The 144,179-nt window shown below is 45.4% G+C and overlaps 1 protein-coding gene and 1 pseudogene across 2 annotated transcripts; both read left to right on the top strand.

The window, feature by feature from the left end:
* Positions 1 to 24,524: 24,524 nt before the first annotated feature.
* On the top strand, positions 24,525 to 96,354 carry Usp46 (ubiquitin specific peptidase 46). 2 transcript variants are annotated; one of them, XM_057772235.1, is made up of 9 exons: positions 24,525 to 24,681; positions 49,498 to 49,578; positions 54,293 to 54,506; positions 57,255 to 57,484; positions 73,960 to 74,036; positions 85,227 to 85,310; positions 87,365 to 87,562; positions 92,255 to 92,333; positions 92,872 to 96,354. In XM_057772235.1, the coding sequence occupies exons 1-9, from the start codon at positions 24,646 to 24,648 to the stop codon at positions 92,971 to 92,973; spliced, it is 1,101 nt and encodes a 366-aa protein (XP_057628218.1). In that variant the 5' UTR covers positions 24,525 to 24,645; the 3' UTR covers positions 92,974 to 96,354. The 2 variants fall into 2 exon arrangements, with proteins under 2 accessions (XP_057628218.1, XP_057628219.1); XM_057772236.1 differs by lacking the exon at positions 24,525 to 24,681 and adding an exon at positions 27,136 to 27,217.
* On the top strand, positions 34,173 to 34,466 carry LOC130875925 (60S ribosomal protein L37-like; annotated as a pseudogene).
* Positions 96,355 to 144,179: the final 47,825 nt, after the last annotated feature.

Genomic DNA, 144,179 nt, shown 5'->3' with positions numbered 1-144,179 from the left:
TAAAATGGCACGAGTGGAGCACTGGTGGGTCCCATGGAGGCGAGAGATCTTTGCGGTGTGCCATGGCGGGTGGATCCAAACTGTGGCAGGTGACTGGGTATACCGTGCAGCCAGAGCTGAAGTGAGTGTTGGAACCCACAAGACTATACACAACTGACAGACCAATAGGCAGATCCATGGGAAGTGGATACATACATGTCCACATGGGACAACTCGTTCTGCAGAGCTGCAGGAAGACTTGTCTTTTGGAAAAGTCGCTGTCATATCTGTGGAAACCTTGAGAAGTCATGATTCTTCCTTTCGGAATGGGATTAGTTCCCCAAACACCTCAGCAGTGTGGCTTCTGCAGGGCAACAGGATGACCTTGCTCCTTTCCACACACCCCACACCCCAAGAGGCCTTGGAGCCGAGGTGTGCACTCTTTGTTCTAGCAGTCAAATTTACATAGTCAATCCCACAAAATTACCTACTAACGAACCACATAGAAATTTCTATAGAAGACAGGCACTGAGCAAGAAGGCAGCATGCCCCACCTTTGCTAACAAATAAATCTGGGTGTCCCGGAAACTGGTTATCACCAAAGAGATTAAGGAGAGAGAGATAAAGGAGAATGGGTGAATCCAAGATTCAGGTGTGTTTAGTAACTTTGTCTAATGGCTTGGGACGTCAGATACTTCCCCTTGAATGCTGACTTTCCTGGGTTGGGCCACCTGTTCTGGAGTACTACTTTGTTCAGGTTCTACCCGCCCTTTTTGTGATTTTGATGTGCATATTGTCATTGTCCTTGCCTGTGGAATTTTCCAACTACGTCTGTAAAAACTAGAAACTTTGTGGAGATCAGCCCTTACTCCTCCTCCTCTTCTTCTCCTCCTCCATGCTACTTCGTTTTTGTCTACTTCTTCCCCTTACTTTCCTCCTTTCTTCTTCTTCTTCTTCTTCTTCTTCTTCTTCTTCTTCTTCTTCTTCTTCTTCTTCTTCTTCTTCTTCTTCTTCTTCTTCTTCTTTTTCTTCGTCTTCTTCTTCTTCCTCTCCTCCATGCCTCCTTCACTTCATTTTTCCCCCTTGCACAAAAAATAAAGGCGATGCAGAGGTAACGTGCCTGAGTTAATTTTTTACCCTCAGATCCTAGCCTGCCATAGAATCCAATTTTGAGCCCTAGGGGGTACTGAGGCTGGTACTCATGGTCCCCTATAAGTGAGGAGCTTTATTGGGGGAAGGGAGTGGGGAAAGGGAAAGGAAGAGAAGATGGGGGGGGAGAGAGAAGAGAAGAGAAGAGAAGAGAAGAGAAGAGAAGAGAAGAGGCAGGAAAAATCCTGCCTGACCCTTCAGCGGAAAGAAGAGAGTGGGAGTAGGCAGAGCTCATCTCTTAAAGGGACCTTCACACCTGCGTACAGAAGATTAAGACCCTAGGCTGGCAAGGGTACTAACTGGGTACATCCTGCCAGATAACAGGGCTGGCCAGGATAATATGCCTGAATCCAGAGAGAGAGAGAGAGAGAGAGAGAGAGAGAGAGAGAGAGAGAGAGAAAAGAGATGGTACAACAGCAGAGGAAAACTATTGATTTGGTAGGGGCTGTGGGTTGTTTGAATGAGAATGGCTCCTGTAGCTTCAAGTTTGAATGTTTGGTCCCTGGTTTGTGGAACTATTTGGGAAGGATTAGGAAGTGTGATTTTGTTGGAGAAGGTATGTCACTGAGGACTTTGAGGCTTTGGGTTTCCAAAAGCCCACAGAATGACTCTTGGCCATTTAGGTGGTTGTCTCCACATAAAGGCTTTCAGTTATTTCTCCAGTGTTGTGCCTGCCTGCTTGCTGCCAAGCTGCTCTCCATGATGGCCATGGGTTCTAGCCCTCTGGAACCATGAGCCCCTAAACTAATGCTTTCTTTTATAAGTTGCCTTGGCCACCGTGTTTTGTTACAGTGATATGATAGAAACATAACTGAGGGAGGGACTTTGAGAAAAAAAACATGGATTCCAGGAAAAGTAATTGGTGGCTTTCTGGAATGGGTTTCTAAAATGACTGTAGCATACACAGCTTCATGGGGCAATCCCTCAGACACCGGGAGTAAAGGATGAGGGGTGGAGGGTAACCCTCCACGGTTATTCTTCATTTACAAGACAGTCAAGAAGGCAGAGTAGGCAGTTGAGCTCCTCTGGCAGAGCCCAGCAGACAGGAGCAGGACTGTGAGTCTGGATTTCTTAAAGGGCCGAGTCTTGATTGGATTTTAACTGATCAGCAGTTTTAGAACTCTAGGGACTTTACCCCTAACATCAGATCCTGTAAAATGCAGTTCTACATGACAGAGAACTGATTTCCCTTGTGGATCATCAGGGACACAGTGTGGCAACATCTGCTTTGTCACTTACTGCGCTATCCTCCCTCTGGCCCCAGAGGTCCCCGCCCCTTCTCGGTCTCGCCACCTCACCAGGTAATACTCGCCTTCTTGCGTTTGTATCTGAAATTTGAATTTGCACTGTTGTCATCCACTCGAGTTCTGAATTGCTCATCTCCCCCAGGGAACACGCTTTCCATATCTTATTTAAGTCTTCTAATGCTTGACATTTTGAACAAAACATGTATTTAGCCGGCTTTCCATAAAAGATGTTCCATTTTTATAGTTTCACTTGTCTTTAGTTATTGAATTTCAAGTAGCATTGTTGAATGCATTGCCTCACAGAGGGAGAATGTGATGCTTAGGGAAAAAGCTTCAGATGTGCGATCTCCTTGTCAGCTGTGTTTCTTGCTCATCAGAGAGAGCTAGATCACATCTCCCAGCAATTTTCTCAGCATGCGCTTCCGAAGAAGGATGGAAAAAAGGTTCCTAGGGATTAAGAAGTCCAGATACACTCCAATGGGCACAGTTCCTGTGTGTGGCAGAGAAGTCCTGCCAACACCCAGCACACAGAAAGGGCAGCAACCAAAGGATTGGGCTCTCCACCAGGGCCTTGCAGGGGCTGCAATTACAACTGGCCAGTTTGAGAATCTTCAGTTGCTGCTAATGTCCTGACATTGTGTCCAGGCAGAAACCTGGCCTTAGGGAAACTGGCTGAGGTTGGGGTTTGGAAACCAAAATGCCTATTGTTGCCAAGAAGGTCACATAGCTGGTGAGGAGGCCTGGATAAAAGACTGTGGTGGTGGTGGGGCTGTAGAGATGGCTCAGTGGTTAAGAGCATTGCCTGCTCTTCCAAAGGTCCTGAGTTCAATTCCTGGCAACCACATGGTGGCTTACAACCATTCTATAATGAGGTCCGGTGCCCTCTTCTGGCCTGCAGACATACTCACAGACAGAATATTGTATGCATAATAAATAAATAAATATTTTTTAAAAAAAAAGATTGTGGTGGGTTAGGGAGACGTGTTGCCCTTGAAGGAGGCCACTCTGCTCAGCAGGATGTGGTAGTTTGAATACCTTGGAGGAAGTGTGCCACTGTGGCGGTGGGCTTTGAGGTTTCCTATGCTCAGGATACCACCCAGTGGTAGGACTCTGAGCTACACTCCAGTACCATGTCTGCCTGCACGCTGCCCTGCTCTCCACCATGATGATAATGGACTGAACCTCTGAACCTGTAAGGGAGCCATCCCAGTTAGATATTTATAAGAGTTGCCATGGTCATGGTGTCTCTTCACAGCAATAGAAACCCTAACTAAGACACAGGACACTTTACTGACTGAACTATCCTCCTTGGTCAATAATCTGAGGTTTTGATGTTTGCTTTGCTTTTTAAATTGTCTTCTGAGATAATGCATCTTGTTGCCCATGTTAGCCTCAAACTCATTATGTGGTCATGACTGGCAGTAAACGGCCGGATCCTCCCGCCTCCACTTCTCAAGTGCTGGGATTACAGGACCATTGGGCTTGACTCTGATAATCTCATGTGAACTCATTCTATCTGAGATCGTTGCCATTGATTCAGATGGCTCTTAGACACAGCAACAGTTACACCGGATCTGTCTATCGGCCTTCAGGTTAGAGCTTTAGACTTAGGGGACTGAAATACTTTAATACCAAAAACTAAGAGAAGAGAATTATTTTAGAGATGAGTGGAAATTGCGTTATAGCAGACTTGTCAAAGTCACTATCACAGACTCAAGCCATGGACCTTGTAGGGACAAGTTGAAGGTTTTAGGGTTAGGAACCGGAAGTCAGTCTTCTGTGGCTGGGAGCCATTGCCCCCTGGCAGCTCAGGACGAAATGGATCACTCAAGCCTGGTCCCTCAAAACTCATATGCTAGGCCGGGCGGTGGTGGCGCACGCCTTTAATCCCAGCACTCGGGAGGCAGAGGCAGGCGGATCTCTGTGAGTTCTAGGCCAGCCTGGTCTACAAGAGCTAGTTCCAGGACAGGAACCAAAAGCTACGGAGAAACCCTGTCTCGAAAAATCAAAAAAAAAAAAAAACCTCACATGCTAAGGATTGTGGGCCAGTGTTTGGTCTGGGAAGGCTGTCCTGCTACAAGATTAATATTCATCAAATGAAAGGGGGCAACATATTTACAGGGATTGTTTTATAAGATTCTAAGCCAGTGTTTCTCAACTTGTGGGTTGTGACCCCCTTGGGGGGCTCAAATGATCCTTTCACAGGGGTTGCGCATCAGTTAATTACATTACAATTCATGACAGTAGCAAAATTACAGTTAGGAAGTAGCAATAAAATAATTTTATGGTTGGGGTCACCACAACTTGGGGAACTGTATTAAAGGGTTGCAGTATTAGGAAGGTCAAGAACCAGTGCTCTAAGCCTTGACTTGTTGTTGGAGAAAGCAGTGAGAATTTAGACAGACTGCTCTTGTCTTTCTGAATAGTGATCGGCAGATAGTATGTTCTGCTGGGATTGGATTTCAGCGTAGAGTTGTCTGCTAATTCTCTAGGGAGAGAAAGCATGGCTATCCAGTTACAACACACAGACCAAGCAGTCTTTCTCATGGTTAGCTGAGTACCTTTGAAAAAGGACCCAAACATTGAGACATTAAACTGAGTTTCCGGAGAAAACTTAAGAAAAGTCATGTCGGGGAGTAACTCTGGGAGGCTGTAATGTGTGAGCTGAACTTCTAACTGTGGCTCATCTGCTGCTGCTGAGGCTCTGGACACTGAAATGCTTTTGGTTCTAACTTGGTTGAGCTAGATGAATCTCAATGTCATGCTTAGTTATTCTAGTTTATTCTTTACTTTTTAATTTAAAGTTATTTTTATTTTATGTGTACGGGTGTTTTATCTGCATGTATGTGTGTGTACCACTTGTGTGCCTGGTACCTACAAAAGCCAGAGGAGGGCGTTAGATTCCCCAGGACTGGAGTTACAGATGTTGTGAGCCATCACATGAACGCTGGGAATCAAACCCAGCTCCCCTGGAAGAGCAGCCAGTGATCTTAACTACTTACTCATCCAGTCTTCTTTATTTGATTTTTTAAAAAGTTGATTGTTTCTCTGTTGCTGTTTATAGTTGCTGACTTAATTTGTCTAACGTCTATTTTATTTTTCCAGTTTTCAGTGCTGGGAATTGAACCCACAGACTCCAGGCAGCCCTCTGCCACTCAGCTACAGCCCTACCTGTCCATCTCATTTAGTTCCGAGATGTTAGATGAATCCTTGGCTCCTTAGTGGCTTCAAGTCTGTGTTGATGTTTTGTATTAAGACCAGGAGGAAAGGAAATAGAATGTTATGGGGCCATTGCCAACGGTCCAAGCTGGCCTGGAACTCAAATTCCTCTTGCCTTAGTCTTCTACGTGCTGACCAAAAATGTATCAGGAGCGTTATGAAGTTATCTGTGGTTCACCTTACTGTGCTATAAGCAAAACTACAGTTGCTTTATCAAAATAGTGTTCAAACAAATTACTCAGTGAGCATAACTGTTCTGCAATTCACTAGAATTCATTATCCAGCTGTTATCCAAGTCTCTGGAGACTGTGGGACAGAGAACTCTGACATTCTGCCGGTGGTAAGTTAACGGGATCACCTCAACACCAGTTTCACATCGTCTCCCAACGTTCATACTCATGAGGTAGATAGCAAGCAGACATGTGTCCATGCGCATTGAAGGACATACAAAGTTCCAGCTACATTTTTGGTGATGAGGTCAAGGTAGAAAAAACAAAACAGAACACCCAAATCTATTGTAAATGCATTAAGAGATTCTTGTATAATAGAATAGAATACTGTACAGCATTGGAAACCGACTGATTATAGCTATTATTTTTATGTTAGGGTTGGAATTCTAGGCCTTGCAATATAGTAGACAAGCACTCTACCACTGTGGCTCAGCCCAGAACCATGGCTTTTTTGAACAACATGAATGAATCTCATAAATATATTTAGGAAAAGAAACGAAAGCACAAACTATACTTTTTATGGACATGCACAAGCAAAAATACATGTAAAGTCCAGCTATGGCATTGGAGAAGAGGAAAGGGTTTCCCGGGGAAATGGAAGAATGACTGGGATGGAGGAGTGCCTGGGGGAAAGGGATTGGGCATCCTAGTGATGGGTACTATTCTATGCCCTCTCCTGGGTGGCCATCGCAGAGGTGTGTCTGTTTTTATCAGCACTCCGGTGTCGTGTATGTTGTGTCTTAAGTAAACATTAAAAGCGCAAGACGCAGCCAGGCAGTGGTGGCACACACCTTTAATCCCAGCACTCGGGAGGCAGAGGCAGGTGGATCTTTGTGAATTTGAGGCCAGCCTGGTCTACAAAAGCTAGTTCTAGGACAGGCTCAAAAGCCACAGAGAAACCTTGTCTCAAAATAACTAATAAATAAATAAAAGCACAAGATGCACAATCTTTTTATTTAGCTATGACAAGTTCTTCAAGGTTGTAATAACCTGTAAGAATCCACTCTATCTGGGAGCTGAAGCCTATTGTTTTTACAGTGATTTTTATCAAATGACTCCTAATTACTACTCCCTAGCCCAGCGGTTCTCAACTTCCTAACGCTGTGACCCTTTCATACAGTTCCCCATGTTGTGGTGACCTCCAACCATAAAATTATTTTCTTTGCTACCTCATAACTGTTGCTACTGTTACGGATTGTAATGTAAATATTTTTTGGATATAGAAATTTGTCAAAGGGGTCATGACCCACAGGTTGAGAACTGATGTCCTAGAACATAATTACACTATCTTTGTATTTATTTATTTATTTTTAAAGATTTATTTGTTAAGTATACAACATTCTGCCTCCATGTATGCCTGCACGCCAGAAGAGGGCACCAGATCTCATTACAGATGGTTGTGAGCCACCGTGTGGTTGCTGGGAATTGAACTCAGGATCTCTGGAAGAGCAGTCATTGCTCTTAACCACTGAGCCATCTCTCCAGCCCTGTATTAATTTTTTCAATGCCAAGTATCAGGCAAGATAAGTACTTTACCACCAATCCACACCTCCAGTCTACCTACTATTTGTTATTATTATTTGCTTTGAAGCTCAAGAATACTTTTTTTTTTGTTTGTTTGTTTTGTTTTGTTTTTCGAGACAGGGTTTCTCTGTAGCTTTGGAGCCTTTCCTGGAACTAGCTCTTGTAGACCAGGCTGGTCTCGAACTCACAGAGATCCGCCTGCCTCTGCCTCCCAAGTACTGGGATTAAAGGCGTGCGCCACCACCGCCCGGCTCAAGAATACTTTTATAAACATTTAAGAGAGAAATAACAGGGCAGGCAGGCTGTAAGTCCTGGCAGTTTCCATAAGTGAGAGGGAGAAGAAGGGAAACCAAGCTGTTTCCAATGGAGGTCGATGAGCACCATGTGACAAAAGTGGGGGGGGGGATCTTCCGAGAAAAAAGAGCCCATGGTGCCTGGAAAGCATGCTTAGCTAAGAAAGTGAAAGAAAAACCTACAGCCAGGACAACATAGAGAGACCCCCATCTCAAAAAAAACAAAACAAACGAACAAGCAAAAGCAGAGAAAAAGGAAAAGAAAAAGCTTTACTTTCTGAGTCCTAACTCAAATTCTCAGAAAAGTGGGCGATGGGTTTATTTATTTATATGTACGCGTTAGGTGGTGATCTTGTGCGCACCCGTGGAGGGCAGAGAACAACCTGTAGGAGTTGTTTCTCCGGTTTTACCGTGTGGGTCAGGGTACTGAGCTCAGGCCTTTGGGCTTTGGGGCTTCTAACCACTCAGCCACCTGTCCAGCCATCTGCACTCTTTCTAAAGGTTTTTTGTTTGTTTGTTTGTTTGTTTTTAAGACAAGCTCTCTGTAGTCCAGACCGACCTGGAATAAACAGCGTAACCAAGGAAGACCTTGACCTCTTGATCCTCCTGTTCGTTCAGTTAACAAGAGTGCAGCAGGCGTGACTAAGACAGAAGCCTCTACACTGTCCAGTGTCTCCCCTCGCACACAAGGTCGCAACAGAAAGAAAATTTTATTAAAAGAATATAAAACATTTGAATCAACTAGTTCTCTTGAGACCCTTGAACCCACTTACCAGCTCTCATCATCCTGAAAAGGCTCATGAACTCATTGCAGCCCTCGGAGGCTGTGGAGTCCGTAGTGATGACATTTTTCTGCCCCGTGTAACAGTGATCACCGACCAGCATTTGTATAGATGCTCACAGGGCACACAGTAGCACAGTGGCTCCGAGAAGGGTGAGACTCACATGCCCCCAAAGTGCTTGGGAGCGAACCCATGCCCGCGTAGTGCCCCAGCACTGAGCCATAGCCCACATCCTGCCCCTTTTTGCTTTTCTTTGGATTCAGGGTTCTTGCTAAGCTGCCCAGGTTGGTCTTGGATTGATTGTGCAGCCCAGGTAAGCCTTGGACATGCTGCCTTTCTGAGCAGGCCTCCTACATTTCTGGGTGTATAGACCCTGCCACCAGGCCCAAGGCCGTTTCCTTTTGAAAGACCCGGATAAATCCAGACCCCTCTAGCAGGAAGAATAGAGTCAAAAATCTAGGTTAGCCGGTTCTTTGACTGTGTGCCCCCTTGTGATTGTCACTGGTATTTTTGGAATTTTCCAATGACGCCCTCCCTACCCCCTTTGGGTTGTATTTTTTTCCCCTAAATACTCCCCTCTCCTAGCTACTCAGGGTTGAACTCCTCTACCCCTGAATGGGAAATGAGTTTTGGCCCCAGCGCGCTGGTTCCTGTCAATAAACCTCATGTGATTACAGCAAGGATGTTCTCTCGTGAGTTTCTGGGGGGTCGTGTTATCCCGAGACTTGAGTGAGAGTCTCCCCACTCCGGGGGTCTTTCATTTCACGGTCTCCCACACTGACAACCTTGACAAAAGAAACAAATGAATGGAAAGCCCACTGATTCCCTCACCTCCTCCGGACTTTTGCTTGAGAGCTCTCCTAAATTTACGGTCAAGCTTTTTCAGGATGCCTTGACTTCTACAGAAGCCGGCCTGGTTCAACTTTCTCCGGCAGATACAACTGTCAAACCCCGCCCTCCCTCTTCTACCAGGGCCTCCAGTTCTACTTAATTCCGACCAGAACCTGGAGGAGAGAGAGACCCTCTTCAGGAAAGTCAGATGGTGAGTGCTATGGTTGAGACTGAGTGAGCTGGGTGTTTCTGGTAGGATATTGGCCTGTGAAGCGTCTGAGGTTGTCCCCTGAAGGCTCCAGCCACTTAACCAGGACGACTCCCTGTGGGAAGCAAGTTTTGAGGAATGAGTGGACCTGAAGCAGAACGAAGATGGCAGGGGCAAGTGTGGGTGGCAGGCCTGGAAGTGTGGAGAGGGGGTGATGCGCTTGGATGAACAGCTGGACAAAGGGGGCAGAGCCAGGTCAGTCAGGGAGAAACACCTCATTGAAGGTATTTTTGAGCTCTTCCATTGTTTGCTTCGTGACCCTCCTCCTCACAGCCAAATGCCTTCGAGTCTGTTGTCTCCTCTCGTTTTATCTTACAACCATTTCCCACATTGATCTTGTCCTAACCTTCTGCCCAAACTACCCCCCAAAAGTGAACCTTTTGTTTTTGTTTTTGTTTTTTGTTTTTCGAGACAGGGTTTCTCTGTGGTTTTGGAGCCTGTCCTGGAACTAGCTGGTCTCGAACTCACAGAGATCCGCCTGCCTCTGCCTCCCAAGTGCTGGGATTAAAGACCTGCGCCACCACCGCCCGGCAAAAGTGAACCTTTTAGAGTTGATGCTTGCAAGGTTCTGGAGAACTCTCTACTCTCTCTCTCTCTCTCTCTCTCTCTCTCTCTCTCTCTCTCTCTCCTTCCTTCCCTCCCTCCCTCCTTTTCTCCCTCCCTCTTACTTTCCCTCTCCTTGTCTCCCTGCCCCCTTCTTCCCTTTTTTTCTGTATATGTTTGGGTGTCAGAGGACAACTTATGGAGTTAGTTTCTCTTTATACTGTGTGGATCTTAGGGGTCAGGCTTGGCAGCAGGCCCCTTTATCCATGAAGTCAACCCTCCCCCCACATACCTGACTCTGGGTTTCTTCTCCTTTCTTTTCTTCCCAAGACCTCACTATGTAGACCTGGCTGAACTAGAAATCACTGTGTAGACCAGGCTGACCGCAAACTCATAGAGATCCACCTGTCTCTGCCTCAGAAGTGCTGGGATTAAAGGTGTGTGCCATTAAAGGTGTGTGCCACTATACACGGGCTCTGGGTAACTTTCTTAAATTTCCTGAGCCTCGGCTCTCTTTCTCCCCAAACACAGCATTTAATACCACTTTCTCAGAGAACTGTGAAGATGACGCGTATCTTAGAGCCTGTTTGGAAAGAGATGATAGTCGCCATTTATTATTTATCTGGCATTATTATGCAGCTGCTGGCTGTGGCGATGTGTGCTCGGTGGGAGAATATGTTGATTTTATACCTGCTGTTTGTGATGTGTGCCAGGTTGTAGGATATGTTGATTTTATTATTGTATTTTGTGGCGAACTATCGCCGCCATTACAAGATGGCGCCGAGAGCCTGATAAACAAGTGTGTTTTGGCATGTTAGACCAACGTCTCTACCGCCTGATCTTGCTCTTGATCTGCCCAGCAACAGCTGCATCCAATCCCATGCGGCCCCGTCTCTTTGGTTCGGAACACGCCCATTCTCCCTGTATATATTCAGCCGCTTTCCGCCACTCGGGGCCCCCTACTTCCACCAGTCAACTGTAACTGAGTGCACTTCAATAAAGCGTGATAGAGAAGAATCCTGTGTCGGTGGTCTTCACTTCATCGCTGGTCGAGTCTTGGCGGGCCACAGCTGGTGCCGAAACCCGGGAACTTCGGCGGACACCGTAGGGGGCCCGAAGAGGATTCAGAACTCTACACGCGAAGTGGTCGACGTCGGTAAAGTATCCTCAGGTATGTTGAGCTTGCTGGTGGGGGGGGGTTGAGCCTGTGTGGTTTGGCATTGCTGCGGTAGTCTTTGGATTGATAATTTTTTTCTGCTGCCTGTGTTTGCGGTGTGATCGTCCCAGAGAGGAGTGCCTCTGCTGCGTGTCAAACTGAAAGTAAAATCCGGGGTAGATAACTCGGTATTTCAGTCCCATCATAAGACTCTCGTAAAGAAGGAAGGTGATGGGCTCGGACAGCAGCAAGGGTCGAGCGCCCGACTTTGTTAGCCCAATACAAGCTTTATTGAAAGAACGGGGATTGAAGATCTCTGATAGCACTATTAAAACCATATTAAAAGACATTGACCAACAGGCGCCGTGGTTCGCCGTGTCAGGGGACTTAAATATCCCTTGTTGGGAGAAACTGGGGAAGGACCTCGACAAGGCAGAGGAAAGACATCAACTTAGAGCAGGTACGATCCCGCTCTGGAAATTAATTCGTGCTTGTTTAAAAGAAGGCAAGCATATGGAGCATGTGAAAAGAGGGCAACACGCGTTGACAGAGCATCAGGATAGCCTCTCAGAGTCAAGCTCAACGAAGGGAGATGAGGATAGCAAAAGAAATGGATCCAAACTGGGAGAGAAGGAGAAACCCAGTAAGAAAAAAAGGGACCCCGATCATGGGATAGAGAAAAAAGGAAATCCCGATCAGGGAGCAAAAGGGGAGGAGGGTGAGAGACCCGTGCCAAGTGCACCCCTCTACCCACCCCTCGATGAATTTTTAGATGAATTTGCCGCCATGGACTTGTATGAGGATGAAGGACTAGAGGGAGATGAGGAACTAACTGAGTGGGAAGAGGAAGAGCGGGAGGAAGAGGCAGCTAGATATGAGGAGGGCCGATATGAACCACAGCCTAGCTATGCTCCACCGCCATACCCAGGTCGGAACAAGCGTGGTACGGCAGGGGGAGCTCATAGACTCTCTCGAAATACTCTTCGATATCTAGCCGAACTTACCCCAATCCCATCTATGGCGTTTCCTGTTTTTGAGGATCAGAACCAGCGGAGGTATCATGAACCAATTCCATATAAACAGCTGAAAGACTTAGTCGAGGCCTCCCAGACTTGGGGACCCAACGCACAGTATACCATAACCTTATTGGGCAGGATATTGAATTCAGCATTAACACCCAATGATTGGTGGGAGATAGCGCGGGCTTGCTTGACCACCGGGCAATACCTAGATTATAGATCTGTGGTGACAGAGGCAGCCCACGCGCAGGCTAGAGTCAACGCTCGAGCACAAAATACAGCGCCATGGAATGCTGGCATGCTTCTGGGTCAAGGCCAATGGGCCGTTAACCAGACAGCTTATCCAGTTCAGGTTTATCAACAAATCAATGATATTTATAAAAGGGCATGGAAAATGATCCCAAAAAGAGGAGAAGTGTCAGGAAATCTGACTAAGATAATACAAGGCCCAAATGAGCCATTCTCAGATTTTGTAGCTAGAATGGTGGAAGCAGCGGGAAAAATTTTTGGTGACGCCCAGGAAGCCATGCCGCTGGTGCAGCAGTTAGTGTATGAACAATGTACAAAAGATTGCCAAAGGGCCATTACTCCCTGGAAGGGAAAAGGGCTAGATGCCTGGCTAAAGGCCTGTCATGAGATTGGAGGCCCATTGACAAACGAAGGGCTAGCCCGTGCCATGATAGCCGCCACAAAACAAAAGAGCCGCCAGAATGGCTGTTTTGCCTGTGGTAGGCAGGGACATTTGAAACGTGATTGTCCAAACAAAGGGAGCTCAAGCAATGGCCCAACGGCGGGCAGACAACCAGGCACCTGTCCTAGGTGTAAGAAAGGGAAACACTGGGCCAATGAATGCAGGTCAACAAAAGATATTAATGGTCAACCCATAAACAACCCATATGTTCCCAGGTCAAAAAACATGCAGAGGGGCCCTCGACCCCAGGGCCCCAAAATCTATGGGGCAATACAGGAGGGGAACATGGATCCTCCCAAATCGCCCGACGAGCCACATCAGGCTCCGCAGGGATGGACCTCCGTGCCACCTCCGGGTTGGTTTTAACTCAAAGTATGGGAGTACAAGCGATCCCCACTGACATGAAGGGACCGCTTCCAAAAGATTCAGTGGGAATTGTTATCGGTAGATCCTCTAGTACAATGAGAGGGCTGCTGGTACTCCCAGGAGTTATTGACCCAGATTATCAAGGGACCATTAAGATCATGTGTCACTCTCCTTTTGGAATTGTTTCTATAGCTCCGGGAGATCGAATAGCTCAGATGATAGTCGTGCCATCCATGCATGAGCGCTTTCCGGCCCATACCACGGAGAGAGGAGACAAAGGGTTCGGGTCTTCCGGAGTAGATATGGCCTGCCTTTCCTTGGAGTTGAACAATCGGCCGATGTGTATATTAAAAATAGAAGGGAAGTCCTTTACAGGGCTGATAGATACAGGGGCAGATAGGAGCGTTATGAGCTGTCAGTTTTGGCCTAAGAGCTGGCCGTTGCAAAAGGTTTCACAAACACTCCAAGGGCTAGGATATCAGAACACACCTGACATGAGTGCGAAGAGCTTAAAATGGAATGTGGATGGCCAAGAAGGATTTTTTCAACCTTTCGTACTAGATCTGCCATTAAACTTGTGGGGAAGAGATGTACAAAAGCAACTAAAACTTATGTTAACCAATGAGGGAAGTTACTCAAGTACTAGCCAAGAACTTATGAGTAAGCAGGGATATATGCCCGGAGCAGGTTTAGGCTGTAATTTACAAGGTAGGCCTGAGCCTATTATCCCAGAGGGAAAACATGATAGAAAGGGTTTGGGTTTTTCTTAGGGGCCACTGAAGATTATATAAAAATTCCATGGAAGACTGATAAGCCCGTATGGATACCCCAGTGGCCCCTCTCTCAGGAAAAACTCCATGCGGCATGGCAGTTGGTGAGAGAACAATTACAACTAGGACATATAGAGCCGTCCACATCGCCATGGAATGCTCCCATATTTGTTATAAAGAAGAAATCAGGAAAATGGCGCTTATTGCATGATTTGAGAGCCATTAATGCACAAATGTCCTTAATGGGCCCGATTCAAAGAGGCCTTCCTGTGTTTTCAGCTTTACCTAAAGGATGGCACGTATATGCCATCGATATTGTTGATTGTTTTTTCTCCATCCCCTTGCATCCAGCTGATAAAGAGCGCTTTGCCTTTACTATTCCTTCATTAAATCATGAGGAACCCGACAAACGATACCAATGGCGGGTCCTGCCTCAGGGCATGGCAAATAGTCCTACTATGTGCCAGCTCTTTGTGGATGCGGCCCTTACCCCTGTTAGGAGGAGTTTTCCTGATGTAAGAATAATTCATTACATGGATGATATCTTACTGGCGAGCCCAGAGAAGGTTAAGTTAGATCAGGCCTTAATTGCCTTGGAGGCAGCCCTGGGAGAGAAAGGACTTTATATAGCTCCAGAAAAGGTACAAAAGACTGAAACGGTGGAATTTTTAGGATCTAAGATTGAATTACAGACAATCAGGCCACAAAAAATTAAGATAGGCACACAACACCTAAAGACCCTTAATGATTTTCAAAAGCTTTTAGGAGATATTAATTGGTTGCGCGGATATCTCCCTATGACGAGGGAAGAATTAAAACCATTATTTAGGATTTTGGAAGGTAATCCTGATCTTAATTCACCAAGGAGTTTAACGGCAGAAGGACGCGAAGCCCTCAAATTGGTTGAGGCCGCAATTCAGAAAGTACAAGTGATGCGCATTGATCCTTTGCGCCCATTAACGTTTTGTATACTTCACACTTCTGGTAGCCCCACGGGGGTGTTTTGGCAAGATGCTCCGGTATGGTGGATACATAGCCATTCTCAAGGCCAAAAAACTTTAACTTATTACCCTGAAGCTGTTGCCTCTCTGGCCTTATTGGGGCTGAAGTTTTCAATTTCTACCTTTGGGTATGCGCCAGATAAATTGATCATACCCTATACAAAAGAGCAGGTAGAGGTCCTTGCTGGTACAATAGATAGTTGGGCCATTCTTGTTACAGCTTATTCAAATTTGATAGATAATCATTATCCCCAAGATAAATTGTTACAATTTTTGTGCCATAATATTATATATTTTCCTATTATTACCTCTCAAACACCGATTTCAGGTGCACTGCATATTTTTACAGATGGATCAAAAACAGGATTAGGAGTTTATCAAGTTATGGGGAGCGAGCCAGTGCAGTTACAATTTCGCCCTGGAGCCCCCCAGGTGACTGAATGTTTGGTCGTTTTGGAAGTTTTCAAGGCTTTTCATTCATGCTCATTTAATTTGTTATCAGATTCCTCCTATGTTGTTAATGCGGTTCGACACTTGGAGGCTACATCACATATTAAAGAACAAAGTATGATTGCGGCAGTCCTTTATCAAATACAACAATGTATTTATAAAAGAGACACGCCGTTCTATATTGGTCACATAAGGGCACATTCAGGCTTGCCTGGACCACTCGCTGGTGCTAATGCCACGGTGGATGCTCTTACGAGAGAACAGCTTGGACTGCTATTATACGACCCAGTACTCCAAGCCTAATCCTTCCATCACAACTTTCATGTACCTGCCGAGACGTTACGCCTCCGCTTTAATATCACTAGGAACCAAGCCAGAGACATAGTCAAATCCTGCCAGACATGTGTGATGTTTCATCACCCGCCTCACACCGGGGTTAACCCTCGGGGATTGAAACCCCTAACCTTGTGGCAAATGGACATAACCCACGTTCCTGAGTTTGGCAAACAGAAATGGGTGCATGTTTCTGTGGACACCTATTCGGGTGTCATTCATGCTTCCGCCTTAACGGGTGAGAAAGTGAGAAATGTAAAAACCCACTGTCTAGAGGCCTGGGCAGCTTGGGGAAAGCCTGTAACCTTAAAAACAGATAACGGTCCTGCCTATGTGGCCCACGGCTTCAGATCCTTTTGCGCTCAAATGCAAGTAGCTCATCTCACTGGGCTGCCCTACAACCCTCAAGGGCAAGGGATTGTTGAACGTGCAAATCGAACCCTCAAAGAGATGCTACAAAAACAAAAGGGGGGTATTGAGGGCTCTGCCTCTCCCAAGGATCGTTTATCACTAGCCCTCTTTACCTTGAATTTTTTAATCTTGGATAATCGTGGCCATTCACCGGCAGATAGACATGCTGGCCACATTATAACATCCACAGAATATGTAAAATGGAAAGATGTGTTAGATAACAAATGGCATGGACCGGATCCTGTAATACAGAGATCCAGGGGAGCTGTTTGTGTTTTTCCTCAGGAGCGGCCCGATCCGGTGTGGGTGCCTTCGAGGTTAACCAGAACAGTGGCAGACAAAGAAGACGCCGGACAGCCCCAGGATGACGAGCCAATTCTCGAGGAAGCACCGTCTGACCCTGAACATCATACTCGCCCTTGCTCCCCTTCTGATGACTGTTAATAGCCAAGACAATTATTTTTGGGCAGTTACCCGCACCTGGCCCATTCCCATGCCGGTTACTAATTTTTCTAGAATTTTGCCCCATTTGTATATAAAAGATTGCCTTTTTGATTTGTCCTGCCAACAAGTAGATTATAGAGAAGAAGCTTATAATGCAACCAGCTACGATTTACAGGGAACCCTTTGCCTGACTAGTAATAGTAGCGCCTCCCTTCCCTCTTGTTTGATGTTAGACTTTAAGATGTTTGCTAGTTATTTAGATCCTTTAAATGGCATTCACGAATCGTGGATGCTTGATGCCATATTTCAGACTCTTAAGCAGGCGAATGGGGGCAAGTCAAGTGGCTCAGGTGATATAAGCAACCAGACTGTTTTTAATGTTACCACCTATACGTTAAATGTTACCGCTGCCCTTCCATTTGTTGTTCAGACAGGTAATTCCAACGGGACAAAAGACAATACCCATAATTACAGCTTACCCTTACCTCGCTGTGAGCGTAGGGTAAATTTTCAATGGCCACCTACATTTTTAAATTGTGTCCCTCGCTTCGACAAGCCCAAACCAGCTTCTCCGGGCTGGTGGCTTTGGAAAGAGTTACCAAAATCAACGAAACAAGGATTAAAAAGGGGTCTGCTTACCTCACCTTGGATTTATTCCAATAATTATGGAGGTTTTGTGGATCTGTCACCTTTTATTTTATTTAACACTTCCAAGTGGATATTAACAAATAGTTCAGGAGTGTTAAATGGGTCCAAGTTGTTGATCCAAGAGAGTGAAGGGGTGGCTAATATTTCCAAATCAAAAAATCCAGTTTGTGTGGATGCCCCGTTTTTATGGATTTTAAGCAATCACTCTACCGACAAGCAGCTTAACTGCTCAAAGACTTCTTGTGTATTATCTCAATGCTGGTCCTTTCGGCACACAACCGGCCTGCTAGCGAAGATGCCTACCTTTGTGTGGGTACCAGTGAAGGCAGACCCAAATGAATTTTCTGTTTTGTCCCTGATTCGGCAAAAGCGAGATTTCGGTATCACAGCAGCTATCGTAGCAGCTATTGCTGTTTCCGCAGCTGCGGCTGTTACAGCTGGGGTAGCTATGGCCAACCAGGTACATGTAGCAAATACCATTAATGAAGTAGTGCAGAAAACCTCAGAAGCCCTGATACAACAAGAAGCTATAAATAAGCATTTGGCTTCAGGAATTTTATTACTTAATAAGAGGATAGATTTAGTGGAAGAAAATTTATATAAGATGTTTGATGTTATGGCTATGAGTTGTGTTTTACGCAAAGAATATTTATGTGTTACTCCTTATTTTGCATCATTTAATGAATCAAAACGATTATCCAATTACTTGAAAGGTAATTGGAGCTTGGAGTTTGAACAATTACAATCCAATTTAAGCTTGAAAATTTTAAGTTTAAATGCTACCAAAGCAGAAGTGATTACACTTGGAGAGTTTACGGACTGGCTGGTTACTACCTTCTCTTATATTAAAGAGTGGGCTGGGGTTGGTGTGATTGGTGTGCTGATGTGTGCAGGGTTGATGGTGGCACTGTTCTTGATTCTAAAGATGATGAGAGCACGCAAAAGGGAGAAGATGGCAATTGTCCGAGCACTTGCAGCACTTGAGGCTGGCACATCCCCCCAAGCTTGGCTCACTATGTTTAAAGAGACTTAAGCCGTGTCTTTGCACCCGACGGGTCCTGTTGCCCATTGCACTCGGAAGAACGGCTTGCCTTACCCGGGTGGCTTGCACCACAAAGTGCACAGGGTGAGCCACCCTGGAAATCATGGTTCCGTGCAGACGGGTTTCCTCTGACTAATTTTCCCGTCCCTGAAAAAACAGAGATTATCATTTTTGCCCAGGGGGGAACCCTCTAATTTCAGCCATGACTGGAGGTCTCTTTCTCTAATCAAACAAAAAAGGGGGAAATGTGGCGAACTATCGCCGCCATTACAAGATGGCGCCGAGAGCCTGATAAACAAGTGTGTTTTGGCATGTTAGACCAACGTCTCTACCGCCTGATCTTGCTCTTGATCTGCCCAGCAACAGCTGCATCCAATCCCATGCGGCCCCGTCTCTTTGGTTCGGAACACGCCCATTCTCCCTGTATATATTCAGCCGCTTTCCGCCACTCGGGGCCCCCTACTTCCACCAGTCAACTGTAACTGAGTGCACTTCAATAAAGCGTGATAGAGAAGAATCCTGTGTCGGTGGTCTTCACTTCATCGCTGGTCGAGTCTTGGCGGGCCACAGTATTTGATACAGTTTATAGGCCCTCTGTCTTTAAATACTGTTTCTACCACACCGCCAGCCATTGTCTTCCCTGTTTCGGAGGTTCTCCTAGTCCGTGCCCTCCCTTCTCCCACAGCTGCCCTGCGTGGTGGAGCTCTCTGAGTATCCCCTTTGCCTTCTGTTCTACCTTCTCCTGGGCAGGTTCCTCCAGAGTTGCATGTCCTCTGTTATTATCTATACATTAGTTACTCTTAGACTGACTACTCCAGTGAAGATTTTTCTTACCCTCAGCCTTTCATAATGAAGGGCTCCTTTGATTAAATATTCCAGCACTTACTGCTTATCCACAAAGTCCACACCTGAGCCATACTCCTAATCACCCTCACCTGAGTCTTATCTTTAGCATTTTCCATCAAAATAAATAAATAAAAGTGTTGTGGGAAGCTCCATAGATGGCTCGGCTGTAAGAGCACTGGCTGCAGGGCTGGAGAGATGGCTCAGTGGTTAAGAACATCACCTGTTCTTCCAAAGGTCCTGAGTTCAATTCCTGGCAACCATGTGGCAGCTCACAACTGTTGGGATCTCCAGTTCCAGGGGATTTAGTGCCTTTTTTTGGGCTTCTATGGGCACCAGGCATGCATGTGGAGGACAGACATATATGTGAGCAAAATACCCAGACACACAGTAAAAATAAAAGTGGCACATGCTTTATTCTAGTCAGAAATCTGGGCTGGTCCCTGTCTTCCACCCCAGGCAAGGGTTTTCATTCTGTTCACCCCACCCTACTGATCATGGCTGCTTCTCTACATCCAAGCCACTGTCAGCTCTGGGACCCTCTTAGATGCCTGTTTATTTTGGTGTGTGTGTGTATGTGTATGTATGGGCACATACATGTGTGTGTGTACATATGTACACATGTGTGTATGCAGGCCCAAAGTCGACGACATCAGGAGTCTCCTTGATTGCCTGAGTTTGAGGCAGGGTATCCCGGTTGAACCCAGAACTCAACAACTTTGATTAGTCTAGCCTTTTCCGGTCTCTCTTTTCCAAGTGCTGGTCATAGGTGGGCTGCTAGGCTCATGTGGCATTTGTGTGAATTCTGGCCATCTGACCTCTGGTCCTCACATCGACCCGGTAAGTGCTTTCCTCACTGAGCCATCTCCCTAGCCCGCTCAGATTTCTAATCGGCTTCACCTGGAGCATCTTCAGTGCCCTTCACCGAGGGAAGCCATCAGAGCCATGCTTTTTCAGTTACAGTGAATCAAATAAAGGTCTAATCATATCCCTATCTAGCTTAGAAGTCCTTCAGTGACCGTGGGAATAGGCTGATTGTTCCGAGAGCACCAGGAATACATGAGGAACTGCAGCATGATGTCAGACCCGGTCATTCCATTAGAGCAGTGCTTCTCACCCTTCAATACAGTGCCTCATGTGTGGTGGCCCCCAACTATAAAATTATTTTTATTGGTATGTAATAATTGTAATTTTGCTACTGTTATGGCTCACAGTGTAAATATCTGTGTTTCCTGATGGTCTTAGGTGACCTCATGAAGACCCCGCCCCCAAGAGGTCCCTTCAGCTGTCTGGTTGGAAGGCAGAGAACAGAAGCAGGAACAGGGCGGCTTCAGAGTGAGCTACCCAAGTTCCCAGAGCCAGGATACACTGATGGAATTAGGATTCCTTCAGTCTCCAGTGGCAGGTGCCCAATTTGAACTGGCCAGGGACAAGAATGTTTTCTCTGGTTTGGGTTACTGAAAAATCTGGGATTTGGATCTGGCAGCAGTAGATATGGTCTTTCCTCCATGCCTCAGGACCATTTTCCTATGTTGGCTTCACATCCCACCAGCTTTGCAGCATCAGGAATGGGGAACAGGACCTGTTTTTTTTTCACCAAAGTATCAGGACTACAAACTGCGCATGGTGATGGCTCACATCTGTAATCACAGCACATGGAAGGCTGGGGGTAGGTAGTACTGTCTCACGTTTGAGGTCAGCCTGGGCTAATAATGAGACCCTGTCTTCAAAAACAAGGCAAATGTGTTTGGGGAACATTGCCCCATAGGAAAAAGTGCTTGCGATGAATGCATGAGGACCCAAGTCTGGATTGCTAGCACCCATGTTGAACATGTTAGCACACATCTATAACACCAGCACTAGGGAAACAAAGGGTCCCTGGGGCTCACTGGTCAGCAAGCCTACCCAAATTAGTGAGTTCCAGCTTCAGTTAGAGACCCTGTCTCAAAAAATACAGTGGAGAATGACGGAGGGAGACACACAATATTAACCATGCCTAAACACACACACACATACACACACGCACACACACACACACGACTACACATATGTACCAGGACTCACACTCACTGCACATGAAATCCCGGGGCTGATTATTTAACATGTCAGTCCCTGGAGCTGGGCCTTGAGACTTCCCTCTGACTTTAGGTGCAAGGTAAGATGTACCTGAACCCTAGGGTCAAACACGGGAGAGGCAAAGTTCCCAGAGTAGGTCCAGCAGTGGCCACTGAAAGAAACAGAAAGATTCCGGGGCAGGCCCGTCATATATCCCAGCACAGTGGTTGGCCGAGGCAGGGTCTGAAGGGCTTGACCTGTTCTGAGATAAGCACAACTTAAGCACATCCTAGCTGACGTCAGTGCTGGTCCATGGATCACGCTTCACAATAAGGAACACACTACAGAGTGGCCACCTCGCTCTGATCCACTTAGGCTGACGTTGGCCTAGAGGCCATCTTTCCGTTTACTGGCTATTCCTGTCCTCCCTGTGCATCTCATACCAGCTGTCCTCTCCACGTAGAATACGTTCCCTCAAAATTCCCTCATCATCCAGGCACCATTTTCAAGATTTTTATCTCCGCCCACCTGTGTGTAATATTTCCTCACTGAATGAAGCTAAGGTTACAACTCTTCTTCAACCCAAGCTGTCTGTAATCGAGACTTGTAAATATCAACCCTGTCCAATTGTAAAAGCACATTTAATCATTCATGAGTTGGATAAACTCTGCTATGTTCATTTGATTTGCTGACAAACCCACAGCCTGAGTTTCAACTCTTTTTCTCCTCTCCAGAGGTCGAGCTTGAGACAGGGTCTTGCCACCTAGCCTTGACTAGCCTGGTACTCACTATGCAGACCAGGTGGGCTTTGAATGTCTGGGGGCCCTGCTGAGTCAGTTTTTCAAGTGCTGGGTTGTACAATACCACCTTCGGATTTCAACTGGCATGTCTACACTGTGTACTTAGTCTTAGATGGTTAGAGAGCACACAAAGAATCCTTTTTCTTGTTGGCACAGCATCCAGGAGCTGTGTGCTGGTCCGTTCTCACTGTCAATTGTGTTTTTGTGTGTAAACAGGTTTATGCTTATGTGTGAGTACATGTGTATGCCAAGGTCTGGGGGTTGATGTTGGTATCTTTTTCGATCCCTCACCACCTTATTCTTTTGTTTGAAGATTTATTTGTAACTGTGGATGTGTGTGTGTGTGTAGGTGGTGTGTGCACATGTTGCAGGGTTCATGAATACCAGAAACATGGGGATCCCTCGGAGCTGAAGTCACAAGTGTGAAATTGGTGTTTGTGAACCACCCCACAGGGTGATGGGAAGAGCAGTTTACACTGTTTGTTTGTTTATTTGTCTTCCAAGACAGGGTTCCTGGAACTCACAGAGATCTGCCTGCCTCTGCCTCCAGTATGCTGGGATTAAAGGCGTGCGCCACCAACGCCCGGCTGCAGTTTGCAGTCTTAACCTTCCAGCCATCTCTCTAGCCCATCCACTTTACTTTCTGAGACAGAGAGGTCTGTCCCTGAACCCGTAGCCTGTGATTTGGCTAGACTCTCTAGGCAGCAAATACAAGCCCCCGGTGTTCTGTGTCTCCCGCACTGGGATATGTATACACTGTGATCAGGTTTCTATTTTTTGGGGTGGGGGTGGGTTCTGGGGGATTGAACTTAAGGACTCATGTTTGTGTCTTAAATCCTGGAGGCTTGGCAATCAGCGCACCCATATTGGAAGAAATCATAAACTTTATCACTAGAAAAACTTGCATATTTAAAGCTTTGGACGAACCACCTGTGAAACCAAGGCCTTCAGCTTCTGACATTTCTCAGATTGGGAAGCTTTTCTGGGCCTCAATGTTCTGGCCAGTTATAGTTTGGGTGTTTAACGAATGTCTTCTCCCCAAACGGTGCCCAGCTGAGGTTAGTACACCTTCATCCATGCCATTAGGATATCACAGAAGCTGGATAGGATCGTGCTCTCTGAGCCGTGTGCGGCTATTGTGCTTATTATCTCATAGTCATGGTAGAAGGTGAAGGGATCATACAGTGTATCATAACTGACAGCAGTAAAAATACTGAAAATAAAATTTAGGTAGGCTGACTCAGCGTGAGGAGGAATATTAATCCTTCTACACATTGAAAAATATAGCATCCAGTTGATCCCCAAGCCTTCAGACAGCCGTGTTTGTCTTCCATTTCCACCCAGGTCCTAGGAGAATTACCAATAGACAGCTCTTACTGGTTTTGTGTAGAATCCTATTTCCCCCCTAGTAAGTTACTCTTGGCTAGATAAAGCTGCCTTCAATTATATTAATTTCTCTCCTAATTTAATTTGGCACAAAAACACATTGGTTCGGAAATTTATCATGTTTCACATGCACAGCGTCCCTGTGGGAAGCACGGAATTGCAACCCTGTCTGCACAATTGTTCACCACGTCTGAATTGGATTCCTTGAATTCTCAAGAACTTATCCTTCCAGCGGGGTACACACACATTTGCATCCTGAGCCTGAGGTCTCCGCCTCTGCAGGAACGTGCATAAACTCAAACATCATCTGTCTCACAAAGCTGAGATCGGGAGCTCCACGGGTTGAGGGGGCGAGTAACGGAAGTTTTGTTTTGATCTTTCCTGGACAGCCTCTAGTCCCGCCCAGAACCTCTGTACCTGCTAAAGTCACAAATCGCCCAAGTGCATCTGCCTAGATTCGGAATTCTTTCCTTTCTGGGAGATCTTTAACCAGGCTGCTGGGTTACCGCTGGCTAGGGCTTTCTGGCCACGCCCATGTCCTGGTCGTATTTTACTTTTCGGGTTCCGGCAGAGGCCATCTGGCTTGAACCTTGGCGAGAAACTTTAAAGTTGGATTACAGTCACCCCTAATCCTCATATTCTCCCCTAGCCAACCCCTAAAGCCTAAGGCTTGTTGGAGACCGGCAGGAACAGGTAGAAGGAAATCCGGAACCGAGAGCTCCAGTGTTCCCGCGGTGTGGGTCCCGGGCCGGCGATCGGCGGCCAGTGTCCAGTGCCCGGTCCTGGGTCAGGCGGGAAGGCCGTGGTGCTGGGTTTGTCTGGGGCCGGCCTCGCGGGATCCTGGGGCAGCGGAGCAAGAACGGCTGGCTTCCATCGGGGTTGGGCGAGCAAGTCCGGACGGGCAGTGAGAGCTTAGCTCGGTTCAGCGTCTCCCGGCTCCGGGCTCCTCCTCCCGCGGGCCACGGCCCCGGCTGCGTCGCTCCGCCACTCCCCGCCCCGCGCCGCCGCCCCGCCCTCGCCGCCGCCCGGCCTCTCTCGCCCAACCCCACTGCAAGCCGGCCCCAGGCCGCCTCGCCGCCGCCCGGCCTCGCTGCGCGCCACCATGGACAGTCCCGTTTTCCCCTGGTAAAGATGGCGGTGCGCGATCGCTGCAACCTTTAGACTAATGACTGTCCGAAACATCGCCTCCATCTGTAATATGGTGAGTGGCCGCCGAGCCTCCGGGGGTCGCGCCCGCGGCGAGCCAGGCAAAGAAAGGGAACCCCGGGCTGGAGCTGCACGCGCGCTGTGGTGGCCGTGGGGGCCGCGCGGCCAGAAGTTCCTGGCTCCCGGGGCTGGGCCGGCTGACCGCAGTCCCCCCCGCCTCTGTCCCAGCTGGGGACCTAGTAGATCCCGGGGATCCCCAGGGTGGCCCCATGCTCCCGCCCTCTAGCTGCGGTGCGGGCAGTGGGTGGGAGTGAAGGGTTCGTGGCCGCACACTGATGTCCGGGGAAGGACCGTGAGGGTATGAGTCGGGAGAGGGAGGACGCAGATCCTCCTGGTGCAGTAAATAAACCCTCACTGGACTCACTGTCCTCGTCTCCTTTTGGAGTTCAGCCTCGATTGTATTTAAGATTCACTTTGCAATGGCAGTGCTCTTATCGGGAGAAATTGGATAGACGTAAAAGCTGTGGAAAAAAAAATTCAAGTGTAGAATCTGGTTAGAGCGGTGGTAAAGCCGGGTATGGGAGAGCACGGCAATGTGTTCTGGAGGCCTCAGTTTCCCCTACCTGCAGGAGAGACCTTTGCAGGCCCTGGGAGTGAGGCGGCTGTGGGTGTGAGGAAGTCTGCAGGGGTCATCCTGCCCCGCCTCCTCTCCACTTAGCTTGGGCACTGCCTGGTATGTCACTGTTCTGACGGGCTGGGGGGTGGGGCATGACCCAGTGGTCACTTCCATTTGAATTTTCCCCATTCCTTCCTGCCCTGTTTAGTTTCCTTGGCATCCATTTCCAGCCTTTGGGTCCCCTGGATGTACTCAGCTGGCACCCCTACTTGTGAGAGCCTGAGGGAGGTCAGTTTGGGGTAAGGCCTTTGCCCACTATGTGGGGCTTGAGGGTATATACTCTGCCTACACCCTCTGGATCCCCCTCTGAACCCTTCAAGCTGGAACACTGCTGTTTTTGCCATTTTGGGGAATCCCCCCCCCCTCCCCATAGATGGTAATGCTAGCCCCTAAAGGGAACCTGAGGAGGCCTGATTAAGAAGGCTTTAGGTAAGATGATCGGCTACCCTTCCCCCATCACACAGCCTCTTAAATCTTCTGTCCCACATTCTGTTGCAAGATCAACACATGGCACAGAGCATTACGGAGCCATGTGTTAGCTCAGGTGGAGTGGAGACCCGCTGCGGCTGGCTCCAGCTTTCGGCACTGGCAGCCAAGGCCATGCCAGCAGGGCAATGCTGGAGCTCCTGGAGTGATGGCTGCCTGCTTGGTGGTACAGGTCTCCTTGGATGATGGCAGAGGCTCCTGCAGCCTTGACATTTCCCCTTTCTGCTGGAAGACACAGGTTTCCTGCTTCTTCCTGTCTGGTGGCATTAATGTTGCTGGATGCCCTGAGAGGACAATGCATGTCTTCCCAGTGTCCCTGAACTGTGAAACCACAGTGACTTGAATGCCGCTTTCCCGCCTGTGGGGGTGGCCTCAGGCCTACAGGCTCCTGAGACTCAGGGCTTGCTTGTCGTGCTGTTCTTGTCCAGTTTGTATTCAGTGACACGTCTCAGTATTGAAGCCGAGTGGAAACTCCAGAGCTAGCGTGTCCCAAGAGGAAGTCTGCCTCCGGCTTGTTCTTGCCCTTGCTGTAGCTAGGACTTCTTGGCACACCTGGACAGAATGTCACAACCTGTTTTCAGTGAACCTCAGCCAGAGAGACAAGCTTCTGGGAGGACATGAAAGGAATGGGCCAATACTGTGTCAATAGAATCAACACTTCCTCTGGTGACCCGAAAGGTACCAAGTTAAGGTCCATTCACACCCCCCCCCCCCACCCCCGCTGCAACCCCTTCCCCAGTGAAGTAAGTGTAATATCTTCCTGTTCAGACAGGGTCTTAAGCAAGCGGAGAAATGTTTGCATTCTAAAGCAAGACTCTAGGTTCAATCCTGCTTAAGTATTTATCTGTGGCTTGTGTTTTTGAGGCAGAATCTTGCTAGCCCAGGTAGACTTCCAGCTTGAGATTGCCTGAAGCACTGGATGACAGGAGTGTTCTAGTGTTCTTCTTCATCCAGCTTTCAAGTCCTCCTTGGAGCTTTGTGTCCTGAGCACGGTGCTCTCTGGCCTGCCATTGATTGGTAGAAATGGGCTGATAATGGTTGCATTGACGGAGTTCCTGGGGCTCCGTGCCCAGAACATAGGAAGTTCTCAGTGAGTTCCGGCTGCTCTCTCAGTACCTTCTTTCTCATGATGTTACCTTCCAGTCGCTTAAGGGGTTGTGAAAATCATGTCTTCTCCTACCTGAATAGAAACAACCCATAGGGTCACTTATGCAAATCAGGCTGAATGACACTCTAGAGAAGTTGGGGTGGGAACTGCAAACCCCGCCCCTTATAAAAAGCCGCTCAGGTCGCTTTTGCCCCTCCCATTCTCATTTCCCAGAGGAAAATGGTGGTGCTGAGGGGAAGGCTGTCTCTGTCCCCACAGTGAGGTAAAAGCTCACTGTGTACCTCGGTGTAGCGACCTCACCTGAGGATGAATTGTTTCCAGGTAGGTCTGTTCTAGGTCTCACTTGTGGCTGCTCCTCACTGGGACTCCCATTCCACCCCTCCCACTTTCTCCTTGTCATTCCAGCTTGTCTGAGGGGTTGGAGAGCAAGCAGGGATGGCTTGTTTTGTTTTTATTTTTTAGTTTATATTTCCTTGATACCGAGTAGCTCAAAAACAGAGCCTTGCACATGGCAGGCAAGCACTCTGTCCCAGAGCAACACACTCGGGCTGCTCTCTGGGAAGGTGTTTGGTATATTTGAAACGTTGTCTGTTGAGTGTTCCGAAGGAGTCTTTAGGAAGACAAACGGGCGAAGATCGAGCTCTGAAAGGCTGCCTCCTTCCCTCCATCAGAGGGGAGCCGGGCAGAGCTTCAGTATGCCTGGCAGCAAATCCTTCTCGGGATGGAGCGCTAAGCAACATCCCTCCGTCCTCTTGCCCATCCCACTGAGGTTCCCATGTCCTTTTGGAACTGGTTCCCATTTACTTCCTGTGAATGCCTCCCATAGTACTGCCTGATCAGCTCTCTTAGGGCGAGCCAGCCTGACCACACGGCAGTGTGTGGCTGGAGATAGTAAAGCTTGTTCGGCTGGTGTGTTGTAATTCTGAGACTGCTTCAGCTGCGATCCAGGACAAGGAAATGTCCCCTGTTGATAATCCTCTGTTGTTCCCAGCAATGGGTTTCACTCCCCATGTCTTTCATGGTCCTCCAAATGGAAGATATCATTTGTGGTTATGTTTTGTTTCCTGTTTGAATTGAGGAATTTTTTAAAAAAGGAACCAAATGTGAGTTGTGCTGGTGTAGAATGGCCTGAGTCATCTCTCCTTCGTGTCATTCGTTAGTAGCGCTGTTGAGATGTGTTTTGCGGGGAATGCCTGTATCAAGCAGTAGATTTGGGGGCGGGCATGGTAGAGTGCCTTGCTTGGCCTGTGTGAGTCTTGGGCTTTGTCTCTAGCAGTATGGGTGTGTGTGGAGGTGGAGGTGGTGGTACATGTAGTTTAGGGTGGAGTGCCTTGCTCAGCCTGTGTGAGTCTTGGGTTTTGTCTCTGACAGTGTGGGTGTGTATGTGTGACAAATTTTGTACCTATGAATGACATCTGTCAAGGGCCAGCAGTGTTAGTGTTGGCACACACTGTATGCAGGTTCTTAATAAATGAAGACTTGAGTCCACAGCCCCAAGGAGCTCAGGAGTTCCTTAGCTTGTGGCCCCATGTTGGAAAAAATGAGACAATTTCAATTCAGTGTAATAGACACACAGATGGGGGTGAAGAGAACCTTAGAGGTGGGGAAGTGGTCAGACTGGTGAACAACAGGACATGGCCATGATGTCTGCTTGAGGTTTTTACTTTTCATGAGGACATGATTGTAGTCAATACCAGTCAGAACTGAAGCTGTGTGATTAGCTGTCATTCCAGAACAGTGTTAACCTGTACACAACCAACACAGTATTAACCTATACATAACCTGTACGGTGTTAACCTGTATGTAACCAGTACCGTGTTAACCTGTACGTAAACCAGTATGGTGTTAACCTTTATGTAACCAGCATGGTATTAGCCTTTACGTAACCAGTACAGTGTTAACCTGCATGTAACCAGTATGGTGTTAGCCTGTATGTAACCACTACGGTGTTAACCTGCATGTAACCAGTATGGTGTTAGCCTGTACGTAACCAATACATTGTTAACCTCTACGTAACCAGTATGGTGTTAGCCTGTAGGTAACCAGTATGGTGTTAACCTGTACGTAACTAGTACAGTGTTAACCTCTTTGTAACCAGTATGATGTTAACCTGTACGTAACCAGTACAGTGTTGGTGGCCTTCAGTAAATTATACTTCTGAGAAACCTTAGTTTTTCTTATCTTGTAAAACTATTTAATACATTTTTCATCATGAGATGCTTCTTAGTGATTCGTATTTCTTACAGTCTTTTCTTAATTGACGCAGTCACTTTAGTTCCTACCTACCTTGTTTTCAAACCTTCTTGAACTTAAAGATATTGGAGTTTAAAATGCTCCACCGCCAGGATGTTTCCTGAGGCCCATTTGTGTGCCAGATTTGAATCCTTTTCTGTAGATGAAGTCATCTTCAAATGAAGTAAAGGTAAAACTAATAAACATTGCGACAAAACCGAGAACTTGATTTTGCGTGTCTGAGTGTTCACCTGCTTATATGTCTGTGCGCTCTGTGCGTGCCACGGAGGCCAGAAGAGGGTGCTGAATCTGAAACCACAGATACATGCGGTTGTGAGTTGCCCTGTGGCGCTGGGACCTGACAGGTCCTCTGTAGCAGCAGCTGCTGAGCCATCTTTTCAGTCCCCAAACTGAGGATTTTTATAATAAAAGTTTTGTCTTAATAAATCACCTTACCTAAAGCCAGTACTTTGATAATAATCAGGATTTCCTTCCTTCTTCCTTCCCTCCCTTTCTTCCTTTCTTTTTTGAGATAGAGTTTCTTTGTGTACTCGCTCCGTAGACCAGACTGGTCTTAAACTCAGAAATCCACCTGCCTCTACCTCCTGAGTGTTAGGAGTAAAGGCGTGTGCCACCATTCCCCAACTCTAGACTTCTAATAATAATAAACAGTCTCATAATGTGCATGAAGAGATAACTTATTTCCATGACTCATGAGTTCTGTTTGCAAAGATAACTGGCAACTGGACGTGGAGTTTACTATATCAGCTGGGAGAGGTCACACTTGTGAATGGGGGTCCATTCTGGTTATTGGTAGGTGTTTAACAAAACGCAGCCTGAGGAAGGTGGGTTAATGTTTAAAGGAAAAATATCTGCTCTCCTGGCCTTCCAGGTCAGATATGTTGGAGTTACTTTAGGTCAGAACCTGACAATTAAGTCTGCAGAATTTTCTCTTTATTTGGACTCCTGGGGGAAAGACAAATTTGAGCATCAGTATTTGGCTGGAATTGAAGATTGGGGTCCATTTGAAGCCTGTTGTTCTACTTAACCGCGCACTAGGTCTTGCTTATCCGTGTTGACTAGTATAGGATCACCAGGGTTCGGGTTAAAATTGAAAGTAATTTTAAACTCCATTGCCTTTACAGCTAAGAGAACCTTGTCTAGTTAGAGGTGGGTCTCCTGCTCACCAGTTCCTGAGCCTGGTCTTTGTAGTTAAGCTTGGTGACGTCATCAGAAAGATACCTCTTGCTGGTTGGAGCTCTGGCCCCCCATGAAGCCTGTGCAGAGTCAGCTGACTGGATGGGTTATGAAAGGTGGTATCTTTTGATTTGGCTAACCTGGATGGTCTAAATACTTTCTCCCACATTGTTAACGACTGACTGGCATTTGTGGTAATAGCAATGCTTGTCTAGGGCTTTGAAAGACCTCAATGGGCTTTGGAGAGAAAAAACCCCCAAATGAACCAGACTTTCTTCAGATAAACACGTCCAGTATTGTTTGCCATTGCTGGGCGCTATAGGTTTTCTGCACCTTTGCTGTTCCAGGGTTATGGATTAGTTAAGGGACATTATAAGTCCCATGTTCACCGTTCACCATGGTGGTGAGTGCGATTATTTGCTATGGGTCCCTTATAAAGATCATGGGCAGGGGACCAGTGATTGCCAATGCTCTCCTTGCCATTCGCTGGTTCAGCCCCCTCCAGCAACTTTCAGAATTCACAGAGTAAATAGACACAGTCCTTGGATTCCTTCCTAGGGTGAGGTGAACTTTAGGCATCCAGAAAGGTATGTGGAATAATAGAGCCAGCAGCCAGCACTCCCCACCCAGGGAAGAAATGAACTATGACAAACACAGTTAAAACCTCTCATGAACATTGGCACTCATCACTCCCCTCTCCAGACAAAGTGGCCATTATTCCAAATTTGGCATTTATCACATTTCTTACTTTTACTTGATAGCTGTGTTGACAAAACAGATATAGTACTGTCTTGTGTTTTAAACAAACTCTGTAAATCTGAGCTTATACTAATTCTCTAATATTAATTAAATAATCATGAGGTTTATTAACAAGATACTCATATAATTCTAGTTTATTTTATCTGCAGTATAATATTCCTTCAAATGAAGGTGCTACCATATATATTCGGTTTATTTATAACCACGGGGGCTTGCAAATTTTTCTTGTTCGTGTATTTCAATGTCATAAACAGTTTTCCACTTGTCTTCCTGGGTAAATGTTTACAGCTTCTCTGTGGTAGATGTCCAGAAGGAGATTGCTGGGTCAAAGGGAACGGGCATCTTCTACTGTAGGATATGGACAGATTGCTCGCTGGAGCCCTTGTACCAATTTGCATTCTAGCCAGCATGGTTGGGGGAGGGGGTCTAGTGGTTCCACACTCGCTGACACTCGATATGGTTAGATGTGGCATTTTGCCAATCTGATGGGTGTGAAATTGCATCTCCGTGGTTTAAAGTTGCACTTTATTCTTTACGAGCAAGGCTGAGCATCTCACGTGTTCATGCTGCTGTGTTTCTAACTCAGGATCGGTGTTGGTCTTGTCTGAACACAGGGCATGGGATGACGAAGAGGAAAATAAGGGAGACCAAAGCAAGTCGGGGAAAGTGGGGAGACATCGAAAGATACAGTGAAAGGAACGATGCCAGCCTGTTCTCTGGGGTGGGGTGGATACTGGCAGCATGGTGTCGCATACCCATGGAGACTCCTGAGTGTAGCAGGTGCCTTCCGGATCTGTCCTTGTGTTAGCTAGGCTTATTTCAAGTCCCGTTCATGCTTTGTTTGAGCGAAATTGGCTTTGGTGAAAATCATGTCAGGCCGCTTCGGGCACGCACAGCTGCAGGGCCGGACTTGGGGAGTTTCCTGTTGACCCAGTTGCTGTTTGAAGATCTTTTAGAAGTTGGTCTTATTCTGACCGTGCATTTCTTTGTCCTTTGGGTTAGGTTCTGTGCACAGGAAGCCCCGTGCTCATTATGTTTGGCTTGAATGTCCTGGTGCAAGGGCTGAGCTCAGTATCAGAAGATATCCTCTAACTCTAGTGCTCTGTGAATGCCAGCACACTGAGCACAATAGGCAGTGAAATGCCTTATAATTTAGTGACTCTTGTCTGGAGCACACCTGTGTGTTCTCTTATTAAAAATTTAATCCCAGCAGAGGCAGAGGCAGAGGCAGAGGCAGGTGGATCTCAGTGAGTTCGAGGCCAGCCTGGTCTACAGAGTTCCAGGATAGCCAGAGCTGTTACACAGAGAAACCCTATCAAACAAACAAATAAATGAAGCCAGACTCAGGGAGTCTGCTCAGAGCTTTTGAGTAAGCAGGTCTCAGGTGGAGCCCTGGAATCCACATTTTAAAATGCCTAATCCTTCTTCCTTCCACTCCCCACACTCTGCCCATCAAGATTTGAGAAATATCAACTTCCTGGACAATAGCCCCAATCTCTTAAAAATATTGTTTAGAGAAAGTACCTGCCCTGCGAGAGGTTTTCAAAAATCAATGTAAAATTATTTAAGGTAGCGATTTTTTTTAATATTTATTTATTTATTATGTATACAATATTATGTCTGTGTGTATGCCTGCAGGCCAGACCTCCTTACAGATGGTTGTGAGCCATCATGTGGTTGCTGGGAATTGAACTCAGGACCTTTGGAAGAGCAGGCAATGCTCTTAACCTCTGAGCCATCTCTCCAGCCCCTTAAGGTAGCGATTTAACTTCAAAAGCCAAAGGTTGTTACCTTTCTACAGTTGTATTTCTTGACGTTAAACAACTGAGTTTTTATTACGTTCTTCTTTTCACAACAGAGATGCTGAGGGCTGGCCACGGATCATCACCTGTGAAGCCTTTAAAAGAAACTTAAAAGAATTAAATCATAAACCGTCAGCACAAATATAAAAAAATGTAATATACGTCATAGACCTAAATATCTACTTTTCAGATATCAAAATGTAGCCTTATTGGGTTGTTTTTCAGATATAATGCTTCGAAACTACCACTTGATACCCTTTTTCTTATCTTACCTCCCCTCTAGAACAGACCGTGTCTGAAGCTGATATGGCATTCACCATGCACGCCTTTGTTTGTGATTCTCTAGGCATCTGTCAATGTTTGTGTGTAAGACGTGCCGGGCGGCCTTTTGCAACTCTCTGGCTTTGCCCAACAATTATGACCGAGAGTATGTTGACTCAGAAATCCAGTTTACTCATTCCGATTGCTTTGTGACAGGCTTCTTCAACTTGGCCGTGTCTCCGTTTTTCATTCTCTTCTTCAGGGGCAGGTCCGATAGCATCTAAACTACTCTGTTCTGCAAACAGGGCTGCAGCGCATGTCCCAGCTCCGTCTTTGTACCCACGTCTTAGAGTCCTGCAGTAGATTCCTGCATATGCCTCTCTTAGGATATGCCACCTGCAGTTTTACGAGGTGCTATGCTTTGGGTGCAGATCTAGGGCATCTCTAGAGGGTTCTTGTGTTGGAAGCTCCGTTCCCCAGTAGGATGTTGGGGGCCTTTTAAGAGCTTGGGCCTAATGGGAGATGGTAGGTCATCAGGGCATACCCTAGGAAGGGACTGATGTTGTTTTCCCGGGATTCGCTGAACTCCTAACATGAGATGTCATAAGAGGGGCCTTGGTGGAGCAAGCTCTTCCCTGGGCTCTGTGGCTTCCTGCTTCCCAGTATGATTGCTCCTGGCCACATGTGCTCCTGTCATTGTGATCCATGTGTGCGAGGCTCTTTCCAGAGCCCTCGCCATATGCTGTTTTGCCTTTGAGTCTCTAACACCGTTAGCTTGGGGCCAGAGAGATGGCTCAGCAGGTGAAGGCGTTTGCTGCCAAGTTTGATGACTTGAGTTGGATCCCTGGGACCCATATGGTGGAGGGAGAAAACCAATTTTCACAAACTGGACGATTCCACAATCGTCCAGACTGCTGTATACATACATGTTCATGTGCACATGTGTAATGTAATATATAAAATATAATTTTAAAAGTATAAGCTAGAGCTCTTCCGGTCTCTTTGGCCTCAGCGGCAGAAGCAAGATGACGAAAGGAACGTAATCTTTCGGAAAGCGTCGCAACAAGGCGCACACGTTGTGCCGCCGCTGTGGCTCTAAGGCCTACCACCTTCAGAAGTCTACCTGTGGCAAATGCGGCTACCCGGCCAAGCGCAAGAGAAAGTATAACTGGAGTGCCAAGGCTAAGAGACGAAACACTACCGGGACTGGGCGGATGCGGCACCTAAAAATTGTCTACCGAAGATTCAGATGTGGATTCCGTGAAGGGATAACCCCTAAACCCAAGAGGGCAGCTGGTGCAGCATCCAGTTCATCTTGAGGATTTCAGTCTGTCATAAAATAAATGTTCTGGTTTCCAAATTTTTTTTTTAAAAAAGTATAAGCTAGATAAAGCTCTTCGCTCCCTCCCTCCCTCCTTTTGTCCCTTCCCTCCCTCCCTCCTACCTTCCCTCCCTCCCTCTCTCCCTTTGTTTTTGTTTTTGGAGACAGTGTTTCTCTATGTAACAGCCCTGGCTGTTCTAGAACTCACTCTGTAGACCAGGATGGCCTGAAACCTAGAGATCCACCTGTTTCTGTCTCCCGAGTGCTGGGATTAAAGGTGTGTGCCATCATGCCTGGCTCTAGATTCTTTATGAGACCCAGTCGTGGGATATTCTGCTCTAGCAGTGGAAAATGGCGTAAATATATTAAGTATTGCCAGAGTGTTCTGGGAAGTAGTTCTGTCCATGCTAAAGAGCTGCCAAAGAGCCTTACACTCAGAATTTCTGACTGTGTAACCTGGGTTGGTCGTGTGTGTGTGTGTGTGTATGGTTTTAAGTGTCATAGTTATTTCTGATGAGCTGCTGAGGTTGCTAAACCACCTTGTTTTGCCAAGTGAAAATGTTATTTCTGAAGGGATTTGTGTGCATATCTGGGAACACCTGTCAGGTCTCGGGTCTCTCCTGATGTGGGATTCAGGGATGGAACTCGGTCAGTCTTGTGCAGCAAGCACTTACCCACAGAGCTATCTCATGGCCCTAAACCGAGTTTGCTAACCTACCAGGGCAGGAGCTAAGCTTATCTTTCGGAGATTTCCCATCTGTCAGCATGGTGCCTGGCACATTTAGGTAATAGATGCTCAATAAATAATTCTTGATGAATGACTAAAGAGGTCTAGCTTGGTAGCATGGAAAAATTGCTTTGTAGCCAGGTGGAGCGGTGTACACGTGTGATCCTAGCATGTGTGAGGTGAAGAATAGACGGTTAGGGGTCCAGAGTTCAAAGCCAGCTCGGCCTAGAAAACAAAAACAAAAAAGCCAGATCTGCAAATTTGTTCATAAATCAGTGTTTCTTTTGGCATAGAATGCAGAGAGCTTATGAAAACGTCGAGTCTGATTGGCAGGTCTGGAATGAGATGGTGAGTTTGCCCATGTAGTCCCTTTTCTGGGGAAGCAGGTGCTTTCAGTGGGAGCACAGTTAGAGCAGCCAGATCTAAGGAGGAAAACAGGAGGATGGCTTCCTTACTGTGTAGTTGTAAGGTGATGGGCTTGGGATTGGAATTGCTTGGTAAATCTCAGAGCCCGTCTCCTCATGCCTTCATAAGAAGAGCAAACAACCACGTGTCCTCCTCCCTGCCTTCCCGGGCATCAAAGGGACTCCCCTGTGGAAGCCCTTGGCAAGCTGTGCTGGCCTTGTGCATGTTGCTCTTTGTAATTACCTCCCTCTGGTCGTGAGTTAGTGTCTTCCTTCAGATGGCTGAAAGCGCAGAGCTCATTTCTCAAGGCCCAAGGAACCTATGCTTTCCTTTTGACTTGCGGCTTGTGGTTAGTGGGGCTCTTCATCCGGCTTTGGGAATGGTGACATTGGGGGTACAGAGGCCAAATCTACTCCTTGTTGAGATTTCCTGGGTGCAGGATCCCTGCCATGTCTGTTGGACACGATCTAGCAGCAGGTGTCTTGGTCAGGGACAATGCCAGTTGACACGCTAGAGTGGATAGTAAAAATTTCATGAAGCCTCACCCCAAAATGCAGTGCTACAGGCAATCAGTGGCTCCCGAGAGAGAAGAATCAGTCTTGGCTTTTAGGGCTTCCTGTCCCAATCAATCAGCCTAAGCACGTGTTCGTAAGAGTCACACTTAATGGAGTACGGTGTGTGTGTGTGTGTATGTGATGGAGGTGGTTCTTGTATTTTATCTGTTGCTTTCATTGGTTAACTAATAAAGAAAACTGCCTTAGCCCATTTATAGGCCAACCCTTAGGTGGGTGGAGTAAACAGACAGAATGCTGGGAGAAAGAAGCAGATTCAGTGAGTCGCCATGATTGTCCCACTCCAGACAGACGCAGGTTAAGATCTTTCCTGGTAAGCCAGCTCATGGTGCTACACAGAATATTAGAAATGGGTTAGATCAATATGTAAGAGCTAGCCAATAAGAGGCTGGAACTAATGGGCCAGGCAGTGTTTAAAAGAATACAGTTTCCGTGTAATTATTTGGGGGCATAAGCTAGCCATGTGGGCGGCTGGGTGCCGGGGACGCAGCCATGCCGCTCATATTACAACATATATGTGTGTGTGTGTAGTGTCTGTGTGTGTATGTGCGTGTGTGTGTGTGTAAGCACATGTTCATAAGAGTCACGCTTAATGGAGTATGGTTGTGTGTGTATGTGTGTGTGTGTGTGTATGCGCGCGTGCGCATGTGCACACTGGGTGTTTGTGCGCGCACACTGGGGGTGAGGTACCATCTCTTCCCAATTCTTCCTCTAGAGAAAATGAAGTAGATTTTAGTCTTGTATGAATGGATACTCTGACTGCAGGGATGTCTGAGTACAACTTGTGACCTGTGGACACCAGATGAGGGCTCCAAGTCTCCTGTAATGGAGTTACAGTTGTCGTAGATGGCTCTGAGAGATTTCACTGCCTTCTACTAGCCACATGTGTGCCTGGTGTTTCCCACAGCCTTGCCTTAGCTGGTGTCACCCAGAAACGCTGGGCCAGGCGGGGAAAATGGCATCTTGGTGTAATTTTTTTTCACCTCTTTTACTAGAAGTGTACGTGAGGAGCTGTTGATACATGTAAGAGAATAACTCAGTTTCAGTTCAGTGTTTTGCTTTTAGCAATTATTTTCAAAGTTTGTTTTTATTTCCAGTCTCAGACTCCTATTTTTTTGGTAAAATACAATTATAAAAAGGATCACTAGCAAAATGGCATAAAAACCCAAAATGGCATAAATAAAACAGTAGCCTCATTTTTTTTCTTTCTTTTTTATTTTTGACTCAACCTGACAGATACCAAATTGCTCTGGCCGCTTGTGGCTCTGCTTGTCGTGGCTCTGCGTTTGCACTTCTGAGCCCGGCTGGGGGCTGGTGCTAATGCTTTCAGGCAATATTATTCTGAAGTTCTGCTCGCTCCTCATCGCCCTTCTCCCTCCACTGCACTCTTTGGCATGAGGGGAGACATCGCAGAGTTTATATTTCTGCTTTCCCGATCCGTACATTGCCAATGATTTCATTATATTAAAATGGTACCACACTGGTCTGGAAGGACGTGGCTCTTAAATGTGGCGAGGCAGCTAGTACTCAGGCATTGCGACTCTGTTCTACCCGTGCTGGGAGGAGGTTCCCTGAAGACCTTGCGAGTGGAGACAGGGATGGCAGGCTGGGAAAGTAAAAGGATGAAATGACTATGTGGTAACGTTTTCTAGAGCTGGCTTCTAGCCCGGGGCCTTGCCAGGGTGCCACCTCTACCACCACATCTTTGGAAAGTGACAGGAAGAGAACATAGGCAAGCCAGGATCAAAGGGACATCATCCGTGAGGAGAGATCTCAGGGCATCGGATTGGGAGTGACATTTTTGTTTCTAGTTCACTGAAGTCAGTGGCTGGGTGCCTGTCAGCTGGAAAACAGACATGGCCTCTGTCATCTCTCTTATGCTCTTGAATTGAAATTAACTTCACGGCGTCATCTTACCAGTCAAAGCCTCTAGCAGATGTTCCTTTGTGGGGTGACTTCATTGCCACTGTGTAGTCAGATGTCCTAGGGTTTGCTTCCTCAGGAGTGGACACTGGGCGTCCATGTCACAGTCCTTATGTGGGGTCATGTTAGGCTTCTGTCTGAGTGTTCTGTTGCTGTGAAGAGACCCGATGAGCCGGGCGTTGGTGGCGCACGCCTTTAATCCCAGCACTCGGGAGGCAGAGGCAGGCGAATCTCTGTGAGTTCAAGTCCAGCCTGGTCTACAAGAGCTAGTTCCAGGACAGGCTCCAAAACCACAGAGAAACCCTGTCTCGAAAAACCAAAAAAAAAAAAAGAGACCCGATGACCACAGCAATTCTTAGAAAGAAAACATTTAATTGGGGCTGACTTACAGTGTCAGAGGTTTAGATCATCATCATCATGGTGGGAAGCATGCAAGCGCACAGGCAGACATGGTGCTGGAGATGTAGCTGAGAGGGCTGCATCCAGATGGGCTGACGACAGGAAGAGAAAGTGACATGGGGCCTGGCTTGAGCATTTGAAACCTCAAAGCCCACCCCCAGTGACACACTTCCTCACAAGGCCACACCTCCTAATAGTGCCACTCTCTGTGAGCTATGGGGACCACTTTCATTCAGACCACCACATCTTCTGAATAACCTGCCCCCTTCCGGGATCATATAAGTGACAGGAACCCATGCAGTCATGTCCTTGATGAAATGCTCTGCCTCCTTGGATAGCTGACTCCCTGTTGAAGTTCCCAGAGGGTCCAAGTAAAGGTTCTCCAACCTGGAGCCGGGGTTGTAGAGTTTGACCGCCATTGACTTCCGCCTCAGCTGAGACCTGATCTTGGCAAGCTACTTCGGCTTCACCATCCATGCCTCTCCTTTGCCTGAGAGATGGGGGTGGGGCTTGCCCCTTGATGAGTTATTGGCAGGAAGAACTCGCTGTTGCTTAGTGGCACAGCAGTTCTGTAGCGATGTTTGCTTGCTCCTAACCAGGATGGCCATTCATAACACTCGAGGATGTGCCCAGTCAGCAGCCAGGAAACACTCCTGGCTGTCTGCCCGCTCCCTCGCAGTGAAGGAATTGGGAAGGATGTGAATGAAGCAGCCTCTGGCTTGACTCGTAATCAGCAGCCGATTCTGGAGACAGATGCTGTGGGTTTGGATCCCTGGCTCTGCCCTTACTGGCTCAGTGAACTCCAACATTTCCGTGTGCAAGATGGGAGGACTCTGTCTTGGATTTGTGAGCATGTGAGCGTGCCCATGTACAGTGCTGGGTGAAACGGAGTATGAGCCATTCCCCAGCCTTCCTCATTTTCCCAAGTATGTTCTATGAGCAGATGTGTCAAGTTCTCTCTGTGGCCAGCATTGCTAGGTGTTGGCATGGGTCTGACATAATCACTTCCTGAGGAGGTTCTGGATTGACAGGTGTAACCTAGAGCTGGTGGGCTTTTTTGTAGTAAATAGTACATAGTAAATAGTTTAGATTTTGTGGGTCATAAAATCTCTGCCACAGCTCGATGGTCCCACTGTTCTCCTGCGAACGCAGTTGCAATGACTATATGAATGGTCACAGCTGGGTTGCAGTAAAACTTTATAAAAGCAGTAGCTTAGAGTGGATCAATGAGCTGTAAGCTGTACACAAGCTTCTAGAAGGAAGACATGGCAACCAAGAAGTTACTCTGTCACAAACTGGGAGGAGTGCTGAAAGGAAATGGAAAAGTCTGTGAGGAGGAAGGGTCAGGAATAAGTGACATCGAAGTCATATGATGAGGTGGACACCATCTGGAAAGGGAGAGTATGCCAGACAGGGTGCAGCTTTGAGGGAGGGAGCCGTGGTCCAGATAGTTCCAGCCAAGGGCCTTGTAGCCCAATCTGCTTTTGTATGTTCTATATGGTAGGTGTGTTTCAGCTTGCTTTGGATAAAATATGCAATTTTGTTCATCCAACTCCAGTTTTCTCTCCTCCCCCTCCCCCCCGCATAGCCCTCCAGAGAGATGAGCTGTATTGATAGACTGAGATATTTTTGTTCTGTGTACTCTAATAATTGTATTCACCCTCTCTCTGTGTGTTCCCTTGCTTTGCTACATTGTTTGCAGTATCTGTGCAGGAATTTAGAAAGTGGAGGGGTAAGATTGTACCTTATTTTATTATTTCCTTAGAATTCAGTTCTCTGACAGGGTTTCTTTGTAGCTTTCGAGCCAGTCCTGGAACTAGCTCTTTTAAACTAGGCTGGACTTGAACTCACAAAGATCCACCTGCCTCTGCCTCCTGAGTGCTAGGATTAAAGGTTTGCACCACCACTGCCTGGCCAGTTCTTTTTGCCTTTTAAAATTTAATATAATCTTATTACCTGGAACAATGATGGAAAACCATTTTTTCCTTGACAACATTTCCTGTCCTGGTTCTGCCAACCCCAGTGGTTCATTTTCTTCGAGCGGGTTGTAGTGTCCCAGAAAGGTCTTGTTTGTTTTGACTTCCTCTCGTGTGTGATTACGTGCTTGCATGTGTGTACGTGGCTCCCAAGGAAGCCAGGACAGGAAGCTGGATTCCCTGGGATTGGAGTGACAAGAAGTGGTGAGCCTTCCTGTGGGTGCTGGGAGTCAAACCGTGCTCTCGACCACTAAGCCATCCCTGCATTCCCCTGATGAAGATTTTGTTTAAGAGGGCAGGGACATTTCCTGTTTCAGAGGATGCCTGTGACCTAGGGTTACTCCTGTACCACACTAATGTCTAGCCTAGTGGATGAGCTCAGATTCAGTAAGAAGACTGGTCTCAAAGAATATGGTGGAGAATGATGGCGATAGACGCGGAGCATCATGCTTACTCCCACATTCTGGTGCACACCGGGTGCCCAGAGTGTGCACTCCTGAGCTCGCTGTCTCTCTCCCTCCCCTCCCCCTCCTTTTCACCCTCTTTCTCTTCTCTTCCCCTCCCCTTCCTATCCTACTGTGAGGAATAATTGTCCTCACCTCCCTGGATTGTTGGAAGGATGGAAGCCTAGGTCCTCAGAGAAGTGCCGACAGGATCAATGCTGCTTTCCACTTATCTGTTGTAATTATCGAGTGTTCACGAGGCACCAGGTCCCTTATTCCTCCTGAGCCTTATTGGTGGCTCTTGATAGGTTTCACACACTTGGGCTGCATCCCATCCCTGGGCTGTGTGATGACCTTTTGTCACAGGAAGTCCAGGAATACAGTACCTTTGAACATTTCGTTGTCCTATGAGCATCTAGTTGATAGAGTCGCTTTTGAACATAAATCTGGAGTTTTCCCAGTAACATTTACCATCCTGTCCTCTGTTTTACTTCACTTTCTGTAATCAGTGTTGTCTTCTGTATGAATTTAGATACACACTTTGGCCCTCTCTGAGTCCCCTTTCTACTTTGTACAAAGTACAAAGAGATGATATGTCGATCTAGGGCAAGGCCATTTATTTCTCTGGCATTGGTTTTCACACCTGTAGTGCAGCCTAGCTGACTTCCAAGGACCCTTCTGGCCCCAGCGGTTTTGTTTTGGAGTCTCACGTATTGCAGGCATGTCCTCGCCTTTCTTCCAGACCTTGACCTTCTCCCGCTGTTGCTCTAATTATTCTTTCTCTCAGGCAGCCTCCCTCCCCTGGAGGGATTCTAGCTTGTTTTCCTTATAAATTGCCTTTAAACATTGTTTTAAAGAAGAAGTTCCTTTTTGCGCCCTCCTGTGCATTCACGGTTTGTCTTTCAAGGGGTGTTTGTTGTGTGTCGGAAGCTCCCTCGGTCATCTCTATAGAGGTGCTTTCGAAAGCTAACACTGCAGTCTTGTTGGAACTTGTCCCAGCTCAGAGTCTATTTTTAATAAAATTCTTTGTGTTGTTTTTCAGAAGGTTTCCCCTTTCTTTCAGTGACTGAAGTAAGAACTTTTGTTTCTTATGCCTCGCATCCTGTGGTTTTCCCAAAAGGATTGGTTCTCAGTTCAGCCTCTGGCCATACAGCATTTATGTTTTCAGGGCCTCCAGTTGCCGTCTGCACTGTTATGCCGGGCTCCCGCAGTAGGAACACAAGCTTTGTGAATATGATACCGATAGCCTTCGCTGTTTGTTCCACCTCTCTCTCGGCCCTTGGAATAGGCAGGTTGCACGTCGGCACCAGGACCTCTGCACTCCAAAGAGAGGTGAAGGGTCAGAACCCAAAGAAAATAAATCCTGGCAAGAAAAGGCAGGCAGCAGTGAGGGACGTGCACACGTTGCTCGCTAGTGTAGAGGATTAGCTTTCTCATTAAATGTGAATCCCAAAATAAGATATCATCAGAGTAAAAAATCTAAGAGTTAAAAGGATAAAAAGGAAAGCCCTTGGGACTGGAGAGGTGTCTCAGTGGTTAAGGGCATTTATAATTCTTGCAGAGGACCCAGGTTCAATTTCCAGCACTCATATTGTGGTCAACCACCTGTAACTTCAGTCCCAGAGGATCCTACGTCCTCTTCTGACCTTTGTGGGCACCAGGCACACAGTAGTGTACATACATACATGCAGGAAAAACATACATACACATAACATAAATAAATCTTCCAAAAAGAAAAGCCTGCTGTGACCTTCTCACCCCTTAGCCCTGTTCTCTGGCAGTGTTATTGCTCTTTTCTTGAGTGTAAGCCAGGTGCAGTGGTAATCCACCTGCTCTGGAGGCTGAGGCAGAAGGATGACATGAACCTAGGAGTTGAGCTTTATTTGGGACAATGTAGGGAGAGCCTGTTTCAAAAACAAACAGAAAACAAACAAAAAAGCCCACAAACAAAATGAAACAAACCCTCAAACCAAAAGCAAGTAATTTTTTGAGTATTCTGGAAATTTTCACTAAGATGAATACAGCGGTTTGCATGGCTTTGGTCTCCTTGTTCCTCAGAATTAGAAGAGTGTGGAGCACATAGCAGGCACAAACAGGGCAGTTGTATGTTGCCCGAATAAAAGACCTTTCTAGGGTTGTCCTGTGTACATTGTCCCTATGCCTGTGTCTTACTTGTCTTTGTCTTATACAGTTTTGCAGAGCAGTACCTAAAAAGAAATTTTACTTTAAAGATTACCTACAGAGAAGGAGTGAGTTTAGTTGGTAAAGCATTTGTCTTGGATTCCGGAGGTTATGAATTAATTTCCTGTACCACAAAAATAGAAATACTGACGTGGTATTTTGCTATATAGATTACTATAATTATTTCATCAGCCTGTGATACTTATAACTTTTTCTATTACAACCCTTGCTGCAAGGCCCATTTGAGACACTGGCTGCTGATTGTCCCTTTAATCTCTACTTTCTATGTGTAGTGTAAGAGAAATTTGTAACTGATCACGAATGTTTAGGTGATGACCACCTATGCTCAGCTCCCTTGCAGCTGTGTGGCTCTAAGATTGAGATTCTTGGTCAGAGGGTTTATAAGCAAAAGTATCTGCTGTAACTCTGAAGAGCCTCCTTACCAAGGGAGCCACCCCTCTATTTCCCCTTTTGCTGGGACAGAGGTTGTTTGGCGGCAGGAGTTAGAGTAATCATCTTGGTTCCAAAACTTCAGACGGACTCTGCTCACAACAGAGTGACAAGATGTGAGGACCCTTTGTCCGCAGCACCGCCGGGCTACCACACCAGACCTACACTGCATCTTCTTGGACATTTCTGTGAAAGAGACAAATGAATTTTCATTCTGTGAAGTCACGATATGAAGTCACAGTATGAGTTGGATCTTTGTTAACTCTGTACCTACCTGCGCGAGTATATCTATATAATAAATTAGAGTAGAATTGCAGCATTGAGGGACATGGTCACTTAAATTCTCGATTGATTCCACCTAATTACCTTTAAGCACTGGTCATTACTATCTTCACGTGGTGAGATAGTCGCCATCATGTCTCTATTGCTGTGTCATGGATGCCTTTACGTTTAATGGCTGTAACCCCCAAATCTGTTGAAGATGTACAAAGATTCACATTACCAAAGGAAAATGCTGGGATGCAAAAGCAAGAGCTTAGTTCCAAATGTCAATATCTGTTATATTCTGTATCCATGGAAACCAATTCCTGTGTGTCTATAAAGGGAATGGGAGAATGGGGAAGTGTTGTACGGTACCACTCATGCTTCATTGAATAGTGCATTGAGAGAATATGCAGACCTGTGTCCAAATTATGCACACATTTGCATCACAGACATCCATGATCATTCCTGTCTGTGCCTATCCACCTGACCATCCATTTAACTACAGATTCTATGGGCCTACTATGTGCTCATCACTGAGAACATGGTATTGGGAAGGTCATATGGTCTTTGCTTGCCACATTGTATAGATAAGATTTTAGGGACCAAATGTGAATGATTATATAAATAGTAATGTTGTCACATGTGGGGGAGACGTGTGCATGGAGAGATGTGGAGGAGGTGTATTAGTTTCTTCTTTCTGCTGTAAGAACATTTACCCTAGTGGCTAGAGAGGCGGCTTAGTAGGCAAGCTGTGCAACTGTGGGTACTTGCATTCCTGTCCTAGCATCCAAGTAAAAAGACAAGTGTGGCAACTTGTATCTGTAATTCCAGAGCTGGGGGAGAGGTGGAGATGGAAGTGTCATTAGGGTTTACTAGCTGCCAGCTCTGCTTCAAGGGAATAAGCTAGAGGGTGGTAGAGTATGACATCCAGTGTACTGCTCTGGCTTCCATATGCATGCACAGAAGTATGTGGATGTGCACACACACACACACACACACACCTTAAATTAGTAGCTCAAAAAGAGCAGCCTTATTTCTTACAGTACGTGGCCAGGTTGCTCACTCTCCTGAGGTTCTAGGGTGCAGCTGCTTCCAGGCTTTTGGGATTTCTGCAGGTTGCCTGTGTTCCTTGACTCATGAGCCGCTCTGTCTCCTTGGCCAGAGGTGTAGTAGTTTCAGTGTCTCAGAGCTCTGTTTCTGCATCGTCTCTCTTCACTCATTCTGACCCATAGGGTCATGAGCATCCTGCCAAGTTCATCTATCATCTAGAGCATCCAGAACAAATGTTCTGTATCAAGATCCTTCATTTAGCCATATCTGCAACGTCCCCTTTGCCATGCATTCATTGTGATGGAATCCAGGGGTAGGAAGTGAACATCCGGGGAGGGAGGTCATTCTACCAGTCATACCACTGGTTTTGCAGAGAAAGGCTGCCCTGTGAAGAGTTCCCTGAGGTGCTGGCCTCTAAAATTTAGACTTGTATGCTATGGGATAATGCTCTTGTACACTGTAAAGATTTGTCACTTGTATTGGTTTAATAAAACATAGATTGACAAGTAGCCAGGCAGGAAGTATGGGTGTGGCAGTCAAACCAGGAGAATTCTGGGAAGAGGAAAGGCAGAAAGACGCAGTCGCAAGCCAGACACAGAAGAAGCAAGATGAGAATGCCTTACTGAGAAAAGGTACCAAGTCATGTGGCTAAACATAGGTAAGAATTATGGGTTAATTCAAGTTGTAAGAGCTAGTTAGTGATAAGCCTGAGCAATAGGCCAAACAGTTTATAATTAATATAAGCCTCTGTGTGTTTATTTGAGACTGAACTGCTGCAGGACCCAATGGGACAGAAACTTCTATCTATACTTGTAAGGTACAGGCAGGGGAAAGGGAATAGAAAAGAACTTGGGTGACTGGAGACTGGAAAGCAGCCATTGGTCTAGGCAGGGTGTGCAGGACAACGAGTGACAAGCAAAGTTAATGACAGCAGTGAAAGCCACTAGTGGGATTCTAAACAGTTTTGTGTTTGAAAAGAATACTTCTGCATGCTTAGGGGGCTAAGGAGGACGGTGGAGGCTGTGTAAGAGCTGGTGGCGGAGTGGATGAGAGATCCTGCAGCCTTGTCTAGCTGCAGCTGAACAAGAAGTGTATGGAGTGGAGAGATTGGAGGAGCTTGTCAGGAGAGCACAGAGATGGATGGGGTCAGCGCGGCAGCAGATGCCAGGTGTGACCTGGAGGCGCCAGCCTGAGCCCTGATGAGGGCAGGGACTTTTAGTAAGTGGGAAAATTCCAGGGGAGTGAGGTGTCCCATTGCAGTAGATGGATGTTGAGGGCCGGTGGATAGGTACGTGGGAATGCCTGCCTTAATGCAGCGTGGAGCTTGAAAGGAAGTTTGCAGGGTGCAGATAGTTAGACATGGTCGGCTTGCAGCGGCTGCCTGGAGCCCTGCAGTAGCATCTGCTGGGACCCTGGAGAGAGGCGGGGAGAGAGGCCTTGGGCCACCTCTGGGAAAAGCCAGCTGTCTACAAATGCCCCTTCTGGGGAACTTGCTGTGTTTGTAGCTTCTCTGGGTGATGTGGGGTAAAATCCAGGAGATTTTTTTCCGTTGAGTGCTGGGGTTGAGTCTAAGGTCCTTGCTGATGCTAGGTGCGATATGGAGGTGAGGAAGTACTGACAGTCCTTACAGAGTCATTAAACACATGGCGTTGGGTTCCTAGGCTGCTGTAGCCGATTATATTGTCGTGTGACTTAAATAATCTACCTTTGATATCTTTTAAAAGCACCAATTTATGTACTACTGATTGATTTTTTTATTGTATGTGTATGAGGGACACGTGTGCCACAGTGCGTGTGTGGAAGTCAGAGGACAGCATTTTTGAAGTTGCTTCTCTACTTCTATCTCTACATGGGTCCTGGGGATCAAGCTCGGGTCACCAGCCTTGCAAGTCAAATGCTTTACATGTGGAGCATTGGCTTTGTTATAATTCTGAAATCCAAAGTAGATCCTGGGCCAACGCCTGGTTGGTAGAGGGCTGCACCCCATCCCCAGGGTTCTTTGTGTAGCCCTGGTTGTCCTGGAACTCACTTTCTAGACCTTGAACTCACAGAGGTCAATGCCTCCCCAGGCATTTCCATGGCAGAGGTTGAACCGTGCCTTGGCTTTGTCCCATCCACCTGCAGCTTCTGAAATTGTCACACAGTATTGTGCTCTGCCTCGTTCATGCTCCCACTTTGAAGGACAGTTGTGAGCATTCTGAGCCCACTGGATGATGCAGAGCAAGCCCCGTTTGAGTATCTTTTAAAAAGATTTTATTTATTTATTTATTTTATATAGATGAATATTCTTCCTGCATGTATGCCTTTATGGTGGAAGAGGGCATCAAATTCCACTCTAGATGGTTGTGAGCCACCATGTGGTTGCTAGACATCGAACTCAGGACCTCTGGAAGAGCAGCCAGTGCTCTTAACTGCTGAGCCATCTCTCCAGACCCTCAGATATGTGAATGAATACCATCTCAGTTTTCCTCTGTCCTGTGAGGTAATAGATTCCCCAGTTTCGGGGATTAGAGCAAGGGTGCCCTTGCTGGAATGTTATTCCACCTATACACACAACCATGTGCTGCCGAATGATGTTTTGGTAAGCGCTGGGTCACGTTTACCATACTGCTTCCATAAGACTATAATGGAGCTAAAAAATTCTCACTGCCTAATGTAGTATGAGAGAGGTCAGAGAGTGTTCCCTCTGCAGTTCGATGGATCATGGTCCCCTATCCCAGAAGCTTACTGCTTCTGTCTCTCTGGAGACAGACCCCCATTTTCAGCCTTCTTAGGCATGTGAAGTTGTTTACCCCTGGTTCTCCTTGAGCCTCTTCACCGTCTCCTGTAAAGCATCTTTTAACTTGGAGGGCACTGTTACATTACACTATCCGAAGCAATGCCATCGTTGTTACAGGATAGAGTGACCTGTTCCTCTGTGTGACATGTCGACACAAGCCTATTGCTAGTCATGTGAAAGAATAGCACGCACTGCTAGGCAGGGCACACAACCCTTGGCAGCGACAGTGAAAGCTAAGACTCTGCATCATGTCTTTTCTGTGCTTTGGGCTGTTTTAGAATGCTCTCCGTTTACAGTGTTTCCTGGAGTGTGTGCAGTGTTATGCCAGATGCAGTCTTGTGTGGCTCCCTAACTTTATTTTTATGTGTATGCACATGGCTTGCGTGGGCTTATGTGCTCCACGTGGGTGTAGAAGCCCGTGGAGGCCAGAAGAAGGCATCAGATCCCTGGAACTGGAGTTGTAGATGATTGTGAGCTGTTGTATAGGTGCTGGGGATTGAACCTGGGTCTTCTGCAAGAGCAATGGGTGCTCATAACCAGTGAACCATCCCTGCAGTTAGCTTCCTTATGTGCCTTCTTGATCTCACTATCTTCTCTAGCACTTGACTAGCCCCAGGTAGGCGGGGCTTCATCACTGTTTTGATGGCTAGGCTCTGGCAGCATTTGGATAAGATTGAGTCTGACTCCCCAGTTCAGCCTTTGGGAATTTATTAGAATGGCTTGCATGTCCAGCCCGACTACCAATAGCTGTCTACCAATGAAAAGTCCAAGAATCATGTAGTTGCTTAGTCTGTGAAGCTGGGTCTCAGTATATGCTGGAATCCCAAAGAAGTAGGCTCTAATGCCAGTGAAGGAATGGATTTGCTGGTGAGAGCAAGCGGGCAAAGAGAGCAAGCTTCCTTCTTCCGTGCCCTTTAGACAGGCTGCCAGCAGAAGGTGTGGCCCATGCTAAAGGCGGCTCTTCCCACCTCAAAAGATTCAGATGAAAACTGATCTTCCTGCTGCAAATGATTTAATTAAGAAAAAAAATCCCTCCCAGATGTACCCAGTCTCTTGGGTTTTAAATCACTTCCAGACATAGGAACTGGGAATAGCCATCTTATAAGCTTCTTGAGGATGAACTGCACAGTCCCTGGCACAGAGGGCATGGGAGTCTCTCCATATTGGAGTATCACCAGGCTTAGCAATCTGATGCATCTGACAGCTGTCAGGTTTCACATCGGATCCTTTCATTATCTGCAACATTCTCTGGACATAGTGCCTTCTCAGTATGACCCTCTCCAGGTCCTCTACTTAAAGGTACAGTCGTGCGGCCTTTACAACTCAATGCCCCTACCATCCCCAGCCCGTCTCATAGCTGTATTGTCTAATAGACTTGCTTCATGGTTCAGGCCGTTGTCACGTACACAAAGGGGAACTCCATGAGAGCAGGCATGCGTGTCCGCTTCCTCACCATTCTCACTGATGCCTGGACCTAGAGACGGGTGCCTGGCTCAACAGGTGCGCAGTGTAGCCTTATCAGCATAAAGAAATTGACTTTGAAAGTGGTCCCGTCTTCCAGGCACCCTGTTTCTGAAAGTTGCTGCAGCTGTCTGGAATGTTTTATTCAGAGGATCATCTTCTCATTTACATATCGGTCTCAAATGTCCTCTCCTCGTGGGAGGCGACTGAAACCACACAGTGCCGGGCTGGGGCAACTCATGAGTTGGCTGCAAAGTTCAACGAGGGCATGAAAGAAAACTCCTGGTATCCCCCATATGTTGTTGACAAGGGATGCTTGTTTCAGAGTGGGCCAGCTCACGTCACCTCACTTCCTCATCTGTTTTCACGCCACCTATCTCTTGTTTTGTTTTCTTGTAGGGCACCAATGCCTCTGCTCTGGAAAAAGACATTGGTCCAGAGCAGTTTCCGATCAATGAACACTACTTCGGATTGGTCAACGTAAGTATTTACTGTTTCCAATATTTTAGGGTATTTGATGTGACTTGCTGGCTGGCTTTTGTTTTGCTGTGTGTTGTAATATGAGTGGCAGGGCTGTGTCCCCGGCACCCAGCCGACCGCATGGCTAGCTTATGCCCCGAAATAATTACACAGAAACTGTATTCTCTTAAACACTGCCTGGCCCATTAGTTCCGGCCTCTTATTGGCTAGCTCTTACATATTGATCTAACCCATTTCTAATATTCTGTGTAGTACCACGAGCTGGCTTACCAGGGAGGATCTTAACCTGCGTCTGTCTGGAGTGGGAGAATCATGGCGACTCCTGACTCGGCTTCTTTCTCCCAGCATTCTGTTCTGTTTACTCCACCCACCTAAGGGCTGGCCTATAAATGGGCCTAGGCAGTTTCTTTATTATTTAACCAATGACCTTCCTCCATCAGCTGTGTGAGACAAGAGCTATGTAGCTCTGTTGTGTCTGAACTCATTATGCAGACCTGGCTGGCCTTGAACTTCCGTGATCCTCCTGCCTCTGCCTGAGCACTGAGACTTGAGGCTTATGTAGCATGCCCATCTCTCTGCAGCCATCACCACCATTATTCATTATTAAATAACTGTGTGCTTTAGTTAGTAGTAGAGGCAAATACTGGAGAAGGGCATTTTAATCCACTATTTAAAATGTGCTAAGTGTTGTCCCCAGCAAAGGACTTAATTACTACGTTATTGATTGAACTCACAACCCTTTCCTACATACCTTGAGGGGAGTCCCTTGATATGCCGCCCTTATAGTGACTTCATTAGCATTTGTGGCTGAACCTGCTTTGATTTGTCCTCCCTTTCTCACAGCATGGACTTTCCAGTCTTTGTTTTGGTTTGGGCCAATACAACGTGACCTGTACTTGACAAATAATATAGCTTGTATTAGAGATATATAATAATATGTCTTTAGCTAGGGGTGAGGTGTCAGTCAAGGACCAAGAGTCATTTATCCCAGAGTCACTTGGCCCCATTGTTGTGTGGCAAAACTTTTCCTAGGAGATGCAACACCCATCCGCTCACCCCAGAGTGATGTAGGGAGCTCACGACAGACCAAATTACAGACACCATCGAAGTCCAACTTGGTGAACCAGTGAGTTTTATTGAGGTTACGTACAGGAATATGGGTGAGAGGCTACTTAGAGGAACGGAAATGAGTCAGAAACAGCTGGATCACCAAGGCTCACCCCAACACGGGTGACAGACAGCTCACTAAAGTTGGCAAAACTGGAGCCTACGACACAGCCTACAGGCAGCACACCAGGATGGAGAGGGTCCTTTCTAGGCAACTCTGGTCTAAGCCTCCTCCAGGCAGCTCGGCTGGGCTGGTTTCTGCCTCTTCAAGTCAGCGGTCTGGTCTCAGAGTCTTCTTCTGAGAGTCCCCTTTGTAGTTTAGCTTGGCTCACTCTGGCAGGGAGGGGCCTAGTGGATCCAGTCAGCTCCAGGGACTTCCTGAAACTGTTTTGAGTTGGTTACTTTCCTACTTAAGGGGCTTCCCTGTAGGATGTGGAGTTTCGGTCTTGGAGGAAACTGTTTACAACCTGTTTTCCTTTGTGCTAGGCAGGAGCCCCTAGTACCTGGCTCTCCTTGAGCACTGCTTCCTTGGTAAGGTGGTATAGGTCAGGTGTTAAGCTGGTATTGCCCATCACCCTTCTGCTTTTTCCTTCACTATATCCTCTTTATTGAATAGAAGTTTTACGTGTTGAGGGTGTTCATAGGCACATGGCTTTCTGGAGCAGCTTCTCTGCCAGTCTGCCAGCTTCCTGCTACTGTGCAGGAAGAAGTTAGCCACGTTCTTTCTAAGTAAATGCTGCCTTGGATGTAAAGGAAAGAGCCCCAATTTTTATTCTCCATGTTCTGTTAACTAGTGGTATGAACTGTGGCAAGAAACTTGGTCTTTCTGGCCTTCCTTTCTCACCTTAATAGCGATTACAGTGGTTTCTCCCTCTTGAGCCACGGTGAAGGATGAATGAGAGCCCCTAGGTGAGGCCCTGGGGGAGGCCTGGGCATGCTGTAGACACTTGGAAAATAATCCTCTTATTTCCTCAGAGTTGATCACTAGTTCGGACCAGCTGTGACTGAAGGGTGTCTGGGTAAAAGACACTGAGAAGCAGAGAGAGACCGGACAGAGGAGAGCTACCAAGGCCCCGGGAGGACAGTTATATTTCTAATATAAATACAGCTTATTTTAGCCGCTGTGCAGGGACCTCCACTTGACTCTCTGAAGGAAGTTGTTCAATCCATGGTAATTTGTTCTTGATTAAGGCAAATACAAATGCAGACAATGGAGAATTATGACTCTTGCCTGACTAGTAGAAGAATTATGAAGGCTGTATCTATTAATAGATTCATTTATGATTCCTGGGATGGTAATTTATGGAGGTGTCAGCCTCTGCGTGAAGGGGTTTGTCACCTGTTACATGGTTGTGTCAAGGAACATTAAAATACATAGGCTCCTAGGATGTTTGCACCAAGAGGTAGTTCAGCGAAGACGCCCATGCTCCGTTTGACCTTCTACAGCGCTTTGGGATCTGGGCTATGAATCTTGTTATTTCTTTGGAATTTCTTCCTGTTCATTTGCTGTGTGGGAATAGCCGAAAGTACAGGTCTCAGCTGGGTCCTCCCACGGAGCTAGGCTTCCAGCCACTTAGAAGCCAGTGAGATAATGACATTGCCTCTGCAGTCAAAATCTCTGTGTCTTTGACCTGGAGAGGAATGAGTGTTGATGTGTGGGCCCTACTCTGATTATAGGGGGGCTCAGGAACTTGTGTGATACCATATTGGGACAATTGCCACCTTGGAGGAAGCACGAGGCAAGGTAATTTAGAAGGTAAGAGGCAGGAAGATGGGAGGTTGGCCTATGGAGACACTTTTTGCTCCATTGCGTTGGAGTAAGTGAGACTTTGTACTCTGGGGCAGCGACCACTGTAATCCTAACAGAGAAAAACAAGCCCTGTTTCCTAAAGACTTCTGCTGCACAGGTAGTTCTGAACTTTTGAAATAATACTCCCCACTGTTGTATGTGTGTATATGTATATGTTTACATACATATGTGTATGTATATGTATGTATTCATATAAACACATACACATACACACATATATCATATATATACATATATCACATATATACACATACATTCACACGTGCATGTGTGCAGCTTTGCACACACGTGCAAACACATACACACACACACAGAGCTATATCTCCCACTGAGCTATATCCCCGGTTGTCTTAGGTTTTTTTTTTTTTCATTTTTTTTGTATTTTTAATTTCACAGTCATGGGAGTTTTGTTTGTTTTTGAGACAAGGTCTCTCGTTACAGTTCAAGTTGACCTTGAACTCATAGCATAGTACAGGCTGGCTTTCAGTTTGCAGTGACCCTCTTGCCTCAGCTTCCCAAGAGCTGGGATCCCAAATGTGCGACACCATGCCTGCAGTCATGGGGTTTTTTTTATATTGCATTGTGACTTTTCTTTAGCCAGCTGCTTTTCTGAGTCCTTATGCTATGTAGGTTTCAACCTCCCCTACCTCCCCGAAGATAGGGCTCCTCTGTGTAAAAACCCTGGCAGTCCTGGAACTTGCTGTGTAGGCCAGACTGGCCTTATACTTACAGAGATCCTCCTGCTTCTGCCTTCTTGGTGCTGGGATTAAATGCGTGCACCACCACCACCACAAGGTCTCTTTTTTCTAAGTACCAGATCCTATTAGGTTCCTCATCAAAGTGTTTATATAAGTTAGACTTTGATGGATCAGAAAAGGACTAGAATTCCTAGGCTTCTATTATCTGTGGGGAATGCATTCCGGGACCCCCAGTGGATACCTAAAACTGCATAGTACCAAACTCTATAGAGGCTATGTTTTTTCTATCCGTTTACACTGGTGGTAAAGGCACAAGAGATTAAATAATGTTCTAATAAAATAGAACAATTACAGTAATTCATCAGTATTAGTTTGTTTCTTAATACTAGGCTGGGGCCATTGCTGAGTAATATAAAGGTTACTTGTGATACCCAGGAAGTCTACAAAGTCGCAAGTGGGCAGGCACCGCATATGTTATGCCTACGCTCTGCTAAGGGATGACTCACATCTGGGGCAGGATGGTGTAGGATGGTGTGAGATTCCATCACATTGCACAGAATGGGACACAATAGAAAACATATAGATAATTTATTTCTGTAATTTTTCCACGTAACGTTCACAGACTGTGGGTGACTCCCCGTAACTGAAAGCACGGCAAGCTAAACAGCCGCTCAGGGGGTTGGCTCTGTTACTGAGTGGTTCTCAACTTGTGGGGTCCCACCCCCTGGGAGTCAACCCTTAATGCAGGAGTTGCCTAAGACTGTCGGAAAACACAGATTTTTACATTACAATTCATAACAGCAGCAAAATTACAGTTATGAAGTAGCAACAAAACTGATTTTATGATTGGGGGTCACCGCAACTTGAGGAACTGTGTTAAAGGGTCACAGCGTTAGGAAGGTGGAGAGTCCCTGTTGTACCCTTTGTTCCTGTCCTTGTTGATCAGATCCACGGTTATCTATTCCGGCTTATTGGCCTCTGACAGGGGAACGCAGGTATTGGCAGGGTCCTTGCATCCTGGCGCCTCATGCTCCTCCCCCGCTCAGAGATGGCTGATCCCCAGACAGTGACTCCAGTCACCCCTCTTGTGCCTTGGCAGTTTGGAAACACGTGCTACTGTAACTCCGTGCTGCAGGCCTTGTACTTCTGCCGGCCTTTCCGGGAGAATGTGTTGGCATACAAGGCCCAGCAAAAAAAGAAGGAAAACCTGCTGACGTGCCTGGCAGACCTTTTCCACAGTATCGCCACGCAGAAGAAGAAGGTCGGCGTCATCCCACCAAAGAAGTTCATTTCAAGGCTGAGGAAAGAGAACGGTGAGTGGTGGAGCCTTAGCGGGGTGACTGGCCTGGAGGACGGCGAGAGCAGGGGCTCTGGGTGACGGGCCTGGAGGACGGCGAGAGCAGGGGCTCTGGGTGACGGGCCTGGAGGACGGCGAGAGCAGGGGCTCTGGGCAGCTTCCACATGGAAAGCTCATTCTAGTTTATTAAAGTTGTGAGTGAGTGCGGTTAACTAGAGTGGTTTCAGGGACTGAAGAGATGGCTCGGTGGTGAAGAGTGAGCATTTGAAAAATGCATGCCCTGGTTTCAGAGGCCTGGAATTTAGTTCCCAGGGCCCATGTGGGATGGGTCATGGCCACCTATGACTTCAGTTCCAGGGGATCTGATACTCTACACATTATATATACTTACACACACATAAATAACAGTGGGAAAAATCAGAGAGAGAGCGAGTGCAGGTGTGGTAGTCTGTAACTTTAATCCTAACATTCAGAAGTCAAAGAGAGCAGATCACCGTGAGTTCCAGGCCACCTAGAACTACATGGTTAGACCTTGTTACAAAAAAATGAATTAAAATTAATTAATTAATTAGATTAGAAAGGGAAGAGGAGAAAGAAAAGAAAACCAGGGTGGCTGGCACTCGATCCGCCTGCCTCTCTGCCTCCTGAGTGAGTGCTGGGACTAAAGACATGCGTCACCACTGCCCATCAGAAGACATTTCTTCTTTTCCCATTATACAAGTAACAGAAAATAGAATAGAAATTTAAAAATTGAGGTTTGGCCGGGCGGTGGTGGTGCACGCCTTTAATCCCAGCACTCGGGAGGCAGAGGCAGGCGGATCTCTGTGAGTTCGAGACAAGCCTGGTCTACAAGAGCTAGTTCCAGGACAGGCTCCAAAACCACAGAGAAACCCTGTCTCGAAAAACCAATAAATAAATAAATAAATAAAAATTGAGGTTTGACATCCCATTTAGAATGATTTCTTTCTCTTTTCTTCCTTCCTTCCTTTTTTATTTTTATTTATTTTTTTAAGATGCTGCATTCTAAGAAGGATCATTGTAAGAGAAAAAAATTGACCAAGGCAGCCTTTTGAGTGCTTCACTCCCAGGGTTAGATATATTGATGTAATCACTGAGCGGAACAGTTCTGTTGTATGAACTGTGACTAAAGCAAACACAAGTTACCCAATCAGGGGCTCTGGTGTGTTAAAAATAACGTGAGTGCTATAGTGAACATGACATGTGCCCTGTAGGCTTGAGTATGTTCAGTCTGCGGCTGTTGATTTCTCAGTTGGTGGTGGTGGTTTTTTTTTGGGGGGGGGCGTGGAAACTTAGCTATGAAGCAGATCCCAGGGGTGTGCCTTTGAAGGTGACACTGGCTACTAGTCCCTCCCTTATTCTGTGCTTCCTGCGCACTGTGAGGTAGCTGGCTTCTGTCATACTCCATTGCTGGGGTGATGCTCTGCCCAGTATCTGGGACTGAGCAACCACGGATGGAACCCTCTGAAACTGTGAGGCCAGAGAAATCCCTCCTTCTGTGGGTATATGTGCTTAGGTATCTTGTCACAATCATGGGGTGAGTGACATGAACATCAGTGACGAGACTTCCAACCGGGGCCTTTTGTCTTTTTTTTTTGAGGAGAACTAGTGATAGAGATACGTTATGTATTCTAGAAGTTTACTATGGGAATATTTGATTTTGCAATCTGTCCGGGATGCCACCTTACTGCAATACACACAGTTAACCTGGTGTTTGCTTTTCCAAAGTCTTGCTTGATTTGATAGCTAGCTTTCAAAGCTGTAATAGTTTATGTGTGCTGGAATAAAAGTGACCTGAATAGAGAAAGAAGCCAATCCTCCCAGTGTAGTGAGTATGACTCAGAATAGGGGCTTCCAGCTGCTTGCTTGTCCTGACAGCAGGGCTCGCAGTAGGCTTAGGTGCTTGAGTTTGTTTTAGGAACACCGTGGGAAAGATGTCTGTTCACATATGCTCCTCATTTCTCTTTCATCTTTCGTATAAGATTCTTCCAGGCCAGTCTTCGGCTTAATGTGACTCTCAGGAAGAGAATCTCATTGCTATAGCAGAATGACTCACTGGTGGTCACATCCTATCAAGAATTGATATTTAGGGGTTCAGTCGATAAAGCACTCATCAAGCAAGTGAGAAGACTAGAGTCCGGATCCCCGGCGCTCATATGAAAAGCTGGGCAGGTAGCCCAGGAGTCCAGGCTGATAGCCAGCCTGCGATCCCAGTAGACAGGAGGTAGAGGGTGGAGATAGGGGATGGTTAGAGCAAGCTGGGTAGCCAGAACAGCCAAATGAGTGAGTCGCAGAGTTAACCAGAGACCCTTCCCTTATAGAGAACTGTGAGATGCTAGTGTCAGCCTCTGCCCACTCACGTACACACACAAGTATACACCTGCTCACACGTGTGCCCCCATTCCCCAGCATGTACCCTGCATGCATACACACAAAAACAAATAGATATTTTAATCAGCGTTTCTGTCTAGTAATTTTGGTCCTTTTCTAAAGTGATTAAACATTGGTTCATTGTTATAGGTGATTGTAAGGAGATGGGATATTAGTGTTTGGTGGGTGGGAGGACATAGAAAGGAATGAGTCTTTGGAAAGTTGCTCATTGTAATTGCAGTCGCGATGAAATGTATGTGTATGCCATGCCTGTCCACTCTTTCCATATAAATATTGAAGCGTGTCATGGAAAGCTCGCCCTGTCTGTCCACTCTCCGGGAAGCAGAGTGTGAAATCATGGCCTTCTCCTTTCCAGATCTCTTTGACAACTACATGCAGCAGGATGCTCACGAGTTTTTAAATTATTTGCTAAACACTATTGCGGACATCCTGCAGGAGGAGAAGAAACAGGAAAAACAAAACGGGAAGTTAAAAAATGGCAACATGAACGAACCTGCAGAGAGTAACAAACCCGAGCTCACCTGGGTCCACGAGATTTTTCAGGGAACACTCACCAACGAAACCCGATGCTTGAACTGTGAAACTGTGAGTCCTTGGTGGGGGCGGGGGGTATGATGGCGTTTGTCTTCCTTGTCCATGTGTGCTGAGATATCACACGCTTACCGTTGTCTTCAGGACCTGTGGGTCGGCCTGTCTGGCATTCCTCTGGACCTCAAGCGCAAGTGCTTGGAAGTGTGGGTTCATTATGACATCTCAGCTGGGGGAACAAAAAAAGATGTCCCTCTCAGGTGGTAGGAACAGAGTGAGGAGGACAGTGTGCCCTTAAATGTTGGGTTATTTTACTCCATGAACAGATTTTAGGGCTGAACATTAAAGTATTGAATTACACTGTGAACCACTTAATAAGAAGAGGTCAGAGGTCATCACGAAGTGGTCAGGGGTAATATATGGACCCTTACGTGACTTCTGGGAGTCTATTACGGTGCCGCCTAGTGGTAGGGGAAGATTGACCCTGACTTGTACACAGTCAGCTGGCTAGGTGAGAACCCCGTCTCCGGGATTTTTGGGAGTTGGGTATCATGTGTGCTTGGTTGCTCTAGCACCTTGGCTTCGACGGAAGGCCCTTAAAGTTACTTGGATTTAGGGACATCCTCTCTACAGAGTGACTCAGAGTGACGTAGTTGCTTGTTACACTTAACTCAGACTTTGAGAGTGCCTTCATTGTGTGGCTGGGTAAAAGCCCAGCTGCCTGAGTCTCAGTGCTGGCCTTGACTCCCAGACTTTTCCAACCTTCCATCGTATTGCTGTTTTCTTCCCTGTCTCCACCATCCTCATCTTAAAACAGGGTTGATGCACACACATCATCCCATTGGTGTCTGGAAAGAGCGAATTTGGTGATGTCTGTTAAATGCGGCGCCGTACTCGACACACAGCAGAGTATATAATGAATGTCGTCTGTCATTCATTCTAACTACTAAACCCACAGAAAGCCTGTATCTCTTTAGTGCTCCCAGAGTTTCTTGATTTGGACAGATACGTCTGAATATGTATTTTTCTGGGGAAGAGAGATAAGCAGCTTTTAACAGACTCGGCTAAGGGCCCCCTGTCATGGACTGCCCAGCTGCCGGTAACAGTACCATCCATCATGGGTGATTTAAACCAGGGCTTCTTAACTTTTTTCCTACTTGTAACCTTCTTTAGCCCAAGAAAATTTTATGTGACTGGTTTATACAGTAGGCATATAAACCAAACATTTATAATAATCATACATTTATTTTGCAGCAGTTCTTTGGGGGGGGGGTCATATAATTTTACCATTTATTAAAGGTGAAAGCATATTTGCATTCTAGTGAGATGGATTTACTTATTTTCACACAAAGAATTTAGTAGTGGCTGACTCTTTGATACTGTGGGGTGCAGAACATCTTCAGTGTTTTTCAGAGCTGATCAATAATTTGGTTTTATAATCATCACTGCTGAGAACACCGTTTCACGTGAACACAAAGGGGAAAAGTATGTTTAGGACCATTTCATGAAGTGTTGGAAATTCTGTCCTAATCCTAAGACAAAATTAATTTAGCATTTAAAAAAATTTTTGCTTTTAAAATATATGTTTATTTTTTATGTGTATGTGTATATTTTTGTATGAGTTTAGATGTACCACATTCATGTAGATGCCCTTGGAGACCCAGGAACTGGAATTATAGGTGGTTGTGAGCTGCCCTATGTAGGTATTGGGACATAAATCCAGGTCCTGGACAAGAGCAGTGTGTCTTTAGAACACACAGCACTCTAGCCCCTGAGCCATATCTCCAGTCCCCGTGTAACAATATTTAAAAGACGCTTAAGGCAGCAACTCTAACAGCAGTTTTTAAAATCAAACATTCTAACACAATCTAAACATATACTGATTTAATACTTATTTGCTGAGGAATGATTGTGGGAAAATATATTTTAAAAACCTTTGTTTTCTATAATTCCCCCACTGTTTTTCTTTTTTTCTTTTTCTTTTTTCTTTTCTTTTCTTTTCTTTTTTTTTTTTTTTTTTTTTTTTCGAGACAGGGTTTCACTGTAGTTTTAGAGCCTGGCCTGGAACTAGCTCTCACTGCTTTTCTAAGAGCAGAAAACTTTGTGCTATACAAATGCTGCAGTTCAGCAAATACAGTAGCCTCAGATCTGAGCCCACACACTCCGTCTAATATCCATTGGCAGTGGTGAGATGGCACACACGGTGCCAAATGAGTATGTTGTGTGTTCAGAGCCTAGACTGCAGGGAAGTCTTAGGTGAGAGCCATCAGAAACACCTCGAGTGCACTGTGGGTTTGATTTGATTAGTTTCGGTCATTGTATGTTGAAGGAGCTGCCGGCTGTGTTCCTGCCACCCAACTCCCGGCCGCCTGGCTAGCTTATGCCCAGAAATAACAACACACAAACTATATTCTTTCAAACACTGCCTGGCCCATTATATCTAGCCTCTTCTAGGCTAATTCTCACGTAATAATTTAGCCCATTTCTAATAATCTGCGTAGCACCACTAGGTGCGCTTACCGGGAAAGATTCAGCATGTTTGACCTGGCGGCTGGCTGCATTGCGTCTGGCTCTGAGAGGAGCTGCCCTGCATCTGGGCTCACTTGCTCTTCCTCCGAGCATTCTGTTCTGTTTACTCCACCCACCTATGTTCTAACCTATGAGGCCAAGCATTTTCTTTTCTTTTTTTTTTCTTTTGCATTTTCTTTATTAATTAACCAATGACCTTCCTCCATCAATTTTATGTTCAGAAACTTTCATTGCTAAATTTTCTGCAGCTCCCATTTAAGTTATGTGAACTCATGTGGGGTTCACAATCCACAGTTTATAAATCGAACACTCAGACAGTGGAGGTTTGCTCCTGGGAGGCTGGAGGACTGAGGTCAGGAGGTAGCTCTACTGAGTGGGTTAGTGACAGTATCGGGAGGTCACAACACTTGTGAGTTGTGATCCTTAAACAGCTAAGAAATGTAGACTCACTCTTAAGTGTCAGAGAGGGGCGGGAGCTCTGCACGGTGACAATCCTTTTGATGTCCTTTGTAAAGTTTTATTTTACGTTTCATAGCAGCATTATTTGTCATAGCCTCAACCTGGAAACAATCTAGATGCCCATCAACCAAAGAACGGATAAAGAAAGTGTGGTACATTTACACAGTGGAGTACTACACAGCAGGAAAAATAACGACATCTTGAAATTTGTAGGCAAATGGATGGATCTAGGAAAAAAAATACTGAGTGAGGTAATCCAGACCCAGAAAGACAAATATAATATGTTCTTACTCATAAGTGGCTTATAGACATAAAGCAAAGAAAAACCAGCCTACAGAACACAACCCCAGAGAACATAGACAACAAAGAGGACCCTAAGAGAGACATACATGGATCTAATCTACATGGGAAGTAGAAAAAGACAAGATCTTCTGAGTAAATTGGGAGCATGGGGGTCATGGGAGAGGGTTGAAGGGGAGGGGAGTGGTAGGGAGAGGAGCAGAGAGAAACGTAGAGCTCAATAAAAACAATAAAGAAATTGATGTTCTTTTCAACACCATTAGAATCAAGTTTCCAATTCATTCCTTATAGAAGTAGTTGAAAAACATAGATAAGTGAAAAATAGACTAAAAATTACAAATATTCTTCCCATCCAGAGATGAAAAAATGTATAATATTTTCTAAAAGAATGTGATTATATTAGTCTAGAGAGCAATACTTGAACATTTTTGAGCAATTTTGGCACAAACCTATTTATCTGGATCTCCACCTTCCTTCTTTCCCGCCCCCTTTTCTGTCCCTTTATAATTTTTCTTTCAGTAAAGTTCAAATAGATGCAAAAATAGAGAAAAGTACACTGCATTTTGTGTGTGTGCGTGTGTGTGTGCACATGCGTGTGTGTGTGTGTGTGTGCATGTGATCGAGAATTGATGACTGCTAACTCCTTGGCTCATCTTCATTTTCTGTTTTCCCATACCTCTCTTCTCTCAACTTGATTTGTTTTTAAGCAAATCCCAGATACCATTTCACTTGTAATTGATATATTATCTGTATCTATTATTCAAAGGTAAGTCTTTTTTAAAGCGCACTATCATTTTTACACCTAAAAATAATTTCACCATTATTCACTCAGTGTTGAAGTCTGTCTGATTATGTCCTGCTTTTGTAGCAGTGGGTTAATTATATTTTTTATTTTTCCATTTTCCTGTGTGTGTGTTGCATGTGTGTGGTATGTGTGTTAGATGTGTGTGGGTATGGGTATTGTATTGTGGGTGTGTTGCATGGGTATGTGTTGCATGTGTGTGGATGTTGCATGTGTGTGGGTGATGCATGGGTATGTGTGTTGCATGTGTGTGGGTATATGTGTGGAGGGATGAGTGCATATGTATATGAAGGCATGAATGATGTTAGAATAATCGTTCAGCACTCGTCCACCTTATTATTCATTGAGGAAGGATCTCTTCGTCAAGCCCAGAGCTCACTGATACAGCTGGTCCAGAGCCAGCTTGCTTTGGGGATCCCCTTTCTCTTGCTTTCAAGGCAGGAATTATAAATTATAAACTCAGCATTTAAGTGGGTTCTGGGAATCCAAACTCCAAGTCCTCCTGCTTACACAGCAAGTGATTCAGCACTGAGCCATCTCCCCAGTCCAAAGTTGGTTAATTTATACCCATATAGCAGCATGCGTGTTAATCTATAATTTATCCCCACCCTTGATTTGAGAAATCAGGTTGTTTGTCCTGTAGTGTTTCCTACCGTATTGAAAACATCTTTGTGGTGTTATTTACCTAATTAAAAAATTCAAATTACATTTGTGTGTGTGTGTGTTTGTGTGCAGGTACCAGGGTGATGGTGGGAGGTCAGAGGACAACATTCAAGTCCACTCCTTCCACCTTGTGGGCCATCAGGTTTGGTAACCGGGCCCTTTACCCCAAGCCGTCTCACTCACTCCTCATTTCATACTAACTTTTACAGTAAAATGCCAGCAATTACCTAGTAGATCTGTTTCTGAAAACACTTTTGTCCATTCGTGCCAAAGGACTTACTTGAAAAGGAAGGCTTGGAGCAGCATTTTATTTTATCTAATTTTTCTTCCACACAATATATTTGATCATCTTTTTCCCCTCCCCCAGCTTCTCCCAGATCATTCCCATCTTCTGCTCACCCAGCTTCATGTTCTTTCTTGCTTTCTCTTAAAACAAAACAAAAACTGAAAATCAAAACAAGCAAAACAACCAAGAAGACAAAAAAAGGGGGGAAAAAAAACCAAGAGGAAACAAAAGCCTATAAAAACCCCGCGGTGTCCGATTCATGTCGGCCAGCCTCTCCCGGGCAGGGGCCTCCTATGGAGTGTGGCTGGTATGCTCAGTGACACTCTGTTGGAGAAATATGATTTTGGAGCAGCGTTTTACAAACAAAAACCTGCCCATGCTACCAACACATAGGGTTGGAAATACAGCATTGCCAACACCCTGATGCCCTCTGCTTTGCAATTTCGTTTTTATTCTATTCTTACCCTATACCCTTGAGTTCATCATTATTTTCTGTTTTATGTATTACTAATGCTTGCTTTGCAATTTTTTAGGAGTGTTTTGTTATTTTTAGTTATGTGTAGGTGTGTGTGTCTGCGTGCGGGTGCAAGTGCCCTTGGAGGCCTGAGGCATCTGAGCCCACACAGCTGCTAGGACTTCCTTCAGCACTTGTAAGGTCCATGGTTCAGTTTGGCTTGTTGTTGCTGTTTGTATGAACGGCCACGTAGCCTTTGTGCCTTGGTTCCTTTGGCTGGTGCCCCTGGGGAGATTCACTGCCTCATTGCACGATGCTTTAGTTTCTTCTGTCTCACCGCCATGTGGTAACTTAGTGCATGAATGTCATCCTTTATTAACCTACTTTAGGGTTGATGGCTATGTGATCATTTTTGCTTTGGGGCAACTGTGAACAGTGCTGCCACGGATCTTATAAGGCGTAAAGTCTCACCACAGAATCCAAATTTCTCTGGGAAATTATACCATGTCTTGTGGAAGTAGATTATGAGGTAGCAGATTATGATATGTTTGTCACTGATACCATTAGAATGCGTCCAGTCCCCATGACATTATACCAGCTTACACTCTGTATGAGCATTCTCTCTTCCTTTCTCTGTATAGTGTATATATGTGTATATATATGTGTGTGCATGCAGGCATGCATGGACACGTATGGAGACCAGAAGAGGATGTCAGGTGTCTTCCTCTATTGCTCTCTGTCTTAGTTTCTGGAGAAGGAATCTCTTGCTGTGCCAAGATTTTGTTGTTTCTTTCCTAGGCTGGTGGCTAGCAAGCTGCAGTGGTCACTTAGCATTGGGATTTGTGGGCACATATGGCCAGCCGTGCCTGCTTTTTATGTAGGTGCTAGAGTTCCGCACAGAGGTCCTCATGCTGGCTAGCAAGTGCTGTTAGCCACAGAGCCCTCCTTAGCATGTGTGAGAGCACTCTTGTCGCTGTGTCCCCTCCTCTAACATCACCCTTGCTGTCTAGTGTCTGCGCAAGTGTCCTTATAGCCAACCAGTGAATGTCTTTCCAGCACATGCTGCTGGGCAAAGCTAAGATGCGGGATACAGGCTTGCTCTGTGTTTCTGCCATAGAACCAGGTCAAGATGAATTATCGGTTATAGAATTACAGTCGCGAGACCCTGTGAAGGAAGCACAGACTCTTTCATGTGCTTCTGATGCCGAAAGCAAAGCAGTGTGGCACTGGGCTCCATACGGCATCTGGGAAGCCTGTACCACATCTACAAGCTGGCCCCTCCTCCGAGGTTGTAATTTAACACTGTTAGTAATCTACCCTGGCAGGGTTCTTTGTGGATTTTCAGGATGTCTCTGATAACAGACTCCCTCATTTTTATAGCTTAAAAAAAAAAATCTATGGACAGAACAACTAATCCCTCAAATGCAAATATTGCATTAAGTACTCATGCTATAGAGGTTACTATGGAGTCCAAATGCCAAGACAGGAACCTGTATGCAATGATTGCATCCCAATTCTTTAATTAGATGGAAGCATTTGTATAATGGGATTCCAACTGTTTATATTTTATAGTGTGCAAGTGTGTCTTTCTGGAGGATAGAAACAATCCTTTATAATTGATTTTAAACCTCCATATGGGGGCTGGAGAGATGCTTAGCAGTTAAGAACACCAGCTGCTCTAGCAGAGGACCCAGGTTTGGTGCCAGCACCCACGTGACTGCTCACAACCATCTGTAGCTCTAGTTCTAGGAGAATCTAACGCCCTCTTCTGTCCTCGTTGGGCATTGTATGCACATGGTATACTTACATACATGTAGACAAAACACATGTTTTGGAGAGACAGCTTAGAGATTAAGAGTACTTACTGCTCTTGCCGGGGGCCTGGGTTTGAATCCAAGCACCTCCATGGTGACCCACAACCGTCTGTAACTCCAGGTCTAGTGGATCCGAAGTCCTCTTCTGGCTTCTGTGCGCACCACGCATGAATGTGATGCCAGGCCAAACATGCTTGCAAAACACCCGTGCAACATAAAAGGGAAAACAAAATAAAAAACTCACATGTTTATTTATTATTATTTTAAAGTGATATATAATGTTGTATAAATTGGACTACAATGTGATGTTTTGAAACTGTATGCACTATATAAAACAAGTCTGAACAGTTAGTGTATCCACTGTTTCAAATACGTATCATTTCTCTGTGGCAAAACATTCGCAATCCAGACAGAGCAATCTTTAAAAAGAAGGACCCCCATTGATAAATCATTTGAGACGAGTCTATATGGATTTCTTTATTTTTCTTTTCTGATTACTTGGCTAGCCCCCTCTGTTTTCCTAGACCTCAGAACTAAGCTGACTCCTAGGAAACATTTAATCTTGTTTTCCCAGTGCCCGGGTATCTTCTAGGATCTCCCAGTTGGTCACCATCATCCAATGGACCCTGGCCAGAGACAGGGAACCCAATCTCCCAAGAATGCATTCCATTTTTAGCCAGCCCTAATTGTTAGAAAGCCTTGGACTTTCTAAGAAAGAGCATGGCCTGCGGGCTTCTCCTGCTGCCAAAGTACAAGGGTAGGTTTCATAGAGAATCTCGTGAGCCCTGAGGGTCTAACTTTCCTTTGGGAACCCGCTTTGAGGACGTCCCTATGGCAAGCTGTGCACTCACTTTCATCAGAATTGCTGAAGCCCCCATTGTGAAATCTCGCTGTGGATTAATCTACCCTAGATTCTGAATAGCAAATTAGCCCTGAGGGCACCTTTGTCCCTGCTTCAGCCTCTTGTTCCCCCAATTGTGGAAAACCTTTGTGCCCATCTTGAGTTCCACCGTAATGGCTGATTTTCCAGCAGGCCTCTCTTGGGGAAGCATGGCCAGGGATTGCAGGGCAGATGTCAAATGAAGGATTTTATGGAGGCAAATGGTCTCCTCTGCAGTGGAGCTGGAGGGGCTATTTTAAGGGGTAATCAGAGCTCACTTCTCCACGCAACCTTGACAAAGGCACTTCTGAATTTGGGATTTCAGGATTTTTCCACTTGAGCCTTACCATTCCTTTGGTTGTTCTTTTGTTTTCTTCCTAAGATTTATTAGGCCAGTCGGAGCTTAATCTTGCTGTTGTTTATTAATTCTTCCTCTTTTTATGTAAAACTGAGTTTTGGCCTTGCAGATCACGGCTTCTCAGAGTCTCTTGGTGACATTACAACACATTTGTATTTGTCGCTGGAGCCAAACTGATGTGCAAAGAACTGTTTTATTAACAGAACCAAGTCTACAGCTCTTATTACCTAGTTTGCAGAGGTCCATATTGCTCTGACAGAGCTTCCAAGACCCACACAGACAGAGGGTGGAGTTGGCTGAGGCAGGAGGAAGGCTAAGCTGTCCAGGAGACTGCACTTGCCCCAGTCCCATCCCTTGGTACCAGCCAGGGCAGTGTTGTCATGGCAGAGACTAAGGAGCTGTCACCTCTCCCACTAACCCAGGAAGGGAATCAAGGGAATAAGGTTTTTTTCTCCTGTTTTTAAAGGTGAAGTTTTTTGGGGGGTGGGGGAGAGGCACCAGGCTCAGACTTAAGGATAAAAAAAGGAGAAGCGGCTGTAGGCTGCTCATGCTGAGAGTGTTGGAATTTCTTAGTGATGTGTTTCCTAGGAGACAAGCCATATTTTCTCTTAGACCAGATCCTAAGGGGTAAGAATATGCTTTCCTGCCTCTTGATTGAAGAAGAGAAGCCCCTTAAAAAAAGCCTCTAACCACCCCTGACCAACCAACCAACCAACCAACCAACCAACCAACCAACCAACCAACCAACCAACCAACAAAAACCTGGACAGCCCCTCCTTGTGCGCCCTTTACCTCCATGGTGTATTTCTTGACCACTAACGGGGGCTATGGCTTCCTGGGGTGGCGACAGAAAAAAGTCTAGATGGGAAGGTGTGTCAGGCTTTGATCCTCCTGCCCCACCCCACCCCTCGCCTCCTCCCTCCCCAGGGAGGGCGTTATTGCTCTCGTCCCAGGAGCACTTTGCAGCAACTTTCTTCAGTTTCCCTATGAGATGCCCACCTTTCTCTCACAGCTGTCAAACAGAAACAGATTTGCATCTAACCCCACAGAATATTGTGTTTCCCTACCTCTGTGTACCCCATCCTGGGTAATTTTCGTGTGATTCCACTTGGCCACATCCTTTTATTTTCTCCCAGGGAAAGGATGTTTCAGTTAAGAGAGTGCTTTACCAATTTAAATATGTAATATTTGTGGGCTAATGTAAAAAGAGAAGTATGTATCAAAAAGAAAATGATTCATATTTCTGCCTCTGAGAGGCCACCGATTTAGCTATCTTTCTGTTTGTTCAGTTTTTCTTCGGTTGAGTAATTTATGTATTGTATATTTATTGTGTACATGTTATGCCCTGGAAATTATGTCAGGTACCAAGGATGGCAGCTACAAAAAATGGTCCCTGATGCATGTTTAAACTGAGCATCCCCTTTAACTATAGTAGCAGCAGCAGCAGCACTGCTACCGCAATCATCACTTACCTCTACTACCGTCATCACCACCACCATCACTGCCATCATCTTCACCAGCACCAGCACCACCATCACCACCACCACCACCATCACTACCATCATCTTCACCAGCACCAGCACCATCATCATCAACACCACCACCATCACTACCATCATCATCATCATCACCACCACCATCACTACCATCATCATCATCATCACCACCATCACTACCATCACCACCACCACCAGCACCATCGTCATCAATACCGCCACCACCATTGTCACCACCATCACTACCATCACCACCACCATCACCACCAGCACCATCGTCATCAACACCACCAGCACTACCACCACCACCATCATCACCACCACCAACCACCACCACCACCACCACTATTACCAGACAGGCCAGTCTCTGAGTTTGAGATCAGCCTGGTCTGGTCCACAAAACAAGTTCCAGGAAAGCCAGGGCTACATAGAAACCCTGTCTCAAAAAGAAAAAAAGAAAAGAAAAGAAAAAAAAGAATTCTCATCCTTTTGCCTCTATTCTTGAAGCCTTTATTTGTGGCACATAAGGATGCTGCATTGATAAGGTTCCTTTGAGCATATTAAAGATGGCATTTCACTGTCTTCTGATCTCTGGTTGAGATCTCATTCTTTTAAATCATTCTCTTGCATGTAATGTTTCTTTTTTTCCTTCTATATACTTATAATTTGCTTTTTGTCTTTGGATCCCAACAATTGGTCTTTGATATTTCTTGACAGGCATTCTTTGTTTCTGATCTTGCTTGGTGGTTGTTGAGTTTCTTGAATTTATTTATATGTAACATTTCACTAAACCAAGGGACTGTTTAGCCATTATTTCTCAGATAGTTTTTCTGTTTTATTCTTTCTCTGTCCTCTTCTAGGGTTCTGATCATCTATATAATAATGTCCCAAAGGCCCCTAAACAGTTGTTAATCCTTCTCCTTTATTCTATGACGGCATAATTCCCACTGATGGGTCAAGTGTCCCCTCCCTCATCCAGTTTATTGTTCAGTCATGTAAATTTCTGTGATTTCCATTCGATTCTTTTATTGTTTCTGTTTTTCTTCTGGTCTGCCCCCCAACCTCAGTTTTTTTGAGACAAATTTTACTATTATGTAGCTCTGGCTGTCCTGGAACTCTCTCTGTAGACCAGGCTGATTTCAAACTCACAAAGATCTGTCTGCCTCTGCCTCCTGAGTGCTGGGATCAAGGTGTGTGCTACCACACCCGACCTGACTCACTTTAAAATTTATTACAAATATCTTTTCTTCTTCCCTTCCCTTCTCTTCTTTTCCCTTCCCTCCCCTTCTCTTCTCTTCCCTCCCCATCCATTTCCCCCTTCTCTTCCCTTCCCTTCCCTCCCCTCCCTCCCCCTCCTCTCCCCTCCCCTCCCCTTCCCTTCCCTTCTTTCTTTTCTCTCTCTTTCTTTTTTTAAGACAGGATTTCTCTGTGTAGTCCTGGCTATCCTGGAACTTGCTTTTATTTTAATTTGAAGACAAGGTCTCACTATATAACCTTGGCTGGCCTGGAAAGATGTGTAGACCAGGCTGTCCTGAACTCATAGAGTCCCGTCTCTGCTTCCCGAGTGCTGAGTTAAAGGGAAGTGCCACTGTACTAGGCTGTAAGTGTATTTTCTTTTATTTTACTGAAGGTGGTTATAATAGTGTCTTTGTTTGTTTCTTTCCCCCCTTTCTTTCCATGGTATTGGGGATTGAGTTAAGAGGGGTTTCTCTTTAAAATTTAAACTGCTAATCCTAACATTGGGTCATCCCAAGGTTGATCTCCGTTGGTTTTTCCTTATCTCAGACTGTCTTCCTGTTTGGTTGGAAGTGTCACCCCAACCCCTGACACCCCTGTACCCAAAGAGTCTGGAATGTTTGGGTTAAGTCTTCACCTCAGCCCCTGGCATCCATATATCCAAAAAGTCTGGAACGTGTGTGTGTGGAAAGTTCTATCCCAAGCCCCTCCTCTCGGAGTTGCCTCAGTCCAGACTCCACCACCCAGAGATGCTCAAGACCACTCCCACAGGGTATTTAAACTGTTCCCCAGAGAACAAACATGTGGTCTTCCTTCCTCCGTCTCCTCTCTGAGGGCCTGGAAGGCCACCCTGGAGTGCTGGCATCCTTTAAACCTGGGCTTTTTCTAATTCAGTTTTATTTGATCTGATTTGGATTATTGCATTGGTGGAGAGGCCTATCGTGCTGCAAAAACTTTTCACTTTCTTTTTCCGGTCTCTTCATGTGTTATAATTTGGGTGTTGATAAGGACCCTGACAGTGTTAATGAGTATTGGTTTTTCTTAGTTTTTGTAGGTGTTTATCTTGGACTGAAACCAGAAATTCCGTCTGTTCGGTGGCAGTTTGAATATTGGGTCTGCTGAGCGCATTGAGGGTACTCTGTGCATGCTCAGTGGTCAGTCAGGTGTGGGCAGATTTGAAGAACAATCTCAGACTGGTTCCTTTCTGTAGCCCTGACTGTCCTGGAATTCGCTCTGTAGACCAGGCTGTCCTTGAACTCACAAATCTGCCTGCCTCTGCTCGCCCTAGCACTGGAATTAAAGGCGTGTATAATGAGCACTTGACTACTGGTTTCATGGTGCTGAAGAGAAGATTTAGCTGTTAAAGAGAACTTTTGGCCGCTTTTTATTTGTTTTGTTTTCAGAGGACCCAGGTTCGATTCCTAGCATCTACGTGGCAGATTACAACTGTCTATAACTCTAATTTTGGGGACCTGAACCCCTCTGCTAGTCTGTGCAGATACCAGAAATATGAATACATGTAGGCAAAATACTCATAAAACACAATAATTTTTTCCCAAATATTTTTTACTGTTTTTATTGAACTATATTTTTCTCCACTCCCCTTCCTTCCTCTCCCCTTCCCTTGGTCCCCATGCTCCCAATTTACTCAGGAGATCTTGTCTTTTTCTACCTCCCATGTAGTTTAGATCATGTATGTCTCTCTTAGAGTCCTCATTGTTGTCTAGGTTCTCTGGGATTGTGAGTTGTAGGCTGGTTTTTCTTTGCTTTATGTCTAAAAGCCACTTATGAATGAGTAAATATGATATTTGTCTTTCTGGGTCTGGGCTACCTCACTCAATATAATGTTTTCAAGATCTGTCCCTTTGCCCACAAATTTCAAGATGTCATTTTTGTCCACTGTGTAGGACTCCATTGTATAAATGTACCACATTTTCCTTATCTGTTCTTTGGTGGAAGGGCATTTAGGTTGTTTCCAGGTTCTGGCTATGACAAACAGTGCTGCTATGGACATAGTTGAGCACATGTCCTTGTGGCATGGTTGAGCATCCTTTGGATATATACCCAAAAGTGGTATTGTTGGGTCTTGAGGAAGGTTGTTTCCTAATTTTCTGAGAAATCACCATACTGATATCCAAAGGGGCTGTACCAGTTTGCAGTCCCACCAGCAATGGAGGAGTGAGGAGTGTTCCCTTTACCCCACATCCTTTCCAGCATAAGTTATCAGTGTTTTTGATCTTGACCATTCTTATAGGTGTAAGATGGAATCTCGGAGTTGTTTTGCATTTCTCTGATGGCTAAGGATGTTGAACATTTCCTTAAGTGTCTTTCGGCCATTTTAGATTCATCTATTGAGAGTTCTGTTTAGTTCTGTACCCCATTTTTTATTGGATTATTTGTTCTTTTGATGAACAATTTCTTGAGTTCTTTGTATATTTTGGATATCAGCTGTCTGTCTGATGTGGGGTTGGTGAAGATCTTTTCCCATTCCGTAGGCTGCATTTTGTCTTCTTGACCATGTCCTTTGCTTTACAGAAGCTTCTCAATTTCAGAAAGTCCCATTTATTAATTGTTTCTCTCAGTGCCTGTGCTACTGGGGTTATATTTAGGAAGTGGTCTCCTCTGCCAATGCATTCAAGTGTGCTTCCCACTTTCACTTCTATGAGGTTCAGTGTGGTTGGTTTTTTTTTTTTTTTTTCAGTGTGGTTGGTTTTATGGTAAGGTGTTTTATCCATTCTGACTTGAGTTTTCTGCATGGCAATAGATAGAGATCTATTTTCATTTTTCTACATGTTGATATCCAGTTATGCCAGCACCATTTGTTGAATATGCTTTCTTTTTTCCATTTTATATTTTTTGCTTCTTTGTCAAAAATCAGGAGTTCATAGGTGTGTGGATTGATATCTGAGTCTTTGATTCGGGTCCATTGGTCCTCCTGTCTGTTTTTATGTCAATACCAGGCTGCTCTCAGTACTGTAGCTCTGTAGCAGAGTTTAAAGTCAGGGATTGTGATGCCTCCAGAAGTTCCTTTATTGTACAGGATTGTTTTGGCTATCCTGGGTTTTTTGCTTTTCCATATGAAATTGAGTATTGACTTTCATGGTGTGTGAAGAATTTTGCTGGGATTTTGATGGGCATTGCATTGAATCTGTAGATTGCTTTTGGTAAGATTGCTATTTTTACTATGTTAATTCTGCCTACCCAGGAACATGGGAGATCTTTCCACTTTCAGGTATCTTCTTCAATTTCTTTCTTCAAAGATTTAAAGTTCTTGTCATACAGGTCTTCCACTTGTTTGGTCAGAGTTATTCTGAGATAGTTTATGCTCATTTGTGACTGTTGTGAAGGGTTTCCTGATTTTTTTCTCAGCCCATTTATCATCTGTGTAAAGGAGGGCTACTGATTTTTTTTGAGTTAATCTTGTATCCTGCTACATTACTGAAGGCGTTTATGAGTTGTAGAAGCTCCTTGGTAGAATTAACAAAATAAATTTTTAGAAAAGGGAAAGTGGTTTTACCAGTGCTTATCCAACCTCTGCTTATAATATGTCTTCTAAGGTCTCCCCTGGCCGAGAGGAATTACAGGGCTGCCTTCAAGAACAGAGAACAGCTGGGTGCTGTGGTGCATGATGCCTGCCTGCCTGCAGTCATCTGAAATCCCAGCACTCACAGGACTGGGGTATGAGGATCAAGGATTCAGTTCAAGGCCACACACATACACACACATACACACACACACACACACACACACACACACACACACGGAGCCAGAAAGGCTGTCCTTACCTTTTAAACAGAGTTGGAGTTAGTGAGCGTAATTGCACAGTCTACTTTTCTCATTTAATGTAGCTGCCATAATGTAGCAAACCATTTCTAGCTTCATGAGCATTTTAGGCCATTAACCGTCCTTGCCTCTCCTCCATTTACTGGATGCTTTCCCCCTGCTTTTTTTTTTTTTTTTTTTTTTTTTGAGACAGGGTTTCACTTTGTATTAGGTCTGGCTGTCCTGAACTCACCGTGTGGAACAGCCTGGCCTCAAACTCTGACCTCTGCCTGTCTCTGCCTCCTAAGTGGTAGGGTTAAAGGCATGTGCCACTACACTCAGCTTTTTGTTGTTGTTGCTAAAGATTAGGATTCCATGTAACCCTGGCCAGCCTGCAACTTGCTATGTCGATTCAAACTCACAGGGATCCACCTGCCTCTGCCTCCCAAGTTCTGGGATACGAATGTTTCACTAACCAGCCCTGAACACTTACTTGTTAAAGCTCTTGCGTATGTTATCTTACCTTACAATAATCTTAGGAGGTGCTCTTCCTCATCCAAGGATGGAACTGAGATATAGAGAGTCTGAGTAACGGTCTTAGTTCACCCACTTCATACACAGAGGCGGCAGCCCCTGTTCTGTTTACCTGTAATCGTATCAGAGAGTGTGTTTGCAACTTTGAGTACTTCTCTAGGTCATTTTTTCCCTAGAATCTGTGGTTACAGAGTAGTTGTTGCTCTTTTACATGAGTGTGCTCTTGATTTTCCCATGGCTGATGGGGTACTTCAGCTTTGTTGCTGGGTCAGCTCCTTCCTCCCACGCCACCGGCTTAGCTGTAAAACCTCAGGGTTTGTTGGGTGAAATGGAAGCAGTCACTGGGTGAAGTCTGACAGACAGGTGAAGTCCTGAGGAGCAAACAGGACCCGTGAGCTGGTTTGGCTGAGAGTGGCCTGTGTCGGGATGGGCTGTGTGACCAGCTCAGGCACGACTGCACAGGACTCCGCACATGGTGACCACATCTGAAGGACAGCTGGATGGGAATTAGCATGGCAGTCTAGCTCCCTGGTCCCACAGGTCTTGACTGGGCACTGGGAGGGGGAAATGATGTCAAGGGACCGGACTTAGTGAAGGGTCACCGTTGGGGTGGAAGCTGCTTATCTCTTGTCCTCTCTCTGTCCCCCTCCTCTGCCAGTATGGACTCCACAGATGCTTGTCTAACGTTTATTGGTCAGAACAGTGAGGAACATTTCTGGAGATGTCGGGAAACCCCACTGAGTTTTAGATCCTAGGTTTTTAATCATTCGGAAATTATGAAGGGCTGAAGCTGAATTGGGAGTCTGGTTGGGGTGTTTTGAAGTAGTTCTGATTTGGCTCAGCCACATGTGGCCTTCATGGCTGGCACATGTGGGGTTACCCATAAACACTCGAAGCTTTAGCTACTGTGTCTGCTGTGTATTTTGTACCTAATCTCCCCCCCCCTTTTTTTTCTTCAGGTGAGTAGCAAAGATGAAGATTTTCTTGACCTCTCTGTTGATGTGGAGCAGAACACCTCCATCACCCACTGCTTGAGGTAACACTTGCATTCGGCTGCGGTTTGAGCTTTTGCCCTGGTTGGTAAACACATACGGAAAATCAAATCTCACATTTCTTCAAGATGTAATCATGCTTTTAAACCAGTATATTCTTACTATTTTATATTTCTTCTCCAAGGGATTAAAAATAAACACACGTGGTCTGGAGAGGGGTCGGATGGAGGAAAGGATCAGGTGGGAGGAATTAGTCACCGTAGTTATAACGAAAACCGTGATCTTTGATACAGATATATGTTTTAGCTCTGTGTGTGTGTGTGTGTGCGCGCGCGCGTGTGCATTTGTGCGTGTGTGTGCATCTGTCTGTCTGCCTCAAATACATACATACTCACGTAATTAAGTTAATAAATGATACAAATGCTGATCATTGTTCATATTCTGAGATGACCTAAGTTAACACTTCTGTACTTTGTGAACTCGTGATGGAATTGTCTTTGCTGCAGTGTTTATTACGTAGAGACCGCTCGTTAGCATTGAGAGTCACAGTGAGCCAGAGTTTGACAGTATGCACCTAGGACTGCTGCAGATTGAACATACTCACTTATGTATTGAAAATGTGCTCCGAGAGGCTGGAGGGATGGCTAAGGAGTTATGTGGTCACGCTGTTCTCCCAGAGGACCTGAATTTAGTTCTCAGCACCCACGCCAGGCAATTTCCAACTGCTTGTAAGTCCAGCTCTAGAGGGCTGCAAAGCCTAAGGCATCCGTAGCCACATCTCCAGACACATACTCATAGCTGAATAAAGGAACAAAAATGTGCTTAGATTGTTGCAAAGACAAGATTCCCTACTCCCTTTTAACAGGAAATAGGTGCTTAGCATTTTCCTAGGCCTGTCCTAGACACAGGCTACAGGAATGAGCACCAGAATGACCACGCTCTAAGGCCTGAGGACCTGGCTACTTTCGTCAAGTGGGACCACACCGGTGACCCTCAGTGCGCTGAGGGAGAAGACTGCCCTATAGAGTGGCTGAGGCTGAAGGTGTAATGTAGACTGTGTGGTAGCGGTGGGCTTCTCCACATGCAGATGTCAGAAGTGTGGGTCTTATAGTAGTTATAACAAGGCTCTGTTGATTTGCCTCAGTAGGAATCAAGAGACAGGAGCTTGCTGGGAGGGGGTTCTAGTTTCCCCTGAAATTGGTAGGTTGTAAGACTTGGAAGCTGATAGCTTTTCCATTGCCTAGGGGCCTATGCCCCGTCCAATTCCCATTTCTTTTCTCTTTACTCTCAGAAAGTGCAAGCAAAGAGAGTTTCTAGGCTGGCCTTTCTCCAGCTTGGTTCTGTTAAGGGGCTGGGCTCTTAACATTCCTGTAAAACCAGACCATCTTTGACTCTCCCTAGAGCTTTGTAACTATAGTGAGTAGATGCTCGATGTGCTTGGCTGGAAAAAAAAGAAAGCTGTTCCAATGTTGATCCTAGGGCAAAGGACATCACCCATCGCTCAGTAGAGATTTGGGTTTGAAGCAGTACTGCCGCTTTCTGTGCCTCCTGGGGAGTTCCTGGACTGTTTGAAGGCAGGTGGCAGTAGTAGATGCAGCATTAAAGCCAGGCAGAGAAAGTGCCAAGTGGTTAGTTCTGACTTCAGATGTGCTACAGAGGACTGAAACACAGGTTTCTGTTTCCATGGAGAAATGGGAGTATTGGTCCAGTTTCCCCAGAAAGCAGGGCAGAGGCGGTTGGAAGGGAGTGTGCCGATCTCTTGTATCGGTTACCTTTCTCATTACTGTGATGAAATGGTTGGCGAATGAGAACCAAAGGGAAAAAAGGATTGATTTGGGCTCACAGTTTGAGGGTACGGTCAGTCACAGTGGGGAGGGCGTGGTGACAATATCATGGCACAGCCAATCACACGAGTCCACAGATAAAAACAGGGATGAATGCTCACGTTCACCTCACCACCTCCTCCTCCTCCTCCTCCTCCTCCTCCTCCTCCTCCTCCTCCTCCTCCTCCTCCTTCTTCTTCTTCTCCTCCTCCTCCCCCTCCCCCTCCCCCTCTTCTTCTTCTTCTTCTTCTTCTTCTTCTTCTTCTTCTTCTTCTTCTTCTTCTTCTTCTTCTTCTTCTTCTTCTTCTTCTTCTTCTTCTTCTTCTCCTCTTCTTCCTCCTCCTCCTCCTCCTCCTCCTCCTCCTCCTCCTCCTCCTCCTCCTCCTCCTTCTTCTTCTTCTTCTTCTCTTTCTGATTTTATTCAGTCCCAGACCCCAGTGCATGCAATGATGCCTGGGCCGTTTGCTCCCAGTTGTCTTCTCTGAAAATACCTCCACAGCTACCCCCAGAAGCATGTTTCCTAGATACCCCTCAATCCGGTCAAGTTGACAATAGAGATTAGCCATCATGGCTCCCCAAACGGCCTTTTAGATCCATCAGATTCCTAACTGAATGGACGGTTCCGACCCATATTCCTGATAAGTACTCCAGAACTTTATATAGCCCCCAAATTAGATCTTGGCCGGCTCACCGATGCCCACCCTCATGTGTCATAAAGAAGTCTGCCAGCTGCTGCCCTTCACTGTCAAGAGCTCTGGGATGAGGCCACAGCTTCCAACCCTTGTCAGAAGTACCAGAGACCCAGCGTGGAGAATACCAGCACAGCCATTAGCTGGGTTTTTGTTGTTGTTGTTGTTTTGTTTTGTTTTTCTGTCGAATAAATCTTTGGATTAAGGTGGTTATAGAATGGCACACCTTTAATTCCAGCACTTGGGAAGTAGAGGCAGGCAACTTTTATGAATTCAAGGCCTGCCCGGTATAAATATACATAGTTCCATAATAGCCGGGACTCAGATAAATGAATAAATAAGTAATAAATAAAATCTTTGAATTGGGAGGACGGACAGTGGCACTGGCCTCCATGACTCAATTCGGATTGAATTTGTTTTGTCTGTGTTTCAGTGAAGAGTTCTTTAGCATGCCCTGTGTTTTATGATGCGATGTTTCTGTCTTGCACTTACTTTAATGACTGCTCAGGAGTCAAGCTGAAGTCCTGGGATCTGAACTAAGTGCCAGCCCTCTCCTTCCAGAAGGGCTGTGGGCGACAGACTCCAGAGTGCTCACTGAATTTTTGTTCCAGAGAAATAGCGTAAATAACAGTAACATCCAGAGAACAGACCTAGAGAAGCCACAAATCCACAGTGTTATCTGAGCCAAAAGCTCTGACTTCAGACCTCAGTACTGTGTCCTAGGCAGGGGAACAGCCCAGTGAGAGGAGTCTGAGAAAGAGTGAGCCCCTCCCCCACCCCTTCATAAAGCTCAGCCGTGCCCATGCCCTCCAGCAAAGACTTCGACTATGTTTGGTTTGTCCTGATTGTCCTTCCAAAGCCTTTCTAGAGTTTTGACTCTTCTCCTTGAGTGCCTTTACCTCTCCTGCGACTCCTCACAGAGCCTGACCTCGCCTCTAAGAGCTCACGCCTAAAAGGAATTTCTCCGTTCTTTTTCTTGAAATCCTCTCTTGGCCAGATGTCAGCCAGTGTAGAGTAGCCTTTGAATCCTCTGAGAGCTTGCTCCCCGGGAAAACGGATCTTTAGGAATCCTGTTTCTACCTGTTTTAGAAAGTCAGTTTACATCCCGAGTGTACACACACTGTGATTCTTACTGCTCGCGGCACGGATCTCTCTTCTACGTAGGTGACCTTCGTTTAGAGACAAATGAAGTTTCCACGCGTGTGACATGCACAGATTTCTTTTTCTTTAATGAATTTTTTAGTGAGGATACAAAGTAATGTATTCATTACGGCATTTTCAAACACTGTACTTTGTTCTTATTTACTCCCCCCCCCCCCACACACACACAACTACCCTTGCTGTCTCTCCTACTCTTTTCTTGGTTCCGGTACTCTTCTTTCTGGTCCTGCTTTGTGCCACATCTGTCTCATCGCTTTGTGTATTCCTGTACTCCTGCCTGCTTCCCTTCCCTTAGAGCTCCCTTCATAGGTCTTTATCTGTTTCCAAGTCACACACACACACACACACACACACACACACACACACACACACACAGATTCCATATATGGAAAACATCTTTCTGAATCTGGCTTATTCTGATTAACATAATAATGTCCAGTGCTGTTCATTTTCCTGTACATCATGATTTCATTCTTCCTTACGTCTGAGTAAAAGTCCGTTGTATAAATGTACCATATTTTCTTTATCTGTTCATCTGTCGATAGATTTCTAGGATGGTTCTGCCTATTGTGAATCTGGTAGCAATCAGCATGGGCATGCAAGCGTCTCTGTGGTGTTAGGCTGGTTCCGTGCGCTGCATAGCAATTGGCATAGATATGTGCGTATCTCTGAGGTATACTGACTCGAAAGTCCTTCAGGTATGAATCCAGGAGTGGCAAGCTGGGTCATTTATTTTAGTTTGTTTGCTTTTGAGGAACCTCTATACTGATGTACTTCTTCTGTTCCTCTGTCTCTCCATTCCCCTCTTTCTTTCTATTTTCCTTTCTCTAACATTCAAGTCAGTGGTTCTCAGGTTTTGGGTGTATAGCAGACTCATCTGAGAAAATAGCAAAGAGAGAGGCATAGAGTCTGCTCTTCTGTCTCGAATGTATGTTCTGGTGATTCTGGTGCCTCCAACCTTGAGAAGCTCAGTTCCAACTCTTTGCTCTCTTACTGAGATCAGTGGCCCAGCAGCACTGTTGACACTGCGTGGGATGTCACTAGAAACACGGTCTTTAGGGTTAGAACCTGTATCCATTTACATGCTACCATCCAGGAGAACGGGAAGAGCTGCTCTCCACCCTGGCAGCTCAGTGGGATTTCTGAGATGGTAGAACACAGTCTTGCCTGGGCTTTATCTGGAGGGATCTGATGGCCTTGACTGGCATGTGAGTAGAAGGTGGAACTGAGCATTGGTTGAGATTGCCTTTAAAATATGGAACACTTGCCGGGCGGTGGTGGCGCATGCCTTTAATCCCAGCACTCGGGAGGCAGAGGTCTGTGAGTTCGAGACCAGCCTGGTCTACAAGAGCTAGTTCCAGGACAGGCTCCAAAACCACAGAGAAACCGTGTCTCAAAAAAACCAAAAAAAAAAAAAAAAAAAAAAATGGAACACTTGGGGCTGGAGAGATGGTGCAGGGCTTAAGAGCACTGGCTACCTTTCCAAAGGTCCTGAGTTCAATTCCCAGCAACTGAATGGTGGATCCCAACATCTGTAATGAGATATGGTGCCCCCTTCTGGCGTGCGGATGCATAAGAAATAAATCTTTAAACTATGGAGCACTTGGGATTGGAGAGATGGCTCAGCGGTGAAGAACACTAGCTACCCTTGCAGAGCACCTCAGTTCAGTTCCCAGCTTTGGTTGGGCAGCTCATAATCACCTTTTACTCCAGTTCTAGGGAATCTGAAGCCTCTGGCCTCAGTGGCCAAACCTGCACTCGCCTGCACAAACCCACCCACCACCGTTTGTGCAAATACAGACAGACAATTACAAACAAGACAAAGCTTCAAAAAGCAGAATCACAAAGTCCTTAGAGGACAAAGCTGAGGCTCTGTGAAGCAGCCACAGGAAGTGGCAAGGCATTCAGAGCACAACAACTTCCCGTTTCTTCTCTTTGCTTTTGACTTTGTTGTTGAGATTTCTCTCTGACCCTGCAATGTACTAATTCAGCTAAGCTGACTTGCAGGGAGCATCAAGGATCTGACTTTTAACTTCCCTCCCAAGCACTGCCACATGGTACAGATGTGTGCCTTCCCACCAGGGCTGGGGACCAAAGCCAGGTCCGCAAGCTTGTAAGACAGGCAGGCAGTTTAATAACGGAGCCATCTTCTTGGCCCCTAATGTCACGTTTTCTAGTGCTTAGCTTGTGGGATAGGCGATCTAGATCCCTGAACAAAGCTTCCGAGCACTAGGGAGCACGGGTTACAGGTGTGTGTGTGTGTACACGCCTCACCGCCAGAGACACTGTACACATCCTGGCCCTGTCATAACCCACGACCGCTGGCAGGTCATGGGCTATGACACTGTTTACCCCAGTGTGCTTCTCCTCAGTGTCATGGCGATCATCAGAGACATTGCCTAAGGATTTTCTCGAGGGTGCATGTGCGCTCCCACCCTAACCAAGAAGCTTTCTCTCTAATTGACACCCACTTACAAAGGAAAAATTGCTGCTCTCCAATGGAGTCACCCTGGATATACAAACCACACTTCAGAGTGGACAACACAGATGACCAACTAACTCACACTAACTCAGTGGCATTTTTGTAGATTTTTTTTTTTTTTGGTTTTTTTTTGCTCTTGTTGCTTTGTTTGGGCAGGTTTATTCTTTATTTTTTAATCTTACTAGTCTTTTGCTTCTATATTATGGTTTCTGAGTTTTTTGTTACTTCTTTGAGTGTGTCTGTGTGTTGTATTTTTTTCTTTCTTTTTTAAAATTCTGGTTTGTTTGCTTATTTGCCTGTTCTCTAAGGAGAGAAGGAAGGTGTGGCCTTGGTTGGGTCTAGGAGGAGAAGGGGGGGGGGGAACAAAAATAACACTCTTCAGTGCTGGGCCTATTTTATTGACTCGGTTATGATTTTAATTGAGGCTGGCGAGGTGGCTCAGTAGGTAAGGACGCTTTCTGCCAAGCCTCGCCACCTGAGCTCAATCTCCAGGTCCCATCTGATGGAAGCTGAGGCCTAGGTTCCATAAATTGTCCTCTGACCTCCACATCTGCATGTCTGCATGCATATATACACACATAATGAAAATCAAATGTAATAAAAACTTTATTTTGAAACAAGTATCTTAATTGAAACTATTAAAAATCTGCACGTTCCTTGGGCATGCTAGGTGTCTGTAATATGGGAACACCTTCCCACCCAGGAACAGTTTTCCTCCACTTACCCAGGCTGGGGGTGTCTCCGGGAAGCTTTCAAATTTCTTTATAAAGGTATGCATTTCTTATTAGATTTGTTCCCATGGTGAATCTTAAAATAGTGTTTGATTGCTACTACGACCCTTTTTAAAGCAACACAGAGCACTCTGTCCTTCCTCAGTCTTCTCCGTGCATCAGAAATTTATTCCAAGTTCTAGAAAGATCTCTCCGATGCCTCCGGACTCTTCGGCTTTGGAAAACCTCCCCCAACCTTTCTTGTTTGCTTTGTTATTATTTTGATCTTGTTGTGAGCATAGAACCTCCCTAGGCATTCCAGGCTGGCCCTGAACCCTTGGTCCTCCTTGCCTCAGCCCCTGCATTGATAGATGTGCAGCACAGATGTGCAGCACAGATGTTCTAAGAGCCACCAGGGTGACCTTGCAGGGCTGCTCTGCTTCCGCCACTGCCAGGCCAGCCCTTCGGACCTACCTTCCCTGTCCATTTTTCAGGTTCACTGTCAAGACAGCAGTCACGGTTCTTCTTGTGGCATTGTGCCTCCGACCAGCGGGGACTGGGGAGGGTGGTGGCCTTTTTAAACTGGGCCTTTAAATCAATACATTCATCCAAATGCATGGGGCTAGAAGTGTTTCGGATGTTGAGACTGGGGATGCTCAATCAGTGAGAGCTTCTGCTGTATTTTATCCCATCTCCGCCTACAAAGCATGTTTGGTTTTTAAGATGGAAATGCACGTGGTTCCTTGCTCTTTGCTGTGCTTTCTTTGATTGTTCTGATCAAGGAAACACTCCCAAGCAAAATTTCCACAGCAGTTACTCGGTGAGGTCCTCATTTAGCTGCGTTTGAGTCTGATTGCTCTCTAAGGACTTGGAACCTGGTGGTTCGTCCTGATTGCCTGTCAAGGATTTCCTTACCTCCCAACTTTTCCAAGCCTTTCTCTGTAGTGCTGTTGAAAGCAGCGGTCTCATTGTGTGTCCGTCCTGTGCTGAGGCCTGTTCGGGAGCCACTGAGTTGTGGGGGCCGTGCAGCTTCCGAGTAATACCTGAGGCTGTGCTGTGGCCCTCGCACACACCCACGTGTTGGGCCTTACATCTGTGTCTCCCTGACATGCCTCCTCCTGTGAGAACCTGACTTGGCCATTGCCTCTCAGTGAAATACCTGGATTATTCCAGTACACATTTGTTTTCTCTCTGCTTTCCATCCTGGACTTTATTCTTCTGTTTTCGTTCATTCATTCATTCATTTGTTCATCAGGATCAGGCTGGATATCTACCAGAGAACAAAACAGACAAGATCTCTCTCTGCTCTTTTTAAGAGCACTCACTATGTAATACCGAGACTCAGAATTAGGGTCCAGCATCCAGGTAATAAAACCCTCATCTTGTGCATGCAGGTAATCACAGCTCTGAGGTGTGTAGAGGCAGTATGATGGCTGGATCTTAGGACCAGCTGAGAAAACATGAGCCTTGGGTTTGGTTAGAGTACCTACCTCAAAGGGATTTGAGGAGAGCAAGGCATCCGATGCCCTCTTCTGGACCCTGTGCAGTATATACGTGTGCACACACACACACACACACCTTTAACAACAAAACAAGCAAATGAAAGAAAGCCAACCACAGTGGAATCAGAGCCTGGCGGGGTTCCTTAAGTGGTCAGGCAAATCCAGTGTGGAGAAGGGGTGGTTCACTGAGTTCTGAATAGTTAGCCTTCCCAGCCATGGAGGCCTCTGGAAAGCCCTCTCATTGCTGAGGGCACCCCAATGCCCAGGAAGCCCAGGTGGCCCAGGTGGCCCAGGTGGCCCAGGTGGCCGGATCAGGAAGAGGCAGAGTAGAGTAGGAGTCGGGGGTCCGATGGCCAGGGCCTGTGGTGTGGGATGGACTGCAGGAGGAAACTTTAGGAGAGGGTCTTAGCAGGGGATCACCTCTAGTGGTTTTGACTTAGCTACACTTATTTGCGCTGTCTCTGTCTGAGTATAGTTCTTCTCCAAATCCCCAGGACCTAGCAGCTATCTGGAAATTTAGCAAATGGGTAATGACTTCCTTTTGATGTGTACTGTGTAAGTGACAGAGCATTAGCACCAATTTCTGCTTAATAAAACCTGATCATTCTGATTCTGGGAGACTGTGTAAAGAAGGACGTGTCAACAGGCATTTTCGAAACTGCACGATGAAGCCGATCACAGAAATGCAGAGTTGATCCAGAGAAGAATGAAAAAAGGCTGCGGCATTTAGAAACTGAAAACTCTAAGAAGCAGGCAGGACCTTCTGATGAGATTATACCCAGACAGCTACAGTGGCCTTTGTTTTTTGGTTGTGAGCCCAGCCTTTAATGGCTGAGCCATCCCTCCAGGCCTGGCCTTTGTTTTTAAAAGGCAGTTGACTAAAGTGCTTCTTCTCATGGGGCGTGTGGGAGAACAGGGGTGGGTGGAAAGTCTTTGCTGCGCGCGCACGCACGTGTGTGTGTGTGTGTGTGTGAGAGAGAGAGAGAGAGGGAATGTGTGTGAGAGTGTGAGAGTGTGTGTGAGAGAGTGAGAGAGTGTGTGTGTGAGTATGTGAGAGTGTGTGTGAGAGTATGTGTGTGGGAGTGTGTGAGTATGTGAGAGAGTGTGTGAGAGTGTGTGTGTGTGAGAGTGAGTGTGTGTGAGAGAGCGTGAGTGTGTGTGAGAGTGAGAGTGTATGTGAGAGTGCATGAGTGTGTGAGAGAGCGTGAGTGTGTGAGAGTGTGTGTGAGTGAGAGTGTGTGTGAGAGAGTGTGTGCGAGTGTGTGTGAGTATGTGAGTGTGTGAGTATGTGTGAGTGTGTTGAGAGTGTGTGAGAGTGTGTGAGAGAGTGAGAGTGTGTGTGTGAGAGTGTGTGTGAGTGAGAGTGTGTGAGAGAGTATGTGAGTGTGTGTATGTGTGAGAGTGTATATGTGAGAGAGAGTGTGTGAGAGTGTGTGTGAGAGTATATGTGAGAGAGTGTATATGTGAGAGTGTGCGTGAGTGTGTGCGTGAGTGTGTGTGAGTGTGTGTGAGAGTGTATATGTGAGTGTGTGTGTGAGAGTATGTGAGAGAGTGTGTGTGAGTGTATATGTGAGAGTGTGTGTGTGAGTGTGTGTGAGAGTGTATATGTGAGAGTGTGTGTGTCTGTGAGAGTGTGAGTGTGTGTGAGAGTGTATATGTGAGAGTGTGTGTGTCTGTGAGAGTGTGAGTGTGTGTGAGAGTGTATATGTGAGAGTGTGTGTGTCTGTGAGAGTGTGAGTGTGTGTGAGAGTGTATATGTGAGAGTGTATGCATGAGAGTGTGTGTATGTGTGCGAGTGTTTGTGTGCGAGTGTATATGTGAGAGTGTATGTGTGAGAGTGTGTGTGTGTGCGAGTGTGTTTGTGTGAGAATGCAAGTGTGTGAGTGTGAGATAGTGTGTGTGAGAGTGTGGGAGTGTGTGAGAGAGTTTGTGTGAGAGAGTGCAAGTGTGTGTGAGAGTGTGAGAGAGTGTATGCGAGAGTGTGTGTAAGAGTGTGAAAGCGAGTGTGTGTGTGTATGTGTGTGTGAGGTGTAGCCTACACTGACCTCAGACTCTCTAGGTGGTGGGTGAGCTGGAACCCCTGCTCCTCCTGCTTCTCCCTCCCTAATGTAACGATTACAGGCGCGCAGCACCACACCTGGGTTACACAGCTCTACCGATGGATCCCAGGGCCGCAGGCGTGTGCTAGGCAGGTACTCTGCCACCTACGCTAAACCCCCAGAGTCTTCTTAGGGTTTTCTTAGCTGGCTAGAAAGGCAGTTGTGTATAGTTAGTTCTGATCTTTGAGACATGGGACCACTGAGATGCCATTTTTACTTAACATAGAAATGTCGCTTTGGATTTTATGGTTTCCTTTTGGGGACCTCATGATGTAAGAGTAGGCTTTTGCTGTAGATTATATTTTTCTGCCTACAAGTATTGTTATTATTACTGAACATTGACTTTCCCCCTCCCTCCTGAGTCTGTTAGAAACTTTAGTGTGTATCTGTCCCGGTCTCCTTAAATACAATTTTGTTTGGCTTTGTTTGGGGACAGGGCTTGCTTTTGAACTCAAAGTGTAGCTTAGGCTGGCTTCAAACGCCCCAACCTCCTGCCTTTAGTCTCCGGAGTACTGGGGTTAGAGGTGTGTGCCAACATGCCTGGCTTACATCAAGCTTTATTTCCAAACCGCTCATGGCGAAGCCATAGCCCAGGCCTGTAGACATGTTCTAATGGCGTGGCAGTCCCAGCCTTAAGAAGGCTCTTTTGTGATTATTGTTTTCTTCACGTTCACTTGGAAATTACCCTTCAGGTAATAGGGGACTTTAAATGTGGGACATTAAGTGCGTCTGGACTTTTTTAAAAGGTGAAAATATTTTTCTCTACAGAGACTTCAGCAACACAGAAACGCTGTGTAGCGAACAAAAATATTATTGTGAGACGTGTTGCAGCAAACAGGAGGCTCAGAAGAGGTGTGTGAGGGGCCAAGTGGGGGTGGGGGAGTGGGAGGGTGGGGAGAAAAGAGGGGCGGGAGGGGGTGGCTCCTGTCAGAAGGGATCTCAGCTTCACAGGGCCTGGGAGTCAGTGACCTTCTCATCAAGAAAGCCCGGATGGGAACGCTGTCCTGCTGTTTGTCAGTTTGCTCCTTCTTTTAATCCTCAACAAATACCAAGTGTGCCAGATCCCATATTGGTAAGCAAGTGGGGATCAGATACGCTCACTGCCTCCTTGGGATTAAAGACAAACTATACAAGGTACTTTTCATCGGGCACGGCACACAATACAGGCAACATTGTTGCTTTTGGCTGTGGACCTTGGCCCTCTTCTTTACAGCCAGAGATTTAAAAAGTATCTGTTGTTTAATAAGGACCTCTGAGGCAACTACGCATTTAGTAGGAGGAACAGGGATACACAAAGAAACCCAGTCTTGAAAAACCAAAGCAAGCAAACAAAAACCAAAATGAAATAAAACGATCCCATCTTTTTCTTGCCAGTACCTGCCAGTTACAACTCTTGGATGTTCTGAACTAACTAGCTGTTCCCTATCCTCAGAAAGTTTAATCTTCCTGTGAACTCATATTTGGGATAAGTTTATCTTGTCTGTTTTGGAGATTTTGAGGTAGCTCATAGATACTCAGTGGTGCCCTCTAAAACGGAGGCTCTAGACCTGAAGTTGATGATTTTTCTGCCTTGCCTCTCTCACCCTCTACCCTACCCACACATATCTTCCTTCAAGGCCAACCCCTGTAGCAGGCAGCAGATACATTGACTCTGCTCCCATCTTGAGGCGCTCACTCTCTCTGCCTCAGGCAGCCTGGGTCTACCTGTATGGCATGAAGGTATTTTCTCTTCAACTGGGAAATTTCATGTATTAAAATGACATATATTTTTGTGAAATATGGAGGTTTCCTATAATTACTATTTATCTACTGATTTGTTTTTATGAAGCAGGGTCAGGCTGGTCTAGAACTTGCCCTCTTCCTGTCTCCACCTCCTTCCAAGCATTGGGATTATAAGGCATGTACCATCATGCCTGTCCCTAGAGATGTTTGGATTTTGTTTATTTTTGTGAAGAGGCCTTTTTGCCTTAGTAGATACCTCAAGAAATAATCTCTTGGAATCGGTCCCTTTTGAACAATGCATACTAAAATGTGCACATGTCCAGCGGTGTTTGTGCTAATTCAACACATTGACCAGTGTGGGTAGGGTTAGGGTTGGGCAAAGAGAACAGGGTGCTTTTCACACTCGCCATGTTATCTATATGATCTGTTCCTGTGTGATAGTTTGCCCAGGAATGTTAATTAATGGTCAGATAGTGGGGCGGGGAAGCTGTTTATGTAAGGCTGGGACCAGAACTATTCCTCCAGGGCAGTAGTTCTAAAAACCTTCAATGCACTATTCTCTGTGGAGGCTTTTGAATGGTAGGAAGCCTTATTCAAACTTGACCATAGCCCCCACCCTCCAATTTACTAATGTAACGAGGATCTTGGAGTTTAGTTTGTGAAAATAGCCCTAAAGTCACCCATATACTCTGTAAACACTGACGGCGAGAACCATGGCACAAAAATCACAAGAGTGAGGAGTGGGCAGGAGCCTGGCACTTCATGGTGTTTGATGCCCAGTTATGTGCCAGAAACTTCCTCCTGTGGGTCTTTAGCGCCTGAAGTTCTATCTGGATCATTTTGCCTGGTCCTTTTCCCAGCTCCCTTTCCTTCATTTCTCAGCCCTCCTGTCCGGAGGATACTGGGGAGTGGACTGTCTACATGCATTCCATTCTGCAGGCAGAGGCAAGGCAAGAGAATGTCTGCTGTGACCGCATGGAGATGCTCGGTTGTGCTTTTCTCTTACTTGGGTTAGCCAAGGCTGCAGGGTGTGCTGGTCTCCGTAAACAAGCACACCTTTCTGCTTGTGGAAAGTCTGGATACTTGCCGGGCCCCTCCCTGCTCTTGTTTGTGTAGGCAATAGTGTGTTTTCTTCCTCTACTGGGCATTGGCCACAAATGGTTTTCTGTTCCACCCTTTCTTAGGATGAGGGTAAAAAAGCTGCCTATGATTTTGGCCCTGCACCTGAAGAGGTTCAAGTACATGGAGCAGTTGCACAGGTACACCAAACTGTCTTACCGGGTGGTCTTCCCTCTGGAGCTCCGACTCTTCAACACCTCCAGCGATGCTGTGAACCTGGACCGCATGTATGACCTGGTCGCTGTCGTTGTTCACTGTGGAAGGTAAAGTGGGCTGGGGGACAGGTTTCTGTGATAAATATAGGATTCGTCCCTTTGTTGAAGGGAGCTGTGGGCTGCTTTCCTACCACCTGGCTCCCGGCCGCCTGGTTAGCTTATACCCCGAAATAATTACACGGAAACTGTATTCTTTTAAACACTGCTTGGCCCATTAGTTCTAGCCTCTTAATGGCTAATTCTCAACATCTTGCCTAACCCATATTTAGTAATCTGTGTAGCACCAGTCTTACCGGGAAAGATTGAGCATGTCTGACCTGGCGGCTTGCTTCATCGCATCTGCCCTGGAGATCAGAGGCATGGCGTCTTACCTCACTTCCTTTTCCTCCCAGCATTCTGTTCTGTTTACTCCACCTACCTATGTTCTAACCTATTAGGCCAAACAGTTTCTTTATTAATTAACCAGTGACCTTCCCACATCATCCCTTCATCAAGATAGACCCAGCTATGCCCTTACAGGAATGCAGTAGTCCTTTTGCCACACAAATTCATATTGATCACCCCCAAAATATGCAGAAATGCTTAATCTGGAGGTGTATCCTAAGATATACAATGTTACCTGATTTCACCATGTGGTCGTCATCAAGGGTACTTAACTCAAAGACTAGGCAATGTAATATAGTACTCCTGACCCATGTATGATGTCGTTAAGAAAAGAACATGTCAGTATGGGGCACAGGCCTGTTCACAGTCAGACCTATAAATGCACATGAAATAACATGAGAACAATGATAATCCAAATGTTCCATCATTACAGGAAGTAATTTCATCCCCTTTGCATAGAAATGATGCAGGTGATGGGTTTAAAGTAACATGGAAAAATAAATGCTTATGCTATGATTTTCTTTGTATATTTTAAGGATTTATTTTTTATTTTAATTATATATAGGTGTGTGTCTGCATGTGGGCGTGTGGATGCGAGTTCCAACTGAAGTTATAGATGTCTGTAAGTCACTTCCCGTGGGTATTGGGAACCCAACTTGGGTTCTCTTGACTTCTGAGCCATCTTTCGTACCACCCCAGATTTTATGTTTTACAAAGCTATGTGTAGGTGTTAGCAAGATGACTCAGCAGTTAAACGAGTGTGCTGCTTTTCCAGACCCGAACTTAATTTCAACACCAGTGTCAAGTGGCTCATAACCCCTTGAAACTTCGACTCCAGAAGAGCTAACACTTTTCTGGCCTCAGCCCCAGGCACACAGACACACGTAATTACAAATTAAATATAGAAAACCACACATGCATAATATATGCTCATGTGTATATATAAAAATCACGATCTGAAATGTATTTTAATATGTATGAATCAAACCTGGAAGCAATAGATTAGATGTAATAATTTTGTGACATTTTGATTAATCAGAAATCCGTTCTTAAAAATGTTTTTATGAAACTTTCAGCATGTTCCCAATTCTATTTAAAAAAAAAAACAAAACACCACAACCCTTTTCAAAAGAAAGATCACAGTATTTAGTGTGTGTGTGTGCACCTCAGCATGAGAGTAGATGTTCAAAGTCAGCCAGTGTTAGCTGGCTCTCTCCATCTGTCGAGTGTATCCTGGGGAATTGAACTCAAGTCGTCAGGCAAGTCTACCTGCTAGGATTTTTCCATGTTCTACAGTAGGATTTACAGGAGACAGAGAAAGGAAGCCTCTAGGTTTGATGAAGCAAAGGGCTTTCCTGAACGTTCTTTGCATATTAAAAAAAATCCACATTTGGTATAACCATGGGAAAAGAATATTAAAAATTCACCTGTCCATTCTTCCTCTGGTCGGGGTGGCTAAATAGGTGCTCGTTCTCTCTTGGGAGGGGGACAGGGTCCCCGTGAGTGTGGGTTTTGGCTCGCAGGACATCATATTGCAATTGTCTTTTCCTCTCTGCCTGGTTTGGAGACTGCGGATATACTTTAGGTGCCACCGTCACCATGTCAGGAATGGGCTGCTGACTTTCTCCCAGCCATGGGGAGGATGGCATCAGATACGACTTCACAGCTGACACTCCCTGTATTCTGTCCTCAGCATGCCACTTCAGGATGCTAGACGTTTTCTTCTCAGGAAGTTGGGTTTATTTAGTGGCTAGTTGTGCTCCACGGAACGGTTCCGGTGGTTATTTGTCTAAAGAACATAGGGCTCCAGCGAGCAGTACCAGGTCCTGAGCACAGGGGGCCCCACAGTGCAGTGGAGAAAAAGAGATCTTGGGCAGGTAGAGCCTGGGGATTGGTGAGCATCATGGGTAGGGACGAGAGAGTGGACAAGCAAGAAGTTCCAGGGAGGTTGGGCAAGGAGGAAGTAGAGGTACTGATGGGCAGGGTGCTTGAACACTTTAGTTTAACTTTCAGGGCCCAATTCTATTCTCGGGAAGACCATCGAGGGCAAGGCAGATCCCTGGGGAGGCCGGACTCTGGAATCACCAGTTTCAGGTCTCAGCAGTCCTGGCTACAAGGGACTCTGAGAACTAATTCTCACTTGTTATAAACAGCTGTTTCCATCTCCCTGTAAAGGAAGTCCATTCCTTTATATATGATGGGACTGACGTGGGTAGGGGGTGGATGGCTTCTGGGGGTCTGAACTCTTTATTTCCTGGGTTCTCTGTCAGGATCTGAACATACGAACATATCAAAACAGTGAACACAAGGCACAACATGGGTCTTGCCCTTACCAGGTGTAGAGCCTGGTGGGGAAGATGGGCACGTGCATATACTGTGGCCTGCGTCACCGAAACTCAGCCTCTGCCGGGTAACTTAGGATGCTGATCAGTGCTCTGATTCGGAAGCAGGAAGTGGAAGGAGAAGGGGATGAAGGATGCTGGTTCAAGGATGGTGGCCAGTGAAGGGCCGTGTGGGGAGGCTGAGTGGGTGGGATGGACCATGACAACAAGTGTAGAAGAGGCCCTGTTTAGGCAGAGTTAAGACAGAGGCGGGGGCCATGCACGAGTGGATGACAGGTGGTGGGGACAGGAGCTCAGCAGGCTGGAGCTCGGGAGACAGAAGTAGCTGGTGGGAGAGCCAGGGACCACTGAGCGTCTGCGGCATCTTGTGTGTAGAGACTGTAAATGAGGGGTGGGGTGATGGCTTATGTATAAAGTGCTCGCCCCACAAGAATGAGGACAAGTAGGTGTGGCAGCCTGCCCATCATCCCAGGGTTTGGCAGCTAGAAACAGGGAATTCCCTGAGCAAGAGAGCTATCCAGAATGTTCAACTGGTAAAGACACCATATCAACCTCTGGTTTACATACACACATACGTGCACCCATGTGCATACATGTTCTCCCCCCCCACACACACGGTAAGTGATGAGGGGCAAAGAGTCAGTTTTTCAACTTTAGCAATATGTACATTAAAAAGCAATTCTAGATTTAGGATTAAAGTCTCCCTTTTGTATCAATCTAATGCAACTGTGAAGTTACTTCCTCCCATTGCTTTTCAGAGTGCATAGTATATAGAGCCACGCATCTTAGCGTATGCAGTCATGCATCGTAACATACTTCCGAAGCGTAAAGCAAATAATGCCTCTGGTAAGAATTCCATGGCATCTCCCTGGTGTGCTCAGGGCAGAGGCAGAGCTCTTAGCTACTGTGATGTGGGGCAGGGAAGGTCTGTCCCTTTGACCCTCTCTCCGCTTTGTCCTCTCCAGCTGTTCTGAATCGATGGTATGTATTTGCTTTCTACTTGGCTGGAGCGTCCCTCAGACCATCACATGACTTCTCTCCCCCAGCCCTGCCTCCCTCCTTTAGTGCTGCTTCCCCAGCATCATGGCCCTTCTCCCGTGTGTTTATGTGGTTGGTTTGTTTATAGCCGATGGGACCCCACCCGGCACCTTACTCTTTTGTACTATTATAGCAAAGTACTCATCTGAGTAAGTTTTATATAACCCGGGCCATTTGGCGCATAGTTTTTTTAGGTGGGTAAGTTGAAAGTCTCAGAACTGCTTTCTGAGTTCTCTTGTCACTAGGACATGGTAGAAGATATCATGTTGGGAAAGAGTCCAAGACAGGGGAAAGGGGCCTGACCTCTGTAACAGGTACACTCTCATGTGGGTGGAGGACCAAGAAGTAAATGAATAACTCATAAACTTTGGGGTTCACATTCAACCTATAACACCAAGTCCCAAGAGAAGGGAGAGGGACTTTGTCTTGCTCACTGTTTTTCTGTGTAGTAGGTACACAGTAATTCCTAATTTTTTTTTAAAAAAATATTTATTTGTTGGTTTGTTTCTTGAGACAGAGTTTCTATGTATAGCTTTGGAGCCTGTCCTGGAACTCACTCTGTAGACCAGGCTGGCCTGGAACTCACAGAGATCCGCCTACCTCTGCCCCCCAAGTGCTGGGATTAAAGGTGTGCACTCCCATTGCCTGGCAGTAATTCCTAATGTTAACTGCATTTGAATGCATGCTTTCCCCACTGGGCCTCTGCACTGTACCTCCCTTCCCCCCATGATCAGCGTAGTCCCAGCGCCCAGTGCTCTGCAAAATTGTACACTTTGACCAAAGCTGGTACACAGTCTTTTAATTCGGAAGCGGCATATCTCTGTAGTGCCCAGGCTGGATTGGACCTCCTGCCTCCATCTCCGGTTGCCAGTGTTCCTGCTCGACTTGATGACATTAGATTTTTGCATTGATAATTGGAGCGTTATAAAGAAGGGACTATTTACCTGGTGACTTTCTCTCCTTCATTCTTTTCCAGCGGTCCGAACCGTGGACATTACATCACCATTGTGAAGAGCCATGGCTTCTGGCTGTTGTTCGACGACGACATTGTAGAGGTGGGTATGCAGGTTGCTCTGCCATGGGTACAGGGTAAAGAAGGGGTTTGGGGTGGGCAGCTGTTGTAAATGGTACCTAAAATAACCCTGCTTGTCAGTAGTAAGGAAATATTTAGATCACAGCTATGTACGTCAGGTATTTATTTATTTTTCCTTTTTTCTTTTTTTGTAAAGGAATATTATAAATTCTACCCTCAAAGGTGGGATCTGTTTTAGCCTGCTAGGGTAGCTGTAGAGTAGACACCTAAGGGAATGAACTCTGATAAGAATGGGGGTTCTTCACAGACCCCTCAGATTACTATCTGAAAGACAGACTTCCTAAATTTTTTTAAAGGACATCTATGAACAGTTATGGTTAGATGAAAGGGTTAGTTTTTTTCCCTCATCAGTTTGCGTCTGTCAAATATACAGAATTAACCATTTGCCCTCAAAGGTACCTAATTGCGCTTTTACACCAACTCATATTTCTTACATTTTAGATTTTGTTTGCCCAGGAATTGTAAGAAATAATTACAATATTTTTTTTTCTTCATTGCAGAAAATAGATGCTCAAGCTATTGAAGAATTCTATGGTCTGACGTCAGATATATCAAAGAATTCAGAATCTGGATATATTTTATTCTATCAATCGAGAGAATAACCTAGAGGAGCGTGGGACTAATTCCTGCGGGGAAATACTCAAAGCACTAGAGCCTCGTTTCTCTGCAGACCTTCCTCTCCCCCCACCCCGCGGCCCACTAGCGTTATCACTGATGCCCATTGGTCTGACAGTGTTAACCTTCCTTCCTTTGTGTTTCTACATGCAGCACTACTCCTGGGTTTGTTCTGGTCTGAGGCAGAGTGAACTGCAGTCAGTTTCCAGTCAGATGTCGATGAATAACCATTGCTGATTCAAAGACTGAGATGAATGTTATGCCGCTTGTCATGTCTGACTAAGCTAGAGTGACTTCGTCTGTAAATGTCACAGCCCATCTGGAGTGTTTGTTTGGCTTCCCGAATGGTTTCCGGGGTCTCCTTCCCATGCATTCCTTTGACATATCCCTGGAAGCGTTGCTACCCGTTGTTAGCTTGCCTGCCTCCTCTGACGGCAGGGAATAGATGTGCACCCGTTAAGGCTGCAACCATAGCTTTAAGTTTGTGCAAGTGAAAATGTTTAAACACGAGTGACGTCGATGCCAAGATCATCCTCTGCCTTGGAACAGGGTGAAGCAAGGCTGTCGATGGTGGTCAGCGTTTGCACCCAACTGTGCTTACCTAGCTGGTAGATCCCAGGGGCTACGACTACGAAGCTCAGGGCAGACAAAGCCAAGAGGAAGATGTTTTTGCTGATAGTGAAAAGTTACTTATCTTTCTACCAAAAGCCAGGTTTCTGGGAAGCAGTGCAGTGCTGTCCCTTTTCAGTGACCGTGTCCTTCTGTCAGGCCCTGTGGTTGTGTTTTTCTCGGATCTGGCACTGCTAAGTTTTTCCAAGCGATCTTTCCAGTTCTGCTGATGGGTTGCCATCAACGGTATTGAGGTTGAGATACCAGTTGGCCGCCTCTGGCACATCTCTCTCGTTAGTCAGTTAATGCCAACCTTCTTCCTAGATGAGGAAGATGAATCAGAAACCCTGTTCACCTTGACAACCATCAGCAGATTGTACAGCTTCACTTTTTTATTTAAAAAACAAAAGCAAAAAACCCATATTCAGTCAGTTTACGGGGGCACTGGTGAGTTCTGGGGCTAAAACAAAACTCTCCCTGAAGGGAATGCTGGAGTTAGTGGATGGTGAAAGGGGTCACAGGAAGTGTTAGGGGGTGGGTGGAGGGATGAACAAGATGGCGGCTGGTTCTCTGGCTCAGATTCCTAGAGTGCTTGACAAGACAGTTTCCTGGGAGACCCTCATCTCACTATTTTTCCTTTTGTTATGTGTGTATTTATTAGAGCATTTGAATATTGGTACCTTTTATCAAAAGGGTTGATTTGGTGTTTTACTGTTGAGTTAATCTTAGTTTTCCTACAATGAGTCATAGATCTTGGCCTCCTTTGGGACGTCAGCTGACTTCCATACACTAGAATATACTGTGAACGTGTTATGTTGTGACCTAACACATTGGCGGATGAACATGCAAACTCTTGGCGAAATGTGAACTCAAACTGCAGTTGAAGATGTCAGTGGCCATTTGAGGATAGCACTTTATCTAGGTGAAAACTGGACTTCTTATTTTTGAACTATCTTGAACTGTTTAGGGCTCAGAACTTAAGCATGCCGATCTTTCATTTGATCATGCTTGAACGGAGGTGTTTCAGCTTTCCCTGGAGAAGGCGGAACAGGGTCATTTCATATTGTTGTCTTTTGCAAGTGGTAAAATGGGCCTTGCTTTGGTTAGAGGCAAATGCATATTTATAAATACTTTGTCTCCCCCCCCCAACCCCATGAAGCATATTTATTAATCACTTACCTTGGAGGTGGACCTTTATTCATTGAAGAGAGGACTTTCTAGATGGAAGTGATTGGTGGAGGGAAATGTTGGTCCCACGTCCAGCCCATATATTTGACTGTGGCTTACACAGGTTAAGAAAGTGATTATTGGTTTCTAATACATTTGGAACTGGTCATAGGACAAAAGCTATTAAAATTGTCTTTCAAACAACTCTTGAAGCTAATTTATTAAACAAAAATGTTCAATTGGAAGCCCAAATGCTATTATAAGGTTCAGCACATTTTTCTTTTCTTTTCCTTCCTTCCCTCCTTCCCTCCTTCCCTCCTTCCCTCCTTCCCTCCTTCCTTCCTTCCTTCCTTCCTTCCTTCCTTCCTTCCTTCCTTCCTTCCTTCCTTCCTTCCTTCCTTTTTTTGGTGAACACATAAAGCTTTCCCCAGTAATGTAACCAAAGTCATTGCTTTTTTTTTTTTTTTTAAAAAAAATAAAGGTAGGTTAAAATTCAGTATTCATGAAGAGGTTTTTGGAATAGAAAGAGATAAGCATGGAGACTATTGCACTAACCTTCAGCTGGTTGCGGTGCAGGGCTAAAAGATTGGAAAAGGACCAAATACAAATCTCCATCAACACGCCATCGGTTTCTAAAACGTAGGACTATCTGGTAATTATTTACCTCTTTCTCAGTAAAGAAAACAAACTCGAGGCAGCTCTGTTCCATCCTCCCACCCCCATCATTTCTCTTTTCATCGAAAAATCATGTTCTAACTTGCCGTCTCTGGTTCCCAGCGTCAAGCAGGGGATGACAGTGGAGGCGGAGCACGTGAGACCACCCAAGGTCACAGCGATAGCACAAAGACCCAGCACCTGTCCCCTAGATGGGGGTTTGTATGTGCTTTCTCCAGCAGGAGAAGTAAGCCTGCTGTGTTTCTCTTATTTTCTGTAATTGCTGGGTATTTAAAAAGAAATTACAGTATCTTTAAAGAGACTTAAAAACTTTTTTAAAAAATGAGATGTTTGGTTTTTTTTAGTTTAACATCTAGATGCTGGTACAGTATGCTAAAATCTTCCGTTTCAAAGCAAACTTTAGTAAAATGGTGACGCGTGTAATGCTGTCCCATTGATGTGTTTTCTCCATTCCAAGCCATCATCAGGTAGACTGGCTTGAAGAGAGCCAGGGATAATGCAATCAGGGTGTCAGTCTGAATAGGGAGCCATCCCCATGTGCTTTACAGTCCTGGCTATATTCCGGACTAATGGAAAACGACAGAGATGGTCCCTGTGCGTTTGTTTTCATGGGTACCCTTGATCTCACGGGCATGTCTAACTCGAAAGTGTGTTCTAACTGGCGATTAAGGCTTATTTTAGATACTGGAGTGTAGCTTTATTATGGATGGATTTTATCTTTTAAACATTTCATTTTGATCAATTTTGTATATTCATGTGTATTAAAAATATTGTGCACTAAATGTTTTCTCCTGGTTTGCTGTTACCTGGTCAAGGCGTTGGCCAGCACCATTGTGATTAGCTCATGCAAATGGCATGGGCCAGAGAAAATTATTGCCTATTTTTCTGCCTAATTAAATTTCTGTTTTCTAGTATTACATTAACTTATTTTTGGCTCCTATTTCTGTAACCAAAATAGTGACTGTGTGTGGCATTCACTTGATTTTGTTGCTTTTAAAAAAAAAGCTTGTAGTTTTTATTTAAAATAATCTGTATCTTTGTTTTTTTTTAATGTAACCAACTCAAGCACTTTAAGCAATGCTGTCTGTCTCATGAGGTTTCATTCATTTCAACACTCTGCCTCTAGAAGTGTTTGCAAGAAAAATTAATAAAATAGGACCTATCTTCGTAGAGAACCACATCTAAGTACTACCACATGTGACCTTCATGTCCTTGGCATCCCGAGTGAGCCAGTTGTGAGTTCCCTATGCAAGGAATCACTCTGAACTGAATGTTGAAAATGGGAAGGAAAGGCAGCAACTCAGTCGAGGCTGATGAAACCCATGTCCTGGACAGAATGTACTTCATTTCTTGTAACAGGAGCTAGCTACTGCTGTTGAAGAAACAGCGCACTGAGAAAATCAGTGGCAAGAACGTGGGCGCCAGCTAGTTAAACTTCACAGTAAACTCATTGTGCTTGATTTTGTTAGTTATAACATGCTATTCCTGAACTAAGAATGTGGCTCCCGGCTCTGGAGTTGGATCAGCAATGCTTTCCAGCATCTGAACCTTCTGGCCTGATTTGTGGGGACCCTCACCTCAGAAATCTAAGCCAGATGCAGCCTTCTCCCTACTCACGTACATGAGTACAGATCATTTACTCTGTCCCGTGGTTGAAAGTAAAGCCCACAGTTGTCGCAATCTGGGCTTTTCTTCCCAGCTAGTGACTTCAAGGGGGGTCCATGTATGGACTGGAAATTTTGAGCTGAGCCTATGACTAGGTCTCAGTATGGAAAGACAACTCTACAGGCCAGGTCTGTGGGTAACTGTAAGTCTCCTTGTTCCTGCATATTCAGTTGGGTTCATGCGTTCAAACTGGACTGTGCCAAGCAGGCTGTTGACTCGCAGGACAACCAGAGGAATGGAGACCTTGGCAATAAGATTTTCTTTCCTAGGCTTTGCTTTTGTCCTCTGTCAGATGGGCTTCAAGTGTTGGCCTGTGGCTACAAGCCAGACAGGTAACTTTCTGGAGAATGAGAAGCCTCTCTCTTCATCCTGTGTTCTTTTGTTTTCATTGGTGCATAAAACAGCTTTTAATAGGGCTGGAGAGGCAGCTCTGTCACAAGCACTGGCGGCTCTTGCAGAGGACTTGCGTTTGGTTCCCAGCAACCACATGGCTTCGAACCACCCATAGCTTCACTTCCAGGGTAGCCCAATGCATGTACACGGCGAATATGCACACATCCAGACAAAACACTCACACGCAGGAAATAAACCTTAAGTAAACAAACAGCCCACACTTCTGATAGGGAACCCCATTCCCAGGGCTTCATCCTTACAGGAGTGTGAAAGACATTGGCTGAGTCACCTTTCTTGAGGGTAAATTTTTGTTTCAGGTACAGTACTCAAAGCAAACTACCTACTTTTCCTAACGATACCCCAGGTGGAGGGATTCTTAATTATTTAACACTTGTAGAGACATAGAAAGATGAGACCAATGGGGTTTCCCCCCCCCTTCCTGTTTCTTGCCTCAGAAAAATTCTGTATGGAAAAGAATTTAAACTTTGAAATACCACACATGGGGCAGGCAGTGGCATTTGGCCCAGGCATCCCTGTACAGATGGCCCCCAAACAGCCCTGTTCTCTTCCTTGGGGCCCACTGTCTCCTTGCTGCTTTTGGTATTGCCTTAGCTTTCTTTTTAGTTCCCATTGCTGACAATAGCATTTCAAACAAAGTGAGAACTCATTATGTTTCACTAATGGGGTGGAGTATTTTGCCTTTTCATCTTCTGATAAAAGAGTCAACTTTCTGGTGGTTGGAGAGAAGGCTTAGTGGCTGAGAGCTGGTACTGCTTTCCCAGAGGACCCGAGTTTGGTTCCCGGCAACCATGCCTGTCGGCTCACATGTGCCTGCCCCTCCGGCTTCAGGGGCATCTGGTGCTTTTGACCCCAAGGGCATCCTCACCACACGTGTACACATACACGTGATTAAAAATAATTTTCTTTTTAAATCATCCTTTTGAAAGTCCAGACAGACAGTGACTTTTGTGAACTGAATTCTTTTCTAAACAACTTGTTGGCATTATTACCAAGTCATTAGCCTCTCTCCAGACCTATCAGAATGAATCAAGGCCTCAGAGTCTTGAAGCTATGTGATCAGTAGTTCTATTGACTTTTACCCAGTGTTGGTATTTTTAGGTGCCCATCTGAAGTAAATTGCTTTGGACTACACATGAGGTACTTAAAAACAAATGAAGATGAACTTCATTTTGGTGATGAGAGGCCAGGGTCAGAATTGACGTGAGAACATAGAGAAAAAGAATACTTGATCTCGTGTCGGTTTCCCACGTGGTTGTAACGTGTCAACCTTGGGACATCGTGTTAGAACACAGGTTCATCCTTCGCCTTGCCTCTCTCAAGAGCAAGCATGCCTGTGGTACGGAAAGCAGGAAGGCAGGCGGGTGTCATAGGTTCTGGTCCTGTTTGCTTCACCTCCTCATGATAGTAGGGATTTGGAGATGAAGATGGAGATTTGGATATCACATGGCTGGAAGCAAAGTAATTCCATGCTTGAAACCACTGTTTCTATATATTTACCTGTGATGATTTGTGAAACAGGAACATTCTGAAGAATCTGTCTTTGGGTGAGGGCCTGTGTAGACTGCAGGCAAATAAAAGCATGAGTTTTGGCAAAGAGTTGGGGAACAAAGTTAAGACTCATTATTGCTTAGCTTCTAACTTTGAGGTCCCCTGACACAATTTGGGTTTGGTGTCCCCACCTTTAAGGGACTGGGATTGTATCATAGGCAGTTACTGTACCACTGAGCTACATCCCATCTCTGTCCTCAAGAGTCAGATGGGACCCAGGGCACAGATGCTTAAGGGGCATGAAACACAGCTCTAAAGTGATAAACTAGTAATAGTTAGTAATTCAAAGAAACCAAGCCCCAAGGTCTTCCTGCATGCACACACACACATCACATACACAGGCACACTACACATACATACACCACACACACACACACCATGCACACATCACACACAGGCACACTACACATGCACACACCACACATGCACACCATGCACATGCACACACCACACATATTTACACACCACACACACCATGCACACATCATCACATATACACAGGCACACTACCCATGCATACACCACACATACCACACAGGCACATCACACACATTTACACACTACACACATGCACACACCACATACACACACACTACACATGCATACAGCACACACATACCACACACACACACAGGCACACCACGCACACACAGGCACACCACACACATATACACACCACACACACATCATCACACCACACACACACACGCAGGCACACCACACACACACACACAGAATGAACGAGGTTCAGTTCTCCACCTGGAGGCGAACTTCAACATACAGAGACCCACAATGTTTTCTCTTTTCTTCGAGAACTCCTAAGCATAAAGACAGCACTAAAATGAGATGAGAAAGGGGAAATCCCTGTTGACAGCTGGGAGCCAACCTGAGAAAGCTGCACCTCAGATGCTGTCAGGGACTGGCCTGCAGCTCAGAGCTAGGCCATGGGGTCTTCTTGCTTGCCGCAAGCAATCTCACAGAACAGCATCCTTAGACAAGGTCATGCTGTGACCATGATGAGGCCAGACAAGAAATGTGTCAACTTCATAATTTTCTCTAAGCACAGGCAAGAACAAGGTCACGGTGTAAATGGTGAAATGCTCGCATTGCTCCCCGAGTCTGAGTGAGGGGGGCTGCTGTTTAGCCAATTCCCATTATATCTCCTCTTGCATCTGACCCAGATAGGAGTAGCAAGATATACAAAGAAACATTACTATTTCCAGGATGGTACCCGATCCTGAAAAACCATTGTTGCCCCCCTCCACGATCTCAGCCAAAGCCCTAGACTCTAAAGCTCTAAAGCCCCTTAATAAATGCCCAGGGTTCTACATGATACATGGTCTCTGTTGCAGTGAGCGCTGGACATATCTCAGTGCCGTAATTGTGTATATAGTCTGGCTGGAGGGTGAGGACAGGAAAGCCCTGGAAGGGAGGTAAGCCGTGTCCTGTGCCATGCTGGTCTAAGAGGAAGAAAAACCACTGTGGAATACACTGTGAGTACGGTGATTCTTGTCTGAGGGCTTGGTTGTGTGGGTCCAGTCTTCCAACTTTGCGTAAATAATGATTTAGTCATTCCTACCCTGTGAGGGTATATACAGCATACACCTCCACATCTACTTTTGGCTCAGATGTCTGTCTCCAGAACCTTTGAATTTGCTCAGGCACCAGAATCCCCACTGGAGGAGCTGAACCCTGAAGCAGGGACTTGAGAGCCTTCCCCGTGGAAGGCTGGAAGACTATTTCAGGAATCCCTCTTGGCCTCAACAGAGACCGTCTCAGTCTCTCTGATCTTACTATGTACTCTCAGAAGCTTTCCATAACCCTAAGGCTGGACTTGGATCAAGAGGTGACTGTAGGGGCAACCTGGGACTCAAGTGTAGGGTCTGGTGCCCTCTAGTGAGACTGGCCTAAAACACCCCGAGTTTTCTCAGAAGAGCAGTCGCACAGGAACTTGCTTTTATTCTAGACACAGTCTGTCTATGGGATTTCTGCTAAACAAAACCCCCAACTAATACATCAAGCCAGTGACTGCCGTCATGAAAGCAAGCCGAGGATGCAGTCAGGTAGCTCTCACCTTTCTGCAGAATGGGGCCATGGAGCAAGAGACCCTTGGGAAGACAGTGGGCTCACGGAGTTTGTGTCCTGCTTGTCTCTCAGAACGTGGGTCTCTTGAGGTTGTTGAGTGGCACACAGTCATGACATGCGTGGGGTCTGCTGCTCACCGAGATGGAAGAGTGAGAGACAATGACTCCACTCTCATTTAACCTGTTAATGCTACAAAGAAACAACTCCTGGTGGGGGAAGGAAGGGAAAGGGGAAAATAAGAACGGGATGGAAGGCTTGTATCAAAGACCTAGGGGCCACGCTCTTATTTTAGGAAGTGTTGGGAGAGAGCCCAAAGTAAGCCCATGAAAAGGACACAGCACAACTGCAGTCCTTGGTGTCCTGCCCAGCACCAAGAACTGATTTCTGCTGTTCGGCCTTCTGATGCAATGCTTTCTAATCTATGGAACTTTGCTAACAAAAATTATATGATGAGTCAGTGAGATTGCTTAGTGGGTAAAAGCGCTTGTTCCAAGCCTGACAACCTGAGGTAGATTCTCAGGTCCCATATGGGAGAAGGAACTACCTGACTGCTCTTTTGACCTAAACACACACACACACACTCTCACACACACACATGCACGCATGTACATACACATACACAACATACATGCACACAGATACACACTTGTGCATGCACACAGACAAAAATACATACACATATACACACATGCACACACACACACACATAGTATATAAGACCCGTCACAAAGTGCTGCAGAAGAATCTGTTTACTGTTGTAGAATTTCTGGCAAATTGGCGTGCACTTTGGAACACTTCTTCATTATTTTTTGCCAGAGACGTTTATTTGCCATGGTGTCTGCCAATTCTAGGCTGCATAATAGGACACGATTACATGAGCCTCCCCACTTGTCTCTTGTTTCTCCATGTGCAGACACGGTGGGGGAGCGAGGCATCCGACAGCAAGTCTGCAGTGACATTCTGCAAACAGGAGCCGTGAAGAAGCGAACAGAGCAAGTGTGAGAATATCCAGTAAAGACTTGCAAAGCCGAGCTGAAGGGGAAGGGAGAGAGAGAACACGCTCTCCTTTCTAGCCATGACTAGTTAGCTAGTGACTTCTGTCACAGTAAGATTTAGAGGAAGCTGCCTCATGGAATTTATTTTAAATACAGACTTCAGGGAAGGCAGATATATTTTATTTATAAGAAAACATTCATATTCTAGAGAATTAAAAGTGCATAAAGGTAGACTAGGATGCGGAATGAGGCTGAACCCATAGTTTCTGAAGTTCTTGTTAGGGTCAGAGCCCGGGCTCTGGAAGGTTCAACAAGCTGGGCTCACGCACCAGCCCCCACCATGCTAATTCAAGACTTACTAGTGCAAAGGAGAGAGTGAAAGGAGACCTAGGCAGTGTGGCCATATTGGGAAGAAGAAGAAACAGAGGGGTCCGACAGTGATGTGTAGGTTTAAATACAGGGCAGGGGCATGCGTGGATGGATGATCAGCACTGGTCAACGTGTGCTTCTGCCCGCTGCTGTCTTGCCTCTGCTGAGTGGTTGAGTTGTATGAAATCTCTTCTTGGGAGTCAAGTTCCTCCTGGGGCTGGGACTTCAGCCTTTCCCTCTCCCTAGCAGGGGATTCCTGGGGGGACTTTCAGTTCCTTGGTCCACTGCTCCCCAACAGCACAAGTGTCTTTTAGAATATCTTTGCTGCACCACCACACAGGGGCAGCCGGCAGCCAGCTCCGCCGCCCAACCTTCATGCAGACTGAAAAGAAAACCAGAAAGGACTGGAAAAGTTACCTGAATATCAGTGTCAACTTGTCAGGCTTCCCAGCCCCACACACAAGAGGTGTGGATGTGGTCCAGATGACAGCCAGCTCTAGAGGATTGACCATACCTGTCTTTCCTCTTAGTCATAGTTGCAGTAGATGGAGGGATTGCATTTATTTGGAAAATTAAAATGAAAATACTTGTGAGTATAGTTTTACATATATTTGTGTAAAAGTGAAAACCATCCCAACTACTCCTTACTTTTCTGATTTTTTTTTTCCAGAAGGATGGGGTCACACACCTGGACAATGTGTAGAGTGAGACCTTAGAACACTCTGTCCTAAATGAGATGTCTTTATCAAACCCCTCCCCTCAGAGCTCAGGGAACCCTGTCGAAGAGAAAGACAAAAGGCCGTGAGAGCCATCAGGGTTGGGGACACCAAGGACACAGTGCCTTCCAGACACAGCAGGGCTGATACACATATGAACTCACAGAGACTGTGGCAGCGTGCACAGGGCCTGCATGGGTCCAAGTCAAATGGGGTCCTTGCACTGAGAGGGAACATGGATGTGGGTTCCCATCTAATCAAGAAGCCATCTCCAACCGACAACTGCTTGCAAAGAAAGAAGCAGTTTTCTCTAATGGACTCTCTGTGCATATAAACCACACTGAAGGTAGGCCCCATGCTTAGCAGTGGAAGAGCAACACAAAATGATCTCATTGATACTTTTTTAGACTTTTTTCCCCTCATATTGCTTTGTTTGGCCTCCTTCCCTCCCTCCCTTTCATCCTGTGACCCACACAGGAGGAAGAAGTAGGAACTCTCTGGTGTGTGCTTGTATATGTGCACTGGTGTGCAACCATATGTGTGTGCACATATGCAGAAGCCAGTGGCTAACGCTTGGTGTCTCCCTCAATATCTCTCCATCTTCCTTTGTGTGTGTGTGGGGTCCCTGCAGGTATCCTACATGGAAGTGAGTCATACAAAGAGAGAAGATAAGGTTGACTTGGTAAACCTGGATCAGCCTTCGGGGAGTCTAATAACAGTATTTAACTTCAGTACAATTTGGTGTAATACAATCTCTGGTGCACAAAGAAGTGCAATCACATTGAAACTCAACTCAGGCTACAGATCATTTCATTTATTGGTTTACAGAGGGAATTCCAGGACAAAGATATACAGAGAACCTGTCTCAAAAAGCCAAAAGCCAAAAGTAAAAATAAAAGAAATAGAGGTTAAAATAAAGCCACATAAAGATGAAAAATATACAGAGAATCTTGATATTGTATGCTATTATGCTCTCTTTAAATTATTTGACTGCTGAGGAAGGAGCAACAGCTGCTATAAGATATTTGCTTATAAATGCTGTTGAATTAATCCAAGATAGATATTTTGAAAATACCTTGACTTCACAGTTGAAGTCAAAAGGTATGTTACTTTGGAGAAGAGAGTTTGCTTTTGTTTCCACAGAAAATGAGAGGCTGTGGATTTATTCAGAGTTAAGAAAAATCCAGTTTGATCAAGGAAGACCACCTGAGAAGTCTCTGGCAGGAATAGGTGGCCCAGATGTCTGAGTTCTACATCCAGAACAGATTCAAGACTGCTGCCTGAGATAATCAAGACTCACAGGATACTTCAGTCAGGATTTGATCATAACTCTAAATTTTCTTTAGGTCCCCATAAGATTATCAGCGCCCCCAACCAGCTGGAAGTAGCCTGGAATACTACGCCCACATTCCCAAAAAATGGACTATGGGTATTTTCCTTTGTTTTATTTTATTTTATTTTTTTAAAGAGGGGGAAGTGGTGCGGGAAAATTGTCTGTATTCTGTCAATCATGTTTTAAATAAATGCTGATTGGCCAGGCAGAAAGTATAGGCGGGAAAACCAGACAGTAAGTAGGAATGATGTAATGAGAACAGGAGAATTCTGGGAAGGAGGAAGCTGATTCCTCCTTCTCCTGCCCAGATCACTGAAGCAGCAGGATGTGAGCTGCCAGCTAAAAAAAGGTACTGAGCCACATGGCTAACATAGATCAGAAAAATGGGTTAATCAAGATGTGAGAGTTAGCAAGTGAGAGGCTAGAGCTAATGGGCCAATCAGCCTATAACTTATAGAGATCTCTGTGTGATTTTTCTCTGGGAATAAACAGCTGGGAGGCTGAGCAGGCCTGGCCCCCTCCATGTTACACATTTCCTCCAACAAGACGGGTTCTTGAGATAGGCTACCCATGCCAACTTAAGGGCCTAAGGGTCTGGCCTGGTCTCGGCCACACAGATAGTTTATAGGTCATTTGGGCTGTTAGTCACCTCCAGTCCTGGCTGTGGGAGCTTGGGGGAGCCTCTGGCTATCAGGGTCATATAGATTACTAGCCACCTCAGGCTTGGTGATAAGAGCTTGATGTGGCCTGGTCCAACAGATAACACTAGGATGCTAATCATTTCCAACTCTCAGCTTTCTGGATAGAAGAACAGTTGGTTTTTTTTATCTTTCCCATTGGAAAAACAGTCCCGTGTGCTTAACATTCCTGGTTCCTTGGGAGATCTGTGGGCACAAAGACTTTTCATGCTCTTCTCCCAACAGTTTTTGAGATAGGTCTCCTTGAGCTTGGAGCTGGTGGGTTTGTCTAGACTGGCAGGAGAGAAAACTCTGGGGATCCTCCTGTCTCTGCCTCTTGCTGCCCTGTGCTTTGATTGTATAGACACTGTAACCAAGTTTGGTTACAGTCACACTCTGCTAGCTAGACTTTTCACATAGGCTCTGGGAATCTGAACTTAGGGCCTCATGCTTATGCGGCGGGCCTTTCCTGACTGGCCCATTTCCCATTCCTGGGAGCTTCATTGTAGTCCTGCATCAGTCTCTCGCCTGGATTCTTCAAGCAACACCTGAGGGAAGCATGTGGGTCTGTAGGGTCTGGGCGGGAAGAAGGAGGATGTGGTCTTAGCAACCAAGGGGGACACAGAATTAAAGCCATATATGTAGGATTTTATCCCCCATATCTTCCAAATGATAGAGAACTGTGCATGTGTGTGCATGCACATGTGTGTTACTTTATATGTGAGTTAATTGCAATATATTCCTCCAAAGTGATTTTATAAAGTTAATTAATAAGAACAACGAAGCTTTCCAATGAATGTTTGAAATCAGGGATAACTGGCGACAGGGACGCTCTTCGAAACCAGTTAATATCTGAGTTTTGTTTTGTTCACATAGGATTATGATAATTCAAATATGCACAGATGTATTATTTTCAACAGTAATTTTGGTTATTGTTCTGTTTTTAAACAGCTGCTTTGCAACATCTGAATTCTGCTCAAAGAAGCAAGAACAGCGGGAAAGCCTTCATTTCAGGCTCTTCACAGAAGTGAGCTAACCTCGCCGGCAATCTCGGGTCTCCCGTGAGTCAAGACTTCATTTATCGCACATTGGAGGGTGCTGGTAGGTTCCTGAGCCCAGATATACTGTAAAAATGAAATTCTAATGGAGAGATTTGTGTAACCCCTAGAGCAGGGTTTGATGGAACACAGTTTGGAAGCCATCAATCTGACATAAAAACGTCGAGGCTTAGCTTTTGTTCTTACCGGAACCATCTTTCAGCCTTCGCTCTTCCCTCAAGGGCTCATTTTCCCCAGAGAGGTGCTGAACTCATTGTCACTCAGCTTCTCTGAGGGCCGAAAGGGATTGGAGTGGCAGCGTGTTCTCCATCTCTTTGTCACCTGTCTCCTCTTGCTGGCACATTGCCACTGAGGCCTGAGCCAGACCCAAGTAAAATCATCACAAGGAGGTCTACTGGTACCCCCATGTCAGGAGCCTTTTATGGGAATCCTAATCGCTCTTGTTTGCTTATTTTGTGCCACCTACTTTCTTTCGCCAACACACACTGTGTTCCTGAGGTGCTGTGCTTTAGAAACATTTTTTTTCTGTCTTGTCTTCCATCAAGACTTCCTCATTTAGTGCCGCATGACCCGGAGTGTACCTCGGTTGACTGTCTCCAGATGAGCTGATCAACTAATCTTGCTGATCTATTGGCTGGTACTCTTTTGCAACTATATATTATTTCTAGCACATATTCATTGAGCAGTCATTTTGTGCTGGGTGGCAAGCTAAACAATTGTGCTACTCAGACTGTCATTACGGCAAACACTTGAGAGAAGGGCCTATTTTGGCTGTGGTTTTATATAAATCTTAGCCTATGCTGGCTGGGTCAGTTGTTTGAGGGCCTCTGTAGAGGCAGAACGTTATGGCAATGAGGGTGTGATGAAATAAAGTTGCTCGCCACATGGTAGTCACGAAACAAAGAGACAGAACGAGAAGGAGCCTGTGAAAAAATGAACTTTTCAAAGACGCATCCCCGCCGGGCGGTGGTGGCGCACACCTTTAATCCCAGCACTCGGGAGTCAGAGGCAGGTGGATCTCTGGGAGTTCGAGGCCAGCCTGGTCTACAAGAGCTAGTTCCGGGACGGGCACCAAAGCTACAGAGAAACCCTGTCTCGAAAAAAACCAAAAAAACAAAACAAAGACGCATCCCCAGTAACCCACTTCTTGTCTCGAAGCACAGCTTTCCACAGTTCCACCACCTATCAGTAATTTATCCAAAATATATCTATCAATGGTTTAAGCCATTGATTAAGAGGGGGTGGAGATATGGCCCACTGGTTAAGAGTACTGGCTGCTCTTGTGGAGGACCTGGGTTCAGACCCAGCATCCACATGGTGACTCACAACCATCTGTGAGTCCAGTTCTAGAAATCTGATGCCCTCTACTGGCTTCTGTGGGCACCAAGTACACATGTTGTATACATATATACAAATATATATATATATATATATACATATACATATACACACACATATATATACATACATGCCTACATACATATGGGCAAACACTCATACACATAAAATTTAAAAATAGATAAAAATAAAATTATTTTAAATCATTGGAAAAGCCAGAACCTTCCTGATGTAATTGTCTCTGGAACCCTCCCAGCCACAGAGATGTGGTTCACTCAGTGAAGCTGGCAGTCGTGATCAGCCGTCACAGCATTTAACACGAGTTAGCTCACTGGACTCTCGTAGCTGTCTGGAGAGACAAGGTGGGGACGGATCAGACGTGAGGGAAGCTATGGAGCTGCAGGGGTATCTTGGCAGACACATCTCCCAGTTAGATCATCTGGCAGACATGTCTCCCAATTAGATAGTTACCAGGCAGACTTGTTTCCGGATTCGATAGACCATTTGAGGTGAGGGAGCCAATGGCGTTGCTGCTGTATCACAGTTTCCAATGGCCAGAATGCCTCTTTGTGGTTAGAGATCCTTGAAGCTGAGGTTAGGGTCTCTCACTCTCTCACAAACCCAGGATCCAAGAGACATTCCCAGGGCCACTTAGGAATCTCCTTCCGGGCTCTTCTATGGAACTGCCTTTGGCTCCCCTAGTCTTAAGTCAGACCAATTATTAGTCATTTTGTTTCCAAACACTTCATTTTTTGTTTGTTTGCTTTTTCTGAGACACAGGATCTTGGGCCAATGTGAAATACACAGCTCAAACGGAATAAGAGATAGTTTATTCTGGAGCCAAGTGTGAGTGATGCTGGCCTGGGAACACAGATCTAAGTTAAATTTATTTAAACTTAATCTTCATTTTTTTTTTTTTTTTTTTTTTTTTTTTTGGTTTTTCGAGACAGGGTTTCTCTGTGGTTTTGGAGCCTGTCCTGGAACTAGCTCTTGTAGACCAGGCTGGTCTCGAACTCACAGAGATCCACCTGCCTCTGCCTCCCAAGTGCTGGGATTAAAGGCGTGCACCACCACCACCCGGCTAATCTTCATGTTCTAAGCGGCAATAGTTTCATGAAGTTTTTATAGTAAAAGAACAAAGAAAGTCATAAATCAAAATATTTTCGTGTGTGTGTGTGTGTGTGTGTGTAACTACAGGTAGGCAGGCTATAAGGTGGGGAAATCTCAGCTGTCGGCCTCAGATACTACCTCACGTATTCTTAGCTTTGGGGCTGCTGGAAGCTCAGGTCTGTTTGGGCATTCCAAAAGGATTTACCTAACAGTTACAAGGCTATTTGGTCAAGCACAGAGTCAGTCAGTAAATGGCTACCTAGGTGCTAAGACAGCTCAAGATCATTAGACTCTGGGCCTGTAATTTTAACCATCTGCAATCAGTGAATTCCTAAGAAACTGATTAACCTTGTGCAGTGTTTACTATGAGTATGGGCTTTTTCTGAGAACCTCAGTTAACAATGAAGTCCAGGCTGACCTGGAATTCACTATACTGTCCAGGTTGATCTCAAATTCACAGTCCTCCTGTCTCAGTCTCTTAAGTGTTGGGGTTGCTGGTGTATTATTTTGAGACAACGTCCCACTAAGCTAACTCCTGAGTTCAAAGAATCCTCCTGCCTCATCTTCCCAAGCAGCATACTGCTCACAGACTAAACACTGAATTTCAAAAATACAGTTGAGTCGGGGAGGGGGGCGTGTGCACACCTTTAATCCCAGCACTCAAGAAGCAGATGAATCTCTTAGTTCGAGGCCAGCCTGGTCTGCAGAACAAGTTACAGGACAGCCAGGACTACACAGAGAAACCCTGTCTTGAAAAACTAAGATAAACAAATAAATAAATTTGACTATTAAGAAATATCATACCAAACCAAAAGATATTTAAATATCTTCAAAATGTTTGCCATTTTATTGCCATTGACTTACATTCATGTATTTTTTTGGGGGTAAAATTACAGAAATGAATGCTAACCATGACTGTAAAAATTTAGACTGCCCAGTTAAAAAGAGAAAACTAGAAAAGTTCCCTTTACGTAATGCACTTATGTTTCTCTCTCAAACGGAAGTTTGCGGAAGACCCTTACTAAACTTCCTTGAACACACGGATCTGTCTGTGTATGTACCACACAAACCACTACTTTCTCTGACTTTTAAAGCTAACATCATTCAGTTTTGTTCTGCAGCTTGCTTTTCTCCCAAGCTTGATGGTTTTGAGTCTCTTTCTGTCCCACTAGAATGAAAGTCACTGAATAGATTTCCAAAATATAGATGGGGCATAATTTACTTGCTTTTTTTTCTTTTCTAAGCAACCTTGTATCCATGTGTGAGAGTCCCATCAGCCCAGAAAATGGAACTGAAGAAGTTGGAGGGACTCACAAAATCTTTTGGGCCAGGACCTAGCACAGAAACCCAGCACCACTGGGTTTTTTTTGTGCAAGGCCCTTGTTTGTTGATATGCACACCCGATCATGCAAGTATGGCAAAAGGAGACATAATTTGGAGCTTGCTAGAAGACACAGTATCATTTGCTTAGCGTCTGTCCTCATCTGGTGTGTGGAATTCTTTCTTCTCAAGTTTCCTAAGCCTGGGAGGAGCATGAAAGTTGATCGTGTATTTTTCCACTGTTGCCCTTTCAACAGGCTCTAGAGTTTCCAGCAGGTCCAACTGTGAAACTTGTCTTCTTGATGAAATGTCCCTCTTGATTTGTAGTTGTTTTGTAATCTGTGCCAAAGCCACACCACAGACACTGTAAATTAAACAAAATTTACTTTTGATTTTGTGTGCCTATTCCTGAGATAAAAGGTATCCATTTAAAAGCTGAAGGACAGGGCTCAGAAAGAAGACCCAGTAGCCTGCCAAGTCAAAGCCCTCACTGAGAGATGACAGCTCACCTCACTTTAGGTTTAAAGTCTCTTACATAGTCTTTTGTTTGTTGGATAATCCTTCTCTCATGCCAACCTAAGGGTAGATTTGTTCTGAAACACTGAGAGAAACCCAAGACACCATTAGACTCTAGAATTCAGATTATACCCAAGGCTGTACCTCAGGAAAGTGGGAGGCTTTTACCACTACTACCACCATCACAGCAAACAACAAACAGTAAACACACCATGACCATCACTACAGTCACCACCAACACCAACCCTGTCAACATCACCAACGCTATGAATACCGCTGACACTAATGACAACACCACCAACACCAATGCCACCACCAAAAATCAACACCGATACCAGCACTACCAGCAATCACCATTACCACCACCAATATCAACATAACCAGTACCACTGGTGCAGCAACAATGCTAATACTGCTACCACTTGCACTACCACCACCACCACCAGCAACAGCAACAAGAACCCCGCCTCTCTCATCTCCTGGACTACAGATGCATTTATTTGGCTGAAGTTTTGGCATGCTCATTCATGATAATTTATTGTAACAATAAAAACAGGTTATTATGGAGTTAATGATCACAATAATGATATGACATATAACACACTGATGGTGATCTCAATAATTATTATGACACCCTTGGAAGCCAGTGGTGTGTTAATAGATCAATTACAGTAAACTAACTAATGCAATTTTGTTAACAAGTATGAATAAAACATGGTCTTTCATTCCTGAGGCTTACTCCTCTATCTTCAAGACATCTGTCAGCAAGAGAAGCATCCCTCCATAGCTGCTACCCACTTTTGAGCCCAAGGCATCTTTTGCTCATTCTGGGTCTGACTTTTTTTTTTGTTCCATCCGATATGTCCCAGGAATAACAGCTTAAGGGATTTATTTTGTATTTCACTTTGAAAGATCATAAACAATACCAAAACGTTACAAGACTAGAGTACTATACATATTTACCCTTTGTGTAATAATTTTGTCATATCTTCTTATATTTACATGTATGTAATTTGTTGTAACTGTTGGCCCTTTGGAGAATATGTTGATGACGGCACAACACTTAACTCTTAAACACTTCAATTTGTGACTTCCTTAGAGGGTGTTTTCTTATGCCACCCCACAACACAATAATCAAATCCAAGAAATTGGACATTGATTCAAACTATTATCTAAGAAATAGTCCACATTCACATTTCATCAGTTGTTATTAAAATAGCATGTACGACAATTTTTCTCCTAGGTAATGACCCTGGACATTTTGTTATGTGTACTCGGCTTTCTTTTAATTGAGTCTGTAGTATTAGCTGGCCTCCTGGTACTTGCTATGTAGTCCAGGCTGGACTCGAACTCACAGAGATCTGTCTACCTCTGCCTCCCAAGTGCTGGGATTAAAGGCATACACCATCATTCCCTCCAAAAGTTTTTATACTTCTTATTCTATGTTTAGTTTTTGGAAATAAATCAGTAAGTCTAGACCATAATTGGGTAAGTGGAGATAAACCAGTAGCCTTGATGGTTTTTAGTATATGCATTTATTTTATGATTTTAAACTTTAGGGTTTTTTTTTTTCAATTACTTTGGGATGAAGTAGTTATATTTTTGAATCACATCAGCCCCATCCGAATATATTCTAGTATGGAAAGCAAATGCCTTAGTGTGTAGTCACATTTCCTAACTAGTTCACAGTGGTGGCGCACACCTTTAATATCAGTATTTGTTTTTGGGAGGCAGAGGCAGGTGGGTCTCTGTGAGTTTGAGGCCAGCCTAATCTACAGAACTAAGAGTCTTAGTGTGATGTCATACTTCCTAACTGGTTCACAGTGGTAAAGGATGTACCAGAAAACTCACTTATATTGAAGATAATTTGGGTTTGATAAAGAAAGGCTATTGACTTACTTGTTTAATGAATCCGTATTTGTTGAGTGTGTGGCATATGCTGCACAGTGCTGGGGAATCTGTGGATTGATGGCCTCATCTTACAGTCTTGTGTGGGAGAATAAATATAACAACAACCATTTATCAAGAATCTAATGCACGCTGAACACGAGGCCGGGTGGTCTTGCTTATCAATAAATCATTTTGATAGTTCTGCAAGTAAATCTTTACTATTCCTAGATTATTCCGTGTTAAAGTTGATTTGTAAATCTCTATCTTATGCCCATGTAGTTGAAAAATTCAAACAGCACCGAAACATTTCTGATGAAAGACAGGCATCCGTCATTCTTGGTGTGCAGTAGTCCAGAAGGACCACCTTCCTCTAGTCTGGTCATTTCCTATGGTAATTGCCTCTGCATTCATAAATAATATAAATTACTTCAAAACCAAAATGTTATTCAAAGTTTTTCAGTGCACCTCAGATAAAATAAAGCAGATCCAGAATAGCACGTGAAGCCAGTGGCTGACACGGTGATTGAAGTCGTAGAGTGTTCAATCACTACGTTGCCATCACTATGTGCCAGGAAACAGAAAGCTGGCAGATCCTCTGGAAGTCCCTTCAGGTGTCCTGCCCTAGTCAAAAGCAACCACTCTCCTCATTTTCATAGCTAGCACTTTCTTGGGTCTTTGAAAATAAATTTATTACCTAGTGCACATTGTTGAATACCATGGTTCAATTAATTTTTTTCTTATAATTGACTTTTTTGTTAGCTTTAAATTTTTTTTATATAATCCATAGTCTGGACTTTCTTGGTATTAGAAAGCACCTGTCTTAGTTATTATTCTATTGCATTGTTGAAACACCATAACCAAGGCAACTTATAAAAGGAAGTCTTTAATTGGGAACTTGCTTACAGTTTTAGAGGACTAGTCCGTTATCACTGTGGGAAGTAGACAGGCATGGTGTTAGAGGAATAGCTAAAAGCTTTCATCCTGATCCACAGGCAGAGAGAGAGAGAGAGAGAGAGAGAGAGAGAGAGAGAGAGAGAGAGAGAGAGAGACTGGTAAAGGCTTTTGAAACCTTGAAGCCTACTTCAAGTATCGCTCCTCTTCCAACAAGGTCACATCTACTCCAAGAAAGTCACACCCCCTAATCCTTCCCAAACAGTTCCACTGACTGAGGATCAAACACTGAAACATGTTAACCTATGGGGGCCATTCTCACTCAAACCACCACAACATCTTTCATGTGAGCTTTGTTCACAATGCCTTAAATCCAGTGCTGGATGGACAGGCAAGTTGAGACATGGCTCTCAGGAGCTTGTTCTCATCTCTTATTATTCTAGAGAAAGATGCATAAATGCATTAAACAACTTGAAGGTAGGAAGATGGAAGATATACATAGGTTTGGTGCCTGGTAGTAATAGGCAAGAGTCTACCCAATATTTTGACATTAGCAGGTGGGACACAACATCTCTGCTTTCTTACGTAGTTTTAAGCCATGATAAAAACATCTTTTAGAATAGCATGCCCTGGGAGTTGGCACTCTGGTATCTTGCCGACTCTGATCTCTTGTAGTTTAAGACCCTTTCCGTATAGTGACTTTGGACCAAACTGTGCGAGCTGTTGCTTCCCCAGTGTCCTCCTCTGGAACATGGGATGAGACTGTCACGGGTTGTCATGAGGGAGAAATGAGAAGATGCCTACAACATGCTCCAAGCAGTGACCAGTAAGCATGAAGCGGATGCTCACTATTTGATGCTCTTATTTTGTCTGCTATGAAAAGCAGAGAGAAACAATCAGCTTAAGTCTAATGTACACGCTTAGGATTTTCAACTCTTTTACTTGTTTTGTTCCTGGTAAATTTCCAGCTCTCATTCATGTGACAGGGATAAAATTAATTCATCCACAGCTGCTCTTTAATCTTTGGCTATTTTCTGGCTCTTTGGCAAATAAATTATCAGCCTTTAAACTAAATAATTAGTACTAGCTTGAAAGAACTTGTTTACATCTTCAAGACCATGAACCGGGGAACAAATCCTTTGTTTCCTGTGTTTATTCATAAACTTCAGGGTAACTACTGAACGTCTGCTTTCCTCTAGGGCATCTTGGGAAGACAGAAAATAAACCACTACAGAAAATTAATGTTTGGCAGCAAAGAGGAAACGGATGTTCTTCTATGCATCCTTAAAACTTGTAAACTCTCTCTCTCTCTCCCCCTTTCTCTCTTTCCTGCAAGTGTAATTATACTTTCTATAAATAGGCAATTATATAGCTTCCAGAATATTATGTTCAAGTTCTAACTCCTGATACCTGTGAACGTGAAGCTGTTACAAAGAGGTAGACACAATTAGGTAGAGGATCTCAAGGGGGCCCACTCTGAACTTATGGGAAGTCCGAAACCAAAAGGCTAGTCTCCTTAGAAACAAAAAAATAATCAATGCAGAACACAGGGGAAAGCCACTGTTAGCTAGAGGGTAGAATGATATGCCAGGAACCAAGAACTTGGGGAAAGATGGCCACTGTCAGAGGTGAGGCCAGGTGAGGGGAGAAACAGTGATTGGATTCCCTGAGTCTTTAGAAGGATGCAGTCCTCCATCAGAACAAAGAAGGTGTTTGTTGTTTCAAGCTATGGAATTTATGGTGATTTAGTATGGCCGCCTGAGGATACAGATTGACCTCTCTCATTGTAATAAAAGGCCTTCTGAATAGTTTTCTGTCTGAAACCGAGGAAAGTAGAGGCTGGGTTAGACAGTTTATATCTCTTGGTAACATCAGCACCCATTCTCTTTTACAAAGCACACCTTCAGTGAAATTGAAATCAAACTTCATTTTTTTTAGAAATAAAAAATAAAAATAAAATACTTAAAAAAAATCTTCAAAAGAAAAACTTTAAATTTGGAATGTTTCAGCATTGACATCACGTGTGTGTGTGTGTGTGTGTGTGTGTGTGTGTGTGTGTTAGGTATGTGCAGGGAGATTGAATCCAGGACCTTCTATTAGACTCCCCACCCCTCAATAGGACCAGGCGTGTACCAAGTTGTGCTTTTTACTGAAAGGGATGCACTTTCTTGATGTGGGAAGGTCATATGTCAATCTGTTGATTTCATTGGTTAATCAATAAAGAAAACTGCTTGGTCTGATAGGTCAGAAAATTAGGTGGGTAGAGTAGACAGGACAGAATGCTGGGAAGAAGGGAAGTGAGCCAAATGCCATGCCGCTCCTCTCCAGGGCAGACGCGATGAAGCTCCCGTCCAAGATGGACGTAGGCTGGAATCTTCCCGGTAAGCCACCACGACTTGGGTTAATCAAGATGTGAGAATTAGCTAGTAAGGTTAGAACTAATGGGCCAAGCAGCGTTTAAAAGAATACAATTTGTGTGTTGTTATTTCGGGGCATAAGCTAGCCAGGCGGGTGGGGAGCTGGGCGGCGGGAAGTGGCCCGCAGCTCCCCACAACACTTTCTGGCCACAAGGCTCGTGATATTTAGGGTTTGGAAATTGGCCATGACATTCCTGAGACCCACGGTGGGACAGAGGTGGGAGAAAGGTGGAGGTGGACTGTGGCAGGCAGAATGCTGGGCGGAGATACAGGAGGTGGCAACCACGCAGTGCTGTGGCCTGCCCTGCCCTTTGCTGTTGGCTGTTCTATCATCAGAAGGAGGAGGCCTTGCACAAGGCCTGGCCCACGAAAGGCAGGGCCATACCCTCCCTCCAGCGATCTCCACCCCACTCATTCACCTGCTTGCTCATTCACGTCCTCTCAAGTGTGATGTCCATACCAGGAATGCGGAACATCTTGGGCCATCCTTGAGAAAGTCTTGTCTAAGCCTCGTGGTAGAGGAGCCCATGAGGGCTGAGGAGAGGGCCCCAGGCAGGAGGCCTTTGGTCTGACACAGATGGTTAGAAAATGCTGTTTGGCCCCAACATATCTCTTTTATTCTCATTATCCTGTATAACAGTGGTTTTCAACCTATCGGTTGTGACCCTAAAACGACCCTTTTGTAGGGGTCACATATCAGATATCCTGCATATCAGGATACAGTTCACAACAGTAGCAAGATTATAGTTATGAAGTAGCAACCAAAATAATGTTATGGCTGGGGGTCACCGCAGCCTGAGGAACTGTACTAAAGGGTCGCAGCATTAGGAAGGCTGAGAACCACTGTTGTAGCTCTTCGAGAATTTTGTATGACATATTCTGATCATAGCCACTGTTTCTCCAAAACCCTTCTCGTCTTCACCCCCTTACCTCCACACCCAGCCTTGTGCTCTCCCCCTCCCCCACCCCGCACGTGGGCAAATCAAGGCCATTTTCTCCTGCTCAAATATTCTCAGCTGTATGGCCTTCCACTGCAATGTAGTCAGATTCTACTCTTAGAGAAAATTCACTTTCCCTCACCCTGAAAAATTTTACCTGGTCTCCTTAGAGAGTTCCAGACCTCCAGGGCTACACAGAGAGACCATCTTAAAAACAAACAAAAATCTTACTGTAATCCCCAAGGAGGCTCTGCACAGAGAGTGGTCCTTAGTTAATAGACTAACGGCCCTGGAGGGAGGTTGTTGATCAATAACTGGAGGATGGATGGAGGCAGTATCTCTAGGAGTTCCCCGGCAGATGAGCCTCGGATACCTATGGGGTAACCTGCTCTCTAGTGCACCTCCCTCCCTTTTTCCTCTCGCTTCCTAGGATGGCCTCTAAAGTGAATACTTGCCTTGTGATCTTTTCCCCATGAGCTCCCTCCCGAGAGGCTCCGTCCCACAAAAGGCAGTGATGTTTTATCCTCTATCACACTTGAGTAGGACCCAGCTGGTTCATAACCCTACAACCCACTCTTCCAGATCACACAACCGAGGACTTTGTTTGCTGGACTTTATTTTACTGCCCCTGCCTCCCAAGTGCTTGGATTAAAGGCATAAACCACCAGACCCAGTCCTGTCTACTGAACTGTAGAAACGGGAAATACTGTCTTCCATGTCTTCCTTGAGAAGCACACGTAGGGCGAGGATAACACAAGAAAACGTCTTCATAAATGACGGAGTCCGTGGAAACGCGGTGTGGTGTTTTTCTAACTATCGGTTCCCCGTGGTGTTGGAAGGTTTGTTGTGTTAGAGTCCCCAGCTCAAAGACTGTCTTGTAGGGGATTCTGTTGTCACTGAACAGAGCTTGGATCCTAATATCTGTAGTCTGTGGCACAGGCAAGTTCCTTGGCCACTTCCCTAGACCTGTCATAGTGTCCAGGGTTGGGCATAGTGTCCAGGGTTGGCTTAAGACCCAACTCTGGGGGCCATTCTCTCTTGCCTTGGTATGTTCATCTTTAAAATCGGATTAAGATGGATGTCTCAAGCTGACCTGAGCTTGTGGGAGCTCACGGACTCGGGACAGACAGCGAAGGAGCTGCTATGGAACCAACTAGACCCTCGGCATCTGGGTGACAGATCTGTATTTGGTCTTTTGTGGGGTCCCTAGCAGTGGGACCAGTACCTGTCCCTGATGCATTTGGAACCTATTGTTTATGGTGGGATACCTTGTTCAGCCTTGACGAGGGGGGAAGAACTTGGTCCGGCCTCAGTTTTGATGTGCCATGCCTTGTTGATTCCCATGAGAGGCCCTACCCCATCTAAGTGGAGACAGAGGAGGAGTGGATGGGGGAGGCGAGGGTAGAGGTGGAGGAAGGAGTGGGAGGAAGGAGGGGAAACCATAGTTTGTATGTAAAATAAATAAAAAATGATGAAAAAAAAAGATGACTATCTTAGCTGGGCAGTGGTGGTGCATGCTTTTAATTTCGGTACTCACGAGGCAGAGGCAGGGTCATCTTTGTGAGTTCAAGGCCAGCCTGGTCTATGGAGTGAGTTCCAGGACAGCCAGGATTACACAGAGAAACCCTGTCTTGAAAAGCCAAAAACTAACCAACCAACCAAAGAAACAAAAACAACAGAAAGAAACAGTCTCTCTCTCTCTCTCTCTCTCTCTCTCTCTCTCTCTCTCTCACACACACACACACACACACACTCACACACACACACACACACACACAGTACTTCCAAGTATTATTTAGAATAATGTGTATTTAAGGACGCTATAAACTGTAACTAGAGAAACTGTCTTGGTTTTGACAAGAACTGTGTCGAATGACGGCCACCACAGGGGTGACAGAGAATAGTTGGAGGATTACCCAGCATTGTCCTCTTTCTGGGAGCAGAGGGGGGAAAGCATTTTCCAGCCTCCTTTGCAGTTAGAAGGGATTTTATACTGAGTTCTGGCCCGAGAATCAGAGACATAATAGTGTTAGTTACCTTTGTCTGATTTTAGCCAAAATACTGGAAAGAATACATAAGTTCAGAAGACTGACTTAGGGTTTCCGTGGGTTGGCTGCATCGTGGTGGGGAAGGCGTGCTGGACCTTTCCCATCACGGCTCACAGGAAGCTGAGATAAGGACCAGCCGGGAGATTCAGGGATTAGCCCCAGTGACCAGCTTCCTCCAGCCAGGTCACACCTCTTAAAGTTTCTACAACTTCCCAAAATACCACCACCGAACATTCAAAACATGAACCCATGGTCAACATTCTACATTAAACTACAACCGAGATGGGCGTGGCTAGCAGTAGGCTCCTGAGTGCTCTGTCTGCTCTCCTTCCTCTGCTGCCCAAACAGGGGCTCCCCGGACACCCCAAGACAGTTGTAAGATACAGGTCCATTAGGCTGCCTCTCCAACAGCTAACATAACTTTCTATGAGTAAGGGGAAAAAAATCAACAACTGTATTGGGATAAGCCCCTGGAGTCGGGTTTTTAGCCTTAATAATGGGTGTGAGAGAGAATGGTGTCAATACCTACAGTTCTGTTTTGTTTCATTTTATTTTATGATTAGCCCAGATAGAGACCCTGGATCAGTTGGGTAGAGAATGCTTGCCTTCTTCCTTCTTTCCTTCCTCCCTCTCTCTCTCTTTCTTTTTGGTGTGGACTAAAGATAGCATTCTTGCTCTATGTTGTTTTAATTAAACAACAAGCCGAGGAAACTTTGATGTTCTTTTAACTTCATTTTCTAACAAACTGAAAAGTGGGATTGAAAGAATATGAATTCTTTGAAACTTCAGGGATAGGCGCTCTGGTATTAATCCTGTTCCCAAATCTTATTATCCCATGGAGAAGCCTTCATAAGATTTACAGGGCCTTGAGCACTCCTGGAAAAACATGAAGTGCAGTCCTGTGTTTGGGAAGGAGGTTTTCCTGGGGCTGTGTGATTTGTGGAGTGTGGTCCCAGGTAAGCCTTCGCGGTGGGGGTATTTCATATGAATGGGGATTACTTCTCTTGACTGAGCCCTTTAGAAGATCAGCCTGCTCAGCTGCAAGGGGCAGCGGATCCATTTTAGAAACCAGGCTCACACTTGGAATGGAAGAAAAATACAAAATGAACCCTAAGCAGTCGGTGAGAACAGGGCATTCTGGGTTTGGAGGTAGGCCAGCACTCTGGGGCAGGACTCTAAATTGCTAGGGCAGCTTTAGGATGGCGGGAAATGGAAATGAAACGGTTGTATGTAGCAGGATTGATCGGAACCTGTAGAGCGTCATGTGGTTTACTTTATACCCCAGCTTTAAAAGGGATTCTGGGGTTTAGAAGTGTTCTTTGGGCCACTCCAAATGGCAGAACCACGTGAGAATCACATTCTGCAAGGCAGCCTGTTAGCCTCCCCACTGTAAACACTCAATCCACAGGGCCTCTCTCAATTTGTAAACAGAGAGACACAGCCTTCCCTGACTGAGCGGCATCCTTTTTCCGAGCTCCGCGTGGTCGGGGTCTGTGGCTTGCCCATCTCTCCTAGGAAGCCTTCTGGTTGGTGGCTAGAGAGAAGCCTGTTTTTCCTCAAATGATATCGGTGGGGTGTCCTTTCTTGCTTAGTGTGTGATGGTAGCCACACTGGCTTAATAGCTGGATTCCAGCTTGGCAAGAGGCTGTAAATGTAGAAGTAAAAAAATGAGTCTATGGTGTTTCTGTTGTAGGTAGGAGTGGTCCTCAGTCCACCGCCACACTGGAGGGTAAGACCTAGCATGACATCATTGGGGGGGAACAATGGGACCCTAGCCCCACCCACTCCCCTATCTCTCACTTTCCAGACATGATGTAAGCAGGTTCCATTCTTTTCTCTGCTCCTTTTTTTTTTTTTTCCCGTCAGTAAGCACACGTTAACATTTCCGGCTGGAAAGGTGATTCAGAATGTAACAGTGAGCACACTGGGCTGTTTATGAGTAAAGATCAGAGCTCGGCAGGACTTCTGGGAAGTTCCTATAGATCTTCTGCACCAACATCCAGAGACAACCGTTCTTCAGAATTTAGTGCTTGGCATTCTCATGTGTTAAAGATTATGTACATGAGCAGGCATCATATGCTTTCACCATCAGCTCTTTTCTTAATTTTGTGAACTTTGTTGACATATATAAAAATAACTTATTTGCAATAACCTGTAGAATACTATTCTATTGGGCAACTGTGTGTGATTAGTTAATTCTCCTGTAGATGACATTCGTTGCTTCTTATCCAACACCTACCACTACTAAGAACCAAAGTCAATGCACGTTCTTGTCCTTTGCACATCTGGGCAGGTACTTTAGGGTACACACCCAGAGGGAATTGCTAGATTGCAGGAGTCCTCTCTTTAAAAAGTTATTTTTAAAAGACTTATTTATTTTTATGTATTTGAGTGTTTTTCTGTATGTAGGTATGTATACTGCATGCATGCAGTGTCCATGGAGGCCAGAAGAGGGCGTCATATCTCCTGGACCTGGCATTGCAGATGGAACCTCTGCAGGAACAGTAGGTGCTCTTTGCCACTGAGCCATAGCGCTCTGGTTCCCATCCCCCAAAGAGTAATTATTTTAGTGTACAAAATAATGGGTTTCATTGTATGTTTTCCTATGTGTGTATATAGTTCACATATATGTATGTCTCATATATATGTGTCTCTACATATAAAATCTCGTGCTTGGCTTACTTTTGTCATCTATATCTCAAACATACTTTGCATGTATTCACCCACTCATTTTCTCCCCTCCTGCTGGACCCCCCCTTACCTCCCCGACAGTGTTCCCCTTTGAGGTAGGCAGTTTTGCTCTGCCACCTGCTTCCTGCCATGATTGGCCCAAAAGCAACAGGGCCAATCAGCAAGGGCCAATCAGCCAATCAGCAAGGACCAACTCTTCCAGAACTGTAAGGAAGAATAAATAAACCTTGCCTCTTGGGACGCTGTCTCAGGCACTTGTTCTAGCGCTGCGAAGCTGGCAGACAGCTTACTCATTCACTGGGAAGCTTAGGGCTGTTTCTCGCTTCCAGCACTGTTTGATTCAAGGCTGTAATAACCTCCCCAGGATCTTCTCTCTTCAATAACATCCAGCTTTCATTTCCTCTTTCCCTGACTCCAATTCTGTAGTTTATCGCTATTCTCTGGGCCCTCCCGGTTCAAGGCTCTCTCACGGGGTCTGTGATTTTAAATTTATTAAGAACACAGGTCGTTTTAGCACAGATTTTCCACTGAAGGACTCAGTGCATTGCACTGGTCCCGGCAAAATTGTGTCCTTGTAAACTCAAGCCAATGACTGTGAGTGAGGATTTTGAACATGCTCACACACACACACACACACACACACACACACACACACACGAGCTCATACAACGGGCACCTCCAAAGAGGGCTGAGAGCAGTGAACAGTGAGGGGATTTGCAATATCTGCGAGGTAACAGGCAGCCGCTTTTCCCAGCTCGCTTCTCTTATTACACCGTACCCCAGTGATGGTTGTCATGGAATCCCTGTTAGGACTCTGCTTCTGCAGATTGCCTCTCCTTGGGGGCATCTCCACAGCCTTCCAAGAAGCCGTCTGCGTCCGCCTCCCTGAAGCTGCCCTATGCATGTGGTACGACTGCAGATACATTCCTGTTTTCTTAAAAGCTGGGTAAATTCTGTTATGGCCCCTGGCTTCTAACACACCACTCTATTGATTCCCTTTAAAAAAGACTAAAGAGACAATGGACATTAGTTTGAAAAGCAAAAATATGAGAAAAATTCCACTGTAAGGGTTCACTTGAAAGTGCTCACACCCCAGGGGGAGTATTGGCTCAGATGTCTGTTTTGCCACGGTGGCTGTGTGGAGGCTCAGGGGTTATCCACACTCTGTGGGCGCCGTGGGTAAGCTTCAGATTCCCCTCAAGGATGCAGTCATGCGATTAAACAACTCAGGGCTCCCCCGGACTCTGTAAACTCACCGTGAGGAGTGGGAAAAAAAGGTTTTCTTCTGCAAACCCAAGAGGGTTCCTTCTGATGTCTCCCAAATGCATCAATCTATCACCCCAATACATAGGGCAGTGTGGGGAAATTTGTCTTTTTTTTTTCTCCCAGCAAGGCAGAAGTTTGCCTCCTGATTGGGAATGGGTAAGGCACCAGGGTGTTCTTAGTTTACGTCTTCTGCTTCACCCACGGTTTAGGGAGAGAGGCCACTGAGACAGGGTGACACCCAGAGGGAAGACGACAGCTATGTGGGGGGTGTGGCGGGGAGAGGCCCCAGCTGCCAAGTCTGTGGAGCTCAACCTGAGGCATCCTGCAGCCTGTCTACTGCTGAGCTATTTAACACTAGGCCCCTGGCTTTACGCTTAAAATGAGGAATTAAAATAATAACTAACTCACAGGTTATTTTGCAGAAAATGACACAAATGACAATATTTGAGCCTGGTGCCCAGCACATGGTAAGTTATCAGTGCTGGCAATCATCGATGATGATGATGGCCGTGATGGAAAAATCCAGAGCAGAGATCAATCGGGAGACACTTAAATCCCCTGGGATTGATTTTCGCCCAGACTCTGCTGCCAGCATGTAATTACCAACAGAAAATGAAAACAAGAGCTCCACACTTGGAAGCGAACAAGGGTGAACACGCAGTCTCCGGGCAACCCTTCAGGAGTTCAGACGCGCACGCCGCCAGGGAAGTAGGCTTTAAAGTACATTCACAGATTGCCTGAAAGCATTCTCCAGAGTCAGTGCTGCCTTGAAAGGTGCCCAGGAAGAGATAAGGACACGGAGGCAGAAATACCAAGATCGTGTACATGCTATATACCATAATAGCTAAGCATGGTGATTTTAAATTTAAAAATACAAATGAGCTAGGCAGTGGTGGCACATGCCCTTAATCCCAGCACTTGGAAGGCAGAAGCAGGTGAATCTCTGAGTTCGAGGCCAGCCTGGTCTACAGAGCGAGTTCCAGGACAGCGAGGACTACACAGAGAAACCCTTTCACAAAACCACCAATCAATCTGTCAATCAATTAATCAATCAATCAATAACATGATGGCACATGCCTATGATTCCAGCACTCGAGGAAGGGGCAGGTGGATCTCTATGAGTTCTTTGTCTACATAGCAAGTTCCAGACCAGCACTTCATACTGAGCTGGCTTTGATCACGGTGAGTGAATTCAGGGGTGTGCAGGGGGCCTCTCAAAAGCTCCCAAGTATTCTTTGGCTCCATGGCATTCTCACAGTCAGCACAATCCTCTCCCTCGGGTGTGGGCTGAAATTGGCAAGGCATCTTCTCACGAACAGCAAGGCAAAGTGACGGCATATCACTTCTGGGATTGAGTCACACAGAGACAGGTTTCTGTAGCGCCCCCGTTCTCACTGGTCTGCTATGAAGAAGACCGGTCTAGTCTTCAAAGAGGCCTGTGTGGTAAGGAACTGAGGGACAGCTATGAGCTAGCTGTCTGAATCGTGATCGTAGGAGCCTGGTTGGATGACTAGCATGTATCCCCCAACTAAGCTTTCAGCTGAGACTTGAGCCATGGCCATCAGCTTGAGCTCATCTTGTCAGACTCCTAGCTGGAAGCATCTACACTCCTAACTCATGGAAGGTTTTTTTTTTTTTTTTTTTGATTTTTTCGAGACAGGGTTTCTCTGTAGTTTTGGTTCCTGTTCTGGAACTAGCTCTTGTAGACCAGAGGCTGGCCTCAAACTCACAGAGATCCGCCTGCCTCTGCCTCCCAAGTGCTGGGATTAAAGGCGTGCACCACCACCGCCCGGCTCATGGAAGGTTTTAAGTTGTGTTATGGGGTAGATGACTATTCAGGAATACATGATATCAGTGGGAAGACAGAGTCACATAGAGTGAGATGAAGGGAGGGAGGGACAGATGCCCATGTTTACAGGTAGTCTCTAAATTTCTTCATCTCCACCTGTGGTCAGCTAGCGCCTCCAGCACCCTCATTTCCTGCTCCGCATGGTGCAGTTCCTCCCCTGCTAGACTCAGGACCAGGTCCAACTTATCACTCTTGACTTAAGATGGTCTACACCCCAATTGCCCGTCCTCACTGCCTTCCACCCATCTCTGTTTCTTCACATGAAGCTCCATTTCCTTTCTCTAGTCTGCAGTCCATCTTCTCAGTCCTCCTGAGACCCTTTTTTAAGGGTCTTCTGGTGAAAAGGCTTTCCTGTCAAAACTTTGTTCTGTTCTAGGTTTAGAAAAATCTATACAGCTTCTTTGTCCTGGCTGGTTTTTTATTTTTTTATTGTTTGGTTTTTCGAGACAGGGTTTCTCTGTGCCTTTGGAGCCTGTCCTGGAACTAGCTCTGTAGACCAGGCTGGTCTCGAACTCACAGAGATCCGCCTGCCTCTGCCTCCCGAGTGCTGGGATTAAAGGCGTGCGCCACCATCGCCCGGCGTCCTGGCTGGTTTTGTGTGTCAGCTTTGACACAAGCTGGAGTTGTCAGAAAGGAAAGAACCTCAGCTGAGAAAATGCCTTTTTGAGATCCAGCTGTAAGGCATTTTCTCAATTAGGGATCAATGGGGAAGGGCCCAGACCGTGGTGGGTGGTGCCATCCCTGGGCTGTTGGTCCTGGGTGCTACAAGAAGGTGGGCTGACCCTGTCTCGAAAAACCAAAAAAAAAAAAAAAAAAAAAAGAAGGTGGGCTGAGCAAGTCAAGAAGAGCAAGCCAGTAAACAGCACCCCCTCTATGGTTTCTGCATCAGCTTCCAACTCTAGGATCCTGCCCAGCTTGAGTTCCTGTCCTTGACTTCCTTCAGTGATGACCAGCAATGTGGAAGTGTTAGCCAGCTAAAACCCTTCCTCCCCAGTTGCCTTTTGACCATAGTGTTTTGGTCACAGTGATAGAAACCCTAACTAAGACCCTTGAAGGCCTGTGACCAATTGTGTGTTGTCACTTTAAATGTCACTGGATTAGGAAGTAAAGTATGGGCTTTAGAAGTAAATGCCCTGGGAAGGAGGTGGCTGGCTTTCATCTAGGGGAGGAAGAGCAACAGGTGGTCAATTTGTTAAGTGGTGGACAGGCTCGAAGGGAATTGGATGACTACATATTCTGATAATTGTTCATTACAATATTCGAATTTCTGGCTTGAAGGCCCTTGCGTCTCTCCTCCTACTAGCTGAGGCTGAATTGTTCTTCATCGACAAAGCGTGAACCATCTATCTATTGCTTCTAACAAACTACCCCCCAAATAGCTGTAAAATTCCTACCATTTCATAATTCATTGAGTTAAGAGTTTCTCTGACACTTAGCCCATGGGTTGTGCTCAGATCTCCCGTGAAGCTTCCATCAGTCTGTGGGTCTGCTGAGGGCTTGATTGGAAGACCAGCCCTTCAGCTCACCTAGGGCAATGGTGGAAAGCACCCGAGTAGCTGTTTTCAAGGTCAGATGGCCGAGATCTCTGGGTTCCGGGGAGAGATCTCAGTTCTTCACATCCCTGTTGCTTCTTAGGGTGCTCTACAACATGACAGCTTGTTCCCCAGCCTGAGAGAAAGAGTGAGAGAGCGCGTGTGAGACAGACAGGGTTTTGGGGGCAAGAGCGCAGAGGAAGCCCCTAAATTGAAAGCCATTGTTGTTTTGTAACTCAGATTCAAAAGTGATACTCTTCATGGTCATGCTCTGTGAAACAGGACAGAATCTCTGATTCCAGTTCCTGAACCAAAAGCCTTGTGAGTGATTGCCCAGAAGGATGGATAGGGGAGGCAGCTATCACTGGGGTCGTCCTGAGTTGGCTACACTACACAGTTCATGGACCCATGTAATGTACAGTGACCATCATTGAAGACTTAGAATAATGAGTAGAGGAAAGAAAGTCCCATCTTCATTTATTGTAAAATCAGTACAGGAGAAGGCTCTTAGAATCCAGGGACCGTTTCTTTCTGGTTAGGTTCAGAAGCCATCATTTTGTCTTATTTTTTTTTGTCAAACTGATTGTTTCCAGTTGATTCATAGCCTCCATCTGTCAAGCTATGATTGCCCACAATGTATTAGTAGCTTGCAATCTTTTTTTTTAAAAAATATTTTAAACGGAAGAACAGGTTTTCTTGTCTCTTCGGTTCCCCATTTCCAATAATGCAAAGTTGATCACATCACTTACGCATGACATTGAGTCATCCGCCAGGCTACCTATGATTATTGGCATCCGAAACTTCCCTTAAAGGCTTCCACTCAGGCAATCTGGGATGCTGGAGAAGATGGATGCTAATGGATTTCCTTTAATTCCAGATTTTTTTTTTAGCATAAACATAGACAGTATATCTCTCAGTAACGCCTTCTCTTGAACTCTTTTTTAAAAAGACATTTCATTTTTATTTAGTTGTGTGTGCGTCTGTCAGTGCATATGTGCATGTGAGCACAAGGGCCTGAATAAGCCAGAGGTGTTGTATCCCCTGGAGGAGTTTCAGGCAGTTGTGAGTTCTGAGCCACCAAGACATCTTCCACCCCTGTCTCGAGCTCTTTAGGGTATCATCAGTGCAGTCCTAGAGTGTGACCTTTTGTAGTGCTGATGGCATCCCAACATCTGCATGAGGCCATCAGAAAGGGAGAGAGGTGAGATGCCTTTGAAGGTGAGTCTTGTATATACAAGGAAGGTCTGTCCCTTGCCTGGCATGGGCGCATACATGGGACAAGATACAATGAAGGCAAGGGCGGAAATCAATCAGAAGATCCATTGAAGTTTCAGAGAAAAGGTCACAAAATACCTGAGAAACACAAGCAGAGCCACACAGGATGGCTGGCGTAACATCAGTTTTTATAGGGGGCAAGGTGACTGTTTGGGGGGTGGTAGCATGCGAAATACGTCACTGTCACCTCTTCCACCTTTCCATGTGCTCCACTCCGGCCTCGAAGTGGGTGGTGAGTGAGTGAGAGTCCAGAGTCTAGAACTCCTTCCTATGCTGATATGAAAGTCGGTCCAAATCAGTGTGTTGGTATCATCTGTCAGTCCAGTCTTCTGTGGTTCTGAGAGAGGGATGTTCTGGCTAAGAGGAGCCGTCCGCTTGCCACATACCCATTTAGAACTGGTGCTAACCATGGAGAAACGGCACACGCACAAAGGGAGAGTTCTGTGATCTCTCAGGGCATCTTGGTGGTCCTCCGTACAGAGGAGCATCAGAGAGAGCCCGAGAGGGGAGGAATTTGCACAGAGCCAGGTAGGCTTTGATCTAGGCTTGAATTTCCTATTTGGATGACTTTGCTGTCTCTCATTGGTCCAGAGAGCAACTTAGGAAATGTTGAAACAAGCTCTCTGAAGGTTTAGTATGCCGGTTTCAAGATGGTATCAACTCCAGCAACCTCTCTGTCCTTGTAGGGACAATGTAATCAAGACACTTGATGGCACCACGGGCTGAGATCTTTGAGGAACTCTGTATCTAAGAGCACAGCCAATGTAGAAGAGGGTGCTAGAGGTGGGGTCCTGCAAAAGGAACTCTGAAGTGATATTTGCTGGCAGGAGGTAAAACTGGGGCAGGGGATGCTCTTACCATCATCAGATACAGGGGTGGTGCTGGGTGAAGCAGGCATGGGCAGAGAGAGAAGTTTGGCCTAGAAGCAGTGGTAAGGAAGATTGCTGGTGAGTCCAGGGGAAGCTCTGGAGTGACAGTGTCTCTTCATGTGTACCCCAAACTGAAGCAAGGTGAATAGTCTCTTAACCTCTGACCCCACCATGTCGGTACTGGATGGACGCTACCTCCGGAGGGGAAGCTGAGTTTGGGTGCACCAGGCACTGTATAGCTTAGCCCAATGCTTGCTTATTTCCTTGGGCCTCTTCTTGTTACACTGCAGGCTTTTCATTCTACCCTGGGGTAGACTTGACTGAGAGATTTCAGCATCTTATATACTGTCTTCTACCCCATGAAGCACGATTAATAAAACTCAGAGAGAAAAATTGGGGTTCAACCTGAAGATCTGAAAAGCAAAGCAGCAGCCACTGACTCTTACCTCGACCTTAGTCCGAAACGGCGATCCAGGAATCTCAGAATGAGACTGTTTCTTTCTGTTTTATAATCATCTCTAGGGCTGGGATTAAAGGCATGCACCACTGTGATTAAAGTCATACATCATCCGGTTTCTATGGCAAACTAATGTGCCTACTGGGGTTAAAGGTGTGTGTTACCATCACTAGGTCTGTAAGGCTGAGCAGTGGGACTGTTTCACTCTCAGGTCTTCAGGCAGTCTTTATTTATTAAAATACAATTGAAATGCCACTGCCACACCCCCTCTCCATTCCTGCTTGAACAAAAGAATGATACAAAACCTTTTAGGAAATCACCCACCTAGCAGTTAGACGTTTTCCATTTCCATCCATGAATTATTCGAATCTCCTGATTGTGCACTTGTTTGAAACAAAAGCTAGATCCAGTAGTTAATTCTTTTCTTCTCGTTGTTTGTTTGTTTTGATTGATTAGCCTGCCCTTCCAGGCTAATTTCACTCTTGACGTGTCTTTTGAGTAGTGATGCATTTAAGCCTTTCAGACAACCTGGGCATTTCTTATCCCATGATGCTTACTGGGCAATGCTTACAGACCTTCCCAATGCATACAGTTTCAGTATCATTTTAGAGCCGTTTTCATTTGTCTGAAACACCCACTACCTGCCACGCCCAGAACTGGACTGGATAAGGGAAAACGTAATTTGATTGTTTAGTAAAAAAAGCACCGATATTTTCTCATGTGGGAAATAGAAACTGCTTGGTGGGAGGGGATCTCTCCTGCACACCCCTCAGCTTTGCATCTTTAAGGCCAATTGTTTCTTTTTAATGCACTAGAAAGTTCTTTTGAACCTATAGAAATATCTTATAGCTCCAAAGTGATAGGGTCTAATAATCATAGCCTGGAACTTTTAAAATTCTAAGCCAAAAATAAAGCTTTGCTTTTCCCAAGGTGAATCCTGGGCATTTTGTTGTAGTGACTAAAAACTGGATAACTGATGTGGGATTCTGTATGCTGTGAATATCATTGGTTAATAAAGAAACTGTCATGGCCTGTGATAGGGCAAAAGAATAGAGGTAGGCAGGGAAAACTAAACTGAATGTGGAGAGAAAGAAGGCAGCGCAGAGAGAAGCCATGGAGCCACCACCAGAGACAGACATGCCAAAACTTTGCTGGTAAGTCAATGACATGTGGTGATACACAGATTATTAGAAATGGGTTAAGTTAATACGTAAGAGCTAGCCAATAAGAAGCTAAAGCTAATAAGCTAAGCAGTGATTTAATTAATATAGTTGGGATAATAGATTAGTGTGAGCTTACTCACTAATAATAATAGTGAGTAATAGGGTGAATACTTGTGAGCTATTATTTATAGGCAATTTACAATGGTATAGATCCTTACAAACTTAAATTATATTGAATATGTTCCTATTTTTGTCTATGATATTTGTATATCTAGGCAAAGTTATTTTGTCATATTATATGCTTGCATGCTTCTACCTCTGCTTAAAACATTTTTGTATATTGATACAATTTTAGGATATATTTATCATATTGCAATGTACATTTCTACCTTTGATCAAGATACTTATATGTTGTTTACATTTTGAGGTCATTATCTTCATGTATTACACAGTTGTTTATAGTATAATATTCTAATATGAAGTCTTAGACTTTAAGTTTACATAGGTCTTAAGAATTATATCTCAAAAGTCATCTATGTTTGTCATACTTATAGTTAGACTAATCAGGTTCTTTAGATACACAGAGATTGTATTCTGCATAGATAGGTCATCTTCAAGCACTTCAAAGAGCTATAGAATATGGCATCTAAATAACTTAGGGTTCTATTGATGTGAGACACGATTGCTTTTGGCAGCACTGATCTATTCCCGAGAGCATGTTGAGCACTGAAGACACTGCACTCAAGAGTTTGTTTTCCTCTTGGCATGATTGGTCTTTGGGCAAGGAACTGCCCATGCCTCAACCATTGACAAGGTACATGCTATCTGGAAATGGATAAGCAAGATACAAGGAAAAAGACTGTCAAATCTTGCCAAGACAGGGTAAGACAGTTTTGGAAATTTTCCTGCCTCTGAAAATGGTCTGTCGGTTACACTAGGCCTTAGCCAAAGTTGGTTGCTTCAATGTTGCAAATAAGACTTTGGGTGATTGCCCCAGTAGTCAGTTGTCTCTGTCATGTGTTATACGTTTTTGGAAGTTGCTTGATTGCACTTCCTGCTTACTCAAGTAATATTATTTCCTTTCTTGGATCTTTGATGGGGTTAAAGACTAGATAGTTGTCGTTACTTTCCTTCCATAACTTGGCCAAGTTATTATACACGACTTAAACTCATTAGGATAGGATAATTAGTGAAACATTTGTCACATATTTCTTGCTTGATATATTTGTTCTTTTTGTATATAATTTTGTATGAGGCTTAGGATCTTCTTATTTAAACGAAAGGGGGAGTTGTTGTAGGAATCCCTACCTCCAGCCGGTAGCCTTTAAGTTACCTGCCCACTTGGGCATGGTCTCTTATACTATTTTTATGATGACGTAAAGTGTGTGTCTGGCCTCTTTTTCCAGCTGTGGGATTTGGTTGCTGTTCTCCATTCTAGCAGAGGATTGTGATTTGTGGGTCTACCCCCTAAATAAATAACCCTCTATTATTCTCAATTATGAGCTAGTGTGGGATTTCTTTTAAGTGTCCTTCTTCATATAGTTTCTGTGTGATTATTTCAGGAGTCTGGCTGGCTGGGAAGCAAACAAGCAGTCTTCCTACTACAGAAAACAGCCTTGACTAGTTTTGGAAAACCTGATCTCATATATATATATATATATATATATATATATATATATATATATATATGATACATTTATTTTTAAAAGTAATTTCATAGTGTAAGTGCTGGGTATGTGCATGTGAGTGCAGGTTTCCATGGAGACCAGAGGTGTCAGATCCCTTGGAGCTGGGATTGCAGACAGTTGAGAGCTGCCTGATATGGGTGCTGAGCACCAAACGCAGGTCCTCCTTCAGCACAGTGTGTGACAGGGTCTTACACACGGATTCATTTCTACAGCCCCCATCTCTGTTATAATATTGATAATATCATTGTAACGGGCTGGTTTTATGTTAATCCCTGACAAAGCATGTGAATGACTACAGACAGGATCTAGACCACGCGTTCCTCACTTTAGTGTAAATATGCTCTTTGCACGAACGTCACACTCATTCATGTGTGGACACTTCTTGCTTGGAGAAGTACTGAGTCTCCTGCACTAGGGTCAGGGATGCAGTGAAGGAAGAGCTCATAAATGAAGGAGTTGGCAGAAGGCGGGGTCAGTGTTACAGCGTAAATGAACGGCAGACAGAAATTATTATAGAATATTCAGCTTTAATAAGGGAAGGACTTACAAAACTGAGGTTCCTGCAGAGAACAGGAAAGCAGAAGGGAAGGCAGGGAGTACACCGCAATATTTATAAGTAAATAATATCCTCAGGGGATCTCGCCCTTCAAGCAAAGTGATTGGCTGGGCTTCCCCTACAGGATAGGTAGGCTGGTAGTGGAATAGAACCCAGCTTTCAGGAAAGACATGGCTTTCACACTGGAGCTTACAGCCCTGTGATCAGAGGCACAAATCTCCACAGGGTTGTGCTTAGCTGCATCTTGTCACAGAGTGACATGGAGCTTTTGAGTTTTCACCCCTCCCTGAGGATTTTTACAGTTAATGGATTTTGGGGGAGCAGGAGACTTTTTTTTCCCCCAGTGGATATCACTAATGACACGCCTATGTTCCTGTAAGCAACTCCAACATAACTCACTGGTTCAAAAAACAAACAAACAACAACAACAAAAACAAAAACAAGCAGCAAAACCAGGCATACTGGCATTTGGGGGAGCAGTTAGGAGGAGGAAGGGGCTCAGCTGGAGTGAGGAGAAAGAGAGGGTGAAGGGGAGTGAATTTGATCAAAATGCATCACACACAGCTACAAAAATGCCATAATGAAACCCATCACATATAAAACTGATATTTAGCTAAGAAAGAACAGCAGCGAGGATGCCGACCTAGTTGCCATGGCTACGGTGGACTCCAGTGCTGGCATCTCTCCTGTTTCTCTTTGGGATGAGAGAACCTGAGGTTGACTGATACAGACAGAAGTGAAGGTTTGCTTTCCCTTCTAGCTCAGAGCAGTGGTATCTCCCAGGACTTTCTGCCATGATGAGAATGCCCTATGCCTCTGCTGACCTGGGTCACTGACGACTTAGCTAATGTGACCGGAGGAATGAACTTCGTCACTTCTGGTGTAATTGTATTTTGGTTTGAAACCATCTGTGTGCCCAGCAGCAGCTTTATTGGCCAGTTCTGCTCCTGAGTTTCGGGTTTGGCAATCTTGTCTCATGTTGCAAGACCAATTACTGTTTTCTTCCTTCAGTGCAAGAATCCAAACCACAAAGGTTTGTTTCTGTGTGTGTCCCTCCCACCAAAACACTCCTTTACTTCCCAAGAGAGTTCTTAATTGCTGGTTTCAGTAACTCCCCCCTCTTCTCCTTGTCTTCATTTTGTTTCTGACTGTTGCAGGACTGGTCTTGCTATATAATGCTTTTTGTTCCCACTTTGTTTTTTGTCTAGGAACATTGTTTCTTATGTCTTACCTTCATCATGCAGACAGGCCTAATGACCTCTGCTGAGAGCTTGCAGATGCTATGTAAGTCGGTAGCCATTCCCTGCACTTTAATTAAACGCCTTTTTAAATACTCTGGTTGACTGTATGCATGAACACTCTCTATGCTTCCTGTGACGCTCGTTCTACTTTTTATTAAATTTTCAGTGGAATGTGCTTGCTTTTACATGCCCTTTGGAGAGTATAACGAGGCTTGTCTTTTTCATAGTTTGGAAAGGGGACATGGTCATCTTAACTTTATGGATAGGAGTAGGTAGTATCTTATGACCTGGTTTGACCCGACTTGAGACAAAACAAACATGTTTTTTTCTCTAAGCCTCAGAGGGATTGATTGGCAGAGTAAAAGGAACATGGCTGTGGTTCAGGAGCATTTACATTTGAAAGAAAAACTGTATTTTCACAAACACAAAAAGAAGCGTGAAACTGGAACCCTGGGTGTCTTGAGAATCTACATCTTGTTTCTGGTGCTTTTTTTTTTTGGGGGGGGGGTGCATTGAGACAAGGTTTCTTTGTATAGCCCTGGCCGTCCTAGAACTCACTCTGTAGACCAGACTGGCCTCAAACGCACTGAGATCCTCCTGCTTCTGCCTCCAGAGTTGTGGGCTTAAAGGCCTGAGCCACCACTGCCCAGTGAGAATCTAAACTTTGTAGCAAGGTCACTTTGAGTGTTCTGAGAGAAGTCATAATCTGGCTGGGGCATTTACTTTATATTCTTATTTCTTCTGAAATTTTTACTTAGTTAATTTTATATGTATGTGTGTTCCTGAGTGCATGTGTGTGCAGGAACCTCTGGAGGCCAGAGGCAGCATTGGGTTCCCTGGAACTGGAATTACAGACCACTGTGAGCTGTCATGTGCTGGAAACTGAATCCGTGTCCTCTGCAAGAGCAGTAAGTGCTCTTAACCATGGAGTTGTCTCTACACCCCTTTTATTTGTTTGTTTGTTTATATTTTGTTTGTTTGAGTCAGGGTTTCTCTGTGTAACAACCCTGGCTGTTCTGGAACTCATTTTGGAGACTAGGCTGGCCTCAAACTCGCAGAGATCTGCCTGTCTGTGCCTCCCTAGTCCTGGGATTAAAGGTGTGTGCCCACCATCTGGTCCCTTTTTTTTAAAGTCAGATCATTCTATAGCCCAGGATGGCCTAGAACTAATATGCAGCCCAGATTAGGCTCAAACTCATGGCACTTTTCCTGCCTTAGTTTCCCAAGTGCTGGGCTTACAGGTGTGAGCAGTCACACTCTGCTGATTGATTTGTAGGGAACAACCTGAAGAGAAGGACATGTAACCGCACCAAGGCTGGCATTAACCCGGTGAGCAGAGTGGCACCTGTGTATGTGAATGGGGGGCGGAGGGGCGTTTGCACAAGATAAACAATATTCTCTTACTCACTCTTGTACCTCCAGTACTCACGAGCAGGCATTGTATTGATGAAGAAAACAGACTCCTGGATTTGTGGAGCTCAAGATTTTAGCATAGAGTTGGGGTTGGAGAGAAAGACAACACATCAAAGCCAATAGAGAAATAAACTGTAATGTATTGGTAAATAACACGTGTATAAGTCAGAGTTCTCTGGAGGAATGGGACAGATAAAATGAATATATTAATATATATAATATACACATGTAATGTATAATAATGCACAAACTCACTACACACACACACACACACACGAAGGGGATTTATTAGATTGGCTTACAGTCTACAGTCTGGGTAGTCCAATAATGATTTGTCTAACAGTGGAAAATTCAAGAATCGAATAGTGATGAACTGCAAGCATCCTACTGTGATGAAGAATATCAGAATTCCTTCTCTGTCTTTACAAAATGTCTTATTTTTAATGTGCACGTATGTTCTGTCTGTCTGTCTGTACACGCAGTACGTACATGCCTGGTGCCTGAGAGGTCAGAAGACGGCATCACATCCCCTGGACATGGAGTTAGAGATGGCTGTTAGCTGCTGTGTGGATGCTGGAAATTGAACCTGGTTCCTCTGCTACAAGTGCTCTCAATTGCTGAGCCATCTCTCCAGCCCCAACTGTATTAGGACACTGTGACTTTTATTCAAACACCTTTCCCACATAGAATGCCCACCAAGTATAAAACACCATGTTTAGAATCTATGGAGCAAAATAGGTATTTAAAGATTAACTGGACAGCGAGGGCTGTATCCTAAGAAACAGTGGCCATGCTGTGAGTCGTAGATTAAAGATAGAGAGGGGTGAAGGCTGTTTTGGAGGCCAGGCATGCCCCGCACAGCAGGCAGGTGTCATTCACGCTGGGTAATGGCTGCTTCCTGGTGATAGTCTATGTACACACGAGTAGAGAATTGCTTTTATTCTGCTTGGAATCCCTTATGTCGATATAAGAGTCTGTCTCCTGCCTCAGGATGCACTAAATGCTGACAGCCTTCATGCTATAGGGGACATTTAGAACATTTGTCTAGCAAGTTAAGATGGGCAATCATTACATAATATGATAAATGTGGGGGGGGAGATCAGGATACGGAAGTGGATAAGACAATGAAGTCACTACCTCTGGTGACCTTTTATGTGATGATTGTGAGTAAAATTAGTTTAGAACAGAGCTCTTTGGAGTACTGGACAAGCAGCAGTGTCTTTCAGAATCTATTATACAAAGGGCGGAGTGACATCATATCTATGGCATAGGACCTCAAGGAAATGTGTGAAGAGAGCAGCTGGAGTGTTTTCAAAAAACAGCCAGCAATGGCATTGGCAAGACCGGGGAGCTGGGGGTTTAGGACTCAGGGGCTTTCCCCTAGAATTCAAGAGAATGGAAAGAAAGGAGAAGGGTGCGTCCCTGTCGGGCCTTGAACTGCTTTCCTTATCAGAGCGCTTTTCACTTAACTCCAGCATCCCTCACTTTTGGCCGTCCCTCCCCTCGGTCCGTTCCAGAGCCTGGTGGCTAAGTGCATGCTCAGGGTGGGGCACAAACACTTGCCATCCCACCAGGAAGCATTTTAAAATGTATTTATTTATGATTTGTGTGTGTGGTGGTTTGATGAAAATGGCCTTCATTGGCTCATAGGAGGTGGCACCGTTAGGAGGTGTGGCCTTGTTGGAGAAGCGTGTCACAGCGGGGTGGGCTTTGACCTTTCAGAAGCTCAAGCCAGGCCCAGTGTCTCTTTCTCTTCCTGCCACCTGAGGATCTAGAGGCAGAACTCTCAGCTACTTCTCAGGTATCTTAGCTGCCTTCACACCACCATGCTTCCTGTCATGATGACAATGGAGTTTGGAATCACCATTTCCTCCAGAGCGTTAAATGAATTATTTGGTGGGATAGGCTGGGTCTACCCTGAGTTGCCAGTGAATGCCAGCCCTTGTCATTAGAACAAAAGCTCAGAACAGTAAATATGATTACCATGAATTCTTGCACAGAAAGGGAGTCTTGACTGTGAGAACAAGCTAGGTCATGTCTGTGGAGTTGTCCTCTGTTTGTGAGAAACCCTCTCTCTCAGGGGTCACCACCAAGACAGAAACAGCCCTTAGGGTAGGTTAGGGGCATCAATAAACCCTCACTGGACAATGGTGCCCATTACAGATCCCGAAGACCGCCAAGAACAGTGGAAAACACCACCCAAGAAGAACACTCAGGTGAGTTGGGGACAGGTTTGGGGACACAAATGGGTGTTTCTGTTAATCTGCCTCATGAGGGCACCCTGCTTGACCTTAGCTTTGTGCTGGAAACTGCTATAGAATTTTGTTAATTTCTTTTCTTTCTGAGATATCTAAAGGCTACTTGGAATCTCCAACTGGGTTTGTGTTTTGGCCAGTGGCTGTCAAGAGAGAACAATCTGCCTGATGAACTCTGCTTCGTCCTCAGTTTGCACACTGTGATTACAGCGTGCTTCCCCCATCAAGCCTTGCTTGTTAGTACTGGGGCAAAAGCACTTATTGTTCCCAGTAAGCCTACTAATACCGTCCGTAGCACTCCCGGGATCAAGCCTCGGGTCTCCCTGTGATAGGACAGGGTAGCCTCTTCCACCACACTCTACAGACATGGCTTTTACCAGTGTCCCTGTAGGTCATTGTTGAAGAACTATGATGGGGCCATTATTATGATTGGGAGTTGATCTGAGAAGAGGATATGATGTTTAAAGCACATGATTTCGAAATAGCAGCCTTTAAATAAAAACGTACCAGCTCACTATGTTTTTATCTCTGTGCGGCATTTCTCCAGAGTGGCCGCTGGAGCTGAGAAGATGCCTGTGGCGTATGTTCTGGAGATTCTGAGGGTTCTGGGCAGACCCGTTGTTTGAGTCTGCACTGCCCTATTTTGTAGGTCCAGTTGCAGGTAGGTAATCACAGAGCACATGAAATGTGACCAGTGCAAGTTCAAATGTGCAGCCAATGCAAAGAGCTGCCAAACACCTGCAGTGGAAAAAATATTGTTGGTTAGTGAAATAATAATACATATTTTGTATTATTAAGTACATCATTTAATCTGTTCTCCCCTCACTTTTCCCATTTCTTTTCTTTGTGCTTTCTTTTCATGTTAATTATCGTATGTGTGTGGGGACACTCGGGTACACCATGGTTTGCTTGCGGAGGTCAGAGAACAATTTTCAGGCCTTAGTTCTCTCCTTTCACCAGGACCCAGAGATTGAGCTCAGGTGGTCAGTCTCGGTGGTAAGCACTTTTACCCACTGAGCCGTCTTTGATAACCCCACTTCTCCTGTTTATTTTCACATGAAACATTTTCCTAATCATCCACCTGAAAATCCCTCTCTGACTTGCAGCTGTGGCTCCTGTTGTTTCTATTGTGCAGTGTTGGGCTACCTAAATTTGCAAATGTTTCCCCTTGAAGAGTAGTTGATTCTCATTTCTCTTCTAAGGGTGGAGAAAGATTTATCTCATGCAGCAGGTAAGGAGGGCAGAGGAAATACAAGCAACACACTCACACTCTTTGAACAAAGAGCCTGTAAGGGTTTGGTTTGGGAATCTTACACAAAACCTTATAGGAAAGGAAGCATGTTAGGGGCATGTATGCTCCTGACCGTGTTCGGGGAAGAGTAAATTCCTGAGCATATCAGTTCAAGGTCATGTCAAGAAGGAAAGAGAGCTGACACAGTTTAGGGATGCTTGGCTTGAGGTGCCGAACAGGTTCAAAGGTTAAAATGGCAGGACGGCTTGGGGGTGTACCCAGATTGATCACAAAGCTGGTGTATAGAAACTGCCTCTGGGTATCTCCAGCTTTCTTGTAAAGATGGCAGAAGCAATGCTTCTTGGACATGCTCAGCTTTCTCGAAAAAGTTTTTGTGCCAGCCAACAGGCAAACATGTTGTTAGCCATTCTTCCTCTTCCCTTGCCACCAAGTTCTTTGACGTCATCTGGGGTAACCAACAGAATCTCTTCTGGTTCCAGCATAAGACTTGTGATGTATATTGATTGATTGATTGATGCTTGATTGATGAGTGAGTGAGTGATTGAGATAGGGTCTCACTGTGTAGCCCTGGCTGGCCTGCAATTCGATATGTAGACCAGGCTGGCTTCGAACTCACAGATATCTGCCTGCCTCTGTCTCCTGAGTGCTGGAATTAAAACACATGACACCGTGCCCTTTGAAAATGCATTGTTTGCCAACTCAGAGTCTAGTTCTATCTTTCACACTGAGAGCCAATCGCTCATTCCTCTATTTTCTTTCTCTTCGGTTGCTTTTAGAGCTTTGATCAGATAACTTTTACAATTTTCTACCAAATATTAAACTTATATAATTGAGATTCTGGCCCTGTGAGCCCATTTGTCTTTAAACCAGGGCTGGCTATGTATGTGTACAGAACGTCCTTCTGGCTTTAGGGTTTTAGAATTCTTTTTTTTTTTTTTTTTTTTTTTCCAATTTGAGTCCTGGAAAGAGGAAAAAGAGATTAATCTGGGGGATTTTTGTCAGCTGAAACATGATAGAGATTTCTGAAAACAAAAATCTTAACTAACCCTGTTCCTGTTGAAATAGAAGCCTGGAGTCAGGACATCGCCCCAGACACTGAGCAGGTAGGGAGGGTCTGTGCTGCCTCCCACTGGTCAGATGAGGAACAACAGTGTCTGGAGAAGGTGTTCCATGGAGTCCTTTTGTTCTGGTCAGAACTAGGACAGTGAGGGTTATAGCAGTTTGGACAGCAGCTACAAAGTGTGACTTTGCGGGGACCACAACAGTTACTGAAGAGGCTTCCCTCCATACCTGGCTAAGGATCTAATTCTTGATTCAAACGGGAGCTGTCCTCATCATCCTGATAGAGCCGTTGCTCTAAGGATGTCAGTAGACTAGACTTGGGAAGCCGTGTGGGTCCTCAGTAAGAGTAGCTGGTGCACTTAACCACCGGGTCATCTCTCCAGCCTGTTACAAAGCATTCATTACAGAAGATGAACCGACTTTCTGACTAAAGCCAGAATGATCCATAGTAGACACATAAGGGGCACGTGCCTGTACTGTCCCAATACTCAGGTAGTCTGAGGGAAGCAACAGATGTGGTGCTCTAGACAAACACGAAGAAGACCCAATAGGTCTGTGTGCTTTGATTACTCCCAGACTCACACTATGGTGCCTACCCATCCTCCCAAATGTACCGTTCGACTTAGAAAATAAGGTGGTGAAAGACCCCTGGTAGGGACCTTCCCTCAGGTGGAGACCCCCGGACCCAAAGACCAGGCCGAGACCACGATGCAAACTGCAAGAGGTTTATTAGGTAGACACAGGTACCTGCGGGCGGCAAAGTCTTTCGGAGGACTTGCGTGCCCGCAGACTGGGTAAGGGTTCCTTTTATAGCAAAAGCAGGGCACAGAAGCTGCTGCATGGTTACAGGGATTCCATTGGTCAGTACAAATAAGGCGAGGGGTTCACTTGGAGGACAACTCCCTTGGGTACATGGAGATCTGATAATAGCTGACTCGACTCCACCTAGGGAACTTGCGGTTTTCCCCAGAATTTTCCGTTCCCCTCCCAGGCCAGATGTCCGACCCCAAATATTCTGTTTGGCAACCTCTGTTTGGCAACCTAAGAGTACTAACCCCACCCTGAACCTATACTTGTTTGTGTGAAAGCCTTGCAAAATGGCGTTACAACGGCTAAGCTGGGTTTAGGCAATATAGCAGGGCTGGGGGTCTTTCAGTGGGCAGTGAATGAGGATGACAACTGCTGTCAGTCTCTGGCCCTGACAGGCACACGGACAATCATGTATACAACACACACACACACACACACACACCACAGAAGGGGAGAGAGAGAGCAATTGAAAACAACATCAGGCGTCTGTCACCTGTCATTTTCTAGCTACTACTGGTGGTTCTCCTACTGTGAACCCTCCTGTCGCCAGCTCTGGGGTGAATTCACTCCTCCAGTTTTTAATTTGTTCCAATCGTACAAACTCATATCCTCTGCAATCTCAGTGGTCCATTCTCTTTAAATCACTGCCTGTGATTCATGCTATTCAGTCTTCTCACAATGAAATACCCTAGCACTGGGTTTCCCACAGTCCTTGAATGAAATAGCATCAGGTAATTCTGGGTCTGGTTAGTCTGACTGATGAAGTCTGACAGCAATGACCTTGGGAGAACATGGCTTATATTTCTTTCTAGCCCCATGCTCTGGTTTCACAAACACAGGCAGCTGAACTCTTTTCCCAATCCTGGGTCTGCTTTCTGCATGGAGATGGCGACATTTACTTTGTTTCCGGCCCTGGTACTGTTTCCTCATAAAACCCTGGGTGTCCATTAAGTCCTTCTGTGCTAAGAACACTGTTCTAGGAAGGACAAATTTGTGGTGATGGGGACAGATATGATCATTAAGAAACTTGAGGAGAATGTGTTTGGCTCAGAATTCTAGACTATAGTCCATCATTGCAGGGAAGTCAAGACAGGAATTGGAAGCAGCTGGTCACACCCACAGTCAGAGCATAGAGAGAGAGTGCACCACACCTCTTGATCAGCTTGCTTTTAATAGCAGACTTCCATGTAACTCGGGACCCGAATCCAGGGAACCATGTCATGGAAGGCTGGGCCTTCCCACATCTATTACGCAATGAAGATAGCCATCCCCTGACATACTCCTAGGCCGACCTGATCTAGACAGTCCCTCACTGAGATTCTCTTCCTGGATGAGTCTAGAGTGTGCCAGGTTGACCCAACCATCCCCTGCATCCACCATCTTCCCTGGCTTTGAATCCTGTTCACTAAGCTGCTTGCCGAGCAAGCGAGTGGGTCATGTGGCTGCAACAGGTTGCTTAGAGAAATAACACTCCAACTTAGACTACAGGAATTCAGTCCAGGATTTGGAAACACACTAGGACCGGGTGCCCGATGTCCCTAACTTTAATCATCTGGATCTGATGATAATTGTCGCTCATATTTCTAGCCTGGTGCTAACCTAAGAGATCACACATTTAAAGAGAATTTAAGATAGAAGCTCTATAAGTGAGAAGAAATTGCAGGCTTGTGCTAATGGATAAATAACAAGCCTGCATTTTCTGGCCCAGGTGATGTCAGTCAGCAAATGGTCCCTTCCCAGGAAGTCTGAGCGGGGAGCTGCAGTTTCTGTCTTCCGCTCCCTCCCGCTTGTGCTTCCTGTGTCAGCCATTGTGAATCTAGTTAGGCTCCGCCCGGGTTCCCAGACTCCTGCGCCCGGGTTCCCAGACTCCATGGCTCTTTATGAAATGGTGACCCTGCATACTGGGCTGTGCAAAGTAGAGAATCTGACTCGGTCTCAGCACTGGTAGCGTCTCCCCTGCTCGAGTGACAAGGCTTCCCTCAAATATCCCCAGGAAGATCTACTGCACAGACCACACCTCAACTGTTGGTTCTTTCCAGACTTCCTTCCAGGAGCAGGGCAGATGGGTCGTTTGGCAAAGCAACTTCTCCCAAGCATGAGGATGCGAGTTCGACTGTCCAATATCCATCAAAATGTCATGTATGGGTTCTTCACACCTGTAAATCAGCACTGGTCAGGTAGAGACAGGAGAATCCCTGGCTGCCTGGCTAGTCTACATCAGTGAGCTCCAGGTGCAGGGAGAGTCCCCGTGTCAAAGATTAAAATTTTAATTAAACTTTAAACAGTGACAGAAGATGCTCCATGGCTGGCCTCCTCATGTGCACACTCGTATGAACACACACACACATAGACATGAGCACATACACAAGCACGCATATGAACACACACAGGGACACACATGAACTCACACAGCCACACACACGAACAGATACACAGGCACACACATGAACACACACAGGCATGCACACAAACATATACACAGGCACACACATGAACATACACACATAGGAACACACACAGACACACACATGAACTCACACAGGCATGTACATGAACAGATACACAGGCATGAACATGTACACATGAACATTCACACATGTAAAAGGAAAAGACTTTCACTTACTTAAATTAAAAAAAAAACACAGCTCTGGAACATGAAACTATACAGTGCCTACTTTTTTATAGGTAGAATCAAGTTCACTCCTTGAGTCTAGCTTTAAGGGAGAAGGAAATAAAGGGGAATTGAAATCTCAGCTCTGAACTACGAAGGGGAAGATTCCTTGGCTATTTCAAAAAACCTGTTAGTCTAACTTCAAACAAAATTTCAATTGTCTTTATTTCTAGAGGGAAATATAGAAAGCCAACAGCAAGGCTGTTTTCTATTTGTTAATAGAAATAGACTCCGTGTTAGAAGTGGTATAAAAACCTTGAAATAAAGGACGCATATGATGTCTGCTAAACAGAGAGAGGGGGCAGAATTTTCATACATACTAAATGAATGCATGAATAAAAAAGCGTGAGCCAAATGAGGTAGATGCCCAAGGGGCAAGCGATAATTTTCTAGCTGGGATTGGGGTTTAACTATGCTGAAGTATAAAAACCAGATATTAAATATTATCTTTGGGCACCCTTGGTTTGTTTCTTGACCTTAATGTTTACACTCTCAATATTTCAAAATTAAATATTTATTCTGATATTCCCTTTATTATGCGTTCAGATAATACCTTTGTAGTCCTTGGTTCATTTCATTTTCTGTTTTGAAGCTGGAGATTGAACCCAGGGCCTCACATAAGCCGTAAGCCCTCTGTGTGAAGCTGCACCTCCAGCCTCCTTTAGCTCAATTTTTGAAGAAGCTGAGTTACGTGGAACACTGGAGAGTGAACAGTTATGAGAGGGAATCAGGGTGTGAGGGGAGAGGTGGCAAACAGGAGCTTGGTTCCTTGACACAGTGGGATGGGCAGACGATGAAAAGCAAGGCGGTGGGGAACCTGGACCAGGGCTGGAGCTAGGGCTGGTGCAGGAGAGAGCGGTCCTCACCAGACTGAGCCACTTAACTGTTCTGGAGATGATCTTGGGCAGGATGGGCTACAAAGGACAGCAGTGGGTGCTGCCGGGAGAGTGTATAACACCGAAGGCGATGAGGAGAATAGGTAGAAACCTGTGTAAGAGTTGGATTTAGAGCCAGAGTTGGCAAGAAGGCTCTGGGTGCTATCAGAGTGTGGGCTGTGCATGGTAGGTGCCAGAGTAGGTCACTGGACTGGGCACTGAGGTCACCCTGGGTGGGAGGATGAGGCAGGGGAGTGGGGCAAAAGAATACAAGCATTAAGGGTACAGACAGAGAAGGGAAAGCCAGACAAGGAAGCTAATAGGTAGTTCCAGAGCGTGGATAAACAGCAGGAGAGGATGCGGACAATTAGCACGGCACTGAGCGCTCATGACTTGCTTGCACTCTAGGGGTTGAATGTCATAACAGCAAGGTTGTTACGAAGCTGCTGCAATGCTCATTTTACAGACGAGCAAAACAGAGGCTTGGAA

The sequence above is a fragment of the Chionomys nivalis genome, chromosome 6 (genome assembly GCF_950005125.1).
Source record: "Chionomys nivalis chromosome 6, mChiNiv1.1, whole genome shotgun sequence".
NCBI classification, from domain to species: Eukaryota; Metazoa; Chordata; class Mammalia; order Rodentia; family Cricetidae; genus Chionomys; species Chionomys nivalis.
The sequence above is the reverse complement of the archived record's forward strand: the minus strand, read 5'-3'. Positions and strand labels throughout refer to the sequence as shown.

Bases quoted from the DNA above. Each gene is read 5' to 3' on its own strand.
- Usp46 (XM_057772235.1), top strand. From the start codon at position 24,646: ATGACTGTCCGAAACATCGCCTCCATCTGTAATATG. The intron at 54,507-57,254 runs GTGAGTGGTGGA...TCTCCTTTCCAG, and splicing joins AAGGCTGAGGAAAGAGAACG to ATCTCTTTGACAACTACATG. The intron at 87,563-92,254 runs GTAAAGTGGGCT...ATTCTTTTCCAG, and splicing joins GTCGTTGTTCACTGTGGAAG to CGGTCCGAACCGTGGACATT.